This window comes from Pongo abelii, chromosome 3 (assembly GCF_028885655.2).
Source record: "Pongo abelii isolate AG06213 chromosome 3, NHGRI_mPonAbe1-v2.0_pri, whole genome shotgun sequence".
Classification (NCBI taxonomy): Eukaryota; Metazoa; Chordata; class Mammalia; order Primates; family Hominidae; genus Pongo; species Pongo abelii.
This window is the reverse complement of record NC_071988.2, coordinates 27,936,098-28,080,276: the sequence shown is the minus strand read 5'-3', so window position 1 is coordinate 28,080,276 and position 144,179 is coordinate 27,936,098. Positions and strand designations below refer to the sequence as shown.

The following is a 144,179-nucleotide window of genomic DNA, read 5'->3' as shown; positions in this document are numbered from 1 at the left end:
AAAAAGCATTAATGAGAAGCCCATGCTAGTTTTTCTCATGGCAGCAGTAGGTGAGCATATATACAATAGCATCTGATGATCTTGTTTAGTCAAATGAACTGAGAAACAGAAAAAGATGGCTGGTATAAAAGTGAAGTGTGAAGCAGAGAGAAGTGGAGGCCAAAAGCTCTGTTCCTCGACTTCTGGTAGATCTCCTTCTCTTTTGGAGTCCATTCCTGGCATTTATTTTCGCCCTTAGATTTCTTGAGGTGCCACAGCATGTTTCTGATATATCTGCTCTTGTCTTATTGCCATTGCTGCTATTTGGATACAGTCAGAGTTAGTTTGGTTGCATGCAACCAAATGGAGACTATTCTATACAGAAACTATCACCCAGAAAGGAGTATTACCAAGGAAAGATACCAATATATGGACTAATCAAATTGAGGGAGATTATAGGGTAGTGAAGTTTCCCCTGTTCTTCTGGAAGGATGAAAAATCATTTGTAAGTATTACAATAATTGAATATAAAACTCAGAGGATCAAACCCATTGATATTAATGCTATGTCTTAGATCAGGCGGTGGCACCAAGAATTGTTTCTTACCTAGAATAGAGGTAAGTTGTGGCTTACCTGTTGTGGCTGCCCCGGGGGAATAAACAAAAGAGTAGTGGCTTTCTCAGCTCCCAGAATCACCATAGTCTGCAAATGTCTCCCTTCTCATCCAGAGCTCCCAGATGACTGTATTTGGTTTCTTCATGAAGACATGAAGGGCATAGCAAACATTGTAAAAATGTTTCACTTTGTTTTTTCTTGAAAATTCAAAATAAATTCTTGCTCTGGAGTGAGACATACTCTGTATATTTGTTCCACTTTCTGTATTTCTGGCCACTGAACACACTGAGATGCAAGGAGAATTATAGGATGCTTTGGAGACATGACTCTTTTATTTCTTCATAATTTCAGTATCTGTGAAATGCCTTTTGTGCTTTTTACCTGGTCAGGAGTCATGGTGCGTCTACCTGACTGCTTCATTTGCCACTGTAATGCCTTGTATGCAATTTTGTTTTTTTTTTGGTCTGTTTGTTTGTGTGTTTATTTGTTTCAAAGACCATATATATATATATATGTATATATATGTATATATATGTATATATATGTGTATATATATGTATATACGTATATATATATATAAAATGAAGTGTTTTAGTTCAGTGAGTATTTCTATACCTTGGAGGTACTCTGAATTTGCTGTTAGTCTACTTCTTGCTGCACATATCTTCCCAAACTTCTGTGATGTTATGCATAGCCCTTCTGCTGTCTTTTCAATCAAGACATGTTCCTCTTTTCAAATATACTGACTAGCATTATTCTTAGCCACATCTTCACTGAAGAAGCTGTGGTTTTTAATCTGTAGACATCTCCAGTGTTTCAAAATTGAAAAGGAAAAACATAAGCATTATAATAGTTACAGCTGATAATAAAATTCTTCCAGTATTTCCTCTCTTTGAAAATAAAGGGTTTTTCATAACATAATTGGCTTTCATCAGCTCCACAGTCTCTCTGGTGGATGAGCTGTACGTCTTTAAAATTTGCCTCCAGGCTATCAGGAAGAGGAAATGTTCTCAACACCACTCATGTTACGGGATATATGTATATATATGAATATGGATAGGGACATTTAAAATAATTATACTTTGAAATGGTATTTAAGAGTATTTTCCACTTGAAAACTACTAAGATATTTTACATACCTTCAGGGTTTATAATTATGAGTTTTCAAATATAAATAGATATGTAGATAGATATATAGATTGATATAGATATCTCTCCTGCCTGCTACGAAGCTCATTTTCTTCCTGAAATAAAACATGTAATTTCACACTGTTTCTGAGTAAAATTATATTTATTGCCATTACTTTATAAGAGATATGTCTATGGTTAAATGAAAATTACAATAGCTTTAATGAATTTTAAAATAGATGTATATAGAAACTGTAAGTCTGAATTATAGAAAACCTAAGTGATAGTTGTTAAAACATATGTCAATATTTTACTGAAGATGTAAATTACTCTAAATATCAGTGGTTTTAGCAACAAAGTTTTATGTGCTCCACCTGCATCATGGCTGTTATGGGTTGACTTCCAAGTCCCTCAAGCAGCCAGTGTCTCTAATAGTTACTGACAGTTTCTTAGATTTTTCTAGGCACAGAACTACATGGAGAAGAGAGCTCTTACATGAGTAATTAAATAGAATTGGTACTACTCTTTGGCCAGGACTAGTCATGTGACCACATTCAGCTACAACAGGTGCAGGGAAGTTTCTCTTTTCATGTGCTCGCAAGGTAAGGAGAACCATTTGCCAGTGAATGTAATGAATTATTTACCCAAGGAAGAATACAATTTGGACTCAGAAGTCTTACATTTCAATTTCATTATCATCATTTGCTACCTAATTTACATTTAAAAAATCAAATAGTTTTGCTACTACTTCCACTTTTATAAAATGTGATGCAGCATCTTTTGCAATATTTTGATAATCAAATGAAACCTGCTAATATGCATGCATTATATGCGAGATATAAAATATTGCTTTTACATAAAAATCCAGGAAAAGGACGATCCATTTAAAATAAGCAGAAAAGAAATTAGATTATTTGGTTCATGTATTGAATATTAGTTTGAAATTTATGCATCTAGAGTGGAGAAAATAGAAGAAATTGATTCATTTGAGTGTGTGGTAACACAGTCACACAAAATGCTTTCTCTGCCTACTGCATTATGATTATTGACATATATCAATAATTTAGTTATTTTTCTGGATCTTCATCAATAGTTTTGCAGCAAAAATGTACTTTGGTCATTTAAATAACAGGTCTCTTTTCACATATTTTAAGAATTTTTATTGATAGTTTATCAGTGAACTTTTTATTTTGATTTTTTATATTTGTATATTTGTGAGCTCACCAAATAGCATACTGTATGTTCTAATAGTTTATAGCTGATTTTTGTGGATTTTCTAGGTAGTAATTATGTCCATGAATAACAGTTCTAGGTTCTAATTTTCATTATTCAATATTTATACTGTTTCATTTTGTATTGGGCCTTGTTTAATTTACTGGCTGCATCTTATGGTTAGGAAAGTTAAAAACGTGTTTGAATACTACCAACAAAGACTTAAAAAACTGTATTTTAGACAAGTAGAATGTTTTATTATCTTGCAAAAATATAAATCCAGAGGAAGACAGCTTGGGGATTAGTACAGAAGCAACATTATACCATAAAGCCTAACTCTAAACTCTTTACAGAGTTAAAAGGGTTTGAGAATTTGTTTAAAAAAAAATATGCTGATTGACAACACTATAAATTGCCACCTATACACTGCTGACTCAAATGTGTGTCGCTACATAGATCTCACCTCAGAGTGTCACAGAACAAAACACAACCACCAACATGACATTTATATTTAGGTATGTAATAGGCATCTCAAAGTTGTCATGTCCAAAATTGACCCCAAGTGTGGCCCCTCCTTTGTCATGCTTTTCAAATTCTTTTCTTTATCTCAACTAACTGAAATTCCCCCTCTCTGAGCCAGAGCAGAAATCTAGTGTCCTAGTTTTTTCAGACTGCTGTAAGAAAAATACCATAGATAGAGTGGCTTATAAACTAAAAATTTATTTATCACAGTTCCGGAAGCTGGAAAGTCCAAATCAGGGTGCTAGCATGGTCAGTTGTGGTGTGGGCACTCTTTGGGATTGCAGATCACTGCTGTCTTGCTGTTTCTTCACATGACATAAGAAGGGCTAGAGAGCTATCTGGGGTCCCTTTTATAACAAGGACACAAATCCTATTCATGAGGGTCACTTTCACAACCTAATTACCTCTAAAGGCCTGACTCCATAGCCTCTTCACATTAGAGGTTAAGATTTCAACGTATAAATTTGGAGGGAACATAAACATTCAGCCCATAGCCCTTGGGGATGTACATGACTAGAGGGCTTCTCTCTTACCACGTGATATCAGATCTTGCAGCAAATCTTCAGGATGACCCTTCATTATATATTCAGAATTTGACTACCTCTCATGAGTCCGACTGTACCACCCAGATCCACAAAGCTCAATCAAATTTCATTTGGATTATTTCCATACTATATTCCTCACTAGTTTTCCAATGTATGCCTTTGCCCTTACCCTCACAACAGCAACCAGAAAAAAATCATATTGATACCCAAGTCCAATAAAGCTACTTTTAGGCTCAATTCCCTTTTCACTCCACTCAACAACTTTTCATCCCACTCAAACTTGGGGATTAAAAAAATAATAATTATTATAAAAGTCAGTATCTTACTATGACCTACAAGACCTTCCAAAATCTTACGTCTGTAACTCTTTGACTTTATTTCTCTCACTCTCCCCCAAGTTTTCTCTGTTCAGATACACAGGCCTCCTTAAAGTTTCTCAAACATGCCAACCCTCCTTGTCTCAGGCCCTTTGCCCCTGTTCTTCCCTCTTCCTGAAAGTCTCTGGCCCTTAATATCACTATGCTTCATTCCACCTGGCTGCAGGCCCGTTCTCAAAGTCATTCTTCAGTGAGCCTTTCCTGGCAACCCTATCTAAAATCCACTCTGCTTTCTCTGAAAAAAATGTATTATTTTTTGTCATTGCTTTATAGGTTCTATATAGCACTTATCATCCTCTAACATACTACGTATTTTTAAATTATTTTTTCATTTCCCTCTTTCATCAATATAATGTAGTTTCATGTAGCTAAGGATCGTTGTCTGTTTTCTCCACTGAGGAATCTCTCACGTCTGGAATAATATAGTACCTAGTAATAAAATGTTACCATTAGACTTCTACCTACTAGGTCTACCAAAAGTATTTATTGAGAGAATGAGTGAATGAATAAATGAATGAATGTGTATTTATTTTATCTTACCTTTCTGGTGTCTATGGTTTCAGAGTGAGCACTAAAGGCTCAGCTAGCACTTCTACATGCAATGCAAAAGAAGAAATAAAGGGGCCAGGCATGGTGGCTCATGCATGTAATCCTAACACATTGGGAGGCCAAGGCAGATGGATCACTTGAGATGGGGAGTTCGAGACCAGCCTGGCCAACATGGGGAAACGCTGTCTCTACTAAAAATACAAAAATTACCCGGGCATGGTAGCACATACTTGTAGTACCAGCTACATGGAAGGCTGAAGCAGCAGAATTGCTTGAATCTGTGGGGCAGATGTTCAGTAAGTGGAGATTGTACCACCGCACTCCAGCCTGGTCAATAGAGCAAGACGGTCTCCAAAAAAAAAAAAAAAAAGGACAAAAGATTGCCTAGTATTACTTTGCCTAGTGTTAATGCTAATTAAACCTCTTTAAGTAATTTTCCCAAACCCTCATATAATTTCTGATGAATCACAATGTATTTAAATATCTATATAAAACTTATTGGTATATGAATGTTCTTTTGTGGAGCCCTGTTTAGACTTAAAATCAGAGTTCAGCCAACTTTCTCTGGGCATAAAAGTTGTATATTCCTTAAGTAGTCTTTCTACCAAAGCTATGACAAAAATTAATTCCTAAGCTATATGCTGAAATCAGTCAACATAGATTATCTTTTAAGACAGAAGTAAATGATTTAATTAGAACAAAGTTTTTTTTAATCAGTAGAAAGAAACTTTAACACAAAGTTGTATTCAGATTTATTGAAATACACATTATATTTTTTATCTCTTTGTGATAATGACTTCTATGTTTCTAACTCACTAAACACTGTTTTTAGTGAACATTGCTATGGTTCACAGAGCTTGCCAAACACTGAGCCAAAATCTACTGATCTACTTAGATATTATTATCTCAAAGGCAGTGAAATCTTAAGCAACTTCTTCCCAGTAGCATGTAAATATTGTCAAGTGTACCATGAGTCAAAAAGAGTTGGAAAAGCATGGGTCTAAGTATTTTCTTTGGATTTATAACCACCAATAATCTCAGTAGGTAGTTCCTCTCAAATAATTTAACAACTAGCAGGGAATGGAATAAAACAAAGTATAGTAATTGAAACCCAAATTTAAATATTAATTAAACCTCTGTGAAGCTTAACAGTTACAAGTTGAAAGAATTATAAAGGAAAATTGTAAAGAATTATAAAAGAATTACTTTAATTCTCATACACATAAAAACATTGACAGACAATATTAATAATTCATTCACAGCTCATTGTGTGGCTATTTGACGGTCCTAGAGGGAAGTATCAGTGTGTCTACTGGATAGTTGTGTTATTTATAAATTAAGTATACTGTGAAGTGAAAAGTAGCTTGCTCTCAGGAAGAACTATTGATGGCAATAGCGATGGTAGTTCCAGGCCTCATTATCAGGCTTCACAAACTCACCTCTGGGATAGTGGATATTTGCTCAGTTCTTTTCATACAACAGATTCATCACAAATGTTACATTCCTGACTCTTGTTACTGATTATTGGACTGACCACTTCTCTGACATGTGTCTTCAAATCACGTTCCCTTTTGTAACATTTCAGTGTGGTCTTGAGAACACATTCTCATTTAACCAGAGCATTCCAGGTGTATTGAAGAGTAATATTTGCTTAATTTCCAGTCAAGAGCTCCTGAGATTTAAAGCTACACAACATTTGAGCAAAGTACTTTTCCTATATAATATCTTATTTGATGTTTATCAGAACTAAGGAAATTAGGAAACACATATAACTCCATTCTGGTTTTCCAGATTAGAATGATGAGACAGTCTTCTTCTTTCTCCCCACCATTCATCTTAGCAAGTTCAAGAAACTGTTGTTTGATAGACTCTGGAATTCAAACTCATTTCCAACACTGACTGATTCTGGGGTTGATCCCATTGCTAAAAATCTCTGAGCCTATATTTTCTTATCTGCCCAGTAAGATCAAAAAGAAAAATCATTTACCTCATAGGGCTGCTGTGAGTATCACATAAAATAATTCTCATAAATCTTTTAGAATATGGTGAAACACTCATAGGGGTGAAAAGAGTATTACTTTTTTTCCCCACACATTGTAAGGGTCACAGCCAACACTTCTATATTGAAAGACAGAACAATAAGAGAAAATCATAACAAATTTATTTAATTATAGTTTTACATGACTGAGAGCCTTCATATCAAAGATGCAAAGATACAGAAGAAATTATCTGATTTTATACTTAGGTTTGATGAAGCAGTGTCAGCCTTGCAGAGATGTGATTGGACAAAAAGTGTATGAGCTGATGGAAATAGATTGATTGGGGAAAGCTAGAAAGTCCTCTCTGTTTAGATTCTTGTTGGCCTCTCTGTGCAGCATTCATTTCTGTGGGGTATGTCACATGACCCTTTCTGGAACAGGGGTCTTATGACCCTACTATCGGAGACGGTAGGTCAGAAAATTTCTTTACAGCCAGTTCTTACACAAACAGGTGGAAGGAAGTTAGAGTAATATTTTTAGGTTTTATGGCTGACTTTGGAGAAATGGAGTTCTGGTTTCTCTGACCTGCCTTGGAGAAGAGGGAATCTAGTTTCTGGTGGTTAATCTCTGGGGGAGAATGAGGCTGAAATACAGGGGGTCAGAAGAAGGTCAGAGAGAATCTACTCCTGACGCTGATCTTGAGGCTTTACTTTGGGGTATCATTTTCTGAGCTGCAACATAAGCAATACATAAATGTTAGTAGACATTATGGATATTACCAGAATCTCCAAAATGTTTCCTCAAATTTCAATGGCCTAATACTTCTTCAGCTGCTAAAATCATTTACTTGATCCCCTTCTTCCCCTCCAAATCCCTTTTAACCAATGGATTTTTATTTAGATGTGTTAATAAGTCAAAGCCCTGCTCCCTCTCAGAAGTTATTCTGTTACATCAAGAAGACTTTGCATCTGACTGATCTAATGCATTATTAGGTTGTTAGTTTCTGTCTCAGAACAATCTCATTTTTAGGATGACTGGAGCATCAAGTCATTCTTATGTTAAGCTGCTTCCAACCTACACACCATTTATTGCCCATAAGACAGAAAAATAATATTTAGGTATAAAGTGAGATTTGAAAGATAGGTCAGAGGTTCGAGTAGAACAATCCAAAGTGGATTATAATGAGTCAATTCATGACAGAATAAAGAAGACAGGCTGGGATCATTAGATGCAAGAGAAGTGCTAATTCAGTTAGGTGTAAAGATGTAGACAGCTCTGACTCATTTCATATCATGTATCAATTTGACAACCAGATAAACCTTATCCAAACTGAATCCAACCACAGGGTCTTAGAAGACTTACCCATTCCTAATTAGTGAAAATAGCAGAGAAATATCATGTCCCTAATGCCCCCAGGAAAAAGAAAAAAATGCAATTTGTTCATTGTCAACTGCCAGACTGCTCTCCCTACGTGTCAGTCATGACAAGGAGGGTAGCTGTGGTCACTAATTTGATTCTTACTACAAGAGAGGAGAGGCAGTACGTAAAAATATTTCCTCTGGTGCCAGTTATAATTCCACAGACATCCAGAACAATTCCTGTGAACAAACTCAAATGATTTCATGTTGAAAATTTACAACTGGATCAAGGAACAAGATTACATTGGTGCTTTCAATGTTACCAAAGGTGCTAGAGTAATGAAATGAAAGTTGCCCTATGCATGACCTACTTATGATCCCCCACACTAAGTCTGCACTTCATAAATCTACCTGGAAATTTATGTAGAAATGGCCTAATGTAATGGTGCAATTAGGAAGAAGGAATACTTATGTAAAGTTGTTTCTTTTCAATAATAGAGGAAAAACAAATCCTTTCAGCTTACTAAACCTGCGGTCAGACCCTATTCAAATGCTCAAAATGTTTTCAGAAAATGACAAACAAGTTAGTTCCAGGCTTGCAGATAAAATATTTAAATCAATGTTATTCTAAATCCATGCCCATCAACCTCAGTTGTACCTCCAAAACTACCTTCCAGTCTGACTACATTTTCCTGTTAGGTTCTGGCCCATTGACCACACAGACCATTTCAAACCTTTTCTACAGTTCACCTCCAAACACTGACTCATTTTCTCCTCTAGCTCCCAGAAGATAATCATGTCTCATAATTCACAGAAAAAAATTGAAGTTGTTAGCTTACCACCTCTTCAACTTCTGGCTACTAACTTATGAACTTACTTAAATCTGTCTCATATCTAGATGTTTCTTATAATTTAAACATGCTTTAGTTTCTCCCATGTAAAATGAAATTAAACAGAAACCATACTGAATTCTTTATGCGCCTACAACTTTTGCTAACTGCTACAACTGTATATATTTGCTAATTTTCCTTTTTGAAGTTTTATTTACTCTTTAAAAGGCTCTACTCTGGTTTCAGTCCTTATCATGTAGGGCAACTATTAGCTCTTATTTTGTTCTGGTATGGTGGCTAGAGGTGCTCTGTGGACTAACTCGTCAGTGGAAACAACCATAATAGATGAATACCACAAAATGAAAACAAAATAAAACCCAAGCAAACAAAACAATCATTTAAAGTATATTTAAGTAAATTGCCATAAGGACATACAACAAATGGAGAAACAATCACTCATGATAATTTACTAAACCTCAGAATTAATAAAAGTTTGGGACATTTGACCATAATCCAATTTCTATTATTCCCTTAAGTCAATTAGATGGAAGCTTTACTATGAAAGGGTTCCCAACAAATCAGAGGTCTCTCTCCACAGAAAGTCCAATCTAGGGCTATAGTTTCTCACTAGAAAGGACAGATCCCCAGTATTTATCCCACCCTTGCCTTCCCACCAACTCATCTAAAAATGTTGCCCAAAAATAGCAAATCTCCTCAAATTAATCTACACATTCAACTCAAGCCCTATCAAAATCTCAACTGGCATTTTTGCAGAAATTGTCAAGTTATATTAAAACTCATATAGAAATGCAAGGAACCAAGAACAGCCAAAAGAATCTTTAAAAAAAAGAACAAAGATAGAGGAATAATACTTCCCAATTTCAAAATATATTACAAAGCTATAGTAATCAAGAATGTACGGTACTGGCATAGGGATAGACACGGACAGATGGACAGAATTGAGAGTCTAGAAATAAATCCTTATACTTGGTTAACTGATTTCCAACAAGGATGCCATGGACACTTTACATACACCACACACAAAAATTAACTCAAGATGAACAATATAAGTAATGTACAAATAAAAACTATAAAACTCTTATATGAAATCATACAAGTAAATTTTGACTGGGGTTAATCAGAGCTTACTAGATACAACACTAAAAGTACCAAAGAAAACTTTAAAAATAGACAAAGTGGACTTAATAAAAATAAAAAATCTCAACTTTTGCACTGCAAACAATGCCATCAATAACTTAACACACAAAGCAAATAATGGGAGAATGTATTTTCAAATACTATATCCAATAAGGAATTATATCCAAAATATATAAAGAACTCTTATGATTCAATAATAAAGCTATAATATAAAAATAGGTAAAGAATGTCCTTATAAATTTCTCAAAATAAAGTATACAAATGACCAATAACACAAACACACACACAGAAATGTTCAATACTATTATCCAGTAGAGCTATGTAAATCTGAACAACTGGAATCCACTCACACACACTCGAATGGATATAATCAAAAAAGACAGATAACTGAAGTCAAAGATATGGAGAAATTGGACCCCAGTATATTCCTGCTGAGGATGTAAAATGGTGCAGTCACACCAAAAAAACAGTTTAGTAATCGTTTCTTCAATGTGTCAAACATACAGTTGCCATGTGACCTTCCAATTTCATTAATACATACATATTCAAGAGAAATGATAACATAGTCCACACAAAAGCCTGTACACTAATGTTCAGAGCAGTATTATTCATAATATCCAAAACTGAAAACAATCCAAATGCCCATTAACTGAAGAATGGATATATGAAATAACTAAAACGTGGTGCAGACTTACAATGGAGTATTAATCAGTAATAAAATAAGGGAAGTATAAATGCACAACTACAACATGCATGAGCCTTAAAAATAGTAGGCAAAGTTAAAGAAGGCAGTCTAATATCCTGTATAGTGTATGATTCCAAACATATAAAATATCTGGAAAAGGCAAATCTATAGAGACATAAATTGATGGTTTTCCAAGTGTTAGGGGGAAATAAAGTGAGGAATTATTGGTAAAGAGGTATGCGGCTTCTTTACGGAGAAATAAAATGTTCTAAAATTGGTTGTGTTAATGGAGATTTACCTATCTTTATGAGTATATACAAAGACACTGAATTCTACTTTAAGTAAGAAAATTTTATGGTGCATAGTATACACATTATATCTTAGTAAAGATGAAAAAACGTATTTTCCAGAAATATGATTCCGAAAAATATGATCATGCGACTTCTACAGGTCATTGTTCTACCTTTCTCTCTTTCCATACACTATGTTAAACATTGATAAAAGAGAAAAAAGTAGGAATACTAGTAAGAATAAAACATTAGAGAATATGAACTTATGATCAATTAAAAAAGAGATATAAGAAATTAGATATAGGAGAAAGGCAGTTATCTGCAACTGAAAACAGAGCTACTTGACTGTCATTAATTAATTACCAAAAAGATCATTATCAATACTATATCTGATGTTTTTCCTCCACTCCAAAAATTGAGAATGTTCTTGGAAAGTGCTTATGAAATATTGATCATAGGTTGTTTTTCTTGTTTTGTTAGATAACTTGCTGATAACTGTCTTGCTAATTACTCAGAATGTCTTTCTCACCTAGCAGCCCCAGAATTTTCTGGATGGGCTCCCTCAACCGAGCTAGCAGATTTTGTCACATCACCTGTACTAACACTTGGAGAATCTGATGATGGCATTACGTTGTTGTCAAATAAACGATGTTCTCATGAAGATGAGATAATGGACTTAGTCCTTAATACACAGCTTCATTGAAACAAGTTACACTAAAATATCCAAAGTTTCTTTTGTACTGAATCAAATGATCCCTTTTAATTCCTTTCCTTTTTTATTTTTCCTGCCCATGAGAATTCAATACATTTACTATTTTCTACCTGAGGCATTTTTTTCCTCATCCTTGTTGCAATTTCTGATGGAAATTATGAAAATATTTACCCATATTCTTGTGTTTGTGTCCCATCAACTTGGGTGATGGAAAATAAAAAAAAGATTGTGACCTTGACAGAGACTCCAAAAATGATAGCTACTTTTGGATTCCATGAGATTACCCAGGTTTTCTCTTTCATCTTGTACTCTCCTTTTCCATCTCTTTTTCTTGTTTCTTATAATCCTCAAACAAATTTTTAAATATCAGAAAGGACATGGACTCAAATTTAGGCTTTCATTGTTTGCAACCATGCAATTATCCCAAATGTTACCCTACCCAGTACTTTGGTTTCAATTATAATCTATATGTTATTTCCAAATTTAAAATTTAGTTCATCATTTTTTCTTGAGATCTGGAGTTGCATATCCACTTTTCTATTCAGCACGTTCATATCACTGTCTCAAAACATCTGGAAACAAATATTTCAAACATTAAAATATTTGAAATTATTTCTTCCCCTCTGCTGAACTAACCAAAATTATTAAATTGAGAGAAAATCTTCCTTCTTTTTCAGTGTTCACATGCAATAAATCATCAAGCCCTCATCATTCTGTCTCCTAAATAGGTGTTGAATATCCTCATTCCTCATCTTTACCACTATTTTCTTAGGCTAGTAGGTCACCATGATATTTACTTGATCTAAGAAAAGCCTTTCTATCTCTTCTCTGCTCTTGAGTCACTCTTCTCACTGAAGATCCTTGTGATCCTTAAAGTAAACCCTGTCTCTTGTCTTCAGAGAAATACTTGAAGTTCTTAACATGTCTTACAAGATTCTTTTTGATGCGGCTTCAAGCTTATCTATTCAGGGTCTTTCAACATTCTACTTAACAAGTCAGCCATATACTGCTCTTTTTCTTTATTTTGTCATGGTTTCTCTCTCAACTTCAGGGTTCTTTGATATTGTTATTTAGTTGTTGTTATTAAAAATTAATATTTCTTTCTGGAGTTCTTTTTTGCTTTGTTTTGTTTTGAGACGGAGTTTCGCTCTTGTTGCCCGGACTAGAGTGCAATGGCGCGATCGCGGCTCACCACAACCTCCGCCTCCCGGGTTCAAGCATTTCTCCTGCCTCAGCCTTCGGAGTAGCTGGGATTACAGGCATACACCACCACACCCAGCTAATTGTATTTGTATTTTTAGTAGAGAAGGGGTTTCTCCATGTTAGCCAGGCTGATCTTGAACTCCTGACCTCAGATAATCTGCCAGCCTAGGCCTCCCAAAGTGCTGGGATTACAGGCGTGAGACACCGCGCCCGGCTCTGGAGTTCTCTTTCTTTTCCTCCTTTCACAACTCCTAATTATCTTTTAATTTTTAAGTGTAATTTTCTTCTAGAAATGTCCATGAAAGCTCTATGCTAAGTCAAATATTCTTACTAGATATTCCCAGAACATCATAAACTTCCTGCATTACAAAATTATTATGTTTTAAGATTAGTTCCTATTTATTTGCCTGTTTTCTCTACATTAAAAAAGATTCTTCATAAAAAGATTTTGCAAATAAGATTTCTCAAATGTCTTGAGAGGTTATATCTTCTTAAATATATTTTCAAATCTTCGTTAAAGTTTTTAAAAATATTTCTAGTATCTTGCCTCAGTGGATAGATACAGTAAAATCCTAAAAAGAAAAATAAGTTGAATAAATGAGTGAATTAACTCAGAAAAGACCCCTTGCAGTTTAGTACCAGATTATGGAGAACTCTAGAAAGGAGTCCTCTATGTTTATAAATATGTCCATCTAACAATTTAATATTCACTGTCATACTGTTTCAAAAACACTTATTGTTCTAGAAGATATAAGGGATTATATATATAATATGACACTTGATTTGGTATTAGGCATTCTGTCAGTTCCCAGTATCTACCATTTATTTTCAAGAAAAGAGTTACCCAGAGTGCCTATAAAAATGAGATTTTCCGCTAGCTTCTCATGACGTTAGATGTCCAAGACAGCTGGCCAGACATCCTAAAAGGAGTAAAGAAATAAATTATCACAAGAGAAGTGGAATTAAAGTCCATTTCAACTATAATGGCAGGAAATTTATATGACATTTATTTTAATACAGTCGATAAGTGTAATGTTTGGTAGAATTTGTGGTATTCCAGTTTATAATCTCTCAAATGTCTATCAAAAAGCTATAGCCGCATTTAGATTTAAATTTTAACAATAATATGTAGCCATTAAATATTTTTAAATTATGTGTCATTAGTTCACCAATACTCTTAACATTATCCTGATTTTTAAAATTATATCTGTAGGATAGATTGTTATAAATAACTATTAATGAATAACAAAAACAACATATAAAAGAGAATCAGTGTCCAAAGAGAATCAGTGTCAGAAAAAGAAAAAACAGAATCTATTGCTTTCATAATGTATTTTTAAATGTGTGTGTGTGTGTGTGTGTGTGCGTGTGTGTGTGTAGGAACCTTTAATCTACAAGAGCTTCTTAGCTTCAAAGTTAGGGTATAGGTTAGGCCCACAATATGTTGGGTTAAACAAAAATCTCCCATTGAATAAAACTCAACCCATATCCTCATTTATCTACAAGAGTTGCTGGAAAATATAGAACCTCACTGGATGGCTTTGGATTCAGTTGAAATTCAGAAATTTATTGACAATTTTGCCACCTAGAATTGTTATTACATAGCACTTATTATAGTTTATACTTTTATATGTGTAATTATTTGTTTATTGTATGTTTCTCCAATTAAATTTTAAGTTCTTATGGATTTTGTCTGTTCTTCTTATCATTGTAGAAGGTATCACAAAAATTATACTGCAGATTAAAATCTCACTAAAAATTTTGAGACATAGAAGATTTCCAAAGTCTAACATAGTAACTGAACCACAGCCAGTCATGAGTAGACATTTATTTAATGAATGAATAAATAAATGTATTTAAACATGGAAGGCATTTAGTTTATCTTACCAGATATAAATGCTGCTGAACCCTCAACCTCATTCACTATTTTTAAAGCTAGTAAAAAAAAGGTAAATTAAAATCATAGTCAACGGAGTGTTCAAGAGTGGGACTTCACATATGATAAAAAGTTGCTCACAGTATTGCCAAACAAGGAATCATTAAGTAGCATGCGAAACCCTGCATTCTTTCCAATGGTGCTCTAAAATATTCTCCACGTTTATCCAGAGGTACAAGGCATTCTGTCAGTTCCCAGCATCTGACATTAATTTTAACTTTTGTTTTAAGTTCAGGGGTACATGTGCAGATGTATTACACAGGTAAACTTGTGTGATGAGGGTTTGTGGGCAGATTATTTCATCACCCAGATATTAAACTACTACCCATTAGTTATTTTTCCTGATCCTCTTCGTCCTCCTACCCTCAAGCCTCCAGTAGGCCCCAGTGTGTGTTGTTCCACTCTTTGTGTCCATGTTTTCTCATCATCTAGTTCCCACTTGTAAGTGAGAACATATAGTGCTTGGTTTCCTGCTCCTGTGTTAGTTTACTAAAGATAATGACCTCCAATTCCACCCATGCATCCGCAAAGGACATGATCTCATTGTTTATGGCTGCAATATAAATACTACATTTTCTTTATCCAGTCTTTTTTTTTTTTTTTTTTTTAAGACAAATTGTTCCTCTGTTGCTCAGGCTGGAGTGCAGTGGCGCGATCTCAGCTCACTGCAACCTCCACCCTCTGGGGTTCAAGCAATTCTCCTGCCTCAGCCTCCTGAGTAGCTGGGACTACAGGAGTATGCCACCACATCCTAGCTGGGACTACAGGTGCCCGTCACCATTCCTGGCTCACTTTTGTATTTTTAGTAGAGACGGGGTTTCACCACATTGGTCAGGTTGGTCTCGAACCCCTGATCTCAGGCGATCCACCAACCTCGGCCTCCCAAAGTTCTGGAATTACAGGTGTGAGCCACCACACCCAGCCTTTCCAGTCTATCACTGATGAGCATTTAGGTTGATTCCATGTCGTTGCTATTGTAAATAGTGTTGCAATGAACTATTTACGCATATGTCTTTATAACACAATGATTTATATTTCTCTGGGTACATACCCAGTAATGGGATTATTGGTTTAAATGGTATTTCCATCTATAAGTCTTTGAGGAATTGCCGCACTGTCTTCCACAATGGTTGAACTAATTTACACTCCCACCAACAGCATAAGCATTTTTTCCACAACCATGCCAACATGTGTTATTTTTTGACTTTTTCATAATTGCCATACTAACTGGTGTGAGATGGTTATCTCTTTGCGGTTCTGGCTTGCATTTCTCTAATGGTCACTGACATTGAGGGTTTTTTTTTCATATGATTGTTGGTCACATGTATGTCTTTTTTTTTTTTTTTTTTTTTTGAGACGGAATCTTGTTCTGCCACCAAGCTGGAGTGCAGTGGTGTGATCTCGGCTCACTGCAACCTCTGCCTCCTGGGTTCAAATGATTCTCCTGCCTCAGCCTCCTGAGTAGCTGGGACTACAGGGGGGCACCACCACGCCTAGTTAATTTTTGTATTTTTAGTAAAGACAAGGTTTCACCATATTGGCCAGGATGTCTTCTTTTAAGACACATCTGTTCATGACCTTTGCCTACATTTTATGGAATTGTTTGGTTTTTTTCTTGTAAATTTGTTTACATTCCATATAGATCCTGGATATTAGGCCTTTGTTAGATGCATAGTTTGCAAAAATTTTCTCCAATTCTGTTGGTTGTCTCTTTACTCTGTTTATAGTTTATTTCTCTGTTCAGAAGCTCTTTAGTTTATTACATCCCATTTGTCAATTTTGCTTTTATTGCAATTGCTTTTGGCATCTTCATCATGAAATCTTTGCCCATGCTTATGGCCTGAATGGTATTGCCTAGGTTGTCTTCATGGCGTTTTATAGTTTTGGGTTTTACATTTAAGCGTTTAATCTATCCACAGTTACTTTTTATGTGTGGTGTAAGAATGGGGTCCAGTTTTAATTTTCTGCATAAGGCTAGCCATTCATCATAGCACCACTTATTGAGTAGGGAATCCTTTCCCCATTGCCTGTTTTTGTCAGGTTAGTTAAAGCTCAGATAGTTGTAGGTGTGTGGTCTTACTTCTGGGTTCTTTATTCTGTTCCATTCGTTTATGTGTCAGTTTTTGTACCAATACCATGCTGTTTTGGTTACTGTAGCCCTATAGTATAGTTTGAAGTCAAGTAGCATGATGCCTCCAACTTTGTGCTTTTTGTTTATGATTGCCTTGGCTATTTGGGCTCTTTATTGATTCCATATGAGTTTTTACTTTTTGTTGGGGGAGGGGGTGCAGAGTCTCACTCTGTCAATGAGGCTGGAGTGCAATGGCATGATCTCGGCTCACTGCAACCTCCACCACCCTCAAGTGATTCTCTTGCCTCAGCCTCCTGAGTAGCTGGGATTATAGGCGCACACCACTGGAGTGCAGTGGCACAATCTTTGTTCACTGCCACCTCTGCCTCCCAGGTTCAAGCAATTCTCCTGCCACAGCCTTTCAACTAGCTGGGACTACAGGAGCATGCCACCACATCCTAGCGGGGACTACAGGTGCCTGCCACCATTCCCAGCAAATGTCTGGCTAATTTTTGTATTTTTAGTAGAGATGGTGTTTCATCATGCTGGCCAGGCTGGTCTCAAACTCCTTACCTTAGGTGATCTACCCACCTCGGCCTCCCATAGTGCTGGGATTACAGGTGTGAGCCACTGTGCCTGGCCCCATATGAATTTTAAAACAGTTTTTTCTAGTTCTGGGAAGACTGTTGATGCTATGTAAATAGGCCTATCATTGAATCTCTAAATTGCTTTGGGCAGTATGATAATTTTAACGATATTGATTATTCCTATCCATGAACATAAACTGTTTTTGTCATTTGTTTGTATCATCTTTGATTTCCTAGAGCAGAGCATTGTATTTCTCACTGTAGCGATATTTCACTTCCATGTTTCATTTTTTTGCATCAAGTATTTCACTTTTTTGCATCAAGTATAAATGGGATTGTGTTTCTGATTTTGCTCTCAACTTAGAGGTTGTTGGTGTATAGGGGTGTCATTGATTTTTGTATATTGATTTTGTACCCTGAAAATTTGCTAAAATTATTTGAGAGCTCAAATACCTTTTGGGCAGAGTCAATGGAATTTTCTACATATAGAATCACGTCATCTGCAGAAGGTATAGTTTGACTTCCTCTATTCCTACTTGGATGCCCTTTTTCTTTCTCTTGTCTGATTGCCCTGGCCAGAACTTCCAATACTGTGTCAAATAGGAGTGTTGAGAGGGTATACTTGTCTTGTGCTGGTTTTCAAGGGGAAGGATTCCAGTTTCTGCCCATTCAGTATGATGTTGGGGCTGTGGGTTTGTCATATATATGGCTCTTATTTTTTTGAAGTATGTTCTTGCAATACTTAGTTTATTGAGAGTTTTTAACATAAAAGGATGTTGAATTTTATTGAAGTCCTTTTCTGCATCTATTGAGATAATCATGTGGTTTTTGTCTTTTTTTCTTCTTATGTGATGAATCACCTTTATTGATTTGCATATGTTCAACCAACCTTGCATCCTGGGGATGAAGCCAATTTGATCATGGTGGATAAGCTTAGCTATGTCCCAAAGATTCTGACATGGTGTATCTTTGTTCTCATTAGTTTCAAAAAACTTCTTGATTTCTGCCTTAATTTCATTATTTACCCCAAAGTCATTCAGGAGCAGGTTATTCAATTTTCATGTAACTGTATGGTTTTAAGTGAATTTCTTAGTCTTAATTTTTAATTTGATTGTGCTGTCATCCGAGACACTGTTATGATTTCAGTTCTTTGGCATTTTCTGAGGATTGTTTTACTTCCAATTACATGATCAGTTTTAGAGCATTTGCCACGTAGTGATGAGAAGAATGTATATTCTGTTGTTCGGTGTGAAGAATTTTGTATATATCTATTATGTCCATTTGATGCAGTGCTATATTCAGATCCTGTATATCTTTGTTAATTTTCTGTGTATGATTTGTCTAACAATGTTAATGAGGTGTTAATGCCTCCCACTGTTATTGTGTGGGAGTCACAGTTTCTTTGAAGATCTCTAAGAACTTGCTTTATGAATCTGGGTGCTTCTGTGTTGGGTACATATATATTTAGGATGGTTAGATTTTCTTGCTGAATTGAACTCTTTACCATTATGTAATGACCTTCTTTCTCTTTTTTTATCTTTGTTAAAGTCTGTTCTGTTAGAAACTATAATTGCAACTCCTGCTATTTTTTTCTGTTTTCCATTTGCTTGGAGGATTTTTATCCATCCCTTTATTTTAGCCTATGTGTGTCACTGCATGTGCAATGGGTCTCTTGAAGGCATCATAACAATGGGTTCTGGTTCTTTATCCAGGTTGCCACTTTGACTTTTAAATAGGTCATTTTGCCCATTTATATTTAGGTTAGTATTGATATGTGTAGGTTTGAACCTGTCTTCATGATTTTTTTTTTTCTTTTCAGCCTTGTTTACGTGGTTGCTCTATAATGTCACTGGTTTGTGTGCTTCAGTGTGTTTTCGTAGTGGCAGGTAATGGTCTTTCCTTTCCATATTTACTGCTTTCTTTAGGAGTTCTCATAAGGCAGGCTTGGTAGTAACAGATTCCCCCAGCAGTTGCTTGTTTGAAATGGATTTTATTTCTCCTTTGCTGATGAAGCTTAGTTAGTTAGAATACAAAATTCTGGGTTAGAATTTCTTTTCTTTAAGAATGTTAAATATTGGTTTCCATTCTCCTCTGGCTTGTAGGATTTCAGCTGAGAGTTCTATTAGCATGATGGGCTTTCTTTTGTAGATGATCTGGTCTTTTTCTCTAAGTGCCTTTAACATTTTTTCTTTCATTTTGATCTTGGAGAATCTGATGATTATGTGTCTTAGGAATGATCTTCTCATGGAGTATCTTATTTGGTTCTCTTCATTTCCTGAATTTGAATGTTGGCCACTCTAGCTATGTTGGGGAAGTTCTCATGGATGTATCTACCTTTTTGTCCTCCTCATAGTGAGTACCCCTTGATTTCCAGCTGCTAGGTCAATTTTGCCTGAGTACCCAAGCTTGGCAAAGGAGGATTTAAAACTGGGCTAACACTGAGTTTCTTCACAGGATATTAACTCAAAAAGCCAAGCATCACATTTGTTCCTTACATGTTGTCCTCATGTTTTACTTGGAAAGGGTAATCAATTTTTACTTTATTTCCCTGTGTCCAAGTCCCTCACTTAGAAACACTCTTACCAGGCTAGATCCTTGATGGTTGGAATCCAGTCTTGATTATTTCAGAACGAACTCAAGAGAGCTGGGTCCTGTCCAATTCTGGGTTCCTAACCCTCACTGGGAGATGTCTCTTCTACCACCTTGTACCTGATTGTGTCTGTACATATCCATATTGCAGGATTTCTCCTTCTGACCTGTCCTTGCCTTTAAGGACAACCTTTACTCTGCTATCAATTCTCCACCAACTACACAATTAGATGCACTCTGTCACCAAGTCTGACATTCATCACTGCTTATCTCCGAAGCTGCAGTCTCAAACAGCTGGAAGATCTAATTCCAGGTACCAACATTACTAAGTTTGCTTCATCCTAATGGTTAACTTTATTAAAGCCAGCTATGTCCTTCCAGATGGTATCTGTAGTTTTAATGTTTCTCATTTTATTTTTAACATGGAAATTCTTTAATGTTTGAATTGAAGCCATAAAAAATGTTTCTATTTAATTGATTTATTTCTACTGCTCCATCACTGATAACACATTTGGTCAGATCCTCACCAACTTAGGCATTGACTATAAAGATATGTTTTGATTATGAGTTTTCTCAGCATTTATATCAGCATATATATATATATACATATATATATATACCCAACAGATTAATCACTCTGCACTCATTAATATTAAGTGATTATTCATTGTTTATAAATGAATGTTTAAATTCCATAGCCTGAAAGTGCATACTCTTCACAAATCAAGGTTTACATTAGTTTTTCTAATCTACTTCCACCTATTTTCTTACAAAGAGATTCTCCTTTTCCAAGAAATTATTCAATCAATTACTTAAAAGCTAATCTAGACAATTGCTCTTCAAAGTCTTTGATCCTGTTTTTCTACTTCTTTAAAAACTTAGTCCAGGTTCTATGTCTTCTATAAAGCCTTCATTATTTTATTTTGTATAAGCATGGCATCTTTTATCTACAAAAGTAGTAATTATTTTTATATAAACTAGATTTATTTAAATCTATTTAAAATATAAACAATTTTGTTGCTTTCTCTTTGGTAGAATACATTTAGTGCTTGACACATTTCTTTTGCTAATACAAAGCGTCATTTTGCTGTGCAATCTAAAGAATATATTATTGATTTTCAAAAAGTTATATATATTCCTTTTTACTGTCATACCAGCCTAACACACATTGTTGTCTTTTCTGAATGTCATATAAAAATGCTCCAAGGTTTTAAAGATTTAATGAGAAAATGATTTCAATCCTTATCTCTAAATGGTATATTTAAAACTTACAATTTCCATATAATTATAACAATTTCAATTTGTATAAACTTTAAAGTAAAGGATAATTCACTGATAGTTTATACAGTGTTTCTAATAATGCCTTGGTTTATTTACAATTAATTTGTTAATCCTTTGCATTTCCCACAGTATCTAGAAATGTTGTTCCAGCTTGCAGAAGAGAATGTTGAGGCAGGTAGATTAAACGATCATCTCCAAATATATGATAATGAGATAGACTTTTACTTAATATATTGTAATAAGGTAGTTGTGTAGATTTTAATACGAAAAGGCATTTTATCTATGGGACAAAGACGAAAAGGTGAATTAAGATAATTATTTAAATAAGTCAAGATGAAGGGGACATTTTCTCAATTTTCTAAATAGTTTGACTGAAAACTTTCTTTTTAAGTCTAAGATTACATGAATAATTACCTCATTTCTCCATTTCACTTTACCTGTGTCTATTTGACCTCAATAGTGTGAGATGTTATCCCTATTAGAAGCATCCAGGCCATTGCTTTCTCTTTTACCTTGCCAAGTCATTTCTTCCAAAGAAATAGGGAGAGAGTCTGAACTTGAAATTTAGAATGTTGTTGAACTTTCATCTTTCTTTTTCTTAGGGATATTTTTTAAATATTTGAATTCATACTCAAAAACCCTTTAATATAGATTTTGATTCTAATCATACAACAGAAGAGGCTGAACACAAGCTTATCACCAAAAAAACCCACAATCTATTTTCCAAAAATGATTGCCAACTTGCATATTTATAGTTAGCAAATGTTTAGTAGTCTGAACTTTCTCAGTAGCAGTCAGAATGCAAATTAGACCTGCGTAGGTACGAACAACTACCCACATATTTGCTGTGTAAATTAACCAATAAAAATTTTCAGGATTTTTATATGTGGCTGAAAACTCTCAGCTGTCTACTACAATTTGGTAGTTTTAAAACAATTCATGTTTTTTCTTAAGCACAATGAAAAATAATGACTAAATATGTATAAAAAATTTGAGGCTTTTTTCCCCTGATGGTTATAGACCAAAACTATCTACCAATGCGAGAGAAAAAAAACAAAAGACCAAGTTTTTTGTCTGGATTATCTGTATTTATTACCTACCTTGAAAAGTAATCTATTTCACTCTTCAATTCACTCAGATTAGAGAAAGAGAGTCAACCTTATGAAAATACAGGGGAAAAAAGATGCAACTTGGACTTACATTCCTTTTTAGCTGTTGTATTACCAAAAAGAATAAATCTTCAAGGTGCAAAAAGAAATGTATCAATGCTTTCAGCACTAAATTACTCATCTTTGAGGTTTTGATTCAAATTACATTTAGATTGACCCAAAATATTCTATGTAGGTTTTATATTAAATATGCGCAATCAATTATTTTTATGTATTGGGTTGTTCCACTTTGTAACAATTTTAGTTTCTAAGATACGTCATCATATTCACTCCATATTTAAGACAGGGTAGAGAAAAATTTCTTAAATGAGTGTCAAAACAGTATATTACATATTTATACGTAGAATATTTGAGAAATTGCCTTCATTGAAACAAACTATAAAAACCTTAAAGCTTTACAGTGACAGACTTGGTAGGCCACACAGCCAGTGTAAAATTGGATTCAGTGTGATTATTTCTGGGCAATAATTCATAGCAAATAACATCAAGGAAGGCTTGTATAAATCCAGATGGAAAAAGTGGATTTAAATCAAACTAATAGGTTGCAAAACATGAAATATGCTTTGTACTGTGCCTTGGAGACACATGGCCAAATCCATATTCAAAAAGTAAAAACAAACCAGAGTGATTTGAGGAATAAATTACTTGTCATCGTGATCTTTTAAAAATGCCAGAATTTAATGCAAAAATATAATCCTAACATTTATTGCAGCAAAAATAAATGTCAACATATTAGACTTAACTGGCAAAGCCTTGTGGTAGCATTTCTACAGAGTGAAAGGAACGTGACAAGCTGTATTTCACATTTATTAGAATAAGATTTGGTCTTCTTTATCATAAGCAGTAGATTTAAACACTCGATTTTAATTTACTTCATGGTATTGAGGAAAACATTGACTCAGATAAGAAAAAAAAATGCTGTATAAACTTGTTCACTGAAGCAATCCATCAATCTTAGAAGCTAAATATGTATTATGACAACACCAAGCCTTTATAGTTAGAAGAATTGAGCACAAAATGGCTGTGACACATTCCATGTTTCAGGCAGCATATGTGAGTGGGAAATTCTGCGTGGATGCCTTGTCATACATAACAGACACTTCTTTTTTTTTTGTATCTTTACTTGATATTGTATACAGAGCTCAAGAGTTGACTAGAAATAGTGTCTGGGCCTAGAAATTTCCTTAATTTATTCTTCCCCAATTGTTTTCCTTTTATTAAAGACTATTACAAGGTATAATTTGTATGTGTATTAAGTATGTTTTTGATATTTCTGTACTATTTCAGAAATAAGTGTAAGGTTTCTGAAATTTTTTCATAGCTGTTATTTTGTAAGTCTTTTAGGCTAAATCAGCCCCTATATTCTCAACAGATAGACTATTCATAAAATTTAGTTATTCTGGACAAATGACAACTTTGACTTCTCTAGACTCGATAAGGGTCAAACATAAATGTACTTATCATAGGAAAAGTAAAATGTGTATAGTGCACTATGTAATACCAAGAAGTAAACACAATAAATATGTATATATGTAAATCCAAATGTTTGCATACACATTGAGTGTGCGCAGATAAACATATAAATACCTTTGCAAGGAGTGCAAAAACCAGGTTTTTATATGCACGAAGGAATGCAATTATACATGCAAATTTTGAAGTGTCTAGTATGAAAATTAGTAAATTTAACACACTGCACTCTGCAAAGATTTTTACATTTAAATATGATTCCACTTAGCACTTAGGTAGTAAACAGAATTCCACATGCCAATGCATAAATGTGTTTTACATAAATACCCTAAATGTTGAAAAACTACGTGATTATATGGACTCAGCATATGTGCCACCAAAGCCTGACAAGTTATTAGATAATGTTTTGTGAAAAGGTATTTTTTTTCCAAATACCTCCTATGGAGTTTTAATTTTAAACACTAATACTTGAGAATTAAGACCTTAAAAGTAAGCATTTCATGTACATTTGTTTGACTGTTTAATGAGAGTTTTAAAAGCTGCCATTCTTAAGTAGTTACCTGGGAAACTAAGATAACACGCTCATATTGTTTCAGATAGATAAAAGTAGGCCAGGCGCGGTGGCTCACGCCTGTAATCCCAGCACTTCCGGAGGCCCAGATGGGTGGATCACAAGGTCAAGAGATTGAGACCATCCTGGCTAACACAGTGAAACCCTGTCTCTACCAAAAAAAAAAAATTACAAAAAAATTAGCTGGGCTTGGTGGTGGGTGCCTGTAGTCCCAGTTACTCGGGAGGCTGAGGCAGGAGAATGGCGTGAACCTGGGAGGTGGAGTTTGCAGTGAGCCAAGATCGTGCCACTGCACTCCAGCCTGGGTGACAGAGCGAGACTCTGTCTCAAAAAAAAAAGAGTTAAAAGTGTAACCCAAACTAGCAGTATAGCATGCTGAATGTCACAGTTTTCTTTAGTTATTTGTGCTCCATATAGCCCTACGCCAGATTAAACCAGTCTTTTGATAATTCAATCCTGTCCACCGTTTACAATTTCTTATTCTCATCTTTTGACTGTAATGCACTAAGACTCTATTTTCTTTATCTCAATTAATGATATATTTCATCAATGATAAACTTAATAACTCTATTAATCAATTCCTTCAATGATAAAAAATCAATTTCCTATGCACATAGCCCAGGGCAAGGCATATTAGATGTGCTTTGTACATACTAAATGAACATACATCAGACCCTCATACGCCAACTGCTGAACTAAGTGCTGCAGATTCAAAACACATAACCCTCAGGACACTCATAGTCTAGTGAGGAAGACAGACAAGTTAATTTTAGTGTAATATGTTAAAAGTATGGAAGTAGAGGAGGTACCTAATCCTGCTTAGGTTGGGACTGAAGAGTAAAGGGTCAAAGGGAATGGTAAGATTGTGGTTATGAGGGAGACTTCACATAAAAAGTGATTTATATCCTAAAGTTTAAAGATAAGTGGATGTTTTCCAGGTGACTAAATGGGTGGCATGTTCTATGCATGTGTTGGCTTTCAGAGGCACATCAATAAACAATGGCTGAAAGACTAGATTGATAAAGCCATAGGCAATTTTTGTCTTGCTCTTGCTATATATTCTAATTGGCTCAGGGTTCTCTTACTATTTCCCTGGTTCAGGGCAAGAAGAAAGTTTTCTGCATTTAAAAAATCTATCTATTCAACCCAAAGCAAAACAAATAATTAATTAAAGAATCAAGGGGTTTACACATAAAAACATCAAGTCTGTATGACTCAGAGGAGTAAAAACAAAACCAAATCCATCCACACAACTTTTTAAGTTTCATTTGTATGTGTGCTGGTTCCTGATGGCTACTCAATTGCATTCGATCTTTCTCATACCTACCTTGTTTCGTCCTGATTTCTAGCTCTATTAATTAATATTTCCTATTCTTGAGCTTCATATAAATAGATTCATGCAGTATATAATCTCTAGTGTCTGGCTTCTTTCACTCAAGTTATTTTCTTGACATCTATTTATGCTATTAAACATAGCAATAGCTGATTCTTTCTCCTTGTCTCACAGTTTTCCATCAAATTGTGTGCACAGTAAACAAGTTAACTATGCTCAAATATGACTCAGTAATTCCTGGTTCAATGAAATGCCAATAAATTTATACAAGTTCATAAAGGATCATATATAACATTGTTAAACTCAGTGTTAGTGATGATAGGAGGGAAGCAGAGGCCGTCTGTTTCTCCATCTATGGAAAAGTGGGTAGAAAAATCGTGGAAAATGTAAACCATAAAGTTCCCCAAAACATTTAAAAAGAATAACTAGCTGAACATTTTTAAAAAATGCTAAAGTAAATTTATGCTGCTAAGAGAAAAAATAAGTAAAGAATAATGTATATAATTAACAAAATTAAAAGTAAATACAAAGAAAAGAATAATACACATTTTTAAGAACGCAGACTTATACATTCATTAATCACATTAAAATAGTTGCCTGTGGAGTGTGGATTGGGGGAAATGATGAGGATAAAGGAAACAAACTGGAAACAAACCTTGCATAAATAAATGATATAAATAAATGATAATATCCACGTGCTAAAGGCATGTGGTTAATTCAATACTCTGAACCTGAGGTCTAACAAAATAAAAAAATCTAATCTATCAAAAATAGTTGTTTGTTCTTAAATATATCCTGAATTCATCCATTTCTCTCCATTACTATAGCCACTACTATAGTCCAAGCTTCCCTGAAGTTTCATAGGAGCCACTGAAATAACTTCCTAGCTGTGTCATGCTTCCACGCTTTCACTCCTGTTGTTTCTTTACTCAACAACCAAAGTGAACTTTTTGAAACTTATATCAGATCCCTCCTTTCCTTTTCTAAAATATTTACCATTAGAATATTTTAGTCAAACAGAGTAGGTCTTGTCAGTAAACGTTTTAACAATAAGAAAAAGTAGCATAGAGAAGTATGGGACACCTAAATAACAAGGTATGACAAAAAGCCGGTTATAAGACTTGGGCTTGTGTTGGGTGATTTTAGAATATGTTCAAGGAACCATAGGTTTGCCTTGGACTAGGTACTGAAATTTTACAATCCATTGTCTTAAAAATCTGTATCTACTTGGCAAAGAAATGTGCAAAGCTGAAATTGAAACTGTCTTTGCAAGAATTATAACTGAGAAAATTATCACTGTGAAAGAGATTTCACTTAACCAACTCCATCTTGCTTCTTACTTCCAGGCTGTCCTTGTTCATTCCGGGGCGTAGGCTGAACTAACTTTGAGAGGAACTTAGTTTATAATTTGAAACAAAGATATAACAGCTCTTTCCCAAAACAAACTCGTTTCCTGCCTGGGGACTAGACCAACTTTGTAGGACTAACAAGTTAGTCACAAGATTAGAAATTTGGTTTAGGAATCATGCAGTTGTAGGCTGTGAGATTCTGACTCTCCCCAGATTGCTCCTGGGGAAAACATCACTGTTGTAAAACCTAAGATAAATGCCTGAGATATTTTGCAGACCCTGCACTTGATGGATCAGCTGGCATCACCCAGATCAGTAAACTGGTTCCTCTGATCTCATAGCCCCCACCCAGGAACTGACTCAGGGCAAGAGGACAGCTTGGACTACCTAAGAGTTCATCTCCGAACTAACCAGTCACTACTCTTGACTCACTGGCTCCTACCCACCAAATTGTCCTGAGAAACTCTGATCCCAGAGTTTTCAAGGAGACTTCATTGAGTAATAAAAAAGCTCTGGTCTCCCATACAGCCAGCTCTGTGTGAACTAAACTCTTTATCTATTGTAATTTCCCTGCCTTGGTAAATCAGTTGTCTAGGCAGTGGGTAAGGAGAACCCGTTGAGCAGTTACAAAGTCTCTTTTGGAAAAGAATGATCAGGCATCCATGTTAGTTGAGTAAGGAGGTTTGGTCATATTTCTGGTTTACCCAGTGTTATTGGTTTCGTCTGTGGTCACACATGATTACAATGTGGGCTTTTATTTTGTCTCATCTCACCATAGTCACAAAATGATCCTGCCTAGGTTTGGAGAAATTGTTTACTTTTAATAAAACTATGGTTTAGTTGTTAATGCCAGGGCAGACAGCTGTCAGGCCTTTTGTTTTCTTTCTCCAAATCCCTCTTTTGACTAAGATAGATGAAGTTAGCTTGTAGGACATTAATTTGTGATATTTACATCTTCACCACTGCCAACATTCTACTGCTCAGGAGAGTGTCCAGAGAATGTCATTGGTAATTAGACTCAATTTAGTCCCTTTATATCATTTTGTTTTCAAATGAATTTTTGAGTTACCTGATGTATCAATAGCTACAGAATAACATTCAAGGCTCTGGACAGGATTTACAAACCAACGGTAACACAAAAAATTGCCAAAATCCAAAATGGTTTTTGATGATCATCAGTCCTTGTAATTGGTCCCAGATACAAGTTCCTACAGTAACCAAACCCAGGCAATGAAGACGTGTCACAAAATTTACCAGGGCTCTTCTAGCTTTAAAATTGTAGAAAAGGATTAAAATTTAAAAGGAATTAGTAGCAACAAAGGCACAAAAATATATAACTGAGTCAGAATAATGGCAGAACACAAGACCAATAAAGGGAGCTATGATATCTTTGTTTAAGTAATATACAATAGAGCTACAGGGATACAGTCTATCTTAAAGAATGGCCCATTGTTCTTTATTATGCCTTGTGAGTTTTCTGTTCTTCCTTCCTGTGTCTCCACACTTTAAACTTCCATTATCTGAAGTAGCTTGAAGGGTCACTGGTATATCCTCAGTTCTTAGAAGAGACCACATAACAGTGCTCAATAAATACTGAAGGAAATAATTAATGAGTATGTCTCTGTTTCTGAAAGCTGGGAGAACCTAAACCACAATGTAGTATTATGGTTTATATTCACATATAACCTTCTCAGATACACTCCTTTTTATTCTCCAAGAACAAAATTTACGTTCAGACTGTGAGAAATGAAGTCAAACAATTGTAATCCTATCTCTATGGAACTGCCTTTAATGTGTTCTCTGTCTTACAGTTATAGATCTTCAGTGGTTCAACAGTGAACTCCAGTTTCAGGTACAAATTACCACTTTCAGACAGCAGCAGTCATGGTTTAAGGTTACACTCTTTACCCTAGACATGTCTATGCTATTTTGTGAAATTTGTAAGCTATGTCTCCAAGCATTTAAGTGTCTCTATCTAGGCTCTCAAAAAGCTTCGGTTCACCATTAAGAGGTGAGGTCACCATCTCTGAGATAAGCAAGACTCTGAATAAATGTACAAACACCCTCACAAACACAAACACACAATTACAACCTCTGCATAAAACATGATTCCTCACTTTTCAGTCTTTATGTTAATTGAAGTAAATCAGGCCTAGAGATACTGTGTAGTACACTCATTAAAAAATATTTCAGCAATATAATTGCCTGTCCCTAAGTTTCATAATCATAAAATTTCAGAGATAAAACTGAAAAAAGACATTAGTGGACCCACTCATCTATTATCTCACCTATAAAAGGCTTCATAGTTAAGTGACCTGAGCTGTCTTCTGGGTGTTTCTCCAGGCCTGATGATGATATTCCTGTCTGTGTTGCCTTCCTTCGTTAAACCCTTGGTTCTCTCCCTCCTATCATTAAAATAGTGTGTCATCTACATAACTTGAATGTCTTGTACAGGCTTTGTTTACTGTAGAAGTTTGATACCACTGTCCAAATTCAGCATGACACAGCTCTGTGTACGCGAGACCTCTAAGAGTGGTGGTGATGAAGAAATAAGTCAAGGGATGTACATCTCTGAAAAGTGTCTGACAATGAGTAAATATTCAGTAAACATAAGTTGTCTTAATTTTGCCTAATTTAGGCTGTGGATTTCTATATTCTCTCCACAAACATTTATGATGCCTCCTCCAAAATCATAATTTAGTCTCTGGAGATACACAATAGATCATTGCTCATTATAAAGCAACTCAATCTACTGGAGGAGATGGATAATAAACAGGCAAGTTATAATTAGCATAGTAAGTTTTATGATATTGATTTATGCAAGGTATTATTAAAATACAGTAACAATGTGAGTGGTTAGAAAATGGGCTGTGATTTCAAACCCCACTAGCTTTTTGTTTTTTGCCTTTTTTTTTCCCCCAGAAATATAGAATTCTTGTATTGGGTTGTGGTAGTTCAAATATGCTAAAAAAGGTAGGTATAGATGCTATAGAAAACTTACTTCCATTTAAGACTCTTTACGCTCCCCATTGTTAAGTATAATTGCCTTTAATGTTTCTGCTGCACGCATTGAACACATCAGATTGTGTTATAATTTTTATTTCAACTACCAATAATAATTTTTAAAAACCACTAGAAGAAATATAGTCTGTTATTATTTACTCCTACTTTTCTTCATTCTAAGCTTTTCTTTTTGAAGTTCCAGGCCTCTTTTTCTTTCAGTACTTGAAAAATATTATGCCGCTTCCTTCTGTCCCCTATGGTTTTATATGAGACAGTCACTGTCATTCAAATTGGTGTTTCTGTATAAGGAATGTATAATTTTTCTGTGAATACTTTAAAATTTTTTCTTTGTTTCAATTTTCAGAAATTTAATTATGATACATTTTGGAATTAATTTGTTTTTGGCAAGCTTGAAAGATATATTTCTTTCTGTTTTTCAGATTGGGTAAATTCCACTAAACTTTCCTCAAGTTTACTGGCTCTATCCTCTGTCAATGCCACTCTCTCTATTATTGAGCCCTAGAGAGGTTTTTTGTTCTTTGTTTCATATCTTTGCTGAGGCTTTCTAGTTGTTTGTTAGTTTTCTTTCATTTTGTTTTGTTACTTGTTGAAAGTGTGTCCGTGATTGCGATGGAAGCATTTTTTGTAATTGTTACTTTAAAACCTTTGACAGGTAATTCCAACATCTGAGTCATCTTGCTGTTAGCTTCTGTTGATTTTTTTCTCATTCAAATTGCGATTGACCTGGTTCTTGTTATGAGAAGTGATTTACAGTTGTATCCTGGACATTTTTAGGTATTATGTGAGATTACCCAAGAGATTCTGTGACCTACTTAATTTTTTAAACCGATTAAATTTAAGATTTAATTTGTCGTGAGATTCTGAAACTAGTTAGTCTTTTTGAGCAGGCAGTCGCTTTGTTTAATTGCAGTGCACACAGGTCCTCAGGAAGGTAGATCCCCAGCTTTCTGTTGGGCCCTGTTGACATCACCACAGAAGAAATGGGGCTCTGACTCATACTACCACATTGCAGTCAGAGTGCAAACTCAGCTTCCACTCTGAGATGGGATTGAAGGGGGAACCTGAGTGGTAAGTAGTCGTTCTTCACACTGCTTCATTTAGTCTTGAAACTGATGAGTGGGGGTGAAGTTTCAGTTTTCCACTAAGTCCTACTGAAACCTACTAAAAGAGGGGTCACAGAAAACTGAAATGCTGGCAAGCTCCTACTCACATTGCCTTGTTCAATCTCTGGACTGTTTCAAACCCTGGCAGGGGAATCAGAACACTGTACACATCCACTAAGCAAAGAATGAAAGATTAGCTCTCTGCTTGTTGGCTGACAATACAAAGTGAAGGATTAGGTTACCAATATGTTTCTCCAAGCGGGGAGAATGGATAAGAAGACTGGCTACCTGCTCAGTACCACTGACCCCTGCATGGAGGGGGAGGGGCAATTTTTATATTGATGATTGCCTGGAATAGAGTTGCCACAGGTAAGCCACCCTTTTCCTCCATTCTTTGGCTGGAGGAAGAGTCTTTTCTTGGATTTATTATTTTTCTGTGTCTCTTGACATTTCCAGGTTGGAGTCTTCTGAACCTTGCTTTCCCAATTATATGGAAGGAAAGAACTCATTGCCATTTCATTCTTCACATTCTAGGATCCTTAAGCAATCTGCGTTCTCCTTTCAAACTTTCATCATCTTTTTACATTAGTTTGTTGTGTTATGTCCATGGCTTCCTTAGTAGTAGAAGGGAAGACCTGGGAGGAATAGGCCTACTCCATGTTCATCAGGTCTTTAGATTAAATGTTAATAAATTTCTCAGGACAATTAATTAAGAGATTGAGGATTTACTAATAGGTAAGCATATATAAGAGGTATCATCCCCTGTGAATACTGTCTTCCTCACTAATTTTATCCCTTTGGTTTATCCTTTTAAATGTTTTGAATTCAGGCTCTTTACAACACAAAGATGATACGTATCACATTGAAGTGAACTGAAAAGTCACAAAATACACGGAATACAATCATCAATTTGTATTGACTTATTTCTCTCACTCTTGTGCTTCCTCCCATCATCTTTCCTCTCATGCTATACTTAAGTTATTCCAATTTCTGAAAGCAACCTCTCCTCTCCCCTCTAGACCTATATACTTATAGGACTCAGAACACTCCTCCTGTACAAAAATATCCCCAAGGACTCCATGTGTATTCTTCCAAGAAAACTAAGGGCAGTGTTCTGCATGATGGAAAATATGTTTTCTTCTGTCATAGGACTTGCCATAAATATGTATTATATACATAAGACTTGCCATAAAATAGTTTGAAACCATACACTGCAACATTTTTACCATCACACTCATATTTGTTGATTAAGGCATTGTCTTATTTGGGAGTTTTTTCATTTGACATCCAATTAATACTCATAACTGAATTAGCGTTTCATTTGAGCTAATTAACACTTTTCACAAAAGAGTCTTAGGAAATTAAATGTGGATTGTGATGGAATGAAGAAAATTCTGGACTAGGTAGAAAAGGAAATGGAACTATAGCTGCTCTGTCACAAAAGCAGTGAACGTGCCTTAAAATGGTAGTGATATAAGAAGATTTTTGAGTGCTACTCCAGCAGACTTCTGGCCAGGGTAGATGGAGGTATAGGCCAGTCGGACCAATGAGAAAAATGAATGAGATAGAACAGTAGAAGTTTTAAGTGCCATTAAGGAATTTTCACAAGCTTTAAGCAATGCGAGGAAAGAACTTATTTTGAAATTACAATTGGTGGTTAGCTTTTGTTCTTTTGAACTGGAAATGTTCTGGGACTGGGCTTCAAAAAACCGTTAAAATGTGACCTTCAATAATAAAGGTTATTATTTTTCAGGGAGAGCTCTAGGTTGCATAAGACCTCAAAGAGTTAAGATAATTGCACAAGGATGCTAAAAGGAGAAATATTGCTGAAAAAGATAAGACATAAGTTATGGTGTCAGATAATTTATATATAACTTATAATAATTATCTCAAATTTTATCAAAGTTAAAGCAGTGTAAATCCATGTCATTGTGCTACAATGCCCAATGATAAATAAGACACTTGGCAGTCTTCTGAACTTCAGTAGCCCTAAAACAATTTCAATTATACACAATTGAAAATAAAACTGTACCTCTAATATAGTACCTCTTCAACCAAACGGTGTCTTTTTTGTTGTTGCTTTCTTGTTTGGTTAAATTATTTTTAAAATTTTACCTATATTGTACTATTCTAATATTCTTTCCCTTAAGTCTTTTAAAAATGCTCAGACAATGCATTCTTTCTCTACACTCTAAGATAATCTGTATATGACAGAACTATGGAATAACTTTATGTTACTGTCGTATTTTAATTTGACCCAGGCAAAGTTAACTTATTATAGCAAAGTGTCAGGTGAAAAAGATCAACTGGCCTTAGAAAGGTATTTCTTATTTTCCTGATTTTGAGATTAATATTTGAGGACAACAACAAAAAAGTGGTACTGCATTAACATCTCATTTGTCCCAGGAAATAATTTCGCCAATCTTGTCAGCACTTTTTAAAATCATTTATATTTACCTTTAGGTTTAGATAATGGAAAATTCATTTCTTGCTGTAATGAAATATGTGTAGTCCTTTCATATAATGCTACCCACATCTGATATCGTATAAAAACAAGTTTGTATACACAAACATACATAAATGCAAATATTATAGACAGTTTTGATCTTCATTCAAATATAATTTTAGACATGTTTCTGTATATGCATATGTGTATGTGTATGTGTGAGTGTGTGTGTGTGTGAGAGAGAGAGAGAGAGAGAGAAAGAGTGGGGAAGTGAGGTGACCCACATACAGGTTTAATATTTAATGCTTTCTTTAAGAAAGTTATTTATCTCCAAGCTAGCAATTACGTTACTGTATGCTGATAGCATAACCATTCATATTCTCTTTCTTATTCTCACAATATATTCATTCCTCCATCTCCACCTCCCAGCATGATGCTTTCTCATCAAATTCTAAGTGTAAATGCCAAAAGCCTATCTAGTGTATCTCTTTTCTGTTCTTGTTTGACAAACATAAATTCTAATTCACCATCCTTGTTTGTGTCAGTTCTTCTCATAACCTCATTGTTGGGGATGCCAGTAAGAAAACACATTTATTATGAATACTGGACACGTTTGTGTTTTCTGTCTGCTTGGCTGGGCATTGCCACCTCTGGTTGCTGTTTCTTTTGTCATTGAAATATCTATTGCCTTGACATGTAGCACATAAAGGCTTCATCAGGAAGGAAACTGTTTTTGAATATGCTCTGAGTCTACAGAGTAATCCATTTGGAAGCAAATGATTGGGAATCATTAAATTTTCTCTCACATTACCAGGCTGTGATGACTTTATCAGCTTTGTCACATAAGCACAAATGCTTTCTCCTTCAAACTAACTGCGGTTTGTGAAATCTCACTCTGACTGTCATTAAAGTCAAGTCATCATCATTTCATTGAAAATCCTCACTGCAGATTTCCCAGGTGTTTCCAAATTTCTGACTAGAACATGTGCTTTTCCTGTGATTAGACTATAGGGCAGACCTAGCCTTACTTTGCGTAGTTTCAATCATCTTGCTATTCCACTTAGATTTAGAAATCCGACATCAGTACAGACCAGAAAATCCTAATATTCACCAATATATATGTTTCATGAAAACAGTTCTTAATAAATAATTGTTATCCCTTCCTTTTATTACTTTCAATACTGACATTGCTAATATTAAACTAAAGAAAAAAATTAGATGGCATTTTCATTCAGAGAGACCATTTGGCTTTTTGATAAGGATCTCGAGGACAGTTTCTTGAGTGGGATAGTACTTGGGTCTTGGCCTCAACTTTTAGGCCTAGGAAATACTTTTCAGCATTCATGGATGTGATTGCTTTCAAAGGTAGATGATTCATGCTAACCAAACAGAAACGACATCTGTAAAATCATGATGTGCAATTTATTTTACTAACTGGCAAGCTAAACAAAATGTACATGTTGAAGAGTGCAATATCTTCCAGTAAGAAAGTTTTATCAGGAGGAAACTTCTAATCAATACATTGTGTGTTAAGCACAGAATCAGAGCGAGAGGAATCACTGAAGATATTAATGACCAGTGTCATCAAGTCATTTGTAGTACATCTGTCTTCTGTGTAGAAATAGTTCTACTGAGCAGACTACACAACTGCATCAACTTATTATGAAGTATCTCTCCTGGACGTTGGCATGTGTACAATAACACATCCTTGCTGAATGCAACCCCTGTTTTTATGATGCCATGATAACACTACCTTTTTTGAAAAAAGTTGTCAGAGTCATATTCGATTAACTTGACAAATTTTATTTTAAAATTTATGCAATTTTAGTTTAAAAAGTTACTCTTATTCGGCAATTCATTTGTAAAAATCAATTCATGCCTACTTGATCAAATTCTTTCAGCTATTGCCTTATGAGGAAGATGATCATACTATTTATTATTTAAACTAGAATACTTTTGATACCTTTATGCTGAGACTACCACTGTAAAACTGGACTTTGCCAAGAAAACTGGAATACATCATTATGTTACTGATAGGTACTTCACAGTTTTTCAGATGACTAATCTCATCTGTGGAATTTACTTGTTCCATCCTTTTACTTCAAAATTCTTGGATTGAATTTTTGTCATCTTTGACTTTTATCATGACTGCTGTTCTTTTCTCTATCTGGTTGCTTTAGATTCATCACACACTAGTACCGATCCACTTTTTTCCTGATATCTTTTTAATTTTGAAAGGTTGTTGCACACATTAGGACTCTAATGTAATTGTTGTTTGCTTGTATATTATTCCTTAACAGCCTTGTTAAGATGTCACATTCTCTCAATCTCATCTGAAAACTTCTTTTAAGAAAACAAGCATCCAGACAACCTCAACTCACACACTGTTAAGACACCCCAACTTCTTTCTTCATTGGTAGAGACAATTGTTCCTGCTTATGTTGTAATTAGATGGAGAACTCACTGGATTCTGGCTATAGTCACTCGCAGGTTTACCCTTTAAAATATCTCTCAAGAACCTTCTTCCATCGGTTCCAGATGGATTCGAAAGATCTAGTGGAGGACTCGTGTCACCTCCAGAAGGTGGCAGTGAAATAGAATTTAAAAAGCCTTGGCCCTACCTCATAGACCCTCTCTGGGATGAGAAATAAACTATCATTATGGTAAGCCACAGTGATTCAGAATTATTTATTGTAATGATTAATCTTCCCTGATTAATATGGGTGCCACTGAAGATGAATTCACAAAAACACTACCAGAAATGCCCTGTCTAAATAATATGCAATACACTGGTGAAATAATTACATACTTTTCAGAGCATATAAGGCTTTGCAATATTTTCTCCAAGCACATCTTTTCTGATTGTCTTTCTCTTGATCATCTTTGCATTTCTACAAAACTCAATCAGTTAATGTTCTTCTTGCATTTCTCTGCTTTTCTGCTTTAGTGACTTCACTCATTGTGTAACTTTTGTCCTTCTTTCTAAATTGCACCTGCCCATATTTGAATAGCATCCTTTCTATGAATCACTCCCAAACAAAACCAACACACACACACACACACACACACACGCATTGAAAACAAAACCAAATAAAATAAAGACTTTGGAACGAGTTAACATTTTTCTGGAAAGACTCATGCCACTCCATCTGAGTATGTTTTGATTATGAATCTCATTTTACCTTATAATTGTTTAAGAATAAGTATCGTCCCTTTTATTGGAATATGTTACAGATTTCACATTTCATTTAGCTTTGTGTTTTCCAAAAGTTTCAAAGTACCGTTGAAAACATTTCTTGAATGATTGGAAGCTCTTGAGGGTATACTGTTTATTTCAAAATGTTTAGAGATTTGCCCTTTAGCTGTTATCTTTAAATCATTGCCAAATCTATATATCTTGTCATTACACATTTCTACTGTCCATTGCTGGATAGTGCTTACTTTATATTTTACAGTGATTTTTAAATAATCATACACATTCCCTGCCTTTCTGAGTTCTCATTCTTTATATCTTTTTCTTATAGCTCTACCTTAATTTCTATTACATTTACTTAAAACCTGGTAGACATCTTTGGTTTCATACTGTAAATTATCCATTCATATATTCCACAAATAGGAACTAAGAATCAACTTAAGTGCAATATATACTTTACCACTACTTGGTACCAGTATAAGTAAGTCAGCAGGTCATGTCAGTGCTTATGGCTCGTTCTATTAGGTTTAAATTATTGTTAACTACATTAAACAAATTTACATTAAATGTAGTATTCCATTAGATTTTATTCTTCAAACAATGTTTATGAAGGTTTTACTAATTTAGGTCTTATCATCACAAATCTGTCTATTCTGCACTCCCAATTGACCATATTGCCACTTGTTTTTCTATTCTTTCATCCATAATATCCAGTATTTTTTGGTTGCTCTTCATAAGGCATTAATTTAATCACGCTGTTCAGTGGACTATCCCCAATGACTTCATCTTTGCCACAGGATAAAGTCTAAACCTATTAGCCTGGTACTTAAAATTTTATATTCCCCATAATATTAATACCTAAAAAGCCCAAACTGACCAACTTTAATACTCACTAATTGACCACTCCTTCACATTAAAAACTATGTTAATCACTGTACGGTAATCTTCCTAACAAGCTGCTTGTAATTTTCATTGAAACGGTGAAAACAATAAGCTTTACAAGGGCTCAATATCCTACCCAAAATTGCATTGGTAGTAAGCACCCACACTGAGGCTATAATTCATGCAGTTTTTACTTTAAAGTTTTCTAGATTCTGCTAGCATTTTATCTTGCATTTATCTATCAGAAACACATATTTTCTTCTCTATGCTTATGCTCATTTGCCTCAAAAGCAAGAATGAGCAAAGCCATACAATCCATACAAATCTAAAACTCCAGTGGATGCATTATCAACTAGAATGTCCCAGCAGGTAAAGCACAGTCAGCCCTCACTTTGCACAGCAGTGTGGGGTCATAAAAATGATCAAGGAAGCAGAAACTTTGCAAAGCAATCAGAATAACCAATGTGAAAAAAATATGATTGTTCCATAATATGTAAAAATGTTTGCCAAAATTAAAATTTTTCTTATTTCTGATTATAAATGTACAGTGAGAAATAATCAGCCACAGAGTGGGAGAAAATATTTGCAAACTATCCATCGAACAAAAAAATAATATCCAGAATCTACAAGGAACTCAAACAAATCAGCAAGAAAAAAACTGAATCTCACCAAAAAGTGGGCTAAGGACATGAATAAACAATTCTCAATAAAAAGATATACAAATGAACAACAAACTTGAAAAAATACTCAACATCACTAATTATGAGGGAAATGCAAATCAAAGCCACAATGCAATTCCCCCTTTCTCCTGCAGGAATGACAATAATCAAAAAATCAAAAAAATAATACATGTTGGCATGAATATGGTGAAAAGGGAACACTTTTATACTGCTCGTGGGAGTGTAAAGTAGTACAACCACTATGGAAAACAGTATGGAAATTCCTTAAAGAACTAGAAGTGGAACTTCGATTTGATCCAGCAATCCCACTACTGGGTATCTACCCAAAGGAAAACAAGTTATAAGAAAAAGACACATGTCTGTTTATAGCAGACAAAATTGCAATTGCAAAAATGTGTAATCAGCCTAAATGCCTGTAAACCGAGGAGTGGAGGAAAGTAATGTCGAATATGTATCTACACATCATAGAATACTACTCATCCATAAAAAGGAATGAAATAATGGCATTCACAGCAACCTCGATAGAATTGAAACCGTTATTCTAAGTGAAGTAACTCAGAATTGGAAAACTAAACATTGTATGTTCTCACTTATAAGTGGGAGCTAAGCTATGAGGATGCAAAGGGATAAGAATGACATAATGGACTCTGGGGACTTGCGGGGAAGAGTGGGTGGAGGGTGAGGGATAAAAGATTATACTTTGGATGCAGTGTACTCTGCTTGGGTGATAGGTGCGCCAAAATATCAGAAATCACAACGAAAGACTTTATCGGTATAACCAAACACTGCCTGTTCCCCAAAAACTATGAAATAATAATAATATAATAAATAAAAAAGTAAAATAAGTTAAGCAGTAAAAAATTAATATTTTTATTTTCTAATTAATAATGTAAGTAACAAAAGATGCTAAAATATTCTTTAGGAGAGATTTCCTCTAGAAGTAGGATTGGGGGTCAGAAAGTTCTGGAAGAGACCTAGACTGATGCTCTAAGGTACTTATTTATATATTACAGTCAAACCGTGGTATCTGGAAGGATTGGTCCCAGGCCCCTCCACAGATACCAAAATCCACAGATACTCAAGTCCCTTATATAATATGGTGCAGTATTGTGTATAACCTACACACATCTTTCTGTATATTTTAAATCATCTCCAAATTACATATAATACCTAATACAATGTGAATGCTATATTTAAAAAGACAGCGAAATTTAAAAAGTAAAAGCTATTTATTTAGCATATTACAATTTAAAATATTAGAAATATTCAAAAATATTTTATTTCTTCTTTAAAAAGCTTACCAAGAGTAGTTTGAATAGTGCATGACTTATTTTCATATAGCTGATGGTATAGCTAGAGTAAACATCTTTTTTAGGCTTGGCAAATCCTCAACACTCTTCCAAGTTTAGATTGGTTTCCAACATTTTACCCTTTACACTTTCAATGTCATAAAAAATTTCCAAGAATTTCTTAATTGAGAGGCTTCTTTTTTTTTTTTTGCCAGCATCACTCCCTCTAGGATATCTTGTCCCCTTTTATCACATTTCCTCATTTATGTAGATGCATTTGCCTTCACTAAATTCCTCCTCTGTTGTCTCTTGGATGGTGGCAATGTCATCCTTCCTACATAATTATTCTATAACTTTTCTTAAATTATATTCAAATTTTACCTCCAGTATTGTCATTTTTTGTTTGTTGCATTTTAAGCTTTGTTGGCCATTTTCCTTTTTTGATTATCCAGTATTGAAAATGTCATATGGGTTTATCACTGGAAGACGGATGCAACACAACTACACACTTTGCTGTCTGTACATGATCTAACTAACAAATATGTAGCAAATAATTGACAGCATTTGAAGGAATTACCATAATTGGTCACAGATCATGTTGCACATCTGTTACTTATTGTTGCATCTGTTACCTATTACCAAGAATAGAAGTCTGAACACTTCTGCCCACTGTGTCTCTGGATAGGAGTCATCAAACAAAACACAAGACAGTAAAGCACTGGATGGAACAAGGCTTTGCTCAACATTGAGAAAAGACAGAGCAAGATCAGCTTCTGTAATGGGTGTTGAATGCCCATGGTCAGCAGGTTCCTCCCAGCAGCCACCAAAGGCAATTGACCTGCACTCACCTCTCTTGTACTGCAACAGGATCCCATAACTCATTTCAGGGGACAGTTATAAACAGTAAAGACACACTCAAGTAGAACAAAATATACACATGGAGTCAGAAACAGGGACATATATTCCCACACAAGACTGTATACCTAGCATAGCCTGCATGTCAGACTATTTATCTGTTGGCAAAAAAAGTATTCTAAGCTCAAGGCCAGTTCTCAGGTGGCTTCCTGGGGATTGAAAGACTTTGTGCATGAGAACTTTCCCAACACTTATGCAGTGCTTTGCGGACTCAAGACCTAGTAGCAAAGTTTGTACTTTATAAAATTACCTATAGTTCATTGGAAACTTAAATTTGAGCTGCAATTTCACCTAGATTCACAAATGATTCTCATCTCCAATACTTATGGGCATTCTTTTTTTCTCTTGTAAATAATTTCTTTAAACCCTTTGTTCACTCTCGTAGCCTCCTTCTCCTTTGTAATTTTGACTTAAAGAGTGAGGCAGAGTCTAGTCCATCATCATCATATTTGCATTTGTTGTTTCTTTCTATTCTCTCTCACTCTTTTTATATAGGTTCATATGGATTTTATATAAACTATCTTAACCTCTACGTCAAAGATACCAAAATACGTGTGCCTAAGGGTTAAGCAAGTAATATAACTGAATGTTGTAGAAAGAAGACTTCTGACTGACTGAAGGATTTGGGCCCTTCATAATGGACTGAGCATCTTCTTTGCTCAACAAGGATCTCTGCAATGCCAGAAGAGAACTTTAGGATATTTTCCCAGAAGAAAGCAAACATTTTTTTTTGTTGTTGTTGATGTTGGTGTTTTTTCATAAAAATTACTTCATAAGACAGTTTCTCAAGGAATTAAAAATAGAATTACCACATGATCCAAGAATTTCACTTGTGAGTACATACTCAAAATAATTGAGAACAGAGACTCAAATAGATATTTGTATACTCATGTTCATAGCAGCATTATTCAAAATAGACAAATGGTGGAAGCAGCCTAAATATCGATCTACAGATGAATGAATAAGTAAGATGTGTAATATGCATACAATAGAATGCAATATTTTTAGCCTTAAAAAATAAGAAAATTCTCGGCTGAGTACAGTGGCTCACGCCTGTAATCCCAGCACTTTGGGAGGCCAAGGCGGGCGGATCACCTGAGGTCAGGAGTCTGAAACCAGCCTGGCCAACATGGTGAAATCCCATCTCTTCTAAAAATACAAAAATCAGCCAGGCCTGGTGGTGGGTGCCTGTAATCTCAGCTACTGGGGAGGCTGAAGCAGGAGAATCACTTGAACCCAGGAGGTGGAGGTTGCAGTGAGCCAAGATTGTGCCACTGCACTCCAACCTGGGTGACAGAGCAAAACTCCATCTCAAAAAAATAAAGAAAAAAAAAAGAAAAAGAAAAAGAAAATTTTGTCACATGCTACAACTTGGATTATTCTTGACGGTATCATGCTATGTGAAATAAAAGTCACAAAAGGACAAATACTGCATGACTCGACTCATTTTGACGTACTTACAGTCATCAAATTCATTGAGCTAGAAAGTAGAATGGTGGTTGCCAGAGGTTAGGAGAAGGGATACTGGGCAGTTATCAGTTAATGGGCACAGCATTTCAGTCTTACAAGATGGAAAACAAAAAGCCCTTCAATGGATGATGGTGATAGTTGCACAACAATCTGAATGTACTTAATGCTTCTGAATTGTATCCCTAAAACTGGTTAAAGTGGTTAAAAAAAAGATGTTATGTATATTTTTTAATGCATTATTTTAAAATATTGGCAACTAATTCATATAAAAACAAAACAAAACGACCCTGAGTCAGAAGGGCTGAATATAAGTTTTTGTTGTTGGTGGTGGGGAGGGCGGTGGTGGATTATGCTTATAAAATAAAAGTGTGGGCTCCTTAAAAAAGGCTGTATAATCAAATATGTTACTGACAGAGAGACTTTGTTTTTACTTGTTTTTAAAGGAAAACAAATCCTCTCCTTAACAACTACACATTTAATGATTGTAAGAATTTTCCACAGGCTATCTTCTGCTCTGTACAATTCTAACTTTTTTATCCCCTTCTACCTCACATACTTTAGATCCCAGTTTTACAGAATATTTTCATGTGATTTCCACTTTTACAAATTCATGTCAAAATTCCTGAAGCTTTTCTATAGGGCTATAACTGGAGATACTACTTATGGGAGTGATTGCAACCATGTGACTATATCATACTAAATCTAAATGAAATGCCTCTCTCTTTCTAAGATTCTCTTTAACAGATTTGAAAACTGCTCCTGGCCACCCCAAGATGACTCAGCATGAGGCAAAGTGTGGCAGAGGTGACATTGTAGTGGAAAGAGAGATTTATCTTCACCAATTGAAAAAAAAATGGACAATCTGATTAAAAACAAACTATAATTCTGAAGGAACAATACACAAAAGAGGAAAATGAGCAAGGAGAAGGATAAAATGTGATTAGCAAAGCTGAAGATATATACTTAATAATATTACTAGAATATTAAGAAAAAGACATTGGTATAATCTAAGAGTAAAGCTAATGGGAATTATATGGCTAGAGGATCTTTGACTCACCATAACATACTTGAAAGAGAGGGAAGGAGAAAAGATAAAGAGATGGTTGTATACAGAAAGAAAAATGTGTTTGGCAGAACATATACAATAAAGCAGGTAGAAAGGATTCTGAAACAGAAGGCCAGTGCAATGAAGCAATGCCAATAAGGTAGTGAATGTATGAACTTGAGTCAGTACCTGGCAAAGAGGGAGTACCAGATTTAAGCACTAACGATATAATATGTAACAAGAAGGTGCTCAAAAGAGGAAGAGAGGAATGGAGTCAAAAACATTTGCTTGCCAACTACATTTGCCATCTGTTAATATGACAGTGTAACATAAAGTAAAGTTGTTCAGAAACACTAATGAATGGCCTTCAAAAAGTACAACCTGTGACATCTGACAAAACACAGATAATTGAATGCTTGCCAATTTACAGATCAAGCAAAATTAACTGAATATCTGAGAATTCAAACCCTCCATTAAGCATATATGTCCTCCAAAGGAGAAACGTTCTTTGATTACTGTTTAAAATATGTTGTATTTATATTATTTAATAATGAACATTTTATATCAAGTTTGAGATACTAAGAATGAAGTTCTTTAATAAAAAAAGTAAAAAGTTAATGCCCATGATTAGTTTGAAGGTGCTTCAAATCATATAGTACCCATCAGTAGTAGAAACTGTATGCAAATGTTCATAAATTATATTAAAGCATTTTGAGGAAAAGAAATTTGGATTAAAAATGTTTGGTGCAAATTTAATTATTATTTACTTGGTAATTTAATTTTTTTCCTACTGTTTCTCATGGTATAGTCGATTTTGCCTTGAAAAGAACAGATATATTTTATTACAGAAATGGAAAGATATCTTCAGAGGTTTCCATGCTGGTAAAATAAATATTCAGACATCTCAGGGGTACAATTTATTTCTGCTCTTAGAAGGATGCGTATTTTCTCCTGAATGGGAGGCAGTAGTGGCCATAAGGAACTGAAGCACAAACATCTCACTGCTGCTATGGAGATGAGAGACAACCCCTCCTTCTAGGGAAACTCAGTTTGTCTTTTTGCTTGATCTGGTCAAAACTATTTACCTCTGTCATTAGATCCTTGAAGCTCCATCCCTTGACACTTCATAATAAGTAGTTAAATTAGATAATCCAGTCACCTAAGATATTAAGTATAAGATTTGAAATACAGAGCTTTAAGAAGTAAAAGTTTGGCCGGGAGAGGTGGCTCACGCCTGTAATCCCAGCACTTTGGGAGGCCGAGGCGGGCGGATCACGAGGTCAGGAGCTAGAGACCATCCTGGCTAACATGGTGAAACCCCGTCTCTGATAAAAAAATACAAACAAAATTAGCCAGGGTGGTGGCGGGCGCCTGTAGTGCCAGCTACGCCGGAGGCTGAGGCAGGAGAATGGCATGAACCCGGGAGGTGGAGCTTGCAGTGAGCGGAGATGCGCCACTGCACTCCAGCCTGGGCCACAGGGCAAGACCACGTCTCAAAAAAAAAAAAAAAAAAAGAAGTAAAAGTTTGTCTGGGAATGGTGGCTCATGCCTGTAATCCCAGCACTTTGGGAGGCAGAAGTGGGTGGATCACCTGAGGCCAGGGGTTCGAGACCAACGTGGTGAAACACCATCTCTACTGATAATACAAAAAAAATTTGGCCGGGTGTCGTGGCCTGCACCTGTAGTCCCAGCTACTAGGGAGGCTGAGGCAGGAGAATCTCTTGAACCCGGGAAGCGAAGGTTGCAGTGACCCGAGATCGCACCATTGCACTCCAGCCTCGGCGACAAGAGCGAAACTCCATCTCAAAAAAAAAAAAAAAAAAAGAAGTAAAAGTTCAAATTAAGCATTCATATTTCACTTAGAGTATCAGTATTGTATATGTAATTGTGTGTAAAAATTGTATGTAATAATTTCTTTTTTTTTTTTTTTGAGATGAAGCCTTGCTCTGTCGCCCAGGCTGGAGTGCAGTGGCGCGATCATGGCTCACCGCCACCTCCACCTCCTAGGTTCAAGCGATTCTCCTGCCTCAGCCTCCTGAGTAGCTGGGATTACAGGCATGCGCCACCACACTCAGCTGATTTTTGTATTTTTAGTAAAGATGGGGTTTCACCATATTAGTTAGGCTGGTCTCAACCTCCTGACCTCATGACCCACCCACCTTGGCCTCCCAAGGTGCTGGAATTACAGGCGTGAGCCACGGCACCTGGCTCTGTATGTAAAAATTCCTCTGAAAAGTTAGAACATTTGGAAATCTGCCTAGGTTTTAAGCATTAATCATTTTGCAATCACTTTTTAACATTTGGAATGTAACCGCAACATTCCAAACATTAACTTTCATTGACCATTTTTATTAGCAATTGTTCCCTGTACTTTCACATTAGCATGGTCTCGTATGTTAAGCAGTAATTTAAATTAATTTTCTTCTATTTAGGAATTAAGTAACCCTTAATAATAAATAGATTCATCATGATATCCAAGAGTCATACAAAAATATGACAGTAATTAAATTTTTTCTTTTCATTATTTTTCTTTCTTTTTAAATGAATTTTTTCCTTCTTTTTTATGTTTTGTCTATATTATTTTTTTTTATTCCTTCTTATTTTCATTCCTACTTGCCTTTCTAAGCATTGCTATCAACCAAATTAACTGATGGGGATGTGTCTCTTGCAAGTAAATGTATAACAGACAAGAGGCGGTTAATCTGCAAGACAAATATACTTGAATGCAAAATTCCTGTGCAGTGGTATCTGTTCAAAAAAAAGTCAAAATACAATAAGTTAAAATATTATTTATAATGATATACATATATATTTTACTATATTTCTGAGGTTATTTGCTTTTGTCTCAAGTTTGCTGACCAGTCATTGCTGACATCTAATTATGAATTTTAGCTACTGAATTTATTTTGGCCAAATGACAAAGGTATTTTCTAATTACTCCCCATTATGTTACATTTTATCATATCAGAAAGCATGACTTTTTATTTTTTTAAAGCTTTAATAAGACTATCTTCATAAAACATTTTTAATCTCTTTAAAACATCAATTTGATCATTCTCAGTGAATATCTGCTATGTGGTCTCTGCTATATTTGGCACTGAGACTACAAAGGTGAGCAACCTGAGCTCCATGGAAATGGAAGGAGTCTACTGTGGCTAGATGGAGACAAATGAATAAAGAAAAAAATGATCTGGATATTGAAGCATTAGAATGATACCTCTCAATGGAAAATGAGAATGCCACGTGGAAGATAAAGGAAAGAAAAAGGACATAACACTTGTAGGTGGAAGGCAACAAGATATCATGCTCTTTCAAGAAGATCAAAAGTCCATACAGTAATAGTGAGTTTAAGTAGAGTGAGGCTAAATTCAGATTAATCTAAATTACTAAAAACAGATTCATATTTTATTTGGTCGACCTCAGAAAACAATGATGACTTTTTGAAAATGGAAATCTATATAAATAAGAAATATTTCCAGAATACAAATTCAAAGGCAAATATATAACATGAAGAAAGTGGAAGCAAGTTGTCTTCTAAAACATTGTTGCATTGATTCTAAAGAAAATGGCTGAGAAATTAGGATATGATTGGATTAAGTATTGTTATCACAATACTGATAATAATAACATCTAAAATTTTCTGAGCACACTATTAAGTACCATGTAATATGATAAAGCCTCTTCAAGTGATTTCTTGTTTATTTTATGATGTAGGTGACATTAATAATTATTTCCAAGATGAGAAAACTGAAATGTATAAAGATTATATAGTTTTCCTAAAGTCAGGCAACATAAGTGAATAAGTTAGGGTATAACCAACTTTATGTATAACCAATCATATCTGATTGTAGAGTTTAAATTTTTAATCATTACATTTGCTGGTAATATTAGGTTTGATAAGAAAGAAAATGTAGGAAATATTTTGAAGAAAGAAAAAGCATAACATTGACAAAAATTATATAGTACAGAGTAAACAGTTAAAAGTAGATAAAACAAGATCACTAAGATGAACTCCCAGTGAATCTTACAATAATCTACAAGAATTCCATCAATCCATACAGAACAAATCTCCACACAAGTGCTATCACAGCTAATGGCCTTTGTAATGTTGCTTCAACATTGTTGATAGCTATAGAGCACTCATTCCCACGCCCTCTTCATTTTCCCTGTTTTCTGATTTTCATGTACTACCTTGAATGTTATCCTACCATAGAGTCCATTCTCCCCAGGGACGGTTGTCATAAATTTTAGCTCCATAAACACAAAGTCATTTTTATCATGATTATTCATTAAGTAATAGGAAAGTGCCAATAATTAGGTCAAACAACTTGAGGTGAGATATGCTGGAGGCTTCTGCTATTAGAAAAAAAAAAAAACCCTGTTTTTAAAAATCAAGACTATGTCACATTGAAATACTTCTTCTTCCTATACACAATATTGTATATGGCTTTGAAGTCTCAAGTTGTCATTTGATATTGTTAGGGAAGCCAGCTTGATGATACAACCCAATCTGATGAAACAAGCATACAGGAGATCAGCCAAAGTTAATGTACCTCCTACACAGTACACCACCTTGGAAGTTCCAATTCTATACACCTCTATATAGTTGTATTCCTTAAGAGAAATAGAGTTGTTCTCTTATTTGAAGTTGAAAGCTTTCTGCTTGCCATGAATGTGTACCTCAAATGTTCAAACACAATACGACTATTTGTGAAGAAAAGTTCAGTTTAACTTAATATTTACAGTAAGTTATAGATTCCAATTAGCTCCTTCATTCCTTCATTTCATATAGAACCAAAAATTGAGTTTAAATTTGTTGTCATAGTTTTATGGTGCAAACGTTGAACAAAGAGAAGTAAGATATTATCCTGTGGAATGTAGCCAAATTCATTAAACAGACTATAGTGGATGCCACACCAAATTACAATATCTGCAAAGAAAGCTACACACACACATACACACACACAAAATGACAGCAGGAAAAAGTGAGGAGTCAGAAAACACACTTCAAATAGCAAAACTGAGAGTGCTTTTAAAGATAATTCAATGCATATCAAGTAAGAAAGCTGCATTTTATATACGATACTTAACAAATGTCTGTTTTAAATATTAACAAAGAAAAAGAATATGAATATTATCAAATCCAATATTCCTAGGAATCATGAAAAAGAAGATATTATTATGCAATCCATACATATGTTTTAGGATTATATGTGTTGTCAACATTTGTAATTGTATTAGAATTCATGAAAATTATCTAAGAGAATATCCTTCTGAATCATATAAAAATAACATAGTCAACAGTTCATTCAATATACATTTATGCACAAGCATAAAGCAAGTATCTTACTAAACCTACATATAATGATCAATTTCAACCACAAAGTTATCAGGAGTCAATGTGAATGGAGGTAAAGTGATGTATCAGGAAGTAAATTTCAAAAGAATTGCAAAATTAAAATGAAATAATTATATATATTAATAAAATAGGTTAGATTTGAAACTTTCAAAAAGAGTTATTATATTTTGAATGCTGACTAGAAAAATCTGGAAAAGGTAAACACGATTTATAGATACTGAAAACATAATTTGCCCGATTTGGAGAGAAAAACAGAATATCAAATTTAAAAGAAATGTAGCATGGGAAAACAGATCTTCATTAAAATCAAGAAATATCTGCATGATGAATTGCCTGTGAAAACAAAAAAAAATTGGTTTTCAAACTGTTCATTTTACCATTAATGATTTATGAGTAAGAAAGCTGGTCAGCAATGCATACCTCAACAACAACAAAAAAGGCACGTCTCATTCTTCAGATGACAAAGCACTACACGGACAGCTTATCATATCTTGCTATTTTTTTAAAGAAATCAACAAGCAGGAGTTTGAGATGCACAGGTAGAACTACGTACAAAGTAAAACAAAGACGGGAGAGCTAACTAACTTAAAGATGAAATAATATACCTATTGAGAGCTGAATTGTACCCCCTTATTTTATGTCAAAGTCTTAACCCCCAGCACCCCAGGATGTAACTGTATTTGTAAATAGGGCCTGTAAATGAGAAGTAATTAAATTAAATGGGGTTGAATAATGTGGGCCCTAAGTCAATATGACTGGTATTTTTATAACAGATTAGGATGCAGAAATACAGAAGGGGAGTCCACAATTAAGACTCAGGGAGAAGGTAACCATCAATAAGCCAAAAAAAGAAGCATCAAAATGAAACCCACCCTGCCAACATTCTGTCTTAAATGTCTAGCTGTAAGAATTGTGAGAATAGAAATTTCTACTGTTTAACCTATCTATTCTATGGTACTTTGTTTTAGCAGTTCTAGAAAACGAATACAATATGTATAGTCTATCTTCTCAAAAACGAAACTTTTCTAGGTACAAAATAGAATGCTATGGTCAGATTAATTAACAAACCTTCCCTAAGTACATACACTCTGAGGAGGAATGCAACGGATTACAACCTATGCCTGTGTAAAACCCAATAAAATAGAAATATCTTCCTTTTTTGGTAGCCTAAAATATGTGTTAGTAAGTAAATGATTTTACTTTACAAGAACTAGTAAATAACAAGATACTTAACAAATGCCAAATTCCTAAATAGCAAAGCACACTAAAAAAAATCACACAGATTGACCAGATTCTACTGCATTTCAGGAACAATAGACTGTATATGATAAGATTTATGTTGTTTCAAATAACACTTATTGGTAACTTCAGTAAGTTATTTCTAGTCAATGACTCAAATGGTAAAAGATAGATAATTACAGCTGGGCGCGGTGGCTCATGCCTGTAATCCCAGCACTTTGGGAGGCCGAGGCGGGTGGATCACGAGGTCAGGAGATCGAGACCATCCTGGATAACACGGTGAAACCCCGTCTCTACTAAAAATACAAAAAAAAAAAATAGCCGGGAGTGGTGGCAGGCGCCTGTACTCCTAGCTACTCGGGAGGCTGAGGCAGGAGAACGGCGTGAACCCAAGAGGCAGAGTTTGCAGTGAGCCGAGACTGTGCCGCCGCACTGCAGCCTGGGCGACAGCGCAAGACTGTCTCAAAAAATGAAAACAAAAAAACAAAACAAACAAACAAAAAAAGAGCAATAATCACTTTAAATACTATTAAGGTATCCATTTCCCAATATCAAAGCAACAACGTTTTTTTTAATGGCAGTTGCTTCTACTACTACTAGCACTGCTACTACTGTTACTACTACCTGCTTCATTTGATTCTTTCGTTTTGTTTTGGAAAAATGACTGGGCTTTTGGCACGCCAGTTGGAAGAAATATAAAGATGACAATGTCTCTACTTTCATTGACTCACATTTTAGAATGAGATTTTAAGGCAGTATCTTCAGATAAGAGAACAAGCACAAATAAGTACAAAACGGCAACACGGGCAGAATGGAAATCTGAAATGTTAATTCTTATTTCTTATTGTTACAGGTAGTTAGGCATGAAGGGGGCAGGCCCCAGAGAGAAGCAACTGCCTGAACGTGCATGTTAAGCGACAAAAATGGTGAATGAAGTGTGATCTTCTGGGGGCAAACTCCACTGGAAAGGGTAAGGAAAGCACTGCGCATGTGGGAAGCCACCCTTAAGGGAAGAATCATGGGAAAGAGGCGAGCCTATAAAAGCCTTAGGATCCCGGTTAACCGGGGCGCTTGACCTTCTCTAGTTAACCTTCACTTGCCTGCTTGAGTCTCTTCTAAGCGCACCTTCCTTTTTTTTTCCTGTTCTAAGGCCATTTAAATAAACTTCCATTCCTGCTAGGGAACTTGCCTTGGTCTCTTTCTGCTTTACGTCCCTCAGTTGAATTCTTTCTTCTGAGAATGCAAGGGCTGAAGTTGCTGTGGATGAGTACAGATTTGCCCTTGATAACTCGGGGTAACTTGGATTTCAGCCACCAATAACATTATCTGAAATTCCATATTTGGGAAAATTATAACTTAGGAACTTAAAACTCAGTACAGTCATCCTTTGATATCCGTGGGGGATTTGTTCCAGGACTCCACTACAGATACCAAAATCTGCAGATGGTCAAGTCTCTTACAGAAGATGGCATAATGTTTGTATATTACTTATGCATATTCTCTCATATGCTTTAGATCATCTTAGATTAATTATAATACCGAATACAATGCAAATGGTATGTAAGTAGCTATTTTACTGTGCTGTTTTTATTTGCATTATTTTTAATTTTTGTATTGTTATTTTTTATTTTATTTTTTTCAAATATTTTTGATCTGTGATTGGTTGGATCCACAGATACGGGACCTGTGGCCATACAGGGCCTACTGTAAATGTCAATGAAAATGCATGTAAGCTTTCTGACACTTAATCATAGTTTATACATATTTGTTAAGTAAAAAAAAAATTCTGTGGACATCTGGAATTTGAATCTAAAGTAAATTTCAAGGATATACAGTTGACCCTTGAACAACATGAGCTTGAACTGTGTGGGCCCATTTATACACAGATGTTTTTCAATAAATGTATTGGGAAATTTTTTGGAGGTTTTCAACAAATTGAAGAAAACTCCCATACATATCTTGTAGCCTGGAAATATATTTTCTTAAAGTTAGATATGTCATGAATGCATCAAATATATGTAAATACTGATAGTGTATTTTTATCATTTATTACCAGATAATGTACAAAAATATTTTACAAAATGTTAACATTTATCAAAATTCTTACATCCAATTGCAGACCTTACATGGTGTGACTTGCATGGAAAGAAATGTAAGCAAGTGTAAAGATGTAATATTAAATCATAATGGCATAAACTTAACTGTAGCACACATTGTACTATTGTAACAATTTTGTAGCCACCTTCTGCTGCTATAGTGGTGAGCTCAAGTGTTGGAGTATCTCCTGAAAACTCCATGTGCCTCTCAACATCTCTACATGAGCAGTTCATCTCTCCAGTAAACTGTGAATTGCAGTAAAAAGTGGCCTTTTGTGGTTCTTGCAGATTTTTCTATATGTTTAGTGCAATAGTGTAAACCTTCAGTAACATCATGAAACCCATACAGAATGCCACTTATCATGCCAGAATTGCTTCCAAGAAGTAGAGAAAAGCCATGACATTACAAGACAATGTTGAATTGCTTCATATGTACTGAACATTTAGTTCTGCAGCTGCAGTTGCTCACCATTTCAATATAAGTGAATGCAGCTAAAGGATCATTGTAAAAACAGAAGAAAAAAAGATTGTGAAGCTGTTGCTGCAGTTATGTCAACAAGTGCAAACGTTTTACTTTTTTCAAAATACCTTTTTTATTTTGTGGTTGAAAATGCAGCTTGTATGTGAGTGTAAGTTTGCCAAAGAAAGGCATACCTATAGACTCTAATAGAATCTGAGAAAAAGTAGAGTCATTATAACACAACTAAAAACAAAAGGAAGGTAAAAGATCCAAAACTGGGGAACTTAATGCCAGCAATGGATGGTTGGGAATTTTTGAAAGAGGTTTGGCTTTCAAAAAAATGTCAAGATAACAGGAAAAGGAGACTCTGCTGATCAAGAGACAGCAGAATGAGTTCCCAGGCACCATTAAGAAAAATAATCAAGGAGAAAGAATCTGCTTGAACAGGTTTTGAATGCAGAAAAAAGTGCCCTATCTTTGAAAAAAAAATGCCACAAAGAACAATTATTATTAAGAAAGAGAAACACCAGGATTCAAGGCAAATAGGGATACAGTAATTCTACTGTTATGCAAATGCAGTCAGATTTATGACCAGGACTGCTTTTATCTATAAAGTTGCTAACTCTTGTAGGGAAAAGATAAACATTTATGATCAGTCTTTTGGCTATACAACAAGACCTGGATAATGAAAAACATTTTACTGGATGGGTTTCATCTACACTTTGTTCTTGAGGTCAGGAGTTACCTCGCCAGTAAAGGACTGCCTTTGAAAGTGCTTTTGAAATTGGACAATTACCCTGGTCTCTCAGAACCTCAGGAGCTCAACACCAAAGGTGTTGAAGTGGTTTACTTGCCCCCAAACACAAGTCTCTAATTCAGCCTCTAGAGGAGGGGAGTCGTAAGGACCTTTATGTGTCATTACATATACTCTATGAAAAGGATTGTGAATGCTATGGAAGAGAACCCCAATAGAGAGAACATCATGAAAGGCTGGAAAAATTATACCACTGAAGATGCCATAATTGTTATAGAAAAAGCCATGAAATCCATTCAGGCTCTCAACTGGGTCTAGACGTTGCACATGACTTCATAGGATTCATGACAGAGCCAATCCAATAAAGAATGAAAAAGACTGTGGATATGGCAAAAAAGGTGGGTGTAGGGAGTTTCAAGATATGGATCTGAGAGAAATTCACCAGCTAATAGATACAACACTAGTGGAATTAACAGAAGACAACCTGATGGAGATGAGTGCTTCTAAACCAGTGCCAGATGATGAGGAAGAAGATGTAGTAGAAGCAGTACCAGTAAACAAATTAACATTAGACAATCTGGCAGAAGGGTTCTGAGTATTCAAGACTGCTTTTGACTTCTTTAACTGCACGGATCCTTCTATGATACAGACACTGAAACTAAAGCAAATGATAGAAGAAGAATGGGAGATGAGTGCTTTCAAACCAGTGCCAGATGATGAGGAAGAAGATGTAGTAGAAGCAGTGCCAGTAAACAAATTGACATTAGACAATCTGGCAGAAGGGTTCTGAGTATTCAAGACTGCTTTTGACTTCTTTAACCGCACGGATCCTTCTATGATACAGACACTGAAACTAAAGCAAATGATGGAAGAAGAATGGTAGCATGTAGAACCGTTTTAGAGAACTAAAACAGCAAAAAGGCAGACAGAAAATATGACGTATTTCTGAAAGGTTACTCAAGTATGTCTTCCTGTCCTGTCTCCCTTTCTACCTCTTCCACTTCTGTCTCTACCACCCCAGAGACAACAAGACCAACTTCTCCTCTTCCTCCTCTTCTTCAGCCTACTTAACATGAAGATGCTGATGATGAAGACCTTGATGATGATGAACCACTTCCACTTAATAAACAGTAAATATATTTTCTCTTCATTATGATTTTCTTAATAATGTTTTTTTGCCAGCTTACTTGATTGTAAAAATGTAGTACATAAAACACATAACATATACAATATGTGTTAATTGACTCTTTATGTTATTAAGGCTTCTTGTCTACAGTGAGCCACTAGTAGTTATGTTTTTGAAGGGTCAGGAGTTATTTTCAAATTTTGACTTCATGGGGTTGGGGTGGGGGTGACAGCGTTCCTAACCCCTGCATTGTTCTATTGTATATGTAAATGCTGCTTGCAGACTTCTGGTTAAAGTATTTCACTAAAGTCTGAGTTTAAAGTGCTTTATAGAACTATATCACTTTCTTGCCCTGTGCTATGGGTAAAGTTATTTAAACTCTTTATGTCTCATTTTTCAACCAGGGCAACTTCTTTTGCCATACATGACTCCAGAGGCAGGGGATTGTATCATCATCAAAACTCATATATGTTCTATATTTATTTGAACTCTTTGATAGTTTTTTCTTTCTTTCTTTTCTTTTTTTAATCCTCACATTCATTGTCTTCAGACAAGGAAATTGAATTTAAATGACTTATTCAAGGGCACTAGGGCAGCTTGCCTTTTTCTGTTGATTTAGATTAACAGCTTTTATTTTCCTGGTTGGATTGACCCCCTGAGATTTGTCAACTCTTATTCCATTTCCATAAAATAGGGATAATAGTACTTAACACCTGGTTCAATTGAGTAGCTCTGTAATTATTCTCTTATACATGTAAAGTGCCTTGAAGCACAGAGTAAAGTGCTGTCTTTCAAATTTCAAGCTACTTAGAACAGAGAAGAAATAGCTTGAGAGATATTATAACTCCGATTTTTCGTTGGGCTGGCATTTGACAGAGGCATTACATATCTTTCCTGTTGCTCAAGATAGTGACTTTTGGGGGGTTGCTGTGTTTTAATTTTAATAAACTACATACGAACGTAAGCATCTAAATATTGGCTTTCAGAATAGTTATCACAGGAGAATGAACTGTTATTGGTCAAAATACTCTGAACACTTTATTTAATAGTCCAAACCTCTTTCCCAATAATCTAAACCCTCTTGTACTAATCTATATTTCCTTTCTTGTACTAATCTATGTTTCTTGTACTTCTATCATTAATTTGTAATTATTAGATAATCACTTTATTTCAAAAATTAGGCTTACTCTCTATTTTCTATCATCCCCTTTTCTGACCAAGCATTTACTTACTACCAGCTTCATGGGGCAGGGCTATTTGTTTATTATTATTATTATGGTGTGGGTTATTGATATTATTTGGTAAATATGTCTTAAATTTATAGAATGGTGTCTGAAACATAATAGAAGCTAAGTGAAATTTATTGGGCTAATTAATTTCTGGAAGTTACCATTTAGAATAGATACCAATAATCATTTCTGAGCATCTAGCAAAAGTATCATTACTTTATGCTATACCATATTTTAAAACCCAATTAAGCCACCCACTCAATTCAATGGATTAAGCCCCAGATGAGTCATGAATACTTTAAAAAATAAAAATAAATAAATATCTTTGGTTCCAAAGATCAAAGTGAAACACTTGCACGAAAGTGTTTCTCCAAATACTTGTCACTACACTGCTTTAAAGTGGTTCTTTTTAATTAAAAATTTTGAGCAAAATATTGATATATTCAAATTTAGTGAATAGTATCCAAGTTATTATTGCAATTGAATTATGTATAATAGTGCCTAGCATAATGGCAGCTACGTAATAGACACTCTAACAGCTAGTGTGTATACATTCTCTCTTGATTCTTTCAATAGGTGACAGATTTTAAGGAGAGATTATTAAGCGAGGAAGCTAATTAATAAACAGAATTAAGCCATGGAAAATTACATAGTACTTTATTAGATGTCAGAGTATATAGTGTGCAATGTGTCAACCTTAACCCTAGTGATCTGACTTAAAAAAAAATAAAAGTACAACAGACACATGCTATTTAAAGTCTTCCTAAAGAGTATTTGATTTGCAGATGTTTTTGTTATGCAGTTGGATCAGTCTTAAATATTGTTCACTGTGCATTAAAAATTTAGGCTTCAGTAATGCTTAAAGTAATTGATGTTTTAAACCATGTGGAAAAAGAAAACTACAATTATTTGTAAGGAATTAAATTTTAATTAGTTTCCCCTACTTCCCACCTTTATACTCTTAAATAGTAAAACCTTATGAGACTTGCTCTCCCTAATGTGTTTTCCTATAGCCCAGCCTTTGCACATGTTCATCTCTATCTCTGACTTCATTGAAATCACTTCAATTTATTTTTTTGGAGTTCATAAAGATGCAATTTCTTATACAAATTTTTTTCTTAGTCTTTCAAGGTCAGGCTATATGTGCATGAAAAGATTTGCAATTTATCTATGAATTTCCTCATTGAGAGCATAGGTTCAAGAGAGTAAAGACTTTAAAGATAATCACTATATGTATAGTATCTAAAAATTTTCAGATACTTAGTAGGCATTTCAAATATAGCAAAAACAATTAAGTAAAATAAGTTTTGATTGTAAATAGGAATATAAAGGACTATAGAAAGGTGCAATAAACGAGAGCACTCAATGAAGTTGTATCATTCTTTTACTAGCTAGATTAGTTCTTATTATACTGTAACAAATTATCATAAATTTAGTGAGGGAGATTCCAAGATGGCTGAGTAGGAACAGCTTCAGTCTACAGCTCCCAGCATGAGCAACGCAGAAGACAGGTGATTTCTGCGGTTCCAACTGAGGTACCAGGTTCATCTCACTGGGGCTTGTCGGACAGTGGGTGAAGGACAGTGGGTGCAGCCCACGGACCATGAGCCGAAGCAGGGTGAGACATCACCTCACCCGGGAAGTGCAAGGGGTCGGGGAATTCATTTTCCTAGCCAAGGGAAGCCATGGCATACAGCACCTGGAAAATCAGGTCACTCCCACCCTAATACTGTGCTTTTCCAATGGTCTTAGCAAATGGCACACCAGGAGATTATACCCTGCGCCTGGCTCAGAGGGTCCCATGCCCAGGGAGCCTTGCTCACTGCTAGCACAGCAGTCTGAGATTGAAGTGCGAGGTGGCAGCGAGGCTGGGGGAGGGGCACCCGCCATTGCTGAGGCTTGAGTAAGTGAACAAAGTGGCCAGGAAGCTTGAACTGAGTGGAGCCCACTGCTGCTCAAGGATGCCTGCCTGCCTCTGTAGACTCCACCTCTGGGGGCAGGACATAGCTGAACAAAAGACAGCAGAAACTTCTACAGACTTAAACGTCCCTGTCTGACAGCTTTGAAGAGAGCAGTGATTCTCCCAGCATGGAGTTTGAGATCTGATACGGCACAGACTGCCTCCTCAAGTGGGTCCCTGACCCCCAAGTAGCCTAACTGGGAGGCACCTCCCAGTAGGGGCCAACTGACACTTCATACAGCTGGGTGCCCCTCTGAGATGAAGCTTCCAGAGGAACGATCAGGCAGCAACATTTGCCATTCTGCAATATTTGTGGTTCTGCAGCCTCCACTGGTGATACCCAGGCAAACAGGGTCTGGAGTGGACCTCCAGCAAACTCCAACAGACCTGCAGCTGAGGGTCCTGACTGTTAGAAGGAAAACTAACAAACGGAAAGGATAACCACACCAAAACCCCATTTGTACGTCACCATCATCAAAGACCAAAGGTAGATAAAACCACAAAGATGGGGAGAAACCAGAGCAGAAAAGCTGAAAATTCTAAAAATCAGAGCGCCATTCATCCTCCAAAGGAACGCAGCTCCTCGCCAGCAACGGAACAAAGCTGGACAGAGAATGACTTTGACAAATTGAGAGAAGAAGGCTTCAGAAGATTGGTAATAACAAACTTCTCCGAGCTAAAGGAAGATGTTCGAACCCATCATGAAGAAGCTAAAAACCTTGAAAAAAGATTAGACTAATGGCTAACTAGAATAAACAGCATAGAGAAGACCTTAAATTACCTGATGGAGCCGAAAACCATGGCACGAGAACTACATGACGCATGCACAAGCTTCAGTAGCTGATTTGATCAACTAGAAGAAATGGTATCAGTGATTGAAGATCAAATGAATGAAATGAAGTGAGAAGAGAAGTTTAGAGAAAAAAGAGTAAAAAGAAATGAACAAAGCCTCCAAGAAATATGGGACTATGTGAAAAGACCAAATCTACATCTGATTGGTGTACCCAAAAGTGATGGGGAGAATGGAACCAAGCTGGAAAACACTCTGCAGGATATTATCCAGGAAAACTTCCCCAACCTAGCAAGGCTGGCCAACATTCAAATTCAGGAATTACAGAGAATGCCACAAATATACTCCTCGACAAGAGCAACTCCAAGACACATAGTTGTCAGATTCACCGAAGTTGAAATGAAGGAAAAAATGTTAAGGGCAGCCAGAGAGAAAGGTCGGGTTACCCACAAAGGGAAGCCCATCAGACTAACAGTAGATATCTTGGCAGAAACTCTACAAGCCAGAAGAGAGTGGGAGCCAATATTGAACATTCTTAAAGAAAAGAATTTTCAACCCAGAATTTCCTATCCAGTCAAACTAAGCTTCATAAGTGAAGGAGAAATAAAATCCTTTACAGACAAGCAAATGCTGAGAGATTTTGTCACCACCAGGCCTGCCCTACAAGAGCTCCTGAAGGAAGCACTAAACATGGAAAGGAACAACCAGTACCAGCCACTGCAAAAACATGCCAAATTGTAAAGACCATCGATGCTAGGAGGAAACTGCATCAACTAACAAGCAAAATAACCAGCTAACATCATAATGACAGGATCAAATTCACACATAACAATATTAATCTTAAATGTAAATGGTCTAAATGCTCCAATTAAAAAACACAGACTGGCAAATTGGATAGAGTCAAGACCCATCAGTGTGCTGTATTCAGGAGACCCATCTCACATGCAAAGACACACATAGGCTCAAAATAAAGGGATGGAGGAAGATCTACCAAGCAAATGGAAAACAAACAAAAAAAGCAGGGGTTGCAATCCTAGTCTCTAATAAAACAGACTTTAAACCAACAAAGATCAGAAGAGACAAAGAAGGCCATTACATAATGGTAAAAGGATCAATTCAACAAGAAGATCTAACTATCCTAAATATATATGCACCCAATACAGGAGCACCCGGATGAAATAAAGCAAGTCCTTATAGAAATACAAAGAGACTTAGACTCCCACACAATAATAATGGGAGACTTTAACACCCCACTGTCAACATTAGACAGATCCACGAGACAGAAAGTTAACAAGGATATCCAGGAATTGAACACAGCTCTGCACCAAGCAGACCTAATAGACATCTACAGAATTCTCCACCCCAAATCAACAGAATATGCATTCTTCTCAGCTCCACACACCACTTATTCCAAAATTGATCACATAGTTGGAAGTAAAGCACTCCTCAGCAAATGTAAAAGAACAGAAATTATAACAAACTCTCTCTCAGACCACAGTGCAATCAAACTAGAACTCAGGATTAAGAAACTCATTCAAAACCACTCAACTACATGGAAACTGAACAACCTGCTCCTGAATGACTACTGGGTACATAACAAAATGAAGGCAGAAATAAACATGTTCTTTGAAACCAATAAGAACAAAGACACAATCTACCAGAATCTCTGGGACACATTTAAAGCAGTGTGTAGAGGGAAATTTATAGCACTAAATGCCCACAAGAGAAAGTAGGAAAGATCTAAAATTGACACACTAACAGCACAATTAAAGGAACTAGAGAAGCAAGAGCAAACACATTCAAAAGCTAGCAGAAGGCAAGAAATAACTAAGATCAGAGCAGAGCTGAAGGAGATAGAGACACAAAAAACCCTTCAAAAAATCAATGAATCCAGGAGCTCGTTTTTTGAAAAGATCAACAAAATTGATAGACCACTAGCAAGACTAATAAAGAAGAAAAGAGAGAAGAATCAAATAGATGCAATAAAAATGATAAATGGGATATCACCACCGATCCCACAGAGATACAAACTACCATCAGAGAATACTATAAATACCTCTACGCAAATAAACTAGAAAATCTAGAAGAAATGGATAAATTATTGGACACATACACCCTCCCAAGTCTAAACCAGGAAGAAGTTGAATCCCTGAATAGACCAGTAACAGACTCTGAAATTGAGGCAATAATTAAGAGCCTACCAACCACAAAAAGTCCAGGACCAGATGGATTCACAGCCAAATTCTACCAGATGTACAAAGAGGAGCTGGTATCATTCTTTCTGAAATTATTCCAATCAACAGAAAAGGAGGGAATCTTCCCTAACTCATTTTATGAGGCCAGCATCATCCTAATACCAAAGCCTGGCACAGACACAACAACAACAAAAAAGAGAATTATAGACCATTATCCCTCATGAACATCGATGCAAAAATCTTCAATAAAATATTGGCAAACCGAATCCAGCAGCACATCAAAAAGCTTATCCACCATGATCAAGTGGGCTTCATCCCTGGGATGCAAGGCTGGTTCAACATATGCCAATCAATAAACATAATCCAGCATATAAACAGAACCAAAGACAAAAACCACATGATTATCTCAATAGATGCAGAAAAGGCCTTTGACAAAATTCAACAGCCCTTCCTGCTAAAAACTCTCAATAAATTAGGTATTGATGGGACATATCTCAAAATAATAAGAGCTATTTATGATAACCCCACAGCGAATGTCATACTGAATGGGCAAAAACTGGAAGCATTCCCTTCGAAAACTGGCACAAGACAGTGATGCCCTCTCTCACCACTCCTATTCAACATAGTGTTGGAAGTTCTGGCCAGGGCAATCAGGCAGGAGAAAGAAATAAAGGGCATTCAATTAGGAAAAGAGGAAGTCAAATTGCCCCTGTTTGCAGATGACATGATTGTATATTTAGAAAACCCCATCATCTCAGCCCAAAATCTCCTTAAGCTGATAAGCAACTTCAGCAAAGTCTCAGGATAAAAAATCAATGTACAAAAACCACAAGCATTCTTATACACCAATAACAGACAAACAGAAAGCCAAATCATGAGTGAACTCCCATTCACAATTGCATCAAAGAGAATAAAATACCTGGGAATACAACTTGTAAGGGATGTGAAGGACCTCTTCAAGGAGAACTACAAACCACTGCTGGATGAAATAAAAGAGTACACAAACAAATGGAAGAATATTCCATGCTCATGGATAGGGAGAATCAATATCATGAAAATGGCCATACTGCCCAAGGTAATTTATAGATTCAATGCCATCCCCATCAAGCTACCAATGACTTTCTTCACAGAATTGGAAAAAACTACTTTAAAGTTCATATGGAACCAAAAAAGATTCTGCATTGCCAAGACAATCCTAAGCCAAAAGTACAAAGCTGGAGGCATCACACTACCTGACTTCAAACTATACTACAAAGCTACAGTAACCAAAACAGCATGGTACTGGTACCAAAACAGAGATATAGACCAATGGAACAGAACAGAGCCCTCAGAAATAATACTACACATCTACAACCATCTGATCTTTGACAAACCTGACAAAAACAAGCAATGGGGAAAGGATTTCCTATTTAATACATGGTGCTGGGAAAACTGGCTAGCCATATACAGAAAGCTGAAACTGGATCCCTTCCTTACAACTTGTACAAAAATTAATTCAATATGAATTAAAGACTTAAATGTCAGACCTAAAACCATAAAAATTGTAGAAAAATAACCTAGGCAATACCATTTAGGACATAGGCCCGGGCAAGGACTTCATGTCTAAAACACCAAAAGCAATGGCAACAAAAGCCAAAATTGACAAATAGGATCTAATTAAACTAAAGAGCTTCTGCACAGCAAAAGAAACTATCATCAGAGTGAACAGGCAACCTACAGAATGGGAGAAAATTTTTGCAATCTACCCATCTGACAAAGGGCTAATATCCAGGATCCACAAAGAACTCAAACAAATTTACAAGAAAAAAACAACCCCATCAAAAAGTGGGTGAATGATATGAACAGACCCTTCTCATAAGACCCTTCTCATAAGAAGACATTTATGCAGCCAACAGACACATGAAAAAATGCTCATCATCACTGGCCATCAGAGAAATGCAAATCAACACCACAATGAGATACCATCTCACACCAGTTAGAATGGTGATCATTAAAAAGTCAGGAAACAACAGGTGCTGGAGAGGATGTGGAGAAATAGAAACGCTTTTACACTGTTGGTGGGACTGTAAACTGGTTCCACCATTGTGGAAGACAGTGTAGCGATTCCTCAGGGATCTGGAGCTAGAAATACCATTTGACCCAGCAATCCCATTACTGGGTATATACCCAAAGGATTATAAATCATGCTGCCATAAAGACACATGCACACATATGTTTATTGTGGCACTATTCACAATAGGAAGGACTTGGAACCAATCCAAATGTCCATCAATGATAGACTGAAATAAGAAAATGTGGCACATATACACCATGGAATACTCTGCAGCCATAAAAAAGTATGAGTTCATGTCCTTTGTAGGGACATGGATGAAGCTGGAAACCATCATTTTGAGCAAACTCTCACAAGGACAGAAAACCAAACACCGCATGTTCTCACTTATAGGTGGGAATTGAACAATGAGAACACTTAGACACAAGAAGGGGAACACCACACACCGGGGCCTGTCTTAGGGTGGGGGGAGGGGGAGGGATAGCATTAGGAGATATACCTAATGTAAATGAGGAGTTAATGGGTGCAGCAGACCAACATGGCACATGTAACATATGTAACAAACCTGCACGTTGTGCACATGTACCCTAGAACTTAAAGTATATTAAAAGAAAAAACATGAAAAAAGAAAAAAGAAAAAAAAACAACACAAATGTATTATCTTACATGTTTGTAGGTCAGAAGTCTGATGTATGTTCCACTGGGCAATAATAAGGTTGCTGGCAGAGCCACATTCCTTTTTGGGGGTTCTAAAGGAGAACCCATTTTCTTGTCTTTTTCAGATTTAAGAAGCTGCCTTTATCAGCCCTTGGCTGTCTTACATGTTCCAAGCTAGTAACACTTGTTTTTCTCACAGTACTTCACACTAACCATGAGGGTTTTTCTTTCCTCTTCCACATTTAAAGACGTTTGGGATCACATTTGGCTCATTCCTAATAATCCAATGATTCCTAGGAAAACTAGGATTAGATTCCTAATCTTCCTATTTTAAGGTCATTTTATTAACAACTGATATGAATGGAATTGGTCCTTCCCCAAATTCCTTTGTTGAAGCTTGAACTCCCAGTGGAAATATATTTAGAGAAAAAATCTTTTTTCGTTGTTGTTTCATTTTTTCTGAGATGGAGTTTCACTCTTGTCGCTCAGAGTGGAGTGCGGTGGCGAGATCTTGGCTCACTGCAACCTCTGCCTCTGGGATTCAAGTGATTCTCTTGCCTCAGCCTCCTGAGTAGCTGGGATTACAGGCATGCATCATCATGCCTGGCTAATTGTGTATTTTTAGTAGAGACAGTTCTCATCATCTTAGCCAGGCTAGTCTCAAACTCCTGACCTTGGGTGATCCTCCCCCCTCGGCCTCCCAAACTGCTGAGATTACAGGCATGAGCCACTGTGCCCAGCAGCAGAAAAAACCTTGAAGGGGGAAATTGAGGTTATACAAGGTCCTAAGTGTAACATTCTAATCCAATAAGGCAGGTGTCCTCATAGGAAGAGGAAGAGACACCACAGGTGTACATGCTCAAAGGAGAGGCCACATGAGGACGTAATGAGAATGTGACCACTGCAAGTCAAGGAGAGAAGTCTCAGGAGAAACCAAACCTCCTGGCAACTTGATTTTGGACTTCTAGCTTCCAAAACGTTGCAAAAATAAATTTCTGTTTTTTAAGCCATCTGGTCAGTGATATTTTATTACGGCAGTCCTAGCAGCCATATATAGCAGCATTAATTGCATATGCTATCTTAATTTCTGTTGTGCCTTATAACACTTTTACCAGCTCTGGGATGTATGACATGTGTGGACATCTTTGGAGCTTATTTTGCCACCATAATAGTCTATGAGTGAAGAAAGGAAATTCCCTTTTCACAACAACGATGATGCAAGGACCCCAGATTTCCTCTTTCTTCAGTTTGGCAAATAGGCAAGGACAAAGAAAAATAAATTAAATTTAACAAATTGTCAAGAAATAAACACCATACAAACGTTTTTACCAAGGTGGAGAGGCCTGAGTGCGATAAAGTCATTATTTTAAACAGTGTATGTTTTGTTGATAGTGAGAGGGGTGTGAGGGGTGTTATTTCTAAGGATTTCTTTTTTAAGAATTCCAGGAAATCAGAGCATAGTGTAGAGGAAGCAAAACTTTACCTCTTCCTTTTTTGTATTTTTATTCATCTGGATGTGGTAATTATTTTAACATGTGACAAGCAGGAGAAAAGCATGCAAATTTATTTCTTATAAGTTTTAGGTGACAAGGAGCTCTCATAAGGAAATGAAGGCTCAAAGAAGCAGTTAAAGTCAAACACCATATACTGAATTGGACAGAGTAGTAAACTGTGAAAATGTAATCAAGTAAAGGAACTTGGGCAAGGGTAGTTAATTGAGTAGAGAAGTGACTAGGAGTAAAAAGGATTACATTAACAAGCTTATTTTTTTATAGATTTCCCTTGGCTTCAATTTTCCATCCTTGATGAAAACAGTGTTACTTTCAGGCTAGGACATTAGCAAGATGGCCGATTTGAAGCTAATAGCACTCTCCTCTTCCCATAAAAATCCCAAAGCAACAAATAAAGATCTAAATTTTGACCAAAATAACTAACGAAGAGCATCAGAGAACAGCAAAGAAGCAGGAGGAATCCTTTAGAGCACAGAAACCCAGGATGGCTGCATAGAGAAGGGGAGAAAACACATTGTCTCTGCCGCATCATCTCCTCGGTCAGAATCAACACAGAACCAGGAGGAGCTTCTCACTGTGGGGGAAAAGGAAGTAAATGGACCCCAGCAGCCCCAGTCACCACCTTGGACACGTGTAGTCTTCTCTATTGGAAATTCCTTTGTACCTCCCAAGCTTTGAACCGACTGAGGGAGCTCCCTGGAGTCAACAGGGCTGAGCTATCCATAGAGAAGCTGAGACTATGCCCCCACTCCACTGTGGTCTGTGCTGCTACTGCTTTGCACTATTTTGGAACTGGAGACTCTTCTAGAGTGTGTCCTGCTCTGGGGATGAGTGGCCATTGCATCCCTTTATCCCTGAGGCTCAGCTACCACTGCGCCATGATTACCCGGTAACATGCCATCCCCCAGCAGAGCTAATGCTCCATCTTACCCTTTAGGGGAAAGTTACTGCAGAGCAATTCCTACTGAATTATCTCAATTGCTAGGGCAGCCTCCTTTTAGAGTCACAGCTGAGATCACAAATGACCCCACCCCCTCTAGGACCTCAGGCCTCTGGCATATAGGAGCAGTTAGGCAGAACCCTGCGCTCCATGGGATCTAATACTCTGGCAAACTTGGGCAGTTGCACCTCCCAGCACCACAGCTGATGTGGTACCCCACCTGCAGGGATCCAGAGGCTCCACTGACCCATGGAACCACACTTTCTGTGGCCAGATAGACACAGTGTCTCACATTTCAGGGAATCAAAGGATTACCTGAGCTGTTTGGCCCTCCAGGCTGAACAACCATAGATGGAACTGTGGAACTAGTTAGAGCTACTTAAAACTCGATGGTCCCTTGAGGTCTAAATGGCTGAGACATCTGCTCTTCCAGGTAGTAGAATCATCACTACACTGATCCCTAAGTCCCAATTCACAGTAGCACCTCACCATTTCTAGGTTCTTGCTGCTGCTGTACCTGGCCTCACAGAGACTAGGTTACTACTATTTCCTAACATCCTGACTGGGCTACTGATGTTTCCCAACATCCTAGGATCTAGTGTCACCTTATCTTCCAGGGCCTGAGCTGCCACTGTGCTCTGTTGGTTCTGAGTCTCAAATTGCAACTCTGCCCTATCTCTGGGGTCCAAACCCTGGAGTCCTCCTTTTTTCCTGAAACTATGTTACTCTGTGCCCTGATTCCCAGTGTCAGAATTGCAGCTACATCCCAGACCCCTGAGACCAAGGTGCTTGGGTATACTTCAGAATAACAGACTCCAGCTAAGTGAGAGAACTGTATGCATTTGTTTCTTGAAGAGTGAACTTGTGCCTCAAGTCTCAGGTGCTATACTAGAGTCTCAAGACTCGAAACCACGAATCTGGCTTCACAGCTTCTCCAAGCACCTGTGCCCTGAATCCCTGTGCCACTGTGGCTGTGTGTGAGCCATGTCAGTCCCAACACCAAGAGAAATCCCCTTAGCTAAGACTCCTCACTGTGAAGAAGAAAAAAACAGGAGAACACCTAAAGACCTCGCCCCAATGACCTATGCAGCCACCATCACTGCCACAAACTCCTATAGCCTAGACAATGGAGGCCCCAGTTATTGCTAATGTTGATTACAACAACAACAACGAAAAGTTGCATGAAGACTAAACAACTGCACCCACACAAAAATCAGGGCCACCATACCCTGCCAAACCCAGCACCTTCTGGCCCATCTGCAAGTAAATGTATTCTCCTACCAAAGCCATTCGCTAAACTTTGAAATAGGTGACTGCGATGCCAGATGCACAGAAATCAACAAAGAGACATAAACAACATGAAAATGAAAGGGCACATGACACCACCAAGGGAATATAATAATCCTCCAGTAACCGACCCCATGGAAACAAATTTATAAGTTGTTTAAAAAATAATTGAAAATAATGATCTTAAGAAAACTCAGTGAAAAACAATAAAATACAAATAGGCAATTCAATGAAATCAGGAAAACAAAACAATTCATGATCAAAATAAGAAATTCAGCAAACAAATGAACGTCATTAAAAAGGGTAAAACAGAACTATTGTTGCTAAAGTATTCAGTGAAATAATTTTTAAAAAAATCATGAGCTACAATAGAAGACTATATCAAGCAAAAGAAAGAATCCATGAAGCAAGGTCATTTGAAATGACTCAAATCAGAAGAAAAAAAACAAGAATAATATAAAAAAGAGTAGAGACAGCCTATGAGACTTATTGGACACTATTAAGTGAACAAATATTCACATAGAATTTCAAAAAATGAAAAGATAGAGCAATGGCAGAAAGCTTATCTAATGCAATAATTGCTGAAAACTTCCCAAGTCTTGGAAGAGATATATGTACATCCAAATTCATGAAGCTCAATAGTCCCCAAATGGATGGAACTCGAAGAGATCCTTTCAAAGGTACATTATAATTAAGCTGTCCAAAGTCAAAGGCAGAGAATTCTAAAAGCAGTGAGAGAAAACGGTGAAGTCACATATAAGAGAAAAACCATTAGACTATTAACAGATTTATCAGCAGAAACTTTGCAGGCCAGGAGAGACTGAGATGATACATTCAAGGGACTAAAAAGAAAAAGAAAATTGTCAGCCAAGAATACTATTCGCAGCTAATCTATCACTCAGAAATAAAAGATAAATAAATTCAGTGCTGCACAAACAAAAGCTGAGGAATCATTACCATTACATACACCTTACAAAAAAAAGCTTAAGGCAGTTCTTCAAATCCAAACAAATAAAAAGTGATAACTATAATGAATAAATATGAAAGTATAAAAATCACTGGTAAAGATCAATATTTAGTCAAATCCAGAATACCCTAATACTGTGGTATATATTAATAAGTCATATTAATACATTTCTCTAATATCAAATTTAGACATATGTCAAAGTATCTAAGGCTACAAGAAGTTTTTAAGGAATCTACAGTATAAAAAGATACATTGTGACATCACAAATTAAATTGTAGGATGGTAGGAAGGTAAGACTCTAGAGTTTTTATTTGTGACACCATTTAATTATCAGCTTAAAATAGTCCTTTGTAATTATAATTTTTTTTGTAAGCCTCACAGGAACCACAATGCAAAAAGCTACAGCAGTTATACAAACATTAAAGATCAAGGAATCAAAGCATAACACTTCAAAAAAGTATCAAATTACAAAGGTAGACAAGAGATGAAGAAGGAAACAAATGAGCTACAAAACAACCAGAACGTAAATAACAAAATAGCAATAGTGAGTCTTTATTTATCAATAAAAAACTGTAAATGAATTAAATTGACTAATTGAAAGCATAGAATGGCAATTATTAAAAAGTCAAGAAACAACAGATGCTGATGAGGTGACAAAGAAATAGGAACACATTTACACTGTTGGTAGAAATGTGAATTAGTTCAACCATTGTGGAAGACAGTGTGGTGATTCCTGAAAGACCTGGAACCAGAAATACCATTTGACCCAGCAATCCTATTACTGGGTATATACCCAAAGGAATATAAATTATTCTGTTATAAATATATACACACACATATGTTCATTGCAGCACTATTCACAATAGCAAACACATGGAATCAACCCAAATGCCCATCAATGATAGACTAGATAAAGAAAATATGGTACATATACACCATGGAATATTATGCAGCCATAAAAAGGAAAAAGATCATGTTGTTTGCAGGACATGGATGGAGTTGGAAGCCATTATTCTCAACAAACTAAGACAAGAGCAGAAAACCAAACACCACATGTTTTCACTTACAAGTGGGAGCAAAATGATGAGAACCCATGGACATATAGAGGGGAAAAACACACCCTGGGGCCTATCAGAGGGCGGAAAGTGGGAGGAGGGAAAGGATCAGGAAAAATACAAATGGATACTAGGCTTAATACCTGGATGCTGACATAATCTGTATAACAAATCCCCATGAAACACATTTACCTATGTAACAAACCTGCACATCCTGCACATGCACCCCTGAACTTAAAACAATAATTAAAAAAAAAAAAAAAAGAAATGAAGATGTACCACAGAATTTAAAGTGCTCCATTTGCCGCCTTTCCCTTGACTAGGACTCAACAGATGCAGAATGGGACAGTTGGCAGGAGGAAGGCTTGGAAAAAGTCACCAAAGGAACTGTTGGCTATTGACTCATGGTTTAAGCTTGTTTAATTGTTTTGCCAAAGTCAATATGTTGCTCTTATGTGGAAATAGAAATAATGAGGATATTCAGGGGGATGGTTCTGATTTTTTGACGGAGCTGCAGTAGTCTTAAATAAAAAGAATAGAGATTGTACCCAGAAAAGGAAGATTTGGGGCAACAACATCCATTGCTTCTTTTATGATTTTAAAGAAAACTAATGTCCTCCAAGAAAAGAAATGTAATCCCTTGGAAAGCAGTCTTATAATATGGAGGAAATGGCAGCTTTTTGATAACGGTTTCATTTGTAATTTTTTTTTCTTTTGAGACGGAGTCTTGCTCTGTTACCCAGGCTGGAGTGCAGTGGTGTGATCTCGGCTCACTGCAACCTCTGCCTCCTGGGTTCAAGCATTTCTCCTGCCTCAGCCTTCTGAGTAGCTGGGATTAAAGGCATGCACCATCACACCCGGCTAAGTTTTTTATTTTTAGTAGAGATGGGATTTCACCATGTTGGCCAGGCTGGTCTCGAACCCCTGACTTCAGGTGATTGACCCACCTTGGCCTCTCAAAGTGCTGGGATTACAGGTGTGAGCCACCATGCCTGGCCTCATTTGTGAATATTGTAAATACCTTGTAACTAGAAATTGTGTTGTGAATAAAAACCTGTAATTTTCTTAAAAAAAAAAAAAGAAGAAATGCCTGAGACTGGGTAACTTATAACAAAAGGTGTTTAATTGGATAATGGTTCCACAGGCTGTACAGGAAGCATGGTAGCATCTGCTTCTGGGGGGGCCTCAGGAAACTTTTACTCATGGTGGAAGGCAAATGGGAGCAGGCATTATCTTACATAGCAGGAACAGGACAAAGAGGGGAGGAGGTGCCACACACCTTTAAACAACCAGATCTCACGAGAACTCACTCACTATCACAAGATAGTACCAAGAAAAAATCCACCCCCATAATCCAGTCACCTCTCACCAGGTCCCACCTCCAACACTGAAGACTACAGGACATTGTGCTAAATACGATATACCAAACACAGGGAAAAAAATCACATGATCTCACTCTTTTTTTTGTGGGGGGGATGGAGTTTCACTCTTTTTGCCCAGGCTGGAGTGCAAAGACGCCATCTTGGTTCACTGCAACCTCTGCGTCCAGTTCAAGTGATTCTCCTGCCTCAGCCTCCAGAGTAGCTGGAATTACAGGCGTGCACCACCACACCTGGCTAATTTTGTACTTTTAGTAGAGACGGGATTGTGCCATGTTGGCCAGGCTGGTCTCGAACTTCTGACCTCAGAAGATCCGCCCACCTTGGCCTCCCAAAGTGCTGGGATTACAGGCATGAGCCACCGTGCCTGACCACATGATCTGACTTTTAAGTCAAATCTAAAAAAATAAATAAACATACAGACATAGAGAACAAAAAAGTGGTTGGAGGTGTATGGAGAGATGTCGATCAGGAGATCTAAGCAGCAGATATGTAGAATGAACAAGACTAGAGATCTAATGTACAACACGAGGACTGAAGGTAATAAAAGTGCTATATATGAAAAGTAAATAAATAAAACAGATAATATATGAAAAAGAATGTTACTGTTTTTCAGTTTAGGGAGGACAACTTTCATATGGGAATTTTATCTCCTGTTTTTAAGAAACAGAATGAAGGTCAGAGTCAACTCAAAATGGTTAATATGCTAAAGCAGCATATTTGGATTGGCATATTCTTAAGTCCTTAAATAGCAAAATGACCCAATCAAAAATTTGAGAGACACAGAGGAAATTCTTAGTAAGAGGTAGTGAAGCTGGAGAGAAAGTAAAATAAGATGAATCATAATAAATAAGTTGTTGAGGTCAGGCGTGGTGGCTCACACCTGTAATCCAAGCACTTTGGGAGGCCGAGGTGGGCGGATCACTTGAGGTCAGGAGTTCGAGACCAGCATGGCCAACATGGTGAAACCCTGTCTCTACTAAAAATAAAAAAAAAAATTGGTCGGGCATGGTGGCGGGCAAATATAATCCCAGCTACTGAGGGAGGCTAAAGCAGGAGAATCGCTTGAATCCAGGAGGCGGAGGGTCTAGTGAGCTGAGATCATGCCACTACACTCCAGCTTGGATGACAGAGTCTGGATGAGGGTGAGAGAGTGAGACTCTGTCTCAAAAAAAAAAAAAAATGTTGTGAAAATTCCTTTCTAGAATCAAGACTCACCCTCTGTAAGCCGAGGGGAAGTTCAGACCAAAAAGACCAATCCAGGTTGGTAGGTGGTCAAAGATTTACTTAGAGGAAACTTAAAAAAGAGCAAGCTTTGGTGGCAGCAAGATGAGGTAGATCTCTGGGCTTGCAGTGCATGCCCGTTAGTCTTTCATACCATGAAAAGAAAAAGGAAAGAAAAAAAAAAAGAGTCACTGAAGGCATACTGAGCCACCTGATTGCTTTCTTTTTCTTTCTTTTTTTTTTTTTTTTTTTGAGACAGAGTTTTGCTCTGTTGCCCAGGCTGGAGTGCAGTGGCTTGAGCTTGGCTCACTGCAAGCTCCACCTCCCGGGTTGAAGCGATTCTCCTGCCTCAACCTCCCAAGTAACTGGAACTACAGGCATGCACCACCACGCCTAGCTAATTTTTGTATTTTTAGTAGAGATGGGGTTTCACCGTGTTGGCCAGGCTGGTTTCCAACTCCTGACCTCGTGATCAACCCGCTTCAGCCTCCCAAAGTGCTGGGATTATAGGCATAAGCCACCGCGCCAATACTTACTTCCATTTACTTTCTACTTAAAGGAATTGTCTGGGTTCCCTGCAATCTGGTCAACATTGCCAAGGGGGATGTTGACAGAAGCAGCAGTTACCTTGGTGCTGGTATGCTTTCTCCTGTGGCTGCATCCTACAACTCACTTTGTGGTCACATACCCAGAATACATTTCCACAACATAATTCTTTCGTTTTCCATGTTAATGATCATTTTTTAATTGTAAAAGGCAGTGAATTTAAAAACGCTTCTACATGTATTATTTGTTTGAGTCTGTCAGAGATCTTATAGAAGAGATATCTTTCATCCTATTTTTACAGATGAAAGCCTAGAAATTCAGAGAAGCTAAAGTTCTTGAGAAAGTGAGCATTTGTATCTAGATTTTCTGACACTAACTTCAGGCCTTTTTTAATTACCCCAAGGAGATGAATTTACTCTGAGCCAAAATTAAATGGAATACAAGACCCAGAATAGGAGCAAATCTACCTGTGTGCTACAGTTAGCTCACCTATAAAATGAAAGGCTGGAGTGAGTGTGATCTCCAAGGTTCATGCAATTCAAAAACCTCTATGAGTAACCTTTCCCTGCTTTTATAGAATACCAAATATCTTCTTCATTGACAATTTTTTCTTGTAAGTTTCATATAAAAGCAATTTGTCATGTAAGTTTCCTATGTATTTCTTCTCTAGCCGTTAGACACTGACTTAGTAGTTTTAATTCTCAAAGTCCAAATTCTTTGATGATGGGAGTGGATTGCTAACTTATTGTAGTCTGCACAAATGCTAGTCAAGTTGGAGAAGGTCACAGAAATAATAACAGAAATTCTATCACAACCAAGCCTCTTGACACTGAGATTAGTGACTTTTTATAACACCATGCTGTCTATCATATCTATCTAGCTAGCTCACCTGTATGTATTACTGGTTAAATTGCTTTCTTCTTCTGAAGATTTTTTTACCCTTCTTCTTTGGTTTTTCGTGTGTGTGTGTGTGTATGTGTGTGTGTGTGTGTGTGTCTGCCATTTGACACCTTTCCCCAAGTAGAAAATTGCCTGTAGAATTAAAGTGCAGTTTGGAAAGATAAGATGTCAATTATGTTGGACATTCAGAAATGATATATGATTGTCCTGAGTTAGAAGACTGTGCAGAATTATTTTTGCTTTCCTCTCATTGGCTAAATAATCTCCCTCTCAGCTCAAATCCCAGTTGTAACAATTAGCTCAAATAATTGTGTGCATAGCATTCTCATTGCACTGAAAGATGTATTTCAAATTTTACTTGTAGTATCACCTCCATTGTGGCTCGTATGTTACCATAAAAATGGATTTTGCTTATGTGTGAAATTAGACAATGTTTCCCAGAAAGGAAAAGCATTTTCCACATGAAGTGAAGCTGGAAAATGGGAAAATGTTACCCAACATAGTCTTAAACATTATATTATGCCCAGCAAAAGCTAAGAACTCAGTTACAAACTGCTCATTTTACAAGTGCTTTGCAAATGTCCTAATTTATTGCCATGACATCCACAAGAGAGGTTGGTTAAGTAATCCAGATATTCTAAAATGCTAACAGTGTCAATATCTGCAATATAAATTTAACAAAAAAGCGTTTTACTGTGTTCAATATATTTTATACTTAGAGAGGTAGAAATATGTTGCTATAAAAAAGTATCTAGGGTAATGAAACTTATGGTGTTTGGGGGTTTGTAAATTATTCAGTGTTAAGCTCTTCTTACATTATTTACCCTAGCTAGCTTTATAACATAATCTCTCCTGCTATATATCATTCCATCTTCAGTTTCAAAATAAGCTTTTAAAAAAATTTTAATAAAAAACATGAACTTTTAGAAGGGCTTTAATTTTCTAATTTTCTTAAATAAGAGTTATTTATTGCCTTTATTATTCCAACTTAATAACTAATATGAGACTAGTAAATAATGTTGCTACAGTATACATTTACAGCTTTGTTTTTTACATGTTAGCATAACCTATTCTACATATTATACTAAATGCACATAGAAATACAATATATATATTATGTCATACATGAACATTGTATATTACACCAAATTTACAATTCAATGCTACATATCATACATATATTAAATGCACAATACAATTTACATTATATTTAAATTCTATTAAAATACGCTAGCCTGGAATTTTTTTTTATTTTATTTTATTTTTATTTTTATTTTTATTTTTTGAGAAGGAGTCTTGCTGTCGCCAGGCTGGATATGCAGTGGAGCGATCTCGGCACACTACAACCTCCACCTCCTGGGTTCGAGCCATACTCCTGCCTCAGCCTTCTGAGTAGCTGGGACTACAGGCATGAGCCACCATGCCCAGCTAACTTTTTTGTATTTTTTTAGTAGAGACGGGGTTTCACTATGTTGGCCAGGATGGTCTCAATCTCTTGACCTCGTGATCCACCCACCTCGGCCTCCCAAAGTGCTGGGATTACAGGCTAGCCTGGAATTTATCAACACCTATGAGGTATCTGTGTTAAATATAATTAAGATGGCATAAGTTGATTGGTGGCATAAATGGAAATTCTTATTTATTAATGATTTCCATGAATAAACAAAGAGTTAATTCTGTTCTGAATTATTTCAAGTAGTAGAACACAACTCAGTTTTTCGGTATTTTATCATTGGGAATTTAAATTTTTCTTCTTGTAAGAGAAACATTTAGTTTACTACCTTTCTGGATATAATTACCTTAGATTTTACACATAAGTAATTGTTAAATTTATTTATTTCTGAAAATCCAAGAAAATATAAATGAATTATATGCAAACATTTAAGATTTTGTTTCATAAATATGGTGTTTTAATAGGTAAGAGTTTTTTTTAAACACAAATTTTAAAATTATCCACAACCACACTCGACTTGTTTCATATTAAGTTCTAAGAAAACTACATGAATGCAATAAGAGAAGTTAATTCCTTTTCTGTAATGTTCATACTAAGTTTACTACCATATTGACATTAAAAATCTAAATATAGATTTGGATGTTGATTAGTGGTTTCTTCCTTATTGTTTGCAACATATACCATGCCACTTTCCTAACCATCCTTCAGTCGTATGACATAATTTATTCATCCTTTCAGCATATCTCTGTTGTATACCTGTATTTCCCTAAGTAGTTTATCAACAGCTCCAGGAAGTTTCTTCATTCCCTGACTGATTTCCAGTCCCTTCCTAATCTAAAACCTCTAAATTAACCAACTGTATTTTTTCTCTACTTTCAAACATCTCCCCGTATTGTTTGGTGAATTACAAATATTCCATTTGTTACCACTGACTTTTTTTCATTCATTTCCTGACTAATCTAAACTTGATCTCTTATGAGCCACAGCACTTGGAGTGTGTAGTTTTGTTCTCACCAAATTCATTTTACATTAGCATGTGTGTTAATTATCTACACAAACCTGGAATAAGAATTACTTGAGGGAAAGGGTCATTATTTATTCCAAGTCTTTCTTTCTTTTCCTTCTTAGGTAAGCATACATATTACACCTGTATCAATTATATTCAGTTGATTCATGTTTTCTATCATCACGTTCACTGATTAGTTATGACCCACATCATCTCACCAAGATTATTATGGAAGCCTCCCAAATGAGGGCCCTGCTGATTCTCCTATACTGCCAACAGATTCTCATTACACATTCAAACCCCACCACTCCATCATTATCCCCATACCATTCTCTGGAGGGCTCCAGTGTAGAAGATAGCTCAAATGCCATCCATTTCGGACTCTTCAAACTTCGCTCGTAACTTGCTCTACAGTCTCTTCATTATCTCCACAGGGACACTGGATAATTCACTATCTTCAGAACACATCTGGCCCTGTCATGGCTGTGTATGTTTTTTATATTGCTTATTTCAAAAATATGAAGAAAATTTATGAAGAAAATCCAAACTCACACAGATAGGTAGTTGGAAAAGGAACTCCTTAATAGCCTTTTCAGATAATTTTGGATATATTTCTTTGATGTTACACCCGAACTCAATAAGTGATTGTTTCTTAAAGGATAATTACGACATGGACTCTAAAGCCACATCAGACTTTCTTCCACTCAAATCTATTGGTCTATTCTGCACTTAGAAAATATTACTTATATATAATCATTATGCTTTGATCATCTCAAAGATATCAAATAACTTAATTATACAAGTCTTTGCAATTTTGGTACAATTCATTATATAATATAAAAAAACACTTGATTAATATAACCATCCAAATGATCAGAACAATCTCTAGTATTGGAAATCTTCCAAGTTTATTGCAGTAGATATGAGTTATCCAAAATTCTATTTTTAATTTGAAAACTTAAACTTTTTCTTTGGCAGAAAGTAGTCTTTTATTCTTAAAGTAACAGACTCACTTGATACATTTTTGAGACAATATCTGCCAAATTTTCGACTCAGAATGACCAGTTTGTTTTTTAGTCATTTTTTTTCAAATTAAAATGCCTTATGACAAATGTGCCACTTAAGCTCACAACTCAATTACACACAAATTTTTCTTAAAGTCACCATTGACCTTACGTATGAGGCACTAGAACTCTATTTGTACTTCTTACTTTATCACATTAGCTATCGAAGTCTGAAATTTAATATAATTAATAAGTACTGCTTCATCAATATTATTCTTAAGTGCAACTGGAATAATTATAATTTTACATGGCAATAGGGTGGAAGTAAAGAATTCAACACTACTAGTACAGTTTAGTACTGAGGAGAAAACAGTGTGGCCACCATTACTTTTGTATGATCAGTTGAAATGTTAATTATTGAAAAATGGAAATAAGAGCTTAGCATACTAATAAAAATATTTTTGCCTCTGAGAAGGATTTGGGGGATTTATTGACCATACTTGGAGAACTTCTGCTTTATAGCTTAGTATAATTGATTTGTATACAATTACATATAAATTTATATTTATTTGGTATCTTGATGCTCAATATGAGGGAATAATCAATATATGCTGATTACCAGTACATTACTCATGAATTGATAAAATTGAGTGCATGGGGAAAAAATAAATTCTTCAGGCTTAAGATATATAAAACTCTAATTTTTAGTGAATTTTATGTTCATTTTGTATTAAAGCCTCCTCCTTAGTCAAGGTTATCCATATTTTGACTGCAAGTGGATAATCAAGACAATCAATAATACTCTTTTTTTAGAGAAATTGATTTTATAAATAAATGTTATATGTTAAACTTTTAATTCTTAATTCAACACTGCCCCTACATAATTTATTTCAAATATTTTCTGGCACTGGTCTAGTTCTGGGCTTCATAGTATGTTACATATAGATAATAAAAGTAAGAAATAGTGATCTCTACAATGAGCCTCATAGTTTCTCAAAATAAAGATGATTAAAGAATATTATCAGTGATAGAGGACTAATTTGTATTTCCTATCCCCCCTTTGATTTCTGTTACAATAGAAATGGGTCAGATTCTTTATGCATTCAGCAATTCACTCACTGTGGCCACTCAGAACCAGGTAGTGTGCTAGAATAAGGACATGGTGTATAATGAAGAGTAAAATTAAAATGGATCCTGCCACCATGAGGCTTATAGGAATCCAGAGGAACACATATATAATTCATATGCTATGCAGGTTACACATCATAGCAAAAGCTACTAAAGGAAACAATAGGATCTATAAAAGAAAATTAAGGGTGAGATGGATTATAATTTGATTGGGGATCCATGAACATGTCTTGTTAAAAGTGACATTTTTCAGAGTGTAAGATTTGAATAGGAAGCAAATAGTTTACAATCGTATAACAGAGAATGTCAGAAAGAAGGAATAACCCATGTAAATACCTTAAGCTAGGGAACATTTTGGCATTTGGAGGAAACAAAAGATGACTGTGCTTGGTCTGGAATGCGTGAGAGAAAATGATCCTACGTTTTTGTTGGAGAGGAAGGTGGGGAGCGGACAAGTATACTTTGATGAGGATTATATTGTATCTTCAGTGGACAGTGAGTCGATGAAGGATTTAAAGAAGATGAGGATATAATTCCATACTCATTTTCTTTCCCTTTGTTTTAAGTATTTTACAGGTAGAAAATGCACAAATCATAAATAGGTTTTCAAAGAGTAAGAACAAAGTAAACATCCCTTTGTAACCTGAACCTATTGCCAGATACCACTCCTATGCCCTCTTCTTTACCCTTCCCTTCTCCCAGGGTTGAACACTCTCCTTATTTCCAGCCCTTTAGATTAGTTTTGACTCTTTGAAACTTTACATAATAAATCTTATAGCAAATATTGTTGTGTCTGGCTCATTTTACATTATTTTACATGTTACATTTCTGCCTGCAGCAGTGGTTTATTCAATTTATTTCAGTATAATATTCTGCATTCTGACCATAACTCTATTTACTTATTTATTCTATTACTAATGGACATGTGGGTGCATCAGTGTTTGGCTGTAAAGTTAATGCATCCACCAACATTTTTGCACAATTTTTGTTGTATCAGTGCACATATTTCTGTTGAATATATACAGAGGAAAGAAATTGCTAGACCAAAGTGCATATCTATATTTAAATTTAGTAATAATGAAACAGTTTCCAGAGCTGATTGTACTCAATTGCACTTCCACTAGCAGTATATAGTAGAAACAGAAATAAACCTACTGTGTGGAAAAAAAAAAACCCACAAAGAAACATGCCTACTGGGATCTTGGCATTGGATGGAAAGAAAAAGAAATCTCTCCTGAGAATTCGTACTCACAAACTGGCCCTCATGTGGATTTGCAGCTAGTGATCCAAAACTTTCAAGCTGAGAATTTATTTCTAAGTGATCCCATGTAAGTACCTTTGGGCACCAGGCAGAAGCAAATACAAGTACTCTCAAGAGAAATGCTTTTTTCAGCCAGGCCTTACAAAAATCTCACAGATAATGTTCCAGGAGAAATAAAACCACAGTTAAAAAAAAATCACAAAACTTACAATAAGAGAAACCATGATGAGCAAGAACTTACAGAAAGAAGAGTCAGAAAAGTTAGATTCCCAAAGAGTACAGATATTGGAGCTGCAAGATTAAAAAAAAATATGTATTGTTTTAGAAAGGTAAATAAAATAATTAAAATATGAATACTTAATATAATATAAAATATTATAATATCTGAGAATATATGAAAAAGAACCAATTAAATTATAAACCAGATTATAAAGATGGATGACTTTTATAAATAGAATCACTGAAGCAAAACAGATTCAATATAAAAAAGATAAGCAGTATGGATGATTGAGAATGTATAATATGAATCTGAGCAGGTTTTCAGAAAGACATAAGAGAAAGAAGTGACAATATTCAAAGAGATAATGGGAGAGAATTTTCCTCAAGTTAAGAACAATTCTTAGATCCTGAAAACCCAATCAATTGCTTTCCTTGACTTTAAATGTGTCACTCAAGTCTCTGCCTCATCATTGTTGTTTGAATCTCTTCTCATAAAGACACCAGCCATAGTAATTTTAGGGCCCTCCTCACTCCAGTATAAACCCATTGTAACTTGATTATATCTGCAAAGACCCAACATCCAAATAAGATCGCATTTATAAATACTGAAAATTTGAATTTAAACATATTTTTTGGGAAGACAAAATTAACCCACAACAAGAGGTTAAAAAAAATTACTAAAATCTAAACAATACTTAGAAAGAAGAGGGAGGGGGTGAATAGTATTGAACTATTCTTATGGGTTTTTTTTTCAATGTTCTGGGGAAGAATAATGATATTAACTTTGGACTATTTTTAAACATATATGATAAAAATATTATTTGTATATATTCATTATTTAATGAAAGATTAAAATTAATCTTTGGACATGTCTATGTTCCTATAAGAATAGAAGAGTTCTTAGCAGAGTTCCAAAAACATGAGCCAACAAATGAAAACTCTAGATTTTTAAAAATATATCCATGTGACAAAAATTAGAGTTACATTTTTATTTCTTGTATTTTAGAAGTAAGCAGCATCATTTTATAGTTGTGGTGTCTCTTATCAAGGTTCTTAAAGGAATAAAATTAAGAGAATGAAAGAAAAATGACTGCTAATGGCAAAACCAAAAAACTACACATAAATCAAAGTGAGGTAAGTCTCCTTTCTATGTCTCTTTTATGATGACTCAGGTACTATCATTATAAGGGGCAGATAGAAATTTAAGAAATACTTTTTCACAAAGAATTTTTAATAAGGGAATTTTTAAAAATCAGATTTTCAGAGTTCTATTTCTATGAGCCATGTATTAGAAAAAGAAAAATGACTGTTTCACAGAATTGTTCTACTTAATGACATTTGTATCTATGGAATTTTATATGTGATTCAAGTAATCAAACAAGTAAAAACTTTCTTTTTGATAATTTAACCTGAACTCTAAAACCTCTGTTTCACTTACCTAGCTTTACATAGCCAAATATTAAAGCCATGTGGATTCCAATAATAACCTATTCTGTAACTCGAGACAGCTGAAGCAAGCTTATTTGCTATTTTTACCTGCTAATTACCTATTTGCGGTAGAATTTTAAAATGCCACCCTGATCTATGTCCTTATTTCCTTATGTTCCATGCAATTCCCTGTTACTTTGTTTAAATAGGTTATCTCTTTAACAGTAATTGTCTAGAAGTGAGATTTGCAGTCTGTTGGGTCACCTTTACCTATACCAGTTATTCTAAAAATAGAACATGACAGGCCATGTGTGATGGGAAACAAACATTCTATAAAGTTCAGGGACTATATTTCACATATGCCAATTATCAAGGGACCAGACTAGAAAATGTACTATTTTGTAAAACCTTCGTAAAACTATTTGCTACCACGTATAGATAGGTTCTCATGTGTACAGATGAGTTGCTTTTGTCATATGTTATTTGTGGTTGCTCTCATTCTTCCTGTCAGAAATGACAATATTTGTTCTGCAGATAGGTTAGGGAGGAGAACAGGCTGGAAAAGACTAGATATTTCTTTGTTAGCAATTAGAAGCTGCTTGATGCGTCAAGTGCCTGGAGATAAATAAAACTACTGTAACTGCAGAGCCATTTTTAGAATTGCACATCCACTGAGACATTTTGACCTGCAGCTATAAACTACTAGTCAGTACTTGAACTGTTCGTATCAGTTAATTAGAAAATGAACATGTAACTGAATGGATTAATTCAACAACCTACACAAGCACAGCAACAGTATCTCAGTACCTCAAAGCTCTACTATTTTCTTTTGTTTCTCCTCTTTTTCTCTTTTCCTTTCATGAATAACCACTCCATATGTTAATTTTTCAATATAAAGGTTCCAATAAACATAAGATGTTGTCATTTTTCCCATTAATTGATATCAACAAAGCATTTTATTCACAATTCTTGAACAGAGTTTGTATGATGCTCATCTATGAAGTCATTTATTCCCGAGCAAGGAGTGACTTGGATATTCATTCATTTGTTTATGCCACAAATGTTTTCTTGAATATTTATTATGTAACAATCAGTATGATAGGTAATGTGAATGAAGTAGAGAACAGGATCACTGGCTCAGAAAGCTGAGTCTAGGCAGGGCCAATATGGAACATATCAAAATGAACATCAAACATGTGAAATAATGACAGATTTTGATTTGTACTTTCATGGAAATTACAAACGCTGACATGACAGGAAATAACAAGTGAGTCTACTACAGATCAGGTGGTTGGAAAAGGCCTCCAAATGAAGTGTTTGCTAAAAGAACAATCTTGAGTCAGTCATGCCAGAAAAGTGGACAGCAAAACTGAGGTGGTGAAATATGAAAAATATACCCATCCCTCATGCACTATCTCTCAGTTTAAACTGGTAAATGTGCTTGTTGCAATTCTGTGGAAAAAAATAATGTAGAGTTAGATATGATTAGAAAAGTGTCTAGGGACAGATAAGCAGGACTTCTTTAGCTACAAGAAGGATTTCTAATTTGATTCTGCATACTATAGAAAACAATGGAATAACTTTAAGCCAGTGAGTTACATACTCTAATTTACATTTTAAAAATAGGATATGCTATAAAGACACATGCACACGTATGTTTATTGCGGCACTATTCACAATAGCAAAGACTTGGAACCAACCCAAATATCCAACAATGATAGACTGGATTAAGAAAATGTGGCACATATACACCATGGAATACTATGCAGCCATAAAAAATGATGAGTTCATGTCCTTTGTAGGGACATGGATGAAATTGGAAATCATCATTCTCAGTAAACTATCACAAGAACAAAAAACCAAACACCGCATATTCTCACTCATAGGTGGGAATTGAACAATGAGAACACATGGACACAGGAAGGGGAACATCACACTCTGGGGACTGTTGTGGGGTGGGGGGAGAGAAGAGGGATAGCTTTAGGAGATATACCTAATGCTAAATGAGGAGTTAATGGGTGCAGCACACCAGCATGGCACATGTATACATATGCCACTAACCTGCACATTGTGCACATGTACCCTAAAACTTAAAGTATAATAATAATAAAATAAAAAAATAGGATATAGTTTGCTATGTGAAGAGTGGATTTTTTTCTCATAAAGGACAAATTGGGAAATCAATTCATTAGTTAAAATGTTATTTTTTATTAGGATAGTGATAATAGAGATGGAGAGGGGGGAAAACCCTAGATTTTGTCTTAAGAAACTAGTTGAATAGAATGCCTTTTCCTAAAATGAACATCTTGGGCAAGAACAAGATTAAGGGGAAATTTGTGATTTCTGTTTTAAATATGCAAAGTTTGAGATACTTAAGATATATTCAAGTAGATGTGTCAAGCAAGCTGTTGTAAATATATGTCTGGAACTCAGAAAATATGTCTGGGCTAAAAAACGTATATTTGGAGATGTTGTCACAGGTGGTGTTTAAAGTCATGGAGATTGATGAGATCTCTTAAGCAGAGGAATCTCAAGGTTTAGATTACATCAGGAATGGAGCCTGTGAAAGAGGGAGAATCCAAAGAGAAAGAACAAACACAAGGAAGCTGTTATATAAAGAAGGAGAAGGGCTGTTTCCAGAGAAATAAATGATCTAGTTATTGATATCACTGACACAGCAAGCAAAATGAGAAACTGAAATCATCTAGAAGATTTGACTTCATGCAGGACATCGCAAGTGTCGACAAGAGCAGAGTTCAGACAATCACTCGGTAGGTTCTGAATTACTGGGAGAGATTCACTCAGGGCAACAAACAGTAGACTGCACTCAATTCATAGAAGACAATACATACATGTCATTCAATCCATTAGAATATCATGAGAAGTCTCTTCCTAATGGCACACGTTACAAAAAAGAATTTGTTTGTATTGATATTAAAGTGATCATTCACTCAGTAAGGGAACTCGGACCATCAAAGGTGGTCCTTCCAATTTAGAATGCCCTTCCACACATTACAGTCAGTCAGATTCTGGTTGGAAAGGGCTTTCGTCTAATTATCCTATTTTCCATAAGTAATTCTACTCAGAGTAATATGGCACAAGATTATATCAGTTGTGTGGTTGATACTCCCAGACCACTTGGAAAAGTACTGGTAATAGAAATAGGACAAAAATTATTTTATAAAAACCAGTATTCACAGATAAATCAGTAGAAATTATTAACAGTTAAGAATGTTTTTTAAATCAGTGATTATGCTTAAAGGTAGTTTAAAAACAGAAGACATATTTTTGCATTTTCATGACCAGATGTGATGAAAATTTTTTAAATTAATGTATTATTTTACATGGGTATATTCAATCTATTTACAGTGGTTTTGTTTTTTTGTTTCTTTTTTTTTTTCAGATGAACTTTAGCTCTTTTTGCCCAGACTGGACTGCAATGGCATGATCTTGGCTCACTGCAACCTCCGCCTCCTGGGTTGAAGTGATTCTCCTGCCCCAGGATCCCGAATAACTGGGATTACAGGCGCGCACCACCACACCTGGCTAATTTTGTATTTTTAATAGAGACAGGGTTTCACCATGTTGGTCAGGCAGGTCTCAAACTCCTGACTTCAGGTGATCCGCCCTCCTCAGCCTCCCAAAGTGCTGGGAATATAGGCATGAGCCACTGCGCCCAGCTTATTTCCCGTTTTAATAAAGTTTCTTGCCACTCCTTTCTGGTGAAAGCTCTGACCCCTCCTTATTCTGCTAGAGATTTCAAAGATTATTACTTTCTTTTGAAAATGTCAAACTGGAGCTACATTATGGTTACATTCTTTGTGACGGAGTTTCACTCTTGTTGCCCAGACTGGAGTGCAATGGTGCGATTTCAGCTCACTGCAACCTCCACCTCCCAGGTTGAAGTGATTCTCCTGCCTCAGCCTACCGAGTAGCTGGGATCACAGGCTCACACCACCACCTATTTTTAGTAAGGACAGGGTTTCACCATTTTGGCCAGGCTGGTCTCAAACTCCGGACCTCATGTGATCCACCTGCCTCCACCTCCCAAAGTGCTGGGATTACAGGTGTGAGCCACCACGCCCGCCCATGGTTACATTCTTTTTTTTTTTTTTAATTTGCTAAAGCCAGTGATGAAGTTAAGAGTCATACTTCCCCCAGGGGAAGGGTTATAAGAATTTCTAAATGTTGGGAGATGTGGGGTTTCAAAGTACAACTTCTAAATTACCAAAGCTTTGATTTATATTTAAATTGTCTCATAAAATATTTAAAAGGCATATTTTCTCACATTTTCCCAAATGGAGCCTATTTAAAAGCTAAAATTCTTTTTTCTTAGCTATTCAACTACTTTCTCCCAATTTTATTGGGGTATAATTGACAAATAAAAATTGTATATATTCAATGTGTACAATATTGTGTCCGGAATTGGTGGGTTCTTGATCTCACCGACTTCAAGAATGAAGCCATGGACCCTCGCGGTGAGTGTTACAGTTCTTAAACGTGATGTGTCTGGAGTTTGTTCCATCTGATATTCGGAGATGTTCGGAATTTCTTCCTTCTGGTGGGTTCGTGGTCTCTCTGACTTCAGGAGTGAAGCTGCAGACCTTCACAGTGAGTGTTACAGCTCTTAAGGCGGCACATCTGGAGTTGTTCATTCCTCCTGTCTAGAGCTGTTCATTCTTCCTGGTAGGTTCGTGGTCTAGTTGGCCTCAGGACTGAAGCTGCAGATTTTTGCGGTGAGTGTTGCAGCTCAAAAAAGCAGTGCAGACCCTAAGAGGGAACAGCAGCCAGATTTATTGCAAAGAGCAAAAGAACAAATCCCCCACACTGTGGAAAAGGACCTGAGCCAGTTGCCACTGTTGGCTCCAGCAGCCTGTTTTTATTCCCTTATCTGGCCCCACCCACATCCTGCTGATTGGTCCATTTTACAGAGAGCTGATTGGTATGTTTTACAGAGAGCTGATTGGTCCGTTTTGACAGGGTGCTGATTGGTGTGTTTGCAATCCCTGAGCTAAACACAAAAGTTCTCCAAGTCCCCACTAGATTAGCTAGACAAAGAGCACTGATCAATGACTGGTGCATTTACAAACCTTGAGCTAGACACAGGGTGCTGATTGGTGTGTTCACAAACCTGAGCTAGACACAGAGTGCTGATTGGTGTATTTACAATCCCTTAGCTAGACATAAAGGTTCTCCAAGTCCCCACCAGATTAGCTAGATCAGAGTGCTGATTGGTGCATTTACAAACCTTGAGCTAGACACAGAGTGCTGATTGGTGATTTATAATCCCTTAGCCAGACATAAAGGTTCTCCAAGTCCCCACTAGACTCAGGAGTCCAGCTGGCTTCACCTAGTGGATCCTGCACTGGGGCCGCAGGTGGAGCTGCCCGCCAGTCCCCTGCCATGCGCCAGCACTCCTCAGCCCTTGGGCGGTGGATGGGACCTGGCACCATGGAGCAGAGGGCGGCACTCGTCGGGGAGGCTCTGGCCCTGCAGTAGCTGGGGTTAGGTAGGAGCCAGTGGCTGGCGGGGGGAAGGGGGAGTTGGGTTAGTGGTGGGGGGGAGAGGTGGAGTGGGGGAGAGGGTGGATGAGGGGGAGAGGGTGGATGGGGGGGAGAAGGTAAATGGGGGTGGGGTGGGGGTCAGGCATGGCGGGCTGCAGTCCCGAGCCCTGCCACTCAGGGAGGCAGCTGAGGCCCTGCCAGAATTTGAGCACAGTGCAGGAAGGCCGGCAGTGCTGGGGTACCCAGCACACCCTCCACAGCTGCTGGCCTGGATGCTAAGTCCCTCACGCCGGGCCACTCGGAGTGTGGGGTCTGCCGAGCCCACGCCCACCCAGAACTCATGCTGGCCCGCAAGCCCCTGCACAGTCCCGGTTCCCACCCGCGCCTCTCCCTCCACAGCTCCCCGCAAGCTGAGGGAGCCGGCTCCCAGCGGCCAGCCCGGAAAGGGGCTCCCACAGTGCAGCGGCAGGCTGAAGGGCTCCTCAAGCGCAGCCAGAGTGGGCGCCGAGGCCGAGGAGGCGCCGAGAGCAAGCGAGGGCTGAGAGGGCTGCCAGCAGGCTGTCACCTCTCAATATGATGATTTAATATACATATACATTGTAAAATAATTATCAGAATCAAATTAATTAAAAATTCCAATACTGCACTTAGTTACCATTTGTTCCTCTGTGTGTGTGTGTGTGTGTGTGTGTGTGTGTGTATGTAAGTGTGTGGTGAGGATACTGAAGATCTATTCTCAGCAGATTTCAAGTAACATAAGATTATTAACTGTAGTCATCATGTTGCTAGATTTACAGAACTTATTCATCTTAAAACAATGTTTGTACCCTTTGGCCTTTGACTAATATTTCCCATTTCCCCTCTCTGCCCGTCCCTGGCAACCAACGTTCTACTCTTTGGTTCTATGAGTTCGACATTTTTTAGATTCCAAAGTAAGTAAGATTATACAACATTTGTTTTTCTGTATCTGTTTTATTTTACTTTGCATAATGTTCTCCAGTTTCATCTTTTTTGTCACAATGGCAACATTTCCTTCTTTTTAGTGGCTGAATAGTAATGCATTATGTGTATGTAGCACATTTTCTTTATATGTTCAACCATTGGTGGACACTTAAGTAGTTTCCATATCTTAGTTATCATAACTAATACTGCAGTGAATATGTGGATGCAGCTATCCCCTTGAGGTAATGATTTTGTTTCCTTTGGATATATACACCTTTATATCTTAGAAGTCGGATCACTGAATGTATGGTAGTTCTATTAATTTTTTTTTTTTTTTTGGTTTCTGGAGACTGTTTATGGATGTCTCTCATGTATTTTAAATCTTAGTATTCCCAGTTTTTTTTAATATCATGCTTGTCATGTAATAGATGATTAATAAATATTTTCTTGAAATTTAAATTAGTCTCTCAGAAATTGGTAAACCTACTCATTTAGAACATTTTCTTTTTCTTTTATTTTTTCCTCTTTCTTTCCTTTCTTGTGCTGATGCTTTTTGACTATTATGTAAAATTGCTAATTTGAAAATTAAAAAAAAACTTATATTGTGTTAATTTCCCCCTTAAAATTAATTATGTGCTTTACTTCCAAATGAGATTATTGAATTTAAACTCAAGGAGGTCAAGTAGAATAATTAAGTTAACCCACTTGTTAAGTGGTCATGTCTGCCAAGAACCTAAGATTTCAACAAGTACTTAAATGTTGCACAAGTAACGTCAAATGCATATATTTTGCATCAAACTGCTTGAATTGCGTTGTATACCATGACCCCATGATGCGATCATTAATCTTAGCTAGTAGTGCTGCAAAACCAGTTATTTATTTGAAGAAAAGTTAAGGGATCTGGTGAAGCCTTGAAAATTACTTTTATCTGAGACTTTAAGTTTTCTAATTACTTATTTTCTACTCTTTGTACAAAATTATGACTTTTTAATAATATGTATATTTATGGAGCATTACATAATCACATTATTGGAAATACGTTTTCATGATCACCACCACCTAAAAACACAAAATTACAAAGGCATTGGGTATTTAAAAAACCTAGCTCAATGTATGAGGAAGAACTGATGCTAAAACATAAATAGTTTTCATTTATATAAAATTGTTACTATTAATAAATTGCTGTTGATTAATATTTATTAATAAATAACAAATAGTTTTTAATGGCATTTAAAGTAAGGCTTAAATGTCTCAGAAATAAAATGTGATCTATCTTGATGAAGAACAAAGGTGCACTTGAAATGAATGTTGTTCTCTTGGTTAAATGGTTCTATAAATATCAACTGTTCAAGTTGGCTGTACATAAGTTAAAATACACTAGACTCCCTAGATTCATGCCCAATTCTGCTGTTTATTAAGTCTAAAGAGAATTAATTATAATTCTCCTAGACCTTGTTAAGCTTCTCCTTTTTAAAACTAGGGAATTTAACAACTCAATTCACAGTATTGTTGTGAGCATTGTTGTTTTAAAAACATTTAAGTCTAAAGTATCACACAAAAAGAACCTCTTATGAGTCTTCTAAAATAAGAAAACTGAGTTACTCTGTAACTCTAACATAAACCTAAACATGGTAATTTTTACATTGATAATCACATTGTTCAATCTGCTTGGGTCTATCAAACTGACAGTTGCACCTATTTTCATTTTCCCATCTGTAAATTCAGAGTGGATTTGGCTTCCAAAGAGCTGACCCACTTCTGAGCATTACTATCCCATCTTGAAGAATCTGTAATCTACTGAATTTGGAGAACATGCTCATCTCTGTGCTGTACAATGCCTCATAGGCATACATGGCACAAAGAAGAGGGGGCATGGTATAATGAAAAGGGTACTAGGGGAGAAATCAGGAAAATGAATTCAAATTTCAGATCTTTCACTAGTTAGTGTGGGACCTTTGAGGAAGACTAATGGTGTTGAGCATCACGATGAATGGTATGATATAAAACTATTTCTGATGATAATTGCCACATAGAAGAGGTCTGTGGCAGGTTATTTATTGTACTTGAAATACTGCTTTATTTATCCACAAATTACTCCCTCCTAACCATGAAATCATTAACTGTGATAATATAAATAATGCATCTAATATAATGCCTAGCAGATATTTGTGCCAATTAAATGTTATCCTACTTTTTCTTGCTTTTCCTCTTCCCTTTTTTCCTTTTTTACTCTCTTTCTTTCTCCCCCTCCCCAAGGTTTTTTCTCCCTAATTTTTTTCTTCTTTCCCTTTTCCGCTATTTGTAAAACTAGTATACTGAACTGTCAGATCTCTGAAGTTCTTTCCAGCTCAATGACTCCATAATAAGATAGGAATGCATACTGAGACCTTATTATTCTAATCATATCTGAGATTTTACATAGTTGTGTCATGGGTGTTGTTGTATCCTCTGTTTTGAAATATAATCTCCTTTGCCTTGGTACCAGAAACAATTTAAAAGAGCTAAGATAATGAACTTGAAAATTTGGCACTTTTCCTGTACCTAGAGCAGATCAAAAATACTGAGGTGAACAGTTTTGGTCAGATTCCCAGATAAGAAGCCTGATTCAAAGAGGTCAAAGGGAAATTAGAGAAGTCTAATATTATAACAACAAAGCCCTTCTGTAGGACTTTCTCTTTGCTAAGGTTACAGGCAGGAAATAGGTAGTTAACAAGTCAAGCTGAAGAATACCATTTTCCTCATTATTATTTCTACCAATTATAATTGTCAAAGTGTATGAAATGCAAAGCAAAATTTATTTCGGATTTTCTATGCAACTCTGAGCCAGATTTTCTCCATCTAAAACGTCCTGCAAATATATGTCAGTTGTCAGAAGTTATATGAACTCTCATAGCTTTAAGATAGTATTCTTAACACCTTGAATATAGAAGAATTATACAACTAAAAGGGTCATTAATTTCTTGAATAAGTAAAATCTTATCATAATTTTCATAAAAGAGGTGTTATAGCTGAAATATCTGATTGTGAATCGCAGCTTAGCTACTTACTGCCTGTCATCTTGCCAAACCACTTACGGTTCTATGCATCAGCTCTATTCACTAAGAAAAGAGTCGCATCACCTGTTTTTGTTACAAGAAGAGTATGAATTAGGTCAGACACAAATAAAGTGCATAAGACAAAACTATGAAAACACTTGATGGAAAACAATTTTTAAAATGAAATGATTGCACAACCTGTCTCCCCCAAACATGGGGTCCTGTAGCCCAGGTCTTACCCGAATCAGGATGAGGTAGTGGGGGATGCAGGTGGGGCTGTTGGCCGTGACCCTGCTTGCTGCGTACCTGCACATCCCAACTCTTCAGCTGTCCCCTGCCCTTCACTCATAGAAGTCTTCAGTAAAGTTTTTCACTTACAAGGGACTGCGCATCTTCTACCAAGACATTGTGAGTGTGGTTGGAAGTCCGGAGATAGTTGTGCTTTTACACGGCTTTCCAACATCCAGCTACGATTGGTACAAGATTTGGGAAGTCTGACCTTGAGGTCTTATTGAGTGATTGCCCTTGATTTCTTAGGCTTTGGCTTCAGTGACAAACAGAGACCACATCACCATTCCATATTTGAGCAGGCCAGCATCGTGGAGGCACTTTGGGTCATCTGGGGCTTCAGAACCGCAGGATCAACCTTTAGTCTCATGACTATGAAGATACTGTTGCTCAGGAACTTCTCTACAGACACAAGCAGAATCTGTCTGGTCGGCTTACCATAAAGAGTCTCTGTCTGTCAAATGGAGGTATCTTTCCTGAGACTCACCATCCACTCCTCTAGAAGCTACTCAAAGATGGAGGTGTGCTGTCACCCATCCTCACGCAGCTGATGAACTTCTTTATACTCTCTCGAGGTCTCATCCCAGTCTTTGGGCCGTATACTCGGCCCTCTGAGAGTGAGCTATGGGACATGTGGGCAGGGATCTGCAACAATGACGGGAACTTAGTCATTGACAGTCTCTTACAGTACATCAATCAGAGGAAGAAGTTTAGAAGGCACTGGGTGGGAGCTCTTGCCTCTGTAACTATCCCAATTCATTTTATCTATGGGCCATTGGATCCTGTGAACCCCTACCCAGGGTTTTTGGAGCTGTACAGGAAAATGCTGCCGTGGTCCACGTTAGCCACGATCCACAGCTAGAGGATCCCATGGGCTTCTTTAATGTACATATGGGCTTCATCAACTCCTTCTGAGCTGGAAAGAGTAACTTCCCTGTATTACCTCCCCTACTCCCTTATCTGTTGTGTATTCCACTTAGGAAGAAATGCCCAAAAGAGATCCTGGCCTTCAAACACTATTCTCTCACAAATCCACTTTACTCAAATCGGTGAACAGTATATAGGAAGAAGCCAGCAGAAACTCTGACTAAGGTTGACATAATAGTCCACCTCCCATTACTTTGACATCTTATCAAATGTATGGACTGGGCTTTGTTTTTGTGTTATTAGGAAATTCTGATGAGCATTATTACTAGTCACTGATGCAGAAAGACATTTTTTTGCATAAAAGACTTTTTAAGATTTTGGACTTCTCTGAAATATTTAGAACTGTTCATTTCTGGCCCAGCCCCAACAGGAATTCTACAGTAACAATAAGGAGAAGGGCACCTCCTTCCCTGTCCTTGAATGGCTTTGTGGGCACATGCTTTTTGAAAGTTCTTTAAGCAACAGAGCTGAGTCCCCTTTGTCATACCTTTGGATTTAGTTTCATCAGCTGTTTTTAATTATAAACATTTTGTTAAAATAGATATTGGTTTAAATAATATAGTATTCTATGTATGGTTTAAGACTGTGATTTACCTACACATTGTATATATTTTATAAGGATATTAAACCAGTGTACCCTTACTCTGCCAGAGTAGTGAACCTAATTAAATATGTTTGATTTCTGAATAAATTGACCTAAATCCAAACTATTTAAAGAATTTCCTAAAATCACAGGACATTAAGGACCAATAGCATCTGTGCCAGAGATTTACTGTTATTAGCTAAGAAGACCAATTCTAACAGAAAATAACAGTCTGAGACTCCTCACACCTCAGTGCTTAGAAGCATGTCTCTCTTGAGCTACCATAGAGGGGAAGGGATTATTTTGTAGTCAAGTCACCATGCTGAATGTACACTGATTCCTTTGTGATGGCTGCTTACCTCCCCAGTGCCTGTCCCAGGGAGGCTTTCCAATGTAACTCAGTAATTCCTGTACTTTATAGGCAGGAAAGTTCCAGAAACTTTAAGAACAAATTCTGAAAGATCTATGAGCAAATGGTGCTGAATACTACTTTTTTTAAATCCACATTTCATTGCCTTTCAAAGCAGGATTATTAAGTGATTATTTAAAATTTGTTTTATTTAAATTAGCAACTTCAAGCATAACAACTTTGAAACTGGAATAAGTGTTTATTTTCTATTAATAAAAATGAACTGTGGCAAAAAATTGAATGATTGGCTCTTTTTTTAATCAGAAAAAGGAATCTCAGACAGGATAGGTGACTTGCTGAGAGTCACACAACTTCTTAGTGGTCTTTTAACTGTTATATATAAGTCACAATTCAGGGCTCTTTACTGATAATTAATAGATAAAAGGACATTGAACAGTTAGATCTTTGCCATTATGATATCATGTTAAAAACAGTAGGGCTGCTTAAGTGTTTCTGATTGTAAAGCTTAAGTAGCTGTTTATTTAAAAATTTTAAAAGTTAAATTATGTTACAGAATCAAATTATGGTTTTTGCTTAAGGAATACAATAAGGAACATCACATGTATTCTGTGAGCCATCAGTATCTGAGTCTCCTCGAGTGCTTTGTAGAAATGTCATTTCCTAGATATCTCTCATATACAATCTGAGACAGAATGTTTGAATTGGAACTAATTATTTCTATGATTTACCTACCACCAGAAATCTCCATTACTATGAATGCTTGAATGTTCCTGATCTAATGTTCAAATGCAAAGTTATAGACTTGAGTTTAAATTCTGGTACACCCACATTAAAATTATAGAATGTTGGTCAAATTAATTTCCTTTCCTCATTTGTGAAAAAAAGACAATGTAAGTACCTTCCTCATGGAGTTACTGCAGAATAAAATGAGTTAATACATATAAAGAGTTTGGCACTTCATAAATAATAGAATGTGGAGTTTGGAAGAGACTGTGAAGGTGATTTCGACATACTTTGACCGTCTTAATTGCAAATCATTGAATTAGATTGTGATGTCTCTAAAGACAGCATCAGATTCATGACTCTTTCTGTCTCAAAAATCTAGAAAAAAGAGGCAGTTCAGAAGTCTGTTAATAGTATATAGATTTTTCAATATTTATTCTAATCTGTTATCCTCAGATCCAATCCCTAGGGCTATAATGTTTCTAGATTTCTGAAATTAATGCAGATTACCCTCATTCAGTACAAGTACCAAAGATTATTTGATATAAATTTTCCTCCTGTATATGTATTTTCCAATGGATATTCAATAGAAAGTTAATTTTATAAGAAGCTTTATACTCAAAAATGTTGAAACATGCCACATCCTTTGTACAGTCTCAGAAATACACCATTCATATCAAAAGCTACAAGAAATCCTATAGCAAAAAAAAAAAAAAAAAAAAAAACATTTGATTTACTTCTTTAAATCAGGATTTCTGAAAATTACTTGGTAAAGGAACATTTTTACTGCATAATATCTAACAAAATTTTTTAGTATAAGTGATCATCTCTGGTCACTCTTTTGTTCATATAATGTTTAAAAACTATCCTTTGTTCCTCAGTCATTTTTGTATTTAGGAAAGCTGACAATGAAGTTGTGATCTAGTGCAGAAGCTTCAAATCCTGATGGCTCACTTAGTAGCTAAGTTATCTTAGGCAAGTTAATCCGGCTTTCAGGACCTCTATTTTTCACATCTGCAAAATGGAGCCAATATTCGCTTTGAAGTATTTTTGTGAGTATTCTATTCTATGATATACATAAAGTAGTTATTCCAGTCTAGGAGTTATAAAAATGGCCTATTAATTTCCTTCTGTGTTGATCTCATTGTTGCCTGGAATTACAACAGCAATGTAAAACATCCTAATTATGCTTTCATAATAGTTTCTTTCTTTCTTTCTTTCTTTTTTTTTTTTTTTTTTTTTTTTTTTTGAGACTGAGTTTCGCTCTTGTTTGTTGCCCAGGCTGGAGTGCAATGGCGCAATCTCAGCTCACTGCAACCTCCACCCCCCAGGTTCAAGTGATTCTCCTGCCTCAGCCTCCCGAGCAGCTGGGATTACAGGCTTGCGCCACCACACCAGGCTAATTTATTTATTTATTTATTTATTTATTTATTTATTAGTAGAGATAGGGTTTCTCCATGTTGGTCAGGCTGGTCTTGAACTCCCAACCTCAGGTGATTCACCCGCCTCAGCTTCCCAAAGTGCTGGGATTACAAGCATGAGTCACCACACCCTACCTTATAATAGTTTCAAATCACCCCTTTATCTTTAAATAATTTAACTTATCAAATAAAATAGACTTTATCTGACAGTGAGAATGAGACAGGCCGTGCATAATCACTCAGAGGGAGAGAGAGATTAACTAATGAAGTATTGGAATCCAAAACTCTTAGTCCAACATAGGGCCTTTTCCAATTATATCCTTATATTTGTCACTGCTTTATCTTCTGCTATGGCTGATATCAATGTCTGCTAAATTCTGTGTCAAGTGTTACAGGGAAATGAAAGCCAAGGTCAGAAAAAAACATGCATTTTGTATGTGTTTTGTTCCTTTGAAGCAAAATGTGACCTGGTTAGACATTATCTTCCCATTATCACTTTTTTATGCTGACTGCTGACTGTGCTCAGGTGGCAAAAAGAAGTGGTAATTGGACAAAAATGTTCTAACCCTCATGGTAATTTAAAAAAAAAAAAAAGTAGTGAAAGCAGCTTCCTCCTGAAGTCTCCATTGTGTAGTTAAGGCAAAATGTCACCAGGAACAATAAAGCAAAAATGGGGCCTTTCAAAATGATTGATCAGTACTTCAGGTCCCACTCATTGGTCATCTGACTTGGAATAAGCCACACTAATTCACAGCCTACTCTCCAAAGGCAATGTCCCCCGTTGTGACCTCCAGTAGCACTTCTAGTCTGGACTTCACATCTTGTACCTGTAATGTTTCAAACGTACTTCATACTGAAGGAATATCTTTCTAATACTATGTGAAAAGTTTATGATCAAAGACAATTTGACAAGACTTCTTCTAGGACCTCATGCAGAAGAAAAACTTTAGTAAGCTAGATGTCCCTAGTATATGGTTCTCAGCTTTTCTATCTCATTTTTTTTCCTCTCTCTGCATGTATTAACATTCTAACAATTGACCATGTTTTGAGAACAGATTCACATAATCAAGTTAATCAAAGTCATTTTTCCATTTTATCAATTGAGAATGAGATACACAAACTGTTCAATTACTTTAATGATTAAACTTACCTGGTTAGCAGGAGTACCTGGGAGGAAAGATTGTAATATGGAAATTGATAAGGGCAGAACCAGAACTTCTATAGATAGAAAGTACATCGTATCTTACTTGTTGGTCATCGCACACCTTAAGGGAATTATTAAAGTTTTTATTTTATTTTTAATTGATACATAATAAATATATATATTTATGGGATACAGTGTAATATTTAGATAACTATGTGCTTTGTGTAATGATTAAATCATTATAATTAGCATTTTTATCACCTCAAACACTTCTCATTTGTTTGCAATGAGAACATTCAAAATTCTCTCTTCTAGCTATTTTGAAGTATACAATACACTATTGTTGACTAGTCACTCTACTTTTCAAGAGAATACCAGAACTTATTCCTACTATCTAACTATGACTTTCTACCCTTTGACCAACCTCTCCTTGTATCCTTCCCTGAATACTCTCCTCAGCCTTGGGAAACCACTTTTCTACTGTTCACTTCTATGAGATCAGGTTTTTTCAGATTCCACATATGAGTGTGATCATGTGGTATCTGTCTTCTGTGCCGTACTTAATATGTTCTCTAGGTTCATCCATGTTCTTGCAAGTCATAGGGTTTCATTCTTTAAGGCTAAATACAATTCCATTGTGTATGTGTATATATATATATATATATATATCTCTCTCACATTTATTTTATTCATTCATTGATGGACACATATGTTTAGTCCATATCTTGGCTATTGTGAATAATGCTGCAATAAACATGGGAGTGCAGATTCTTTTTGACATACTGACTTCATTACTTTTGAATATACAGCCAGAAGTGGGATTGTTGGGTCATTTCATACTTCTATTTTTAAATTTTGTGGAACCTTCATGCTGATTTTCATAGTGGAGGTACTAATTTACATTCTCACCAACAGTGTATAAAAGTTCTCCTTTCTCCACATCCCCACCAAGATTTGTTACTTTTTTTCTTTTTTATAGCAACTATTCTAACTTGGGTGAGGTGACATTTCATTGTGAATTTGATTTGCACTTCCCTGATGATTAGTGATGGTGAGCATTTTTTTGTAGACACCTGTTGGCTACTTGTACTTTTTTTTTTCAAAATGTTTATTCACATTCTTGCCCAATTTTAAACTGGATTATTTGTTGTTTTGCTATTGATTTGAGTTTCTTTATATTCTGAATATTAACCACTAGTCAGATACATAGTTTATGAATATTTTCTCCCATTCTGTAGGTTGTCTCTTCAGTCTTGATGATTTCCTTTGCTGTTCAGTGGCTTTTTAGTTTTATATAATTCTACATGTCTAATTTTGCTTTCATTGACTGTACTTTTGATGTTTTATTCAAACACTCTGCCCAGTCCAACATCATGAAGAGTTTCTCCTATGTTTTCTTTTAGGAATTTCAAAGTTTCAAGTCTTACATTTAAGTCTTTCATACATTTTTAATTGATTTTTGTAATTGGGAAATATATGTGCCTATTTCTATTCTGCATGTGGAAATCCAGTTTCTCCAGCGCTGTGTATTGAAGAGACTGTCCTTTACCTAATGCATGTTTTTGGTTTCTTTGTTGATAATTTTCTATACATGTATAGATTTATTTTTGGTTTCTGTATTCTGTTTCATTAGTCTACAGATATGTTATTATGCCAGTGCCATGTTGTTTTGGTTACCATTACTCTGTGATATGTTTTAAAGGTAGGTAATGTAATACCTTCAGCTTTGTTCTGTTTGCTCAAGCTTACTTTGGCTGTTCAGGGACTTTTGTGATTCTACAAAAATTTTAGGATTTAAAAACAAAATTCTGTGAAGAATGCCATTGCTATGTTGGTAGGGATTGCATTTAATCTGTAGATTGCTTTGGGTAGTTTGTACATTTTAACAATATTAATTCTTTCAATCCATGAACATTTCATTTCCGTCCATGGACCTTCCACTGATGAGTGTCAACTTCATTTTTTTATCAATGTTTTAGAGTTTTCATTTTAGAGATCTTTCCTCTCTTTGATTAAGTTTATTCCTACATATTTTATTTTTATGTGGCTATTGTAAAAGAGGTTGTTTTCTTGATTTTATTTTCAGACAGTTTGCTGTTGGCATATAGAAATGCTACTGATGTTGGCATGTTGATTTTGTAACCTTTGATTTTATTGAAATTTTGTATTTGTTCTAACAATTTTTTCATGGAGTCTTTAGAGTTTTCTATATATGATGTTACATATATAGAAGCAAAGACAATTTGACTTCCTTTATTCCCATTTGGATACACTTTATTTTTTTCTCTAGCCTAATTGCTAGGGCTACAACTTCCTGTGCTACATTGAATAGTGAAAGTTAGTATTCTTGTCTTTTCCAGGTTTTAGAAAAAAAATACTTTCAATTTTCTCCAGTCAGTATGATGTTAGCTGTGGGTATGTCATAAATGGCCTTTATTGTGTTGAAATGTTTTTCTTCTATGCCTAGTTTCTTTAGGTTTTCCTTTTAATGAAACAATGTTGGATTTTATCAAATGCTTTTTCTGCATCTATTTAGATGATCGTATGTTTTTTGTCTTTCTTCCTCTTTATTTTCTTTCCTTCTTTTCTTTCCTTCTTTCTTTCTTTCCTTCTTTCCTCCTTTCTTTCTTTCTTTTTTTTTCTTTCTTTCTTTCCTTGAATGTGATGTATCATGTTTATTGATTTGAGTATGTTAAACCATCCTTGCATTCCTGTGGTAAATGGTACTTGATCATGGTGAATGATCCTTTTGAAGTTCTCTTGAATTCAGTTTGCTAGTATTTTGGTTCAAGATATTTGCATTTATGTGCTTCTGGAAGAGTGGTCTGCTAGGTGTTTTTTTTCTATATATTTTTTCTTGTCTGGTTTTGAAATCAGGGTAATTCTAGCCTCCTAAAGTAAATATGGAATAATTTCCTCCACATCAGTTTTTTCAAATACTTTGAGAAGAATTGGTATTAGTTCCTCTTTAAATGTTTGGTAGAATTCAGCAGTGAAGTCATCAGGTCCCGGGCTTTTCTTTTAAGGGAGACTTTCGTTAGAAATTCAACCTCATTACTTGTCATTACTCTATTCATGTTTTCTGTTATCTCATGATTCAGTCTTAGTATGTTGTATATGTCCAGGAATGTATTCATTCAATTTGTTGACGTAAAGTTGTTCCTAACACTCTATGATGATATGTTGTATTCATCTGGTATCAGTTTTGATGTCTCCTTTATCTAATTGCTGATTTTATTTATTTAGTTATCTCTCATTTTCCTTAGTTTGTCCAGCTAATGGTTTGTAATTTTATCTTTTCCAAAAGCAAACTCTTCATTGATTTTTTGTTTTGTTTTTAGTCACTATTTTATTTATTTCTGATCTAGTATTTATTACCACTTTTTCTTCCACAAATTTTCAGTCATTTGTTGTTGTTTTTCTCATTCCCTGAGGTGCAACAATAGACTGCTTAATTGAGATCTTTCTACTTTTTGATGAAGCTGTTTTTTCCTATATACTTCCCTCTTACAACTGATTTTGCTATAACTCATATGTTGTGTTTTCATTTTCATTTGTCTTCAGAAATATTTTGAATTTCCTTTTTAATTGTTTCATTGATCCATTGGTCATTCAGCAGCATGTTGTTTAAATTTTATATATTTGCACAGTTTCCAATGTTCTTTTCAGCCATTCTATATCTTTTAATAGAGAATTCAAGCTATTCAGTGAAGGTAATTATTAACAGATAAGGACTTACTTCTGTATTTTGATGTCTGTTTTCTAATTGATTTGTAGATATTTTCTTTCTTTTTTCCACTCTCATTGTCTTCCTTTGTAATTAAGTGGTTTTGTTTGGTAGTATGCTTTGATTCATTGATTTTTATTTTAGTGTACCTGTCATAGGTTTTTTCTTTGTGGTTACCATGAGACTTACATAAAAACCTCTTACAGCTATAATAAGTTGTTTTAAACTGACAACTTAACTGTGATTGCAAATAAAAGAAAACAAACACTGTACTTTAACTTTGTTTTCTCCAACATTTTGAATTATTGATATCACACTTTACACTTTACATCTTTGTATAGTGCCTATTAACAAATTAATTTAGTTATAATTATTTTAATAGGTTTGTCTTTTAGTCTTCATACCAAAGATATAAGCAGTATAAATACTCTGATTACAGTATTAGAGTAAGTATTAAAGTAACTATACTTTGTCTGTATGCTTACTTTTACCAGTGAATTTTATACATTCAGATGTGTTCTTGTTACATGTCAGCATCCTTTCTTTCAGTTTGAAGAAATCCCTTTAGAATTTCTTGCATTACAGGTCTAGTAGCGATGGACTCCCTCAGCTTGTTTTTGTTTGGGAAAGTCATATTTCTTCCTTATTTGTGAAAGATAGCTTTTTTAGTTACAGCATTATTTGTTGGCAGATTTTTTTTTCCTTTAACATTCTCAATATATCATCACACTCCTTTTTGTCCTGTAAGGTTGCTCCAGAGATGTCTGTTTCTAGGTATATTGAAACTCCCTTATATGTTATTTTCTTATTTTCTCTTGCTGTTACTAGGATTCTCTCTATTTATTTGACTTTTTAGAGTATAATTATAATATGTCTTAGGTTATTCTAATTTGGGTTGAATCTTATTGGTGACTTTCATCCAGCCTGCTTCTAGATATTCATATCTTTCTTGAGGCTTGAAAAGTTTTCTGTTATTATTTCTTCTAATAAGATTTCTACTACTTTGCCTTTCTGAACTCCCTCCTGAACTCCAATAACCCAAATATTTTCTTTAAAATGTTGTCTCATATACCACATAAGCTGTTAGTGCTCCTTTTCATTCTTTTTTCTTTCTTCTCCTCTGACTGTATATTTATAGATGGCTTGTCTCAGAGCTGTCTAATTTCATTCAATGTTTAATAATTCTGCTGTTGAGACTCTCTATTACATTTTTTCATTTAGTTCATTGTACTTTTCAGATCTAGGATTTCTGTTTGATTGTTTTATCATATTAATCTCTTTTTTTAAACAAAATTATCTGTTAAATGTCTGAATTGATTCTTTGTGTTTTCTTGAAGTCCATTGAGCCTCCTTAATACAGATTTTTGGAATTTTGTGTCTAAGAGATAACACATTTCCATCACTTCAAGGTCTCTAGTAGCTTACTTTTTCTATTTGGTGAAATATTATTTCTCTGAATGTTCTTGATGCTTGTGGGTGTGCAACAATGTGGATGTGCAACAATGCCTGAATATTGAGGGATTATGGATTTGTTTTGTTCTTTACAGTCTGGTTTTGTTTCTATTCTCCTTCAGGGGCTTTCCAAAATTTCTAAGCAGAATGACTACTGCGTTCCCTGAGCCTAGGACCACTGCAGTCTCCTCAGCACTAGAGGACACTCTAAACTCAGGCTTATTATGAGTCTCATGAGGGCTCCAAGCTTGATCAAGCTCTCCAACTCCAATGTACCTGATGAAGACCTAAGGAAGGTATTGCGATATAAAACTGGCCAAGGATCCAAACCCAAAGGACTGTCCCAGTAGCCCAGATGGTTCTTACAGAGGCAGGATAGATTCCCAGCTGCAGCAGAAAGGGCTGAAGCTGAGACAGAGCCCCTTCAAAATCTGTTGTAAGACAGCTTTTGGCAAACCTGTCTTCTTGACTCAAATGGTGATGCTGCTCTTCGCAAGTTCCTGCAGAGAGGGCTAGTTCCCCAGCTGCAGTGAGAGGAGCCAGAACTACAACTGGGAACCCTTGAGATCTGTTGCTGGGGATCCCATTTCATTAGTTTAGATGCACTTGCATTTCCCAGCAGGTCCCTGCATAGACAGGGTATTTCTTTGAATACCAAGAGAGACGCTGGGGTTGAGATTAAGTCTCCTTAAAATCTGCTGTGGGACACAGGTTGGTGACCCATTAGCTCAGACTCCCTCTAGGTCCTTGTGCAAGTAGTTTGAAGCTGGAACCTCAGTTGCAAAGGGCTGGGGCTGAGCCACAGGGAAAATTTTAGGTTCACTGCCAAGACAATGTTGGCAGGCAGATAAGTCTCTCCACTGAGGCGCTTCTTTGTGCTATTCCTCTTAGATCTTTTGGAAAATGGTTTTGGTTGCAGACTCAAGGTCAAATGGGGCTTATTTATTCCCCATGGGAAATGGTATCACTTGCGGTATCAAGCCCGAGAGCACCCTCAGTAAATTAGCAACTTGGACACAGGTTTGGCCTCTTGGAATGACACTCCTAAGTCTTGGACTCCACTGGAATTTTACAGCCTCCTACCTGAACCCTGAAGTACCCACAGAGACTTTTGTCTGTGATTAGTTGCAGAATACTTGTTGCGGAGGTATATAAGCTTATTAACCTCTATTCTATCATTCGTTGATGTCACCCTCCTTAAGTAAATTTGAATTGTTCCATTTGTTCATGTCTTATTGCAAGAGTAAGGGCCTCCAAGATTACAACTGAGTCTCAGTTTCTTTTCTGCATCCAGAGTATAGTCCATTAGAAAAGGGACTTATATGTTCTTGCTGATTCAACCTAAACTGTGTTCTGACTGAGTCTTGCTCTTTTGCAAATTAATTTTCATTCACACAATCTTTTGCCAAACATTTTATGAGCTCCTACTACATGACATATTCTTTCCTAGGTACTAAGAATATACAGATAAATAAGAAGAAGTACGTGGCAACAAAAAGTTAAGGTTATAGCTTGGACAGTGTAGGTTAGTAATAAAAAAGTTGAATTAAAATTATTTACAAAACTACTTGATGAATGTTATAGTATTGATAAGAATAGGATTTAATGTAACCACAAAGAAGGAATAACATGAACCAAAAGAAAATCAAAGAAGACTTCTTGGAAGAGGTAATATTTCAACATTGAAACTGATGATAACTAACTTATTCAAAAGGGCATTGAGGCCGGGTGCGGTGGCTCACACCTGTAATCCCAGCACATTTGAAGGCTGAGGCAGGTGGATAATGAGTTCAGGAGATCGAGACCATCCTGGCTAACATGGGGAAACCCCATCTCTACTAAAAAATACAAAAAATTTGCTGGGCGTGGTGGCCAGCTCCTGTAGCCCCAGCTACTCAGGAGGCTGAGGCAAGAGAATGGCATGAACCCGGGAGGTGGAGCTTGCAGTGAGCCAAGATCGCGCCACTGCACTCTAGCCTGGGTGACTGAGTGAGATTCCATGTCAAAAAAAAAAAAGAAAAAAAAAGACATTGAATGCACAAATACTAAGATATCGATATAATTTAAATAAAGGGATAAACAGTGCAAATGAGGGAAGTAGAGAAATCAGGATCACTCCAGCACTCTGGAAGGCAGAAACTTATAGACCTTGTCCGTATTTTGATGCCAATAACATGACTAATGTCCACTCTATTGCTAGATTCAAGAGATCTAGCTGGAGTCAGGTGAATACATGAACTATGGTCAAATGAGCAGGATTAATGGAGCTTAGAAGTAGCCACTAATGACCCAACTCAATGTATTTGGTAGTTATTAAAGAAAAAGCCTGGTGTGAATTAGTTGTCACTCAAGTCACCCAATGACATGTCACTATGTCATTTCATGATCTGATTAGTATACTTGTGTTTTTCTCATGCTCTCAATAAAAAGTTCCAACAGCATAACATGGCTTGTAAGAACTTTTACAAACTTTCAAGACCTCTGCTTATCTTTCTACTCCTATTACTTCAGACCACATTTTATAATCTAAGGCCCAACTATGCCAAATGCTTCTCTGTAGGCTCAGAAATGCATCCATGCTCTTTCTTTCCTACAGGGCTTTGCTGTGCTAAGTCATCACCTTGAAACATGCTTAATAGTCTCAATTCCTCTTTTAGCCTGACTGATGTCTCTCACTTTTAACTCATAACTATGATGTCATTTTTACTAAGGAGACTTCGTTAACTCCCAAAGAAGGTTCCAATGAGTTCCCATAGAAATTTGAATTTATTTCTGTCATGCTATAGGCCTATAATCTATCTCCTTGAGACAGAAATCATATCTGTCTTGTTTGTACAATAGCCCAAAAACCTACCACAGGACTAGCACATTGTGGTTACTCAATAATTATATGCTAAATTATTAAGAGGAGTAGCAGCTTTGAATTCCAAATGTCCATTTATTTGTATTTTTAATATTTTTTAGAAACTAGATTTCTTTTCTACCATCCCGTTGCATCTTAATTGTTTAGGGTTTCATGTGTAGTTCAATAAATATCTGTTGACTACACCAGTGAGAGTAATCTTCTTGTGATATTACAAAATGGTATGTTCTTGTGAAAAGTAAAAACATGACAATTGCAGAAACCTGTCTTTTGCTCTTCTACCTCCACAGGGACTAGAATAGGGCTTGGCTCATAGTAGATGGCTAGCACTTTTTACTGAATGAGTAGCTGAGACGATGAATCCTGTTCCAAGCAGTTTTAAAAATAATTAAGTTTCAGCATCATCATAATGAGCATTCATTGTCATTGTGCTGGGAGTCAATGGTGCAGTGGTGTACAGAGATTTTAAATTGAGTAAATAGTATTAAATTAGTTTTATAGCCTGACACTTGTTTCTCTTATATCAGTGATAATTTCCATATGTAAATAAATTATTAAGTATTGTTTTATTACCTATAATAAACATTGATACTATACAAAAATATTTAGCCAATCTTTTTTTTATTTTTTATTTAAATAATAGTTTACAAATGTTTGTCCTTTTACCTCTGTAAGCTATAATCAGTAGAGGAAACTTTAAACAATCTTAGATATACTATGGAAAACCTATGATTTTTCTTTAGTTGGTTAGGACCTCCCTTCCCAGCTCTACTCCCTCTTTTCTTCCTGTTGATTATCAAGGAGGCAAAATATTTCACCTCTGCATAGTTGCAATTGACTGTTTGGGGGTGGGTAAATACCATTTAATTTTCTCTGAGTATCCACCTGGCAGGTTAGGTTTCTGTATAAATCAAATGTAATAGCACATCCTTGAAGTAAGAACAAAAATGAGAGAGCAAAATTGGCCTTGAGAGCAGCAATCTTAAAATAGCTTTTCTCTTAATATTATTAGAGAAAAAAATGTGTGATTTCTCCATAGAAATGGCAAGCACAAAGGAAAATAAAAAGTGTTCAAAGTGGCAGTGTTTCTGCTTGTTCAGATTCTTAAAATATGGCTTCACATACAATATCATAAAACACTAAATGAGAGGGAAAAAAAGGGAAAAAAAGTTCTCTCATTGCATTCCCTCAAGAAAGCACAAAAAGACAGATGGCCCAAATGAGAGAGTCCCTGGTCAGATAAGTCCTCAATAATCTTCCTTCGCTTGGACAGAAAAACTATGCAGTGAACTATGTAATGACTTTGTTCTCCCAGGAGAAGCACAACAGTGAGAAAAGAAAGATGTCTAAAAATGGCCACATCTTTGACAACATGGGTTATAATGCTTCATTTTGTTAAGTAATAAAAGAATAATAAGAACCTTTTCTTTTGTACCTTGCGCTATCCTTACTTGGGTATAAAACCAAAACACAAAAGTCTAAAATAGTATGATTTCTATGGCTGATTTATTTTCCTTTCTGTTATATAATGAGGGAAGAACAAAGAAATTTGCTTTACTCTGTCTCTAGGAAATGAATAGTGGCAAAAACAAAGAAAGAAAGCAGAAACAGCCCAAACCAACAGAATGTTAAAATAAATCCAAGAATCTGAATTATTATCTCACACGGAACTACGGAGCTCCAATTTCATCTGTCAGTAGCAGCTAGAGACTGACTTGGATGCCAGTCTTGTTCCAGACTCTCAGTTTCTATATTACCTATAAAATAATACCTATTGTGCGAGATCCTAGACTAATTAGCATTAATCACTTCAAGCATTCCTAATCAGAAGATAAAACAGTTTTCCCTTTCAAAGACTCAACACCAACATCCTGGTAGTATAATTAGGGGAACTCTTCGTTAGAAAACTTAATTTCAGAGAAGCATACATCCAATGCTTGACTCATTCTTCAGAATATACCAAAAAAAATGAGCACCAGAGAGGTTTGTTCATGGAAAGAAGTATGATATATTGGAAAGATTGTTTCATTTTCAAATCCTGAGTGTGACACTTGGTTATGTGAACTTGCTTGTTATTTAATCTCCCCGCACTGTAATTTTTTCAGATGTAAATAAAAATAGTCTCTATTTCAGGAAAGTGCTGTGAGGTTTAAATATGAGAGTAAATATGAAATAATTGATATATTTTAGGTTTCTTTCTTTACTATATATTATCATATCAAATATATGTGACCTCGAGAGAGATCTGAAATGAACCAAAATAAAATGGCATACTTAATTCTTAATTAACATATTCCAGCAGTATAGACTAGAGATTGACAAGCTCCAGTCTGTAGGCCAAATCCAGCCTATGACTGTTTTTGTAAGTAAAAGTTAACTGGAATCCATGCTTTCTTATTTACATATTTTCTACTGCTTTGTTCTTGCTTCCAAGGCAGATTTGTGCAATTGCAATGAGACTGTAAAGACTCCAAGCCTAGAATCTTTAGCCCTTTACAAAAATAAATAAATAAATAAAGTTTGCAAACCTTCATTTGAAAAAGAGGGAGGTTAGCATAATTCTTGAGAATTTCCAAACTTGTTTAAAAAAATTCTGAAATGTATATATGCCTAGCACAAATATAGTCAACTTGCTATGAACTAATAATTAACTTAAATACCCATCTTTAAAGATTTGTTTCCACTCAGTAATTTAGGTGAAAATGGAATATATGTGTTTTGGTTTGCTTTGCTGAACTCCAAAATACAATAATAGCTGTACTCTTACAAAATATAAAAGCTCAGTAAATTAACTAAGCCAAGCATTTTTAAACCCTCATATTGTCCTCTCTTCGACTTCTGTTTGTAATCACCTCCTTTCTTCTGTAACTACTGTTTCAAACACGCAACCAATGTCTCACGTCTATTGCTGAAAGAAAACTTAGTTAGCCATCATTTAGTTCAAGACATTAGTTTTAGAAGAAAGAAACTGAGGCTTAGAGGGATGAAGTGAACTATGTCCACGCTGGTGATTAGCTGAGAGGGGAATCTAGTCTCTGAGATCCTATTCCAGTGACCTTTTTAAGATACCACAATGCTTCTTCAATCTGACTAGCCTCTATTCAAATCCTAGGATCTGCATTCAAATATTATCTTTCGTTTCTGGATTTTTAATATCTCCCAGTCTCCTCAATCCCAGTCCAAATAAGTCCTGTCTACAGAAAAACTGTATTCCCATCAAGCTTAAAAATTTGCTGTTATAATTTGGGAAAGAGTTGTACCCATGAATTTCTCCCACTTTTTTTCTCTTTCTACCTCTCATGTTCTTACAAGGTCTTTTCCATGGCCACAGCTCTTCCAATAGGACTTGCTGGTTTGTCACCAAATCTTACAAATGACCTATTGTGTTCCCTCCTTGCACCCATTTCTAGCACTGCTTCCCAGTGGCAGCTGACTTTTTGTATCCCTCCTTCCTTTTGTCAAATAATAAGGTATAATACTTCTTATTCCCCTGAAGATGTTTTCTTGCGGCTCTTTTCCTGTTATTCCAACCTGTCTTCCACTCTCTGAAGCTATCTTCTCTGAAGCCTTCTCCCTTTTTTTCTTTTTTATTTCATGTATCTCAAATGTTACCTGCACTCAGGAATTCTACTACTCTTTATTTATATCATCCCCAAGAGTATGGTTGATAATCCTAAATTCAGACATTATTGTGACAAAGGATTCAAGAAAATCTCCAGTTAAGTCCTAAGTAAATTTTTTTTCCTGTCTCATCTGTTTACCTATGTCAGTGAATAGCATTATTATTCCTAGAGTCCTGGTTTTTAAAATCTCTCTCTCTCTCTCAGTCTCTCTCTCCCCCTCCCTCTGCTTCTCTCCCCTTTCCTCCCTTCCTTCACGTGGTTCTTCTTTCTCTGTAACCATGTGGATTCTCAACCACATGATATTTCTCATTTCACTAAACTCTCATTTTTTCCTATTTATACTATTGTCATCTCCCTAATCCAGACATGACACACTTCCCCTCTCTTTCATGGGTAAAGGAATCAGAATAACTGTGCACTCTCAATATCAGGAAGAAGATGTAGAAGTCAGAATGTACTCAGCGTATTGCACCATCGATCCTGGTTTTGCTCAGAAAAAAAGAAAGCATCCTTAAATAATGTGAAACTGTACTAAAGGAAGCAGAAACAAGGGACACTTAAATAAAAACCAGCACATTCATAACAGGATTATGAATTCAAAAATACTTTAACTAAAATCATGTTAATAAGTGGAATTTTGTCTGTAATGTGAGTATAGATACTGTGTTTTCAAGTTGAATTTAGTTTGCACTATGTGCCAAAACACCATTCTAAGTACTTTACACATATTAACTCATTTAAGTTTTCAAACTACACGGAAGTTAAGTGGCCTTATTATAGCCATTTTGTAAATGAAAAGAATGATACACAAAGAGCTTGATCAAGGAATTTATAAGTAGTAAAGGGTAGATTTGAACTCAATAGAACCTCGGCTGTTAACTACAAATCTATAATGCTACTCTAGAAATAATTACTTTTGGAAGAAATTTATTACTTGACTGACTGATGTATTTTTACCCATTTACTCATTCATATATATATATATTTATATTTTTTTCCCCAAAACCTGGTCTGTGACAGTCAACATACCCCATAGGGATATATCAGTGACAAGACAGACATGTCTTTGCCCTCATGGAGCTGGCTAATGGATCAGATGTAAGACAAGTAAGAAAAGGAAAGAATGACATGTAGGATAATCCTAGACATTTTATTTAAACAAATAAGTGGATGGTGACATTTTTTCCTGAGAAAAATGAGAATTATCCAGTCTCGTGTGTAATTTTCAATTAGTTTGAGAGGAGTAGACTTTTGTTTTGTTGATTTGCTTTTATCAGGAGACACATAATGTCTAGGACTTCTCTTTTCATTATCGTGTTACCTATTATTGTTCAATGCTGAGACAAAATAATAAATTCGAAGTGGGAAATTGTTGCTAGTCAAATTCTATAGTTTCTTTATTTTTTTTGTTATAATACTTTTATGAAAAGAAACTTTCCCTCATTGTATATTCACTTGCACAAATTCGTTTAGCTATAAAATTAATATAGAAAATATGAAAAGAATGCTTGGTTATTTCTCTTAATTTACCAGTTTTCAAGATTAAAAAGTACTTATTATCTCCCAAAGGTAATCAATATTATTGTGTGTATGTGTACATATAAAAATGCATTAAACTCATAAATTTAAATACATTTTATGTGTTTCATTTCACGTGTTTTAATTGATTGCTGAGTCCTTTAGCAATTTAATACATGCTTTCTTAAAAAATAGAGTGACTCAATTCTAACAACAAAAAATGACTCAACTTTAATACTTTTAACTCAAATGCAGGGCTTAAGGTTGTACTCAGAACATTCTCTATTACCTTATCTCTACTTTTTCTTTCTTACACAGAGTGAATCCTGGTTTTACAGGACACAGAGGATGAGAGAACTAACACACCATATGATTACGTATTTTCAATTGCAAATCACAAACAATGGTCCAGAATAACATTATAAATATTTACAGTACCGACATTCTTAAAATAAACCAAATAATTGCTACAAATAGTAAAATTTTTCAGTTGTTCACAATCTTCACCTCCACTTTTTAAGGTGTGACACACATAGTGACAGGATATTGATGTTATTTATTATAGTTTAATTTTTATTTAGTCTTTAGTTCTAGAATTTACTCCATAATCTTAATTTTCATTTTGTTATTCTCTTAATCTCTACTCATTTATTGATCTGAAGGTCTTTCTCTAGTATATTTCTCAGGAATTACACATGGAAATAATATTGTTCAAGTTCTTATATATTGATAACAGCTTATCTGCACACTTTATCTTTGAATAATACTTTTGCTCAATATAAACTCCATGGACATTTTCTACCTTTGAACAACTTAAATATAATCTGCCATTTTCTTTGTAGCAAATATTGCCCTTAACAAGTCTTAGGATTATCTAATTTTCTTTTCTTGCAAGTTCTTGCTCTTTCTGTTTAGAAGCAAAAAAATTTTTTTTCTAAAAATATCAATAATTTTTAAAAAACATATCTTGACTGGTTTTGCTGAGTAAGTATTTACAGGCATGCAAAGTGCCAACTCAGTATATAATTTCAAGTATTTTTTTTTAATTTACTTAACAGTTATATTGCATTCCAGGTTAGTTTTGTTTTACTCTCTCTCTTTGTTTTGAGTTTTGTAAGTTTATTTTTCTCTTATTTGCTATTTCTTTCAAGGCATTATTTCATTGTTTAAAAAATTATGTTTCTTTTAGGTTATACTGCATAACAAATTATTTTTTCTTTGTTTTTATAATTTATTTTATAATTGAATACTTTTATATTTTCTTGTTTATATCTTTTCTCTTTCTTTTGAGATGAAGTCTCACTCTGTTGCCCAGGCTGGAGTGCAATGGCACGGTATCGGCTCACAGCAACCTCCACCTCCTGGGCTCAAGCGATTCTCCTGTCTCAGCCTCCCAAGTAGCTGGGATTACAGGCATGTGCCAGCATACCTAGGCAGTAGAGACAGGGTTTCACCATGTTGGCCAGGCCGATCGCAAACTCCTGACCTCGAGTGATCACCTACCCCAGCCTCCCAAAGGATTACAGGCATAAGCCACTGCGCCCAGCCCTTGTTTATATCTTGTATAACATTTTCAATATCTTTTAATTATTTTGAAATATTATGTTACACTTTTTTTCTGTTTTGTGGACATGTCTTTGGGTATGGTTTCATTGTATGTAAAGACGTTTCAATCCATAGTCTCATTTTTCATATACAATTTTTCCAATGAATGTGATCTTGACTATTTTATGTTGCAAGATTAGCTTTTTATGGCTTTTAATGCAAAATTAGTTTTCTGAATCTCTAGGTGGAAGCTTGGTTCAGCACAAGTCTTCTAACTCTACAGAGTTAAACCTACAGTTATCTCTTCTCTGTTGTTTACAAGCAATGCTAAAAAGTATGGTGATTTGCTTTCTGAAAATTTTGCTTCTGTTTCACTTTTGTTATTCCCTCATGCTTATGCATGCTAAATAAATTTGCATGCATAAGCATGGAAGAATTGCAGGAGAATGATCACACAATTATACAATGAAGCCCCAGTGCTTATATATCCTTCCTCAAGGGGGAAGAAAGGCAAGGGGCATAGACATAAACAATTTTCAGGGAAAATGAATGAGCCCAAAGAACAATGGTGTGGGACAATATTCTTCTATGCTCTGGGGGAGGTGGCGGGAAGGTGAGGGCAGAACTTGATTGTAAACAAAGGTTGACTTATGCAGATAAAGTCTTCCAGGTAAGTCTCTCTCAGAGCTGTCCTCAGAAGAATAGATGAAAAGTCCACCTGGGCAGGACGATGGCTCCCAGGCTTTTCTTTTTTTCTGATGGCTAATCTTTCCTGGTTATGTGATGAGATTCCTAGAAATGGGTCTTAAGACAATTTCATTTGTCTTATAAAGAAGCTTCTCAGTCAGATAAATGAATTTCAGAGAGAGTTCCTTCCCATGTTTCAGAAAAGTAAGATGATCAGAGAGACAGAGGGTGGGGAAAGGTCAGAGAGAGACCTTGGTTCTCAAGTTTATTTCTGAGGCCTTTCAATTTTTTTTTTTTAATTCAGGGCTCTCAGCATGCCGAAACACCGTATTTTGGAGTATTAGTTTCTGAGCCCCAACAACAGAAGAGCTTCTGATAACATTTTCAGAATTAAGACTGTTCACTCACTCATTCACTTATTTATTCACTCACTTAATCATTAATTTATTCATTCATTTTAATATTCAACATATAGTTATTGATCACATACAATGTCCTTGACACACTAAATCCTCTAGACTTAGTGGTTAACTAGTAAAAACAATTATTAAATCCCTGCCCTGATAAAGTTGATGATAAATAGGTGGAGATAAATAATAAACAATAAACAAATGAACAAACACATAAAATGTCTGGTTGGGATAAAGAGTATAAAGAAAAATAAAGTAAAATAATGATTTGGATAATAATTACTGCATGTGAGAAAGGCCTCTATAGAAAATGACATCTGAGCAAAGACTTAACTCAAGCAAGAGAGATAGAGTCCTGTGGATATTTGAGAGCAGCATCGCTCACTGATCCACTCATTTCTCAAATATTTTAGAGTTCTGCTTTAGGTAACATCTCAGCTAAGCACTGGAGATTAAAATGAGTAAAAGGGTCACTGTCCTGAAGAAGTTCAGAATGACTAATAAATTTTATTGTTTTATTCATCAATTTTATAAATGTTACACAGATTTAACTGAACGATCTTCTGAAACCAGTAAAAAAGCCATGTGCTTTCTTTAAGAATTAAAGGAAGAACTACATTTAAATAAATTCTCAATATTATCAAGAAGATAATTCACTTCTTTCAACATTTTTTTCTTACCTCATGGTATTTAAGTCATTCTTAAATTCTCAGTGTGAGTTTATTAAAGAGTTGTTATGCAGTTTGAGTACAGAGATTCATTCTCATCTACATGGAGTGCTCTCTTTTATCCTATTGATTGTTTTGATCTTATTTTTGTCTTCCCTTCTAAGATGGAAGTCGCCTTAACACTCCTTCTGAGGCATACAAAAGAGCAGTAGTACAAGCCGAGAGAGGTTCGTTGCTCTTTCTCTAAGAAATGAAGATTTTGTAATGAGAGCACGGAGTCTCCCTCAAGGCAGAGGAATAAGTGCTTAGCTTTCCAACTCTGCATGTGAAATGATTCACGAATTAGTAGTCCTAAATGTTAGGGAAAGAGAGATGAAGAAATAAAAGCTGCTTATATGATGTTTTGTGCATGATGAAAGTGTTATATAAAACTTTGCTTCTTCATGGAAAATACCACTCTGTAAAAATCTGGTGCTATAAACTGTTACTTAAGCGGGTTCCTACAGCTGCAGACTTATTAAAACCCAGCAGGTAAAGCTATAATAAACAAATACCACCTGCTGCTGGAACAGGTGTTTGTGTCCTCATTTAGAAACCAAACTAAATGAGAGGATGCACAGGGGTTAGAAGAGACCATTTCCTGGATTACCAGGAGCCTGGCATTCTGCAATTCATTGCTTGTGTGTCCTTGAACTTAATGCTGTGGGTTTTGACTTGCCAGGTTAGTTGATGATGCCTCAAGGATGAAACTTCAGTACAATTAAGAAGACCTATATCTTCTCCTGGTAGGATTCTTCACACTCTGTGTCACAATTTTTTTTTCTCCTAAAGTTGACCTCTCTTCATCCTGCACTATTTAAATCAATTACAGGACACAAATTATTGAGAAGAGTTCCCTTAACCTCGTACACCAAAGAAAAAGAAATTATACAGTATAAATTAAAGAAGAGTATACCGATAGCATACTATAAAATGTAATAAGTACCTTTTAAATGTTATTGCATTATGTGATATTAAACTCTTCTACTCCTGGGTTTTTTTTCTCTTTTATTTCTCACAACTATTCTAATTGTAACACTCACTATTTTCTGAGATAAGAAAATATAGTTTCATTGTACCAAAGATTTGTGACTTCTTCTTTTAAAACAATTTAACTCTCCATCCTCATTTTATAATAATTCTGAGAAAGTATGATTAGAAGAGGCTCAAAAAACTTTGGGTAAATGTTTTCCCCAATTTGTTTTCAGTAGCTGCTCTTTTGTTTTGGCTTGAGGTGTGCCTAATATTGTAATATCAGGTAGAAAAAGTAATTGTGAAAATGCTTGGACTATTTCAAAGTGCTCTATGGATATAAAAACAGTTGCAATGAGTTTTGCCTAAAGCCCATAGGAAATAAGCACTGCAATTTTGAAGTAAGTTTTAAGACTTCTGCCAAAGACTTGCAAAAGGGATTTTGTGACTCTTAGGACCCTCTCACAGGGACTGGAGGTTGAGACCAAAGAGGTTTTGGGAGACCACCTGGAAAAATATTATTTATATCACTAAGTTTGGGGATCACAGTGATAGAAGGTGAGATCTCATACTCACACATTGGAAAATAGGAAAAGCAAAACACAGCTGGCAGCTGCTTTGAAAGCAGAACAAAGGAGAAGTGACTGAAGTGGGCAACCTGTGTGCTCAAACTTTGTGATCAACATATACAAGGTATATGGATATTCAGATGCTGTACTTGAGAGCTTCACAGAGGAATGTTTTAGTTAAAGCAACACTGGGTTCTTGCTGTAAAGACATAATCCCTACACATTCAGAGGCTTAATAAGATATAATTTTATTTCTTGATCATATAAAGTCCAAACAAGTAGGAAGAGGGCTTTCTTCCTTGTAGTCATTTAGGGGCTCAAGGTCCTTCTATAGTATGACTACTCTTGGTGATTAAAATTCTTCCCTACTCTTCTTGATACTGAGAAGTTAGACCGTCTAACCCAGTTTGATCTGCAAGGGTGTACATTGGATCTTTTCACAGTCCACATCCTTGCATAGATCTAAGGAAAATTCTTCAAAATACAGCCCCTTACTAAGATGCCACTTTGAGGAAACAACTCTACACTACAAACAAGGATCATGACTGTTTGGTTGTTAGTTATCTTTATCTTCCATAGTGAAGCATAAATTAGTAAGAGGGACCTCTGGGTGTTTTAGGGCTAGTGATCATGTAAAGGATCATCCAGGATAGAGAGGTCCTCAATTCCTTTAAGGGAACGGAGGGAGAAAATGTTCTGTGATCCAGCATATAAGTGGATTCCAAGGAAATCAAAACAAGCATGAAAGGTGACAGAGCAGGAGCATCACCATGTTGGACAAATACTGCCATTTTAAGTTCCTCTTGATTAAAAACTTCCTAAATCCAGCCCCAAAACATAAGCCTAATGGCTAATGTCAGCATGACCATAAGCCAGAAGTGACACCTCTGACCAGAAATATTCCAGCCCTGAGATAAACCACCCCTGACCAGAAACATGCCAACCCTGAGACAACCTCCTCTCCCACCAAAAACATGCCAGCCCCGAGATAACATCCCCTCTGACCAGAGACATTCCAGCTCTGCAATCAAACTCTGCTACACACAGAAACATTCTGAGTGTGTGATAAGCTCTCCCTCCCTAAACCCTTAAATACCCTTAATCCGTAAGAGAGAAGGCGCCTGAAATTGGCCAGAAACCCCTCTCAGGTTTATTCTCCAAAATAAATCTGTCTTTGACTGTTGAGCTGCTTTTCACGTTTCTTTCTTCTTTCTTTAACTCTTAAAAAAGGAAATGTCAGCAATAAAATTTTCCTAAACTAGAGAAAATAATCTGTCAGTGCTGGTAAGCCATTATTTTTCTACTCTCTTAACTCTTTTTCTTTTCTATTTTTCTCATTTTCAGCCCCATCCCTATTCTTTTGGAGTCAGAAGTAGCTGATACAAAAATAAAGACGGAAGACATAAAATTGGGGATAGAAAAGAGACTATCCTATCCCTTTCACAGTAGAACTTGCAATACTGTTTTTAATTTTATTATGAATCTGCATTGTGCTGCATATTACTTACTACCCAAGGAACTTTCAATTACCCAAAAATAAAGCAACAACATGACAACAAAAAAATCACACCAGATTAACCTTTAATTTCATTCAGTAGCATGGGAAGATCTGCCCCAGAGAACACATTTAAAAAGGTAGTTAAAAAAAAAAAACTTATTATTATTTGATGGTTAGTTGGTTTATTATCACGTCCCACAAGTCATGCTTATACAATGTGAGGACAGAATAAATAAAAAGTAGTGTATTGACTATATGAAAGAAAATCTTTAGTAGGTATATACAATTAAAGGTTGTGGTTTATCACTTTTCTCATTTTATGAATGCTAATCTCCATACCTATGATATTTATTAGTTGCACATAATTATATTTGAATACACTTTTCTTCCTCAGTTCAAAGTGAGCATTATTTACTTTTTGGTGATTTATCATCATTGAGAGTTTCAGCATCACTTTAAAATAATGTAATTATAGGAGAGATCAGGCATATTAGAAAAACTGGCTCTCTCTTTCAGCCTTTCTTAATACTTTCTTCCTCTTTTCCAGGTAGAATGGATTAATCTTTCTTGTAGTTAATTCTATAACTTACAGACTTCTGTTTCTCCTGTTGGACCTGAACACCTTGAAGTCAGGGATTTTGAATTCCCTTTATCTTCTACAATACCAAATATGTGAAGGATCTGGTAAATAGAAGAGCTAAATTGTTTGAAAAAGAGGCTGAAAGTTAAAATTTTGTAATAAATTCCTGAAATTATCTTTTTAGTGTTTTTTTCTTTAAAAAATTCTCTTTATCTCTTAAAAGTGGAACACTGGAAAAAATTAGTGAATTGAGGCTTTTAGATCTATGTTCCTATTAATCAAAGTTTTAATAATATAGATATATATGATAGATCCAGTGTTTGACAAGATGCCTTCCTTGATATCATAATGAAGTCTAACATGTTAAAAAGTCCCTGTAGTAGAGACCTACATAATTCAGAATTCTGTCTTTCTTTTTCCTATACACGGCAACTGGAAAGTGACAAGTGCATTGGTGTGTAGTTGAGCAGCTCTGAGAAAGGGATTAATTGGTCCAAGAGGGAGTATTTCCAATGGGATATTTAGCCTTGGAAAAAGGCAACACAATGCAAGCTATCCCTTCTGCTCAGAAAGGCTTTTTGGGTGTCCATACCATCTCTCCCAAATCATAAAATCTGTGTTGTCCTTTGTTTTGCAAGTCAAATTGTGAAACACTTTTGATTCCAATGTGAGGAAACAAAAAGATCTTTTAATGAATCATGTTGTTAATTCACACCTGTATGTTTTTGTTACATTTAAAATTAAATGAATATCACTTAAGATTTCTCAGACTTCAGAAAAAAATCAGTACGAAAAAAACCTCCAAGTTTAACATTTGTTGTCATTGCCAACCTAATTGATTATCTTAGGGAAGCAGGTTGTACAGTAGTGACAAAATATGATTTGAAAGGAGAAATATATTATTGAAGTGGTACATTAACTACAAAGTAATCACAGAGCTTCTAAGGGTTCGCAGTCCTTCTGTTACATGTGAATAGAAAGTAAATGAAATATGCTAAATATTTTTCTACATTCTTCCCTTGTCTTTCGAGGTCACCAAAATTATTTGTTAGCTAATTTCCTTCCTATTAGCTCTCACATCAGAGTAACTGCCTTGTAGAATTTCTTTGATGCTGGACATTTATGATGTGCTGGACTTTTACTGCTTGAGGCTGTTTCTAGCACATTCACTAATTATGTTTAAATAGGAGCTTGCTCTTATAAAATGGCAAATATGGATTTTTAGAGCAGAACAGTTAAAAAAACACTGATGCAAATCCAAGGAAAGTGGGGTTAAAACAGAAGCCCATTCAGCCAAGAATAACAATTCAACAGAAGAGCAATTAATTCATACATATATTTCAGAGGACATATTTCAGGGCTTCCACATTTTTATCCACTCTGAAATACTTCTTTTCTTTAACATGTTTGCAATTCATTGCCTTTTCAGATAGACAACCTCAGCAATTTAAATGCAGACCTATTGTGCTTTATTGCTCTTGTTCAGTGATGTAAGACACAAAATTTAACATTTGCCATCCTTCTCTCTGCAACCAATACCAAAAACCAGGCTCTTATGTGACTCGCTATACTGCTGTTCCCTCTGTGCCTAGATAGATGGTGCAAAATGACAGAGAAAATGCCTAACATGGCAACCATATCAGAGAAAGAGAGAGAGTAAAGAGACTTTTTTAGTCTGAATTTTTTCCCTAGCTTATGGTATCTATTTAGGCAAGTCAATAAACTTCTTTGAGTCTTAGTTTTACTATTCATAAAATGAGAAATTAAGTTGAAATTTTGTTTTTTCCCCAAATTGACCAACTGTAATATTATCATTATTATTACCACAGATTTATGTTTATTTTCTTTTATCAAAGTATAACTTTATGCAGTAAAAGGGCCCAAATCTTAACTATACAGATCAATGAATTTTTAAGTATGCATGGACCTGTGCAAGTACCACTCAGATCAAAGGATAGGTTTCCAGCCCCCGGTGGGCTTGCTTGTTTCCCCACTGAGTTCATACCCTTTACCACTCTCTAGACTTCTGACATAGCTTTGTTTTTTCTGCTTTTGAACTTTATGTAAATGGAATTATTCAGTATGTGGTATTTCGTGTCTACCTTCTTTTGTTCAACAATACATCTGTGAAAGTCATCCACGTTGTCATTAGCAGTAATAGCTTATTTTTCATTGTTGTGTTGTATCCCATTGTGTGCCTATAACGGTTGAGTTGCTTTGAGGTTTTGACTATTGTGAATAAGACTGCTGATAACATTTTTGTAAGCAATAACTTTCTTTTTGGAGGAAGATATGTAACCTGCAACAGAACTTCTGAATCACAGGTTAATCATATTTTTAACATTAGTACATATTTTGAAAAAGTGTTTCATATGTTTTATAACTGTACCATTATATACCTTTTTTTATTTTTGGTAAATGTTTGCTAACTCATAGTTGTATAATTATATGTTTTCATGGCTTCTCAAATGTTTAAGCATTTTTACTTAAAAATATAAGTAATATCTATGATAGTTTGATGTGGTAATTATGTTTTGTCTAATTTCCATTAAGAAACATATGAAATCATTAACAACAAAATAGTCGTCTTGATATAATTTTAAATGCTTTCATGCTAACCATATTTGTTCTAGGTAATTGTTCCTGGGTCACTCGCCCAAGAACTTTTAATTTTTAAAAAGTATATTTCTACTCTATAAACAATATTTTTATTAAAATGAAAGCAAAATGTAAGCAGTTTGAGTTGCAATTAAAGAAAATTTTAAGAACACACTTCAGAAAAAAATATTAACACTATCATAAGTTAATATGAATTAGTTTTTTGATTGTCTATGCTTACAATGTAACTTCTGTAGGAAGTTTTGGTTTAGTGTTAGCTAAAGGTTTTTTCAAACATGTATGAACCCTAAATTCGTTTTCCAAATGATATGATAAATCTTTTTAAAATTTCACCACTCTGACAGCTGTTCTTACCTTTATTATTATTAATGTTACTTTTATTATTGGCATTGAAAGTAATGGCAAAAACTGCGATTACTTTTGTACCAACCTCATGTAATCTATTTTGCCGCATAAGTCTTTGAGAATTATTTCATGAGTTTGGAAATAATGTTGCAGGACATTTCCTTATTTCAGCTAAAAACGAGGTTCTTTGTCCCATGTCCATGAAAATTCAGGCTCACAGACAATTAAATGGTGATTAAGACAGGGTTGCAAGGCCAGAGTCTCTGCTAAAGCATTTCCTGCGTGCTGTAGAATCCCAGGTCTACACAGGAAGAGGAGGGGCGAGGCTCCTCCCTGCTGCAAATTGCATGAACTTCCTGAGGCTCCACCCAAATGGGCAGGCTGGTTGGAGTTTCTCCAGGGACCCACTCCCGTCTGGCTGTCTCAATAACATGCATTATTAAAAATGATATACACTATGGCCATTACATACCACTATCATCCAATGATAAAAACAACATGATGGCAAAAGTAGAAAATTTGAAGTTGGCTTTGTCTTTCAATGTAATGTAGTTGGTTTGTTATTGTTAATTATCAGGTTATCTTAAAGCAAAACTGGTGCCTCTAACCCTTATATTTGCACAGTGGACCATGATTACATATGGCAGACACTGCATTCAATAAAAAATATTTTAGGATGAGTATATTTTTCCAAAATTAAACCTGTGTACATTTTCCAGTTTCTTTTTCCTGTCAAAAGTTGTTTAGAAAACAACAATAACAAAAAACTAGTGTTGGGGGAGAACTCAGATAAAAATAAAAGGTCTGACTCTTGGGATCACTTCATATATTGGTAATCCCAAATTACATAATCTGGAGCCAAGAATATATTAGTAACCCCAAACTGCATAATCTGGAACCAAGTGTTGATTTTCATGGTGGTTAAACTTATTTTTGCTAAATTTCTATGATGAGAATAGTAACACAAATCACTGGAATAAAAGAGAAACCAAAAATACATACTAAAAAATGAACTAATATTTTGTTCGTACAAACATGCTGCAAATTATAATTCTATTTATTTACAATACGCTTTATTTACAAAGAGGACTTCACCCCTGGACACAGCTGAGCAGTACCCTGAGGCTCTAACAGCTACAGCGGACCTCCCGTATAAGGCAGTAGTACTCCACATGGGAGCTACCTCCATCTACTGCCTTGGATGCTAGGTCAATAACTAGAGATAAGTTGCATCACCATCCTGCTGAAAATGAGCTAGGGCTGATAGAAGGGAAAAAAATAAACACTAAACTGGTTTTAATAATTAATTAGAAAGATCAAGTAGGAGCTAGAGAAATACTCCAGGGATTGTATTTTTAGAGTATTTGATTAAGAGGGATAGAATGTAACTATAAATAAGCAAGAATTAATTAACTTGGGGAACATTTTCTCAGGACATGGGATTTAACTCCCTGGTAAGGGACAAAAAGAATGGGGTAAATTTGCTGCTGGATTAGCTCCTAGAAATCCAGAAAAAAAAAAGATGTCTGGTGCTCAGTAAAGTGGAAATATTTATGTTGCCCTCACAGGTGGTAGAGGATGAAGTAAAGAGACTGAGGGAAGGAGCACGCTAGAATGACATAATCAATGTATCTGGTGAACACCAGGAAGTCCAGAAGAAACACCATTCACCCAGGTCATTAGAAACATGGTGAGTGAGGCACCAGAACTTCAATGATGACTCTTCTCTTCAGGCCATGGCTGATCATAGGAGAAGGGGGTCACAGAGCTAGAATTCTTAATATCCATGGAAATAGTGGACTCTTCAAAGTAATAGAGGCCAGGAAGCAGCATTTATCCTCCACAAGCCAAAAAGCCACAATTTTCTTGAAATTCAGCAAGACAGGTAGGTGCCCAAGGATTTGCTAAATTAAATTTGTTAATTTATTCAACTTCAATTACAAAAGAGCAGCTAACAGAGCTTGACCCACAGGGGGCTGAGAATATGGCATTACTAGGGTCAAGCTAGATGCACAGTCAATAAAATTGCTGCTTAACCTTTATTATCACATACATACATACATACACAAATGCAAGATACAGAGAGGCCACTGCAATTAAGATAAGTCAAAATCTCTGGCTAAGTTTCCAGAACTAAGCACATTTTCTGTTCCAGAATCCTTTGATTGAAGAGTAGTTACATCCATAGGAAGAAGGGTCTTGCCATATGTCCTTTTACAAACGGGAAATATGATCATTTACTCTGATGACTACGCACTATGGAGAAAGGAATGCTCAGACATTTTAAGGGTTCTTGAGCACACAGTCATACCTGGAGACTCAAAGCATCTTTATGTTTCTCCGTTAGAGTGGGAGCTTAAGTGTGCCACATAATACATGAGTTTCTAAATAAAGTGTGGTTCATAATATACCAAATGGATACATGGACATTGGCCTTGCCCACTGGCCATTTTCCCAGGCTCTGAGTGTGTAATTAGAATTGATATGCCGAGAATAACTCTCTACGTTGGGTCCCAGGCATGTGTGTAAGAGCTATCACACTGAGGTAGTTAAAACAAAACTTTTAGAAATTGTCCCTCCTCCCCAACTACAATCGTAAATCTAAAACCATATTGCATTCAAGAGATTGGGAACAGCAAAAACAGCTCTCCCATTGATGAATTAAAGGATACAGAAGTGCTGGTCCCCAACATACCTCCATTTAATTTGCCTGGGTGGCCTCTGCTGGTACTGGCTGGACTTCAGAGAATGCCTGTTGATAACTGCAGGTTCAGCTAAGTAGTGGTGCCAATCACAGATGCTGGTAAATGTGGAAATGGTGCTAGAGCAGATTAATAAGGAGGTAACAGGTGCATAATAGGTGCCCATCAATTTGTTAAATATGTTTTCAACTTCAGTTACAAAAGAGGATCAGAAAGAATCATAGGGATTTCATTCATGTGGGGCAGACAATAATCTTTATTTACAGTTTTAACTCAGGACTATGTTCACTCTCCTGCCCTGTTTTATGAAATAGTCTGAGGACATCTGGATTACCAGGACACATCCAAATACCATTACTCTGATCTATTTCATCAGTAAATTTATTTGTATTGGGAAGGACAAGAAGTAGGTGGAAAACATTCAGGTAACTTTGGTAAGACACATGTTCCAGAGGGTGGGAGATTATGCTAGGAAGATTCAGAAACCTGTTTACTCAGAAATCAATGACATATTTAATTGTCCTGTGCTTAGGGATATTCTGTCCAAAGTAAAATATCAAATATATATATATATAAATTATGGGAACATTTTGCATGCCCCAAAACAAATAAGCATTGTTCCCTTTTATGAATTTTGGAGGAATCATATTCCACTTCTAGGAGCCAATTCCTTTTCAGTGTATATACTAGGTGACATGGAAACTTGCTAACTTTGAGTGATCTGGAGATGAAGAGGGCTCTCGAGCACGTCTAGACACTGGTACTTGGGCCATATGAACAGACAGATCCTTTGGTTTTTGTAAGTATCTGAGGTAAAAATAGATGCTGCATAAAATTTGTGGCAAGCTCCAGTGGGAAAATCACAAGAGCACCCTTACTGAATCTTGAAATGGCTTCCTAAAGGCACAGTTAAAGTGGCATCTTGGAGGCAACGCTCGGAAAGGGTGGCATCACATCCATCAGAATGTATTATATACACTAAATCATAGGCCTGTATATAATTCTGTCCTCAAAAGATTCAAAAATACACATTAGAATCAACGAGTGGAAACAAGTGTGATCACATTTACCTTTACTCCCAAAGACACGCTTGGAAATTGTACTTTCCAGCTTCATGACTTGAGTCTGCAGGGCTAGAAGTTCTGGTTCCCAAAAGTGATGTATGCTTTTCAGGGGACAGGATAGATTTTCCATTGTACTACAAGTTATAGTTGCTGCCATGACACTTCGGATCCCTTGTACCTAGGGACCAGTAGGTGAGAAGTGTCGTCACCATGCTGTTAGTGGTACTTAGCAACACTGAGCAGCAAGAGAATGTTGGGCTGGTTTTATACAATGGAGGCATTGAGGAATATATGTGCAACACAGGTGAAGTCTTTGGGGTGCCTGCATACTTTCTTGCCACATTGTAACTATAAATAAAGCCATGCAGCAAACCTGCCCTAGGAAGGTGCTATGGAATACATGTTTGTGTCTCTCCAAAATTCGTATGTTGTGTGTCTCTTTCCAATTCCCAATGTGATGATATTCAGAGGTGGGGCCAACTGAGGGATAATTAGGTCATGAGAATAGATCCCTTATAAACGGGAGTAGTGCCCTTATAAGAAGAGACACAAGAGGGATGATCTCTCTCTGCCATGTAGGACACAGCCAGAAGGCAGCTTACAGCCAGAAAAACAGGTCTCACCAAGGGCCCTACCATGCTGGCTCCCAGATGTCAGACTTCTAACCTCCATATCTGTGAGAAATAAATGTTGGCTTTTTGTTCTTCCCATTCTACAGTATATTTGAATCCTTAGTTAACATAACCCTCTCTCTTAGTTCAAAGCACCCAGGAGATATGGGTTGTAACACCAAGTAAGCCATGGAGCCAAAGGAGGAAAGGGGATTTTAGCATAGATAGTGTAAACAAGGAGTTGATTATTACCAGTTTTGGTACTGATATGATGTGCAGCAGTGGGTCTGAAGTTTGTCCCATTAACCTCTCCTAAGTGTTTCCTCAGGGAGAGAAACCTATGGGAGCCTTGGAGGAGCTGGCTGTAAAAACGCCCTCTTCAGATCTCCATCAGCAGAGGGAAGAGGATGAAGTTTCTATGAAATTCATTTCAGTGCCACACTCTGAAATCGCTCACCAAGTTCACACTGAAGCTACAATTTTCACTCAGCTATTTCCAGCCAATGCCTAAACTCAATAGGGATATGAATGAAGGCTGTCTATGAAAACCATCGAACTTTTCTATCCTGCGACTTCGGCACAAGGACAATCTGTCAGTCCCACCCAAACTGTTTTAGAACTGCACAACATTCTAAGATCTTCCCTTTTCGCTTTCTTCTTCTCAAGAGACAGACACTTATCATCGCCTGAAGAGCCTCCTATCCTCCTCAGGCTTCCTCTTGAGGCTCCTTCACGGGTTGGACTTTTCGCTTAATAAATCTCCTATATATCAAACCTCATCCTGGAGTCTGCTTCTTTCAGGACACAGATTAATTTACCCGTGTTTTCAGGCACATCCTCACTTATTATATGTAAGTTTATGGAAAACTTCATATCAATCATTACACACCAGTATATCAGCTTTAATTTTTTCATGGTTTTCTGTTTTTTAGGCATATAATAAAAATTAAATAGCAGATCCTAAAACAGCCAAAGTACAGTGGAAAGAAGAGGATAGAGTGTATATAAAAGAAAAAATTAAGTTAATCCTTTCTCTTAGGGGAAATTAAAAAAAAAAAAGATCCTAAACTAGATTAGATTATTGGCAGGTTATTACAATTTTAATAAGAAGTAATCTTTTTAAAATTTTGCTTAGGACTGTAGTATTCTCCAGGGCAAATGATCTTTTAAATGATAGATCAAAATGGGTATAAAATTGTTTACCCTGTGAGTTACCCGCAAAGGTATATTTAGTTTGTCTAAAATAAAGCATCCTTCACTTGCCTTGATATTTGTGTGCGTGTGTGTGTGTGTGTGTGTGCATGTATAATGCTTGAAATAATTTGTACTTTTCTGTTAGTTAACACTTTGGCTCAAAGTCAATATTTTCAATGCAATTGGTTCAGTTTTGGGGCTTAGCCTTTTGTCACAAAGAAAACCAGGACATAAAACCTAAAGTATAATAATAATTAAAAAACAAATAAAAAAAATGTGGCAAATATGTGAAACTCTGAAATTTTACTGTGAGCTTTTCAGGGGTTCTTGTAAACCAGATTTTAAGGATCATTTTCTTCTGTCTTATCCTTCCTGTAAGTCTTAGAGTCATTAGACTAGAGAGTGACAAAAAACCTAAAAATATGTGATCTAATTTCTTCATGTTGCATATATAGAAACTTCAGAAGTAATACAGCTTATATGTTGAAAGTACGTTTAAATTCCCCTTAAAAATATCAAAGGAAATATCTCACTTATGTGAGTTCTATGTATGTAAGTTGACACTTGAGTTATCAGAGTCTCAATTGAAGTTTATTTTTCATGTGTAACTTAAATAAGTCTGTGTCTCCCAAATGATCTGTGGAGCAGGTTCTTGGTTGTTGTTGCTGTTTTAACTTTTGTAAAACATGATAAAAATTAACTACTACATAAATGATTAGGCAGATTTGGGGGTAATGTCTCATTGCTATAAACATTTACAGTATATAACTATCATTCTGGCTTATCTTGTGATAGATCAATAAGAGTTGTGGGACACATACCATAATTTGTAAACCACTGACTTAAGAAAATAAAATTTTGAGGGATGTTATGAAAAATAATTTTAAAAATCTGCTCCTGAAGCTAATAACACATGAAAATACTGGGGACTTTTGTCAAATACACTAACTGTGCAGGCGTAATACCAATACTTTAATACTTTAATAAAAAAAAAAAAAAAAAAAAAGAAAACCAGGACAGCTCACTCACAAAATTTTGAGCCCATGAGCTCTTTCTTCTTGGTTAGGGTAATTTTGTCATAATCACATTTTTGGAACTACAATTCAGAGCACATATTTCTAAATCCGTCACATACATAATATAAATATATATATGTATTTTTGTGTGTGTATGTCTATATATGTGTATAAAATATGCTATGTCATCTGAATTGTGATTATATATGTCTCTCTCTCTCTCTATATATATATATATTTATTCACTCATTTATTTAGAGCAGGAGTGAAAGTTTATTAAAAAGCTTTAGAGCAGGAACAAAAGGAAGTAAAGTACACTTGGAAGAGGACCAAGTGGGCGACTTGCGAGATCAAGCGCACTGTTTGACCTTTGACTTGGGGTTTATATATATATATATATATAGAGAGAGAGAGAGAGAGAGAGAGAGAGAGAGAATGTATTTGTATGCATGGTGCCTCCTTTGAACTTACCAACAATAAAAAGATTATTATAGAGCATGTATTTTTTATTTTCCCAGAAAAATAATCTTCAGAGAGGCTGTCCAATATGCCGAAGGCCACAAAACTTTTATATTTCATTTTAGATTTCATTGTTATTTTGATTGTAGACTTCCATTTCTTGTCTCGTTTTTTAACCGTCCAACGGATTCTTCCTGCCCGCTGCACAAACAAAACAAGACTACGGCATTATAAGAAAGATAGACTTTAATAGACATGAGGCCAGCGACACCACGTGGTAGACAGTCATTACTCAAATCAACCTCTCTGAGAATTTGGAGGCCAGGATTTTGGGGGGAAGTGGTGGGAGTGGCTAGGCAACGGGTGCTTGCTGCTGATTGGTTGGAGGTGCAGTCATAGGGATGTGGGAAATGAGTCCGCTAGTGTCTCAGCGCGCTGAGGACAGGGCCCGGTGGCGGCGGGCTGGCACAAACCAAAGAGCAGCCCCTGCTACTCCAACACGACCCTGGAAACATGGGTGTTCCAAGCCGGGGGAATCTTTTGGGTTTCGGCCCCGATCCCCCAGTCCTCACCTTTCTCCCCGTGCCACGTAGAACACTTGGCTGATAAGGGAAGAACGCCTCAAGTGAGCATTCCTACAACTCCAGCAAACACTGCGCATGCGCCTCCTCCCAAGTGCTGGCCCCTCCCAAGTGCTGGCCGACCGCGGAGCATGCAGACAGCCCACCCCAAGAGAAGAATCAGGGTAGAAGGGACACAACACCTCGGAAGTATGCCAACGCATAAAACCCCAAGTCAAAGGTCAAACAGTGCACTTGATCTCGCAAGTCGCCCACTTGGTCCTCTTCCAAGTGTACTTTACTTCCTTTTTTTCCCTCTCTAAAGCTTTTTAATAAACTTTCACTCCTGCTCTAAATAAATAAATGAATGAATAAATAAATAAAAATAAAAATATATAGGGATGTGGGAAATAGTCCTTGTGCTTGCTGAGTTGCTTCTAGGTGGAGCTACAGAAGAGGTCAGCAGATCCAGGTGGAGCCATGGGTAGTCAGACCTGCAAAAACTCTGAGAGACATCTCAAAATGCCAGTCTCAGGTTCTACAATAATGATGTTATCTGCAGGAGTAATTGGGGAAGTTGCATATCTTGTGACCTCTGGAATAATAGCCAACAATTGTTTATGTCTACACTTTGGCAGAATTCAGGCTCCTCTATCCTCCTAGCCTAGCTGTCTCTTGCTATCTTTACAAAGGCCATTGTTTTGGAGAAGGGATATTATCATTTAAACTATAAACTAAATGTCTATCAAAGTTAGCTTGGCCCAAGCCCAGGAACAATTAAGGGAAGCTTGAAGGCTAAAGGCAAGATGATGATTGACTAGATCAGATCTCCCCTGCTGCCATAATTTTCTCACTGTTACGATTTTTGCAAAGGTGGTTTCAATTTCAGCCACAGTTTCTTGAGTCTTTTTCACATTATATTCACTCATTTTGACGAAACAGCTAAAATGACTGAAGAAATCCATCCCCCACCCCACAATAAAGGTAGGTAACTACTCCCCTCACGTTTTAGCACTTCATAGAAAATTCTCTTGGTTTATAGTCAATGGAGAGGCAGTTTCCATCCTCTCCCTGCTTCCTGTACTCCTTTCCTAAAGGAGAACAGAGATTGAGAAAAGAAAATGAGCATGTATAGCTTAGACCTTGAAGCATTTGTCCTCAGGACAAAGGTTTTCTCTGCTTATTTGGATGGTAAATATACCATAGTAAAATCTTTCCTTGAAAGGGAGGCCTTCAAAAAAAGACTAGCTGTGCTTGTCTCAGCATATGGTTGTGTGTCTAATGAAACAAGAACAGTTTAGATAATTCATTTAGCCACAGCTCCAAGACGTGTTACATCATCAGGATTATAAAAAAACAAAGATGACATTTTCAACTCCGCCCGATTCCTGTGTCTACTTATCCAGAGGTTTTGGTATCAACAAAGATGGAGGCAAATTACATATTGATAATTTTAAGTCCCATTCTAAATGCTGACACTACAACAGCTCTGTTGTGACAATAAAGCAACAAGAAAGGAAACAAATGAAATACATTAAGGCTGGTAAATGTGAATGACAGAAGTAACCCAGATAACAGATGGAAGGACAGCAATTGCCTCACTCTAATTTTTGCATTTTATGACAAAAGTAAACATTCTTTATTTAAGTTATGTTAGTTATATTTTCTATTACTTCAAGTTGGAAGCAACTCTATAGCATAGATAAAAATAAAGTGGACTTACGAGACAAATGTGGACTTGAATTCGCAAGATAAATTTATATTTATTCATTCACTGACTTACTCATTCAACAATTGGTGCATATAATTCTACTTCACATATTTTAGTTTTAAATAATTACATATATTTAATATAGAAAGGTATTTATATATTAAAATTTTTGTTTTATATATAAAATTTGTATATAAAATAATAAAATATATTATTATAAAATGTTGTATCCTAGTGCCTAGAATACTCTCTGTATAAAGTAGGCACTTAATAATAAATAACCATTGAGTAAATTTAATCTACTATCTACTAGGTGTATAAGAACAATATGATAGGGAAGATATATTAAAAAAAACATATAATTCAGGGCATAGGTGTAATATATTTTACACCTATATTCCTTACTATATTTTAATAGAAGAAATATGATCCATATTATGGATGAAAACTATCAATCTGTTAAAAAAAAAGAAATCGAGTTTTTGTTTTTACCATTTGCAACTCTGGAAATACTCTTACATCATTCCCATAAGTATCAAACTATTATAAATTTTAATGACCATTTGAAGGCTAATTGAAATAAGCATATATGTAAATGGTACAATTTGATCATTTTCGCATATGTGTATGCTTGAGAAACTGTCATCATAATTGAGTTACCAAATATTTTCATCACCAAAAACATTTCTTTATGCCTCTAATTTCATTCCTTCCTCCACCTCTGTCTGCGGTTGATAACTAATCTGCTTTAGGTCATTCTAAACTAGTTCATACTTTATATGATTTTAGATATATACTCTTTTTTGCTTAATTTCTTTCCATTATCAGTTACATTATGAGATTCATGTTGTGTCTCCACAGTTTTTTTTAATTGCTGAATAGCATTCAATAATAAGATTATATAATAGTTTACAGACATTTGGTTTGCTTACACTTTTAGGCTATTGCAAATAAAGCTGCTATAAACATTTCTGTATAGTTTTTGTTTCATATGGATATATGTTTTTGTTTCTCTTGGCTAAATATCTTGGAGTCAATTGTTTCAGTCAAATGGTATGAATGTGTTTAAATTGAAATCTATTTCCCCCCGGCAGGGCATGGTGGTTCACACCTGTAATCCTAGCACTTTGGGAGGCCAAGGTGGGCGGATTACTTGAGATCAAGAGTTTGAGACCAGCCTGGAAAACATGGAGAAATCCTGTCTCTATCAGAAATACAAACATTTAGCCACACATGATGGTGCACGCCTGTGATCCCAGCTACCTGGGAGGCTGAGATAGGGGGATCCCTTGAACCTAGGAGGTGGAGGTTGCAGTGAGCCGTAATTGTGCCACTGTACTCCAGCCTGGGTGACAGAGTGAGACCCTGTCTCAAAAAACAAACAAAACAAAACGAGAAAACCTATTGCCTTGAGCCTTGCCAATATGTGCGATGTTCCATTGTAGCCATCATAATTCATAATAGACATATAATAGTATCTTACTGTGGTTTAAGTTTGCAGTTCTTTGTTGATTAATAATGGTGACCAATTTATTCATGTTCTCCTTGGTTACCTGATAAGTCTTTTGACTGCCTTTAATGGATTGCATATCTTCTTACTGAATTAGGAAAGTGTTTATGCATTCTGCATAAAATTTATTTGTAGTACATATGTTATTAATATTTTCTCCCTGTCTATGGCTTGCTATTTTTGTTTTCTTAGTTATGTGTTTTGAAGAGCAAAAGTTTGAATTTTGATGACTTTCAAGGGTTTCTTTTCATAGTTTTTTTCTCTTTTTCTTCTTCAAAATATTTGACTAACCCAAGGTTATAAAGATTTTTTTCTGTGATTTTTTTCTAGAAGTTTTATGCTTTAGGTTGTAGGTTTTACATTTTAGTCTATGATCTGTTACAAGTTATTGCTTTGTATGGTGTGATATAAGAATTGATATTTATGTTTTTGTGATATTATGTATTATGTGATATATAAACAGTCGATCTAATAACATTATTTGAATGGGCATCCATTAAATCATCTTTGCATCTTTGTCAAAAAATCTCTATTCTGTTCTAATTATCTCTCTTGCCATGTTTTTTCCAATGTTCAAATATTTTGATTATGGTAGCTGTATAGTAAGTAATAAGATCAGGTACTGTTAGTCCAACAATATTGTTATTTTTAAAACTACTTTGATAATTCTACATGCTTTCTAAATTTTAGAATCACATTGTCAATTTACACACTGAACATTCTTTATGGTATTTTTATTGGTATGTGTTGAATTTATAAGAGATCAATTTGGGAGAATTGTCATCACAATTGTGAAGCTTGCACCCCAGTAAATTCATCTATTTTTCCACTTATTCATTTATAAATTTATATTAGTAATATTTATAAGTTTCAGAGAAAAGATACTGTATTTGATTTTGTGAAATTTATGTGTAGGTATTTTTTGTTTGGGGCATAATTCAAACAAAATTGTTTGAAAATACAATTTTAAAAATATCCAATTGTTCTATGTTTGCACATTGAAATACAATTGATTTTTTTAATAATAACTTTGCATCTTCTGACTTTGCTAAATTCAATATTGAGTTCTAGTAGCTCTTTTTTAGTATCTTTGTAATTTACCATGTACACAAAACTGCATATAGGACATTTTACTTCCTCCTTCCTATCTTTATTATTTTTCGTTCTTTCCTTATTACAGGAATTAGGAGCTCCGGTAAAATTTTTGAATAAGAAGGAAGGAAATAGTCATCTTCATGTTGTCCCTAAATTCACGAAAACACAATTCTGATTAAATTTATATGCCATTTTAATATATCCAGAAAAAATCATCAGTCAGTGCAATGGTAAGCCCACACAGAAATATATATAGTGAATTATTTTTAATGAGAAAAACAATAAAACAGCTCAAATATAATTAACCTGATAATGGTGAAATATATTGTATAATCAGCAATTTTAAAATTTGAATCAAATTTAGCTATATGAATCAGTACATAAACACATAAATGTAAATTTGAATCATATAAATAGTAAGTTACATAGGATTACCTTAGCATGATATCGTTTACAAAAATATTAAAACCATGTGAAACTGAACAGTATAATTGAAAGATAGGTACACACATAGTAAAACATTTCAAAAACTCAAGGGAATAATAAATACAGACTTAAAGATACTGGTGCCCCTGAGGGGTTTAAAGGGAAATGTGATGAGAAAAGCATACACTGAGGATCAATAGTTATTTTATTTGGTAAGCTCGATGGTGGATATATGTATTTTTTAAATATTATTATTTGCCCCTAATAGTTTACTTAAAAAAAAAAGAAAACACTTGTTAGTAATCTTAGAAAGTCAAAGGTGAGTTCCATATCCTATATCTAAAGGATATTTTCATCAAATTTATTGAAGAATAAGAGCTGATTGAACCAAGATCTAAAATCTAAAATTAAAGTTTCTGATAAAGTTCTTAATTCTTATTCTTAATATCTAGGTAATAAAGCTTTAATAAAAAATATACTTTTGAGTGTTTGAATGGCACTTCTGTATTTAAATCTATACATTTGAGTGTCCTAAGTGTTAATGACTGCAACATATTCGAAGAATGTAATACTGTTTACATAGTTCTAAGGATGGAATAAGCAAAATAAAGCATTACTAAAAATATAGAAAGAGCTGGCTGTTTTTCTTGTCAAGTTGAAGGATTGTGCTCTGTTCTTGAGCTCACTTTATGATGTGCAATCTTGTGAATAAAGGTTTCAAACTGACTGATAGCAAAATATGAAAATCACTTTAATTCTTGTATTTTATGGAAATTAGATGTAACAACCCAAATCTTCTAAAATAGGGTAATTATAGGGAATATTTTAAGGCAAAAGTTTCTCACATCTTACAGATTTGGGTCTTCTGTGTGCTACTCATGAAAACTATGATGCTGGAGTTAAAAAATAAATATTGTGAGCAAATTTCTTGAATTTAAGTTTCAAAAAAAAATCGTGGTTATTTCAGAGCCTTTACATTCAATGGAATAAAATTAGTTATTTTGTAAGATTTCAAAAAAGTGGTCCATAACTTGCTTAAAAAGAAAGGACATAAGAAAGAAAGGAGACAAAGACTGAGTACAACCCAAAGTGTTGAGTTCCCTGGGTGTAATACCAGGTGAGCTGATCATCCCCACAGGCCCAGCCTGGCTAGGGTTCTCATACTTAGTTCTTACCCATTCTTGCTTCACTTCTTTCTGCTTTACGGTTCCCACATATTTGCATATTTGCAACTCTGTCTATATAAGTGTGTCGCTTGTAATGCTTACTGTTGTAATGCTTGTAATGTTTAAACCCATAAACACTATGACTTTAGCAATAAACAGTCATTCAAGACCTTTAATTTTAAAGCATGCGTTTGTAAAAATATGCTTTTCAAGATGATTTCAGGGAAATAGTGATTGCTAAATTCCAATACAAGAAACACAATGTCTAAGTATGTTGAATTGAATGCTAGATATTTATAAATTTATTTTGTGTGACTGTTTTTCCCTTTAAGAGATTAATTTACAAGCTAATGAATTTGGAGTAAAAGTTATATTTTCTCAAAATAAACAAAAATTTATAAATCATATAATAATAGTCATAAAAACAGCAATACAAAATCAGCTAATGCAACATCTACACTCACAACATATAGGAGAAAAATAACATGCAGGGTTGATGATCTACAAATGTTTCAAACAAGTTGAAAGGAGAGCAAGAATTGGACCTTAGAACCTCAGGCACATAGTTGTTGACATTATGACTCTTAAATAAGTCCTTTTGATTTACAGTATGAAACGAAGTAAATTAAGGGAGAAGTAGATAATATAAGAATATAGAAGTACCTGATATCACCTTTTGCTTTCTGCTTTTTTTCTTTTAAATATAGTTTCTAAAATTGTTACTACTTCACATTTACATTCACATAAAAATTAGTTATCTTATCCAAAATGTCCTAGTATAATAATTTAGTGAAAAATAATGTCATACCCATAAAATTATTTCTAATGTCCTAGAGAATTTTATTTTTAAAACTTATTTAAATGATAAAAAAGGAAAGGCATTTCTATTCTGTCCTATATAGTAGAGTATAAAATAGTTTTGTACTTTGGAGAGTTAACAATGTAAGTGCACATGTAGAGACAATACTTCAAAATTGGGTATTGTTTCACTGAAGATTTGACAGCCCATTTCCTCAGTGTTATTTTCATCAATAATAAAACCTTTGTGAAAAGACAGTTGTGGAGAAAAAAATGCATCTTAGAAATTTTATTTGCCTTTCTACAATTATCTCTTTTAAAGGTAGCATTGTGTCCAAAGCAAGGGATTTTACAAATTAAAATATTTGATTCACTCTACTTTCATAGAGGAATTTAAAGCTTCGACATGTTCTCAAATTGCAATTACTAAAATAATTATTTGATTTACCAATAATTTCTTTGAGAAAAAAAATAAAAATTTAAACACTGCTTGAGATAAAATGAACATTAAATATGTTAAGCTTTTTTTTCTTTATTTTTTTATTTATCTATTTTTTGAGACAGAGTCTCACTGTCACCCAGGCTGGAGTGCAATGGTACGATCTTGGCTCACTGCAACCTCCGCCTCCTGGGTTCAAGTGATTCTCCTGTCTCAGCCTCCTGAGTAGCTGGGACTACAGGTGCCTGCCACCACGTCCGGCTAATTTTTTTATTTTTAGTAGGGACAGGGTTTCACCACATTTGCCACACTGATCTCAAACTCCTGACCTCAAGTCATCCTCCCACTTTGGCCTCCCAAAGTCCTGGGATTACAGGCATGAGCCACTGTACACAGCCTAAGTTTGTTAAGTATTTATTGCTTAAATACCTATCAGCGTTCTCATCAATATAGAATTTTCCAGTTCCTCAGGATATAGTGCCCAACATTCTCATTGTGTCCTGGGAAGTGTAATTTAAAAAGCTGCTTATTGAAATCCATATTATATCAGTCTGTTCTAGCATTACAACAACATATAATATTATTTGTTATATTCATGTGTTATATGATATCTTATTACATAGCCAATTTAGATACGTCTTTCTTCCTCTGCAGCTTTTCCAAGTTTATTGAAGAAATTCAATTCCATCTTCATCCTTCATTCAGTCTTCTGAATCGGAACTTAAAGCTCCTGACATTATTTTTCTACATACTTACTGTGCCTATATATTTAGTTTCTGTCTTCTCACTTAAAAAATCAATTGCCTTACATTTATAAAATGCTTTACTGTTATAATATGCCCTGGGTGAATATTTTTATTCCAATATCCGGTAAGATTTGAAGAACCACTGACTTCCAAGTTAGCTGAAATGACATATGCTCTTGAATCTATTTCTAAACTAATTTATATATGGGAAACACAATTATGCTCTAATCTTTTTTCTTTTTTTTCAGTAAAATACATATCTTTTGCCTGGGTTGCCACTGGCTTGCAAAGCCTGAGACGAGGCTTAGTTGGAATGTGATTCTACAGGTAGAAGGTGAAGACCGGGGACAGTCAGACAGGAATGAGTGAAAACCAACACTGGTGTGTTCTCCACGTAGTCACACAGTGCACCACTGAGGTTCAGTTGCTGGTTCTTTTCAGGATCTGTCTAGAATGTGCCTTAGAATGATCATCCAGAGAAATAGAAGAGAGGAGAAATTTCCTTTGGCCCCTCTCACCCATTGTTCAAATATTTTTAAATAAGGTGTTTCCTCACATTTCTAAGACACACCTGATTGAATGCTGGACAGGCTATGACAAAAATCCCGGTAATGAAAGAAAAGATTATAAAGCAGTGAGTCAAAGTGCTTTCAATTACAATCATGAGATGTTTGCTGAAGCTAGAGGTAATGTAACAGGTAGACTGAGATACGTGAGATAGGGTAGAAGTGATTTCTGTGTCCAGAGGTGTCAATAATTCATATTGCCACTTAAACAGTGTCCTCAAAACATAATATGTTTCTGATGGATAAATAATTATATTTATCATTTTTCCATGCTATTAATATTCATTATTTAGCAGTTATTGAACATCTCTATCTATTTATTCAATGTATAATTGAATTATTAATTTTTCTATGGATTTGTAAATCAACTAAATCATATTTGGCAATTCTCTATGCTAGTTGGGATGTTTACAAATAAGTATGAACTTTCATTTATGTGAAAATGGAGTAGAAATATAATTTTTTATTCCTCTCACAAAATACAATAAAACACCACGGACTTTACATATAAGCCCTATTACATACAAAAAGAAAGAAAGGAAAGAAAGAAAGAAAAGAAAGGAAAGAAAAGAAAGAAAGAAAGAAAGAAAGAATCTCAAATAGGTAGGGAAGAAGGTAGATGGATTGAGATGTACAAGCCTAACTTAAAATGATAGCTAAAGGAAGTTGCAATAGTTAAAGGAAGTTGAAATAATGTATTAAATATTATAATTAGATTGTGACATGAATTAGTTGGGACAAACTCCTTGAAATACAATCATTAGAAAATATCTAGGAACATGGATGGCCCTCTTAATCTATCACTTCTCAACTTTCTTCCCACATCCTAAAAAAAGTGAAGAAAAGCAGAAATGTCAAATTATGCCCAGTTTCCTAGAAAAATTATATTTTGATGAGATAGACTGCTGTTCATTCATGGGCAATAGTAATGCAAAGAAAGAAACAGAATCCTTGAGCATAATGTAAAATTCATGAAAAACATAATTATTTACATCAAAACTCAGAAAAAAAGTTCTCTAATTATTTCGTATAACTGATATGCAATATTAGATATATTTTTTTTGAGACAAAGTCTTGCTTTGTCTCCAGGCTGGAGTGCAGTGGTGTGATCTCGGCTCACTGCAATCTCCGCCTCCCGGGTTCAAATGATTCTCCTGCCTCAGCCTCCCGAGTAGCTGGGATTACAGGTGCACACCACCATGCCTGGCTAATTGTTGTATTTTTAGGAGAGACGGGTTTTCACTGTGTTAGTCATGATGGTCTCAGTCTCCTGACCTGGTGATCTGCCCGCCTTGGCCTCCCAAAGTGCTGGGATTACAGGCATGAGCAATATTAGATACTTTAAGTGGCCAGAGTGTCTTCTTTTCAGAGAGAATTTAGGTATTCTGAAATTAGTTAATGAAGGTAACTTCAAAGTGCAATATATTGAGACAACACTTTAAAATTCTATGATCTAGTTTTTCCTTACTTTTAACTTTACTTGTGCCCTCTTCGTTTTCGTCAAATTTTTTCTGCTTCTCTATTTATGGAGAAACTCTAAAGAATACACTTTCTAATCTTTGAGTTCATATGAATGTGGATTGCTATTTACCGTTTAGTTTGAGTAAATAAACATTTGCAATGTCTTAAACAGCACCCCCAACCCCTCACATTCTTTCCTTGTCATTTCTTGCTCAGGTTGTTTTATGTTACAAATTAGATCATAACTCACTGAAGATTTCAGTTGTGGAAGCTTCATGAAATAAAAACAAGTTTCTAAAAAGTTAAATTATGTAGATTTCCTGTGGTGTGGAATAAACTGGGGTTGGAGGACTCCAATCTGTTTGAAAAACAAGCCCAATGAGAACATATTTACACTAATCCATTAATTGTAGAATAACTTTTGGCGGAGGTTAAATACTGTAGACCCATCTACTACATTGTGACATTAACTACCTGTGTATTTATATTTTAGTAAAACAGTTAACTTTTACTTGTCACTAAAATAGTTCCATTATTTTTAAAAAAACACATTCATGATATGACTCTATATCTCCTGAATTTCTGTTTTTTAAGTTTTTTTTTTTTTTAATAAAAAACCCTTTATGTTAAGTTCAGGGCTATATCTGCAGGGCCTATACATTGTTATTTTAAAACATTTTCAAACACTGTGGTATCAAGTCTTCATTACATACTCTTTTATCATTCCTTTAGCCCTAAAATTCCCTCCAAACTCTTCTGATTAAAATATAATTTCCAATACTGTTGATCTGAATATTTTTGACTACTCTGTCACTTTAGTTTATTGTGGTATCCATCTTTGAGCTAGCTAAACAAGTTCACATCAAAGGCACTATGCAGTTTCAAGGAGATAGCTGATTTTATTTTTTCCTTCCCTATTGATGTGACTTTCTCAGAAGGTTTTATTTAAATCCAATATTATTTTCCCAATAGTTCTGAGATCCTTGAATCTTCAATAAAGTAGGTTATCCTAAAATCCTCTGGAAGATCAGAATAAAGAAAAGGCCATCTAGGACCAGGCTAGAACTTCTAGTCCTTACGCCCTGTTTTATATATGTCCTTTCTACCTGAGCAGATCTTAGCATGATTTGCAGTACAGAGTTTTGTCCTCTGTGATTAAATCTGCAGTGATCAAAAATTCAGATATGTTTTGCAGAAGCAATCTTCAGACCCATTAAAAGAGCCTTCAGGGCCTGGGTTAAACTAGTCCTATAGCATGCTTTATTTAAATAAATAGCTCTTTTAATCAAATAACAGCTCCCCTAAAGAGCTCACTCATTGAATGAACCTTTTTCCTCTTAGGATTCTCTTCACTGCACCCAGATGTAATTTCTTTGCAAACTGCCTCCAGCAATATTTTTGTTCTTTTGTCTTAATGTACAGATTTGAAATTTTTATGTTCATCCACCACTGTCTTCAGTGATTTCTCACTGAACCATTTTCTTGATGAAAAATATTTTACCCTGTGGGAATCAACTGTCTTCTCTACCTTACCTTATCTAACTGATCCATCATTTTAAGTGAGATATACCATGGCATACACAGGTCCAGTCAACAGCAACAATTGCTCAAGTATCTCCCATTCCTTAAATTACTACTAATCGGGACATCTAGTTCAGGCTAGTCCGTATTCCACTAACATCCAGGAAGAGCAAACCTTAAATAGGACTATTTGCCACTACACGATTAGTTGCCTGAAAGCTGGTTAAACAAAACAAACCAGGAAAGATAATCTCCAGCACTTCAGATTTAGCCATAAGAAGATCCACTCTGGAGCTAGTTTTTGTTTCACTGTAGTAAGAACATTTAACATGAGATTTACCCTTTTAACACATGTGTAAGTGTACAATGCAGTATTGTTTATTATAGGCATCATGTTGTATAGCAGATTTCTAGAACTTATACATCATACATGAATAAAACGTTATACCTGTTGAATAGCAACTCTCCGTTTTCCTTTCCCCTCAATCCCTGGAAACCATTTTACTCTCTGCTTCTATGCATTTGAATATTTTAGATACCTTACATAAGCAGAATGATCACTTCTTCCTCATAGATTTATGAACTTGGCCAACTAATTTAACCTTCTGGAGTTTCTGTTTTACAATCAATAAAAGATTAACAATTGTGTATATTTTCCAATATTGCTATAGGGATGCATTGTGCCCAAAATAGTGCATGATGCTTAGTAAATAGTACACATTGTCTTTCTCCTTCCCCTCCTCACTTTTCCCTGCCCCATTTTTCATTTTCTCTTTCTAAATTTCTCATTCTCTCCCTCTCTCTTGCTCTCTCTCTCTCTCTCTCTTTCCCTCTCCTTCTCTTAATTGAAGTATTATTTTGCTTCCTTCTAGTTTTAATTCTGTATTTTCAGGCAAATTTGCAAGGTAGAATGATGTAAGAAGATTGCCTAGTTGTCACAGTATTATATATGTAAACAGTTCCGCAAACCTCCTATTATATAATAGTTGCTTAGTAAATACTGATTCCACTCCACAAGAAAGAAGCAAATTCATTAAAGCTGTGGTGGATTTTTGTTGTTGCTATAGTGATTGTTATAATTGTTGTTGTTGCCTGTGTGTCGGGGGAGCAGTTCTTGTTAATTTTGTTTTGCTTGTGTTTTCACCTGAGGGAGCATCTTTTTGTTATTCTGTTTGCAAGAACTTTACTCCTGAAATTAGTTTATATTTTACTATAGGATTGGATAAATTAATCATGTTTTCATTTTTCCATTATTACTACTGTCATTGAGTAATAATAATTTCAGTGAATTTGCAGTATTTATTGTGTAATGTATTGTGGGCACTGTGCTAAGGACATTGTACATACTGCTGTGTTTAATCTCCTTAAAATTTTTTTGAAAGTAGAAGGTGAGACCTAAAAATATTAAATATTTTATCTAGAATTACATAATTAAAAAGCAACACAACCAGAATTTCAATTCAGGCTTGTCATCCTCCTCAAACTTTTAATTAATTATGTGATGTTGTCTCCATTTTAGCACCTGAAGCAAAAGTTTTGCCACCTAATATGTTTGCCTCCTTCAACTACCAATTTCCTTTCTGCGTTCTTTGTATACATCCAAAGTGAAATATCTAAAGCATCAAACTAATCATGCCCTTTTTAGTTCCTGAAGTTTATCTATGGCATCTCATTGTTTCTGCATAAAGCCCAATCTCAAAATCAATGCTGTATCCCTTAATCAAATTTTCCCATTCGAGGAAGTTTTCTTTGTTTCACCTAGGCTGAGTGAGGCTTCCTGTAACTGTACTGTCAAAATACCTGGAATAAACTTACATGATGGCATGTATTATGCTATATTGTAACACTTGGTACACTTGTTTGTTTTATACAACAGGATATCATCTACTTGTGGACAGGATTATGTTTTATTCTCTTAGTGCCTGTCTCAGAGCCAGTGTTGTAAAAACAATCATTTGATTAGGACAAAATATAATTAAATGCCTGCCAGGAAAATGCCATACAAAATAAGAACTATCTATCATATCACTGATTCCACATAAGACTGCGTAAGGTCTTGGCATTCTTTGGGATTTCACTATAAGCCTGGAAGCCAACTTTGATCCTGTGATCTGGGTAGGGAGTCTCTCCATCAATACCAAGAACCTTGATGTTTCTGAATAAAACCAGTCAGGAGTAATGAAAAAATAATAATATCAGGCCTCAAAATTTTCAGACACAATCATCCATTACCTTCGCACATCAAGACCAGAAGCACTAAAAGAAACTTTATAATAACTGGATTTGTCATGGAAAAGCCAGGAACTATTGAGAAAAGGAACAGTATCAGGGAATATGCAGAGATGTAAATACTTCAGGGAGCATTCTTCAAATTTTATTGTGTTTCCAGTTTGACTCCACTCACTCCCTACATATTGAGAATGCAACCCTAAAAACAGAAAATGTTATGATACTCACAAGTTCTGCATACAGCTAAATCAGTTTTCATTCTTATCAAGCAATAATATCTTGAGATTGTATTCACTAAAATTCCCACTTTAACTTCTGTCCTTTCAGCTGAAGTAAAATCCAGCTGTCAGTTGATATGGGTGTTGGACATAATTACATACAACTCCTGCAGCAGAAGAATGCCAGATTTTCCACCGCCTAATAATTCTCATTATTCTGTTCTGGATTCTGTCCAAATCTCTTAGGATAATTTTATGGAGAGTCCAAAAGTGGAGCATATTTCTTTTTAATAGGAGGAGGATTTCTTTAACCAAGGTTTATTAGGTTTATTCTCCTCTCTGTCACTAGGACTTTAATCCGTTTGCAAAGGATGGTAAAGGGGATATTTATAACATCCCACTTGCTGGGTTTCCACATTCAGTTTTTCCATTATGGAATAGATAACAAGCATATCTGTGTTTTACGCGGCTGCCATTGGAGCTCTGTTTAACTCACCATATCAGTTAGCATTAATTGATGCAAGAGTAAGGAGGACTGGAAAGTTGACAGCCCAGCATTTCTGAAGCTTGAAATTCCTTAGTCAGGAAATGTGTATCTCAAATTGGTATATTAGGTTATCAAAGAAGTTTTAAAAACCTGGGGACTAAGAGTAAGCAGATTCTATACCTTGCAAGATTTATACTTGAATGCTCATGTATTCTTAGAGGAATTTTGTGTGCAAGTTGCTAAGGTTAATGTTTTCTAAATAGGCTATTATTATTATTATTTTCCTGAAACTATGGTAGACGATCCATTTAGTTTTGACATAAGTTGGATTATTTGGATTCCACAATCCTACATTTCATATGCAGTACTGCCTCTCCTTAAAACAAACTCAGTAGACAGATTTAATATGGATTTGCGGCTTGCAGTCTGTCAGCATTCTTGAATATTTTATTATCAGAACTAACCAAAATAATTTTCAAGTCCCAAGTATATGCTGGTAGTTGGGCAGAAATCGCATTTAAGAATTACCCATATCTTTTTGGGTCAACAACTAAATGACAATAAAATGAAGGAAAAAAACCAAAAGCAGGTTATTTGAGACTGTGAAACTTGCCAGTCAGTGAACTATATACCCTTACATCCCTCCCCTATGGCATGACAGACACATGGCTATTGTAATTGGTCTTAGGAAGATGTTCATAAGACACTGAGATTTTGAACATTAGTAGTTTCAGAACATTTATAGTCAGTGCTCCTACAGAGAGTATCTTTCTACTAAAATTATTAAGAGTCCCAAACAGTGTTTAGGAACAGAATGTACTAAGCTGAATCGAAGAGAACAAATACAATTATGTGGTTTCAGTTTCAGTTTGACTTCAGGCATACATATCCTGGCCATTATAACAAAATTTGAATCAAAGACAGAAATTTTTGTTTTATGACATCTTTAAAAACCTATGCTCTGGTCATAGTTACCAATCTCAATCTTCAATAAAACACACTAGAACTGGAGCAGAATTCTAAACAGGTTAGGTGTCTTGGTCTTTGAGAAAACTGAACACATATACAAAAAGCAAAGACCACAGAAATAATAAAATGTATAAAAATAACATTTCAACACATCTCATGCTCCCAAATGTTGGCTGTACATTGATTAATCACTTCTTCAAATGATTTTGCCATATTATTTTACACATTTAGAATATAAGGATAATGTCAATTCCCTTCCTGGAGGCTGATCAAAATTTATATTTGTTACTTATAAAGAAAAGTAAGTTTTAGATTTGTAATGCTATCGTTGATGACATGTACTCATTTAGAAAAATTATCAATTGGACAACCTCTATGAAAAAGATAACTTTTGTATTGATTAAACATTAATTACAACTGAATTTTTATTTACTATTCTGTAAACTTGATAATTAGATAAGTATTCTACAGCTTCTGTCTTTGGATGTTTCCAATACTGTTTCTCTTCCACCAGCTTTACACTTTTGGCTCATATCAAAATTATACCAGTAGCCAAGAACTTTGTGTCCCAATATAGAGTCCTTTGGCACAGTGCATGGTATGAGTGTTCTATGAGCCAAACCTATATAGTATAGCTAACAATAACCTAGCTGTACATACATGGAATACATAAATATATCCCATTAAATCAAAATCTAATGCATCTTCAACTCGGCATTCCTTTATCTGAATGGAGAAAAAGAATCCCAAGGCCATTCCAACAGAAACAGATATGAAGGGAACTTGGAATAGGAGACAGTGTTGTTAATTGACTTCAGCTGAAATATCATATTTTGAAGAGTTTGCAAATACATGCAACCAATTCATTATTACATTGTATTCAGGATTAAACTGTAGAGCAAAAAGAGAGAGAAACACATAAAAATCAGACAATACAACTACTGAAGAGTGAGAGAACCAAAGAGATATAATAAGAATTGAGACCTGATCGAGTACAGAGCTCTCAGCTGGGGGTAATAAGAACCATAACAATAATTAAAAGTTTTGTGGGATCTCCTATGTGCTAGTATGTTTTATATCCCAGAGAAAAGCCTCTATAATTTTTATCTATTATTATACCATGCTAAAAACTCTTAAGCTAATTTGCCATCTTACAGGCATCAAAACCCTGATTCACAATTGAGTGTAATTTTCACTTCTCTGAATCTGAACTCCTGGTATGAACACTATCACATCTCTACTTTAACTGATAACAAATTTGAGGCTTGATTCTTACAGGTCATGTGATTCATGCCCAAGCCATCTGTGAATCACAGGCCAGTGATACAGAAAGCTTTCCAAGGAGCCAAATGTATGTGAAAATAACCAGGCAAGATTTCACTTCAAATTAAGGAAGTACTTATTTCATACCTCTCCTGTGATACATTATTTCACAAATATTACCTTAATAGGATTTATGATAAATGCTTTCACAAATATTACCTTAATAGGCTTTATGATAAATGCTTTCACAAATATTACCTTAATAGGCTTTATGATAAATGCTTTCACAAATATTTCCTTTACACTCCTCAAACAACAATGAATCTCCAGTCACGTGTATTAATTTTACGGAGACTTAACGTTAAAATCAAATGGAGTAAACCCTTCAGGCAAGCTATAATATTTTGAATATTCTCTGCAAGTCTCATTCATAACTATGAATTTAATAATTATTTAAAAGTCAGAATGCTTTCAAAAGCTAGACAATCATATGTAGAAATTCATTTTGTTTTTCTTATTATCTAGTTCAGGCTGGCAATCTTTCTGTAGAGGGCCAAATATTTGCAGGTCAGATAGTCTCTGTCACAACTACTTAATTCACAGACAATGCAAAAATAAGTAGGACTGGCCTTGTTCCAATAAAACTTTATTTGCAAAATCAGACATGGAACAGACCAAATTTGGCTCATGGAGCTCTACAGATCCCTGCATAGATAATTGAATCTGAAATTTTAAAAATGACTGATAAGACATCAGACAATACCTGTCTTTAATTGGTAATTTAAGTTGTTTTTCAAAGGAAACTTTTACTATTACAATTGCGATGGACCCAATGTATAAGTTCCCCTGAAATAAGTAAGTTGAAACAACTAACTTCCAATGTAATGGTATTAGGAGGTGGGGTTTTAGGGAGATTATTAGATCATGAGGACAAAGCTCTCAGTGCCCTTATAAAAGAGGCTCAAGAGATACACCTTGCCCCTTCCACCATGTGAAGACAAGGAGAGAAGACACCTTCTTGGACTTCCCAGATCTAGAACCCTGAGAAATGAGTTTCTATTGTTGCCACTCTGTCTATGGCATTTTGCTACAGCCACCCCAGTCAAAGACAATAATATTTGCCTACGGAGTGACTTGAAATACTATTTAGT

General features: G+C 35.6%; 1 long non-coding RNA gene and 1 pseudogene across 1 annotated transcript; one reads left to right on the top strand and one right to left on the bottom strand.

Annotated features, from left to right (window-relative positions):
* Positions 1-90,495: 90,495 nt before the first annotated feature.
* LOC100448044 (mesoderm-specific transcript homolog protein-like) lies at positions 90,496-91,562 on the top strand (annotated as a pseudogene).
* A 6,720-nt stretch (positions 91,563-98,282) lies between these two features.
* LOC134761263 (uncharacterized) lies at positions 98,283-128,244 on the bottom strand. The gene is made up of 2 exons (XR_010139651.1): positions 121,513-128,244; positions 98,283-121,073 (listed from the first exon to the last, which is right to left on the bottom strand). It is a non-coding gene; the product is annotated as an uncharacterized LOC134761263 (long non-coding RNA).
* Between the last annotated feature and the right edge of the window lie 15,935 nt (positions 128,245-144,179).